Consider the following 120,916-nt stretch of genomic DNA (forward strand, 5'->3'; position numbering starts at 1 on the left):
CTCCTTGGTAATTGGCACCCTCAGAGTTCTGCTAAGTTAAATTAAATGATGGGAACTCAGTGAGTGTCTAGATCATTTCTAAAGAAGGTAAAATACGGAAACATCCCTTGCTAAACAAATCCAAATGCACCTGCTTTTTACCTCTTATTACAGAGAGACTAAGCATGTAGGGGTCTTTTAGGAAACCTACACTGTACTATGCAATAGCTTGTGTTTTCAGAGATGAAATGTACTTACACATTCACCAACCCATGAAATCCTAGTATAGTTCACAATTGTTTACCTCCCTATTGTCACAAAAAAAAATTGTTTCAAATGATTTCAGAACTCTAGTTCATAAAAGTGGCTATAGCTACTAAAAATATTAAGGGAAGGCAAATGTGTTTGGGGGCAAAAAGAGTTACGAGATAGTGAGGGTTTTTTTTTTTTTCAAGGAAATCAAAAGCGCTTACATCAAATAAAATGAACACAGAATATTGTAAGGTGGGGGAAGGGGAAAGGAAACTTAAGAAAGGAATTTTATGCATAGTCAAAACTGGAAAGACTGGAATTAGTTTAAGTCAATTTTTTTTTTCTTTTTACAGCTGCACATATGGAAGTTCTCAGGCCAGGGGTCAAATTGAAGCCGAAGCTGAGGCCCACACCACAGCCACCCAACAAAGGATCCAAGCTCCGTCTGCAACGTACACCACAGCTCATAGCAACACCAGATCCTTATCCCACTGAGCAAGGCCAGGGATTGAACCCACATCCTCACAGAGACAACGTTGGGCCCTTAACCTGCTGAGCCACAAAGGGAACTCCTAAGTCAATTAGTTTTAGATAATAAAACTGTTGTAAAATTGAAGTTTGTTTTTTTCTATTAAAAGGATAAATTTCTCAGAGTTCTCATTGTGGCTCAGTAGTAACCAACCTGACTAGCATCCAGGAGGATGCAGGTTCGATGCCTGGCCTCACTCAGTGGGTTAAAGATCCAACATTGCCATGAGCTGTGGTGTAGGTCACAGACGCTGCTAGGATCCCGTGTTGCTATGGCTGTAGCATAGGCTGGCAGCTGTAGCTCCAATTTGACCCCTAGCCTGGAAATCTCCACATGCCACAGGTGCAGCCCTAAAATGACGAAAGACAAAAAAAAAAAAAAAAAAAAAAATGGCCACGTCAGTAAGACTTAATTTAGAAATTTCTTTGGGGAAGTTTTTTAAACAATCACAAAGGCCTTAAAACACTTGATCAAATGGGATCATAGGTGACCCTTAAACAGTTCTTATCTCTTTAATCAAAGTGCTAAAGACTTCCCAGATATATCGAGAAACTTGCATAGTTGTGAAAAGCCTTAGCTCTTTTATTGTTGAATAGACTCTTTTTTTTTTCCTGCTAAGGAATCAATGACCTGATAAAGATAACATTAAAAGTAAGGAAAACTTTGTTTATAATCTCTCATTTAGAGAAGACCTATAGAAGTTCCCATCGCAGCTCAGCGGAAATGAATCTGACTAGTATCCAGGAGGAAGAAGTTCGATCCCTGGCCTCACTTAGTGGGTTAAGGATCTGGCGTTGCTGCAAGTTGCAGCGTCCGTTGCACACTTGGCTCGGACCTGGCCTTGCTGTGGCTGTGGTGTAGGAAGGCAGCTATAGCTCCGATTTGATCCCTAGCCTGGGAACGTCTATATGCCGTGGGTGTGGCCCTCAAAAAAGATAAAAAACAGGAAACTCCTAATCTGGACAATTTTAACATTTTCAGAGGAAATGTCAAAATTTTGGCACACCTCCAAAGACTTTTTCTCTCCTTTTAAAAAACATGGACTTTTAAGCTCTGTCAAATAAATGATGATAAACATTCTCCAGTTATTGTGTATGAGTAAATATTATTAATATAAATGTTCTAGAAAATGTATGAAACTCCTAAAATTGCTGTATGCCATAACTATAATGTTATGAGTCATAATTCTAGTTATACACTTAAAGTATTGTATGTCAGAGAGAAATCAAAATGTCCTTGATAATTCCATTATAATAAATCAAGTTCTTCATGGGAACAACCTAAATGTCCATTGACAGATGAATGCATTAAGAAGATGTGGTACATATTACAATGGAATACTACACGGTCATAAAAAGGAATGAAATAATGCCATTTATGGTAACATGGATGCAACTAGAGATTCTCATACTAACAAGTTAGAAAGAGAAAGATAATATCTTATGATACCAAGTACATGTGGAATCTAAAATACGGCATAAATGAACCTATCTACAAAACAGAAACAGACTCAGAGACACAGAAAATATACCTGTTAAAAAAAAAGAAAAGAAAATATATTTGTTGTTGCTGGGGCAGGGGGGAGTGGGATGGATGGACTGGGGATTTGGGGTTGGTACATGCAAACTATTACTATTTCAATAGATAAGCAATGGATGGCACAGGCAGCTATACCCTCTTGGGATAGAACATGATGGAAGATAATATGAGAACGAGAAAACATATATAAATATATTTAAGACTGGATCACTTTGCTATACAGCAGAAATTGGCACAACATTGTAAATCAACTATAATTTTTAAAATCAAGTCTTTAATAACAAACATTTTCAAGTCTTTCATCACTTACGGACAGACATTATCATTTTATTAAGATGGTTTATAAGCTCTTCCTATAAATGTATGTACTGTCAGAGAAATTCACGGAGAGATGTATAACTAGCACTCTAAAATAAAACTTTCCGAGCGCTTTAAAATCATGCCACTAAAGAAGGTAAGAAACTACAGAACCTTCCTAGAGAAACTGACAGCTTCATAAAATTGTAACAAACCATAAAACAGAATAAGAATTCATTACTTGGCAATAAATGAACTGAAGAAAACAATTACAATTTTTCAATGTTTTTTATTTGAAACATTGCTGATTGGAAAATGAAGCTTAGAGTCATTCCTGGTTCCCAACTTACCAACTACCAGATCCATATCTAGCTAAGAAATCTGTGAGGTCAAGAGCTGTTGGGACAGACCTGCTAACATGCTTAATCCTTCCAATATCCATTTATTACCCAGGTGTTCACATGCCCCAGGTGGGTCTGATGTTTATCTTCAAATATAAGATAGTTTTAAAATTCTTTTTTTTTCCTGACAAACAAGGATGCTTCCTATGTTGTTACACAACACTACAGTTCCAATCGAAGCTAGAAACATTTTTCTTTTCTAAAAACGACACAATTGGATTATAACCAGAGTTAACAGAGAACATTATCCTAATGTCAAAGACCATGGTTCACAGACCATCATAACAAAAGGTGCAACCACTATGGAAAACAGTACGGAGGTTCCTCAAAACACTAAAAATAGAACTACCATATGATCCAGCAATCCCACTCCTGGGCCTCAATCCAGAGAACATCATAATTCAAAAAGATAATGCACCCCAGTGTTCACTGCAGCACTATTCGCAACAGCAAAGACATGGAAGCCACCTAAATATCCACTGACAGATGAGTGGATTAAGATGTGGTAGAGGAGAGCGAGAGGACAAGATGGCGGAGGAGTAGGGGGACACGCTCGCCCTCTCCCACAAACACAACAAAAAAAAGCACATCTACAGAATAAATGACTCGCACAGAACAGCAACCAATCGCTGGCAGAAGAACCTAAACTCCAATAACGGCAAGAAGTTCGTGACATTACTGGGCAGAACGGGAGAAAAGAGGAGAGTGAGAGAAGGTGAATCCGAGCGGGACGGGCGCTCCCGAAAGGGAACTGCGGAGGAGAAAGGGATCCCGCACCCTGGAAAGTCACCTTCCGGGGGAAAGATCAAACGAACCAGAGGAATCTCCAGATGCAGAGAAGAGTGTAGCAGTAAGTGGGAGTACGGAAAAGCCGATCAAGAACCCAATGGACCATCTAAACTACGGGCACAGTCACCAAAAATTGAGACACCTGGGTGGGGGCTGGGCACCGAATCCTCAGCTCCAGAGGTTAGTCCCCGAGAAAGGGCCAGGGGACGCCTGGGTGGGGGCTGGCCACCGAGATCTCGGCTCCAGAGATTAGACACTGAGAATGGGCTGGGGGGGCGGGGGCGGAGCGGAGGCTGCTTGGGGGGTCTAGGGACCATTTGACGGGGCGGAGACTGCCTGGGAGACTAGAAAACAAAGCTGTCGCAGAGAAAGGGAACAATACTCTAGGGGTGGGGAAGTGGAAAGCTGCATCAGAGGGAACCTGGGAGAGGAGCCTGGTCTGTGCCCGTGCTGGGGAGGGGAGAGAAGAAGGGGTGGGTCCCCATAGAATACCCCCCACGCCACAGCAAGCTTACAGGCCCACTAGCTAGCTGAAAGCTGTGCTTCCCAGTGCATTCCCTCCCCCCACCCCCACCACCCCCTACGCTCTCACCGGACCTGGGGCTGCCTGCCATCCAGGAGGGCTGGCCTCAACAACTGCCTGAAGCCTACCACCACAGGGGCTGTCCCTGCACAGGCCTGCTTGCCCTTTGGAGGGGCTACACTTCCGCAAAGTAGCACCAAACACTACCAGCCCCCGAGAAAAGGCCTGCAGCCCAGAAAAGCTAGAACAAGCCTAGCCAGGCTGTAAATAGATCTGCCTAATTCTCGGATGGTTTTTCTGAGTCAGGCTGCCCCGGGGAGGAGCCTCTTGGATCTCCAACGGCCCTGCTACCCGCCCAAGCCCCCAGGGGGTGCTGAGACCTAGTGGACCAGCTGCATAGGACTGCCAGCTCCAGGCAGGACCCCCTGCAGCCCAGAAAAGCTGCAACAAGCCTGGCCCAGTCGGGAAAAGATCTCAGACGGTCTTTCTGAGTCGGGCTGCCCTGGGGAGGAGCCTCGTGGGTCTCCAACGGCCCTGCTTACCCGCCCAAGCCCCCAGGGGGTGCCCCACTCCAATGGAAAAGCTGCTCAGCACCACCAGACCCCTGGAAGAGCCCCTGCAGCCCAGAAAAGCTGCAACTAGCTCGGCCAGACTGTGAAAAGATCCGCCTACATTCTCAGGCTGTCCTTCTGAGTTGGGCTGCCCTAGGGAAGAGCCTCTTAGGTTCTCAGTGACCCAGATAGCTTCTCCAGCCCCCAGGGGGTGCGCACTCCTGAGGAACAGCTGCCCAACACCGCCAACCCCCTGCAAGAACCCCACAGCCTAAAAACACCAGAGCAAGCTCTGCATGACCGAGTGAAATCTGCTACCATCGTGGTGTGGACCTCCCAGTCCTGTCTGCCCTCAGGAAGTCCTCCTTTGCTTCAAAGAAACACTGTTAGCCCCATCAACACTCCAGAAAAGCCACACTGCCTCAAAAAAGATTGACCAACAACGCCAGCCCTCAGGAAATATTCCACGGCAGTGACAAGGCAAACACTGCCCGATAATGGAGAGTACAACTCCCTCAGGAGAAAGAAAACAACAAGCAAGATGAAGACACTGAGAAACCACCCCCAGTCAAACCAACAGGAGAACTCACCTAAAACAGTCAACAATGAAACAGATCTCGGCAGTCAGACAGACCTGGAGTTCAAAAGAGAAATAGTGAAAATACTGAAGGAATTAAGAGAAGATATGGACAGTAATGCAGATACCCTCAGAAAGGAACTAGAAAATATAAGGAGGAGCCAAGAAAAACTAGAACATTCATTTGCAGAGATGCAAACTGAACTAGGGGCAGTAAAAACCAGAATGAATAATGCAGAAGAACAAATCAGTGATATGGAAGATAGAAAAATGGAAATCACTCAATCCGGTCAACAGACAGAAAACCGAATCAAAAAACTGGAAAGCAATATAAGAGACCTATGGGATAATATAAAGCGGGCCAATCTACACATAATAGGAATTCCAGAAGGAGTAGAAAAAGATAAGGGAATGGAAAATATATTTGAGGAAATTATCGCTGGAAACTTCCCAAATCTAAAGGATACTGGGTTCAAGATACAAGAAGCACAGAGGGCCCCAAACAAACTGAACCCAAACAGACCCACACCAAGACACATCATAATAAAAATGGCAAAAGTTAGTGGTAAAGAGAGGATCCTAAAGGCAGCAAGAGAAAAACAGAATGTTACCTACAAGGGAACCCCCATAAGAATATCAGCTGATTTCTCTACAGAAACACTACAGGCCAGGAGGGAATGGCAAGAGATATTTAAAGTGCTCAAAGGAAAAAATATGCAACCTAGAATACTCTATCCAGCAAGAATATCATTTAAAATAGAAGGGGAAATAAAAATTTTTCCCAACAAACAAAAACTTAAAGAATACAGCAACACAAAACCCAGGCTAAAGGAAATATTGAAAGGGCTTCTCTAAACCAAAAAGATAGGAAGGAAAGGGAAGAAAAAAGAAAAGAAAAAAAAGAAGAAGAAGAAGAAGAGGAAGAACTAGGACTGAGGAAACCGCAATCAGAGAGCAGTCACTCAAATAAGCCAGCATACAGATTTAATCATGAACAGGCTTCAAACAAAATAAAATTAAAGAGAAAAAAATAAAAAAGAGTCATCAAAACCATAAAATGTGGGCAAGGGATGTTAGGAAGTAAATAACCCTTTTTGTTTGTTTGTATGTCTCTCTTCTTAATTTTAATATAGTAATGAAGTGTTTGAACTTACAGGACCATCAGGCTAAAACACACAATTATGGGAAGGGGTTAGCATACTTAAAAAACAGGGCAACCACAAGCCAAAACCAAATATTGCATTTGCAAAAAATGAAAAAAAAAATACACTCAAGCAGATAATAACAGGAGACCATCCAACCAAAAAAAAAAAAAAAAAAAAAAAAAAGAAAGGAAAAATGGAGAACCATAGAATCAACTGGAACACGAGGTTCAAATGGCAATAAATAATCATCTATCAATTATCACCTTAAACGTCAATGGACTGAATGCCCCAATCAAAAGACACAGAGTGGCTGAGTGGATAAAAAGGCAAAAACCTTCAATATGCTGCCTACAAGAAACTCACCTTAGGACAAAAGATACATATAGATTGAAAGTGAAAGGGTGGGGAAAACTATTTCACGCCAATAGACATGACAGAAAAGCAGGAGTCGCAACGCTCATATCAGACAAGATAGACTTTAAAACAAAAGACATAAAGAAAGACAAAGAAGGACACTACTTAATGATTAAGGGATCCATCCAAGGAGAGGATGTTACTATCGTCAACATATGTGCCCCAAATACAGGAGCACCCAGATACATACAACAAATATTAACAGACATAAAGGGAGATACTGATGAGAATACAATCATAGTAGGAGACCTTAATACCCCCCTCACATCAATGGACAGATCCTCTAGACAGAAAACCAATAAAGCAACAGAGATCCTAAAGGAAACAATAGAAAAGTTAGACTTAATTGATATCTTCAGGACACTACATCCAAAAAAAGCAGAATACACATTCTTCTCAAATGCTCATGGAACATTCCCAAGAATCGACCACATATTGGGACACAAAGCGAATCTCAATAAATTTAGGAGCGTAGAAATTATCTCAAGTATCTTCTCTGACCACAATGCCATGAAATTAGAAATCAACCATGGGAAAAGCAAAGAGAAAAAACCTACTCCATGGAGACTAAGCAACATGCTACTAAAAAACCAATGGGTCAATGAGGAAATCAAGAAGGAAATTAAAAACTACCTTGAAACAAATGATAATGAAGACACAAGCTCTCAAAATCTATGGGATGCTGCGAAAGCAGTGCTCAGAGGGAAATTTATAGCAATACAGGCCTTTCTCAAAAAAGAAGAAGGATTCCAAATGGACAACTTAACCCTCCACCTAAACAAATTAGAAAAAGAAGAACAAAAAAGTCCTAAAGTCAGCAGAAGGAAGGAAATTATAAAGATCAAAGAAGAAATCAATAAAATAGAGACTCAAAAAACAATAGAGAAAATTAATAAAACCAAGAGCTGGTTCTTTGAAAAGGTCAACAAAATCGACAAACCCCTGGCCAGACTCACTAAAAAGAGGAGAGAAAGAACCCAAATAACCAAAATTATAAATGAAAAAGGAGAAATCACAACAGATACTGCAGAAATACAAAAAACCATAAGAGAATACTATGAACAACTGTATGGCAACAAGTTTGACAATCTGGAAGAAATGGACAACTTTCTAGAATCTTACAGCCTGCCAAAACTGAATCAAGCAGAAACAGACCAACTGAACAGACCGATCACTAGAAATGAAATTGAAGAGGTCATAAAATCACTCCCTACAGGAGTTCCCTTCGTGGCGCAGTGGTTAACGAATCCGACTAGGAACCATGAGGTTGCGGGTTCGGTCCCTGCCCTTGCTCAGTGGGTTAACGATCCGGCGTTGCCGTGAGCTGTGGTGTAGGTTGCAGACACGGCTCGGATCCTGCGTTGCTGTGGCTCTGGCATAGGCCGGTGGCTACAGCTCCGATTCGACCCCTAGCCTGGGAACCTCCATATGCCGCAGGAGCGGCCCAAGAAATAGCAACAACAACAACAAAAGACAAAAGACAAAAAAAAGACAAAAAAAAATCACTCCCTACAAATAAACGTCCAGGACCAGATGGCTTCACAGGTGACTTCTATCAAACATATAAAGAGGAATTGGTGCCCATCCTCCTTAAACTCTTTCAAAAGGTTGAAGAAGAAGGAATACTCCCAAAGACATTCTATGAGGCCACCATCACCCTCATTCCAAAACCAGGCAGAGATACCACCAAAAAAGAAAACTATCGCCCAATATCATTGATGAATATAGATGCAAAAATTCTCAACAAAATCTTAGCCAACCAAATCCAACAACATACCAAAAAAATTATACACCATGACCAGGTTGGGTTCATCCCAGGTTCACAAGGATGGTTCAACACACGCAAATCAATCAGCATCATACACCACATTAACAAAAAAAAAAAGTCAAAAATCATATGATCATCTCAATAGACGCAGAAAAAGCATTTGACAAAGTCCAACATCCATTCATGATCAAGACCCTCGCCAAAGTGGGTATAGAGGGAACATTCCTGAATATAATCAAAGCCATTTATGATAAACCCACAGCAAATATAATACTCAATGGGGAAAAACTGAAAGCCTTCTCACTCAAATCTGGAACAAGACAGGGATGCCCACTCTCACCACTGCTCTTCAACATAGTTTTGGAAGTCTTAGCCACAGCAATTAGACAAATTAGACAAACAAAAGAAATAAAAGGCATCCATATAGGAAGAGAGGAGATAAAACTGTCACTGTATGCAGATGACATGATACTATACATAGAATACCCTAAGGACTCAACCCCAAAACTCCTTGAACTGATTAATAAAGTCAGCAAAGTAGCAGGATATAAGATTAACATTCAGAAGTCAGTTGCATTTCTGTATACCAGCAATGAAACATTAGAAAAGGAATACAAAAATACAATAGCTTTTAAAATTGCACCTCACAAAATCAAATACCTCGGAATACACCTGACCAAGGACGTAAAGGACCTATATGCCGAGAACTATAAAACTTTAATCAAAGAAACCAAAGAAGATGTAAAGAAATGGAAAGATATTCCATGTTCCTGGATTGGGAAAATCAATATTGTAAAAATGGCCATATTACCCAAAGCAATCTACAGATTCAATGCAATCCCTATCAAATTACCCAGGACATTTTTCACAGAACTAGAACAAACAATCCAAACATTTATATGGAACCACAAAAGACCCAGAATCGCCAAAGCAATCCTGAGAAAGAAAAACCAAGCAGGAGGCATAACTCTCCCAGACTTCAAGAAATACTACAAAGCCACAGTCATCAAAACAGTGTGGTACTGGTACCAAAACAGACAGACAGACCAATGGAACAGAATAGAGAATCCGGAAATAAACCCTGACACCTATGGTCAATTAATCTTTGACAAGGGAGGCAAGAACATCAAATGGGAAAAAGAAAGTCTATTCAGCAAGCATTGCTGGGAAACCTGGACAGCAACATGCAAAGCAATGAAACTAGAACACACCCTCACACCATGCACAAAAATAAACTCCAAATGGCTTCAAGACTTAAATATACGACAGGACACCATCAAACTCCTAGAAGAAAACATAGGCAAAACACTCTCTGACATCAGCATCATGAATATTTTCTCAGGTCAGTCTGCCAAAGCAATAGAAATTAGAGCAAAAATAAACCCATGGGACCTCATCAAACTGAAAAGCTTTTGCACAGCAAAGGAAACCAAAAAGAAAACAAAAAGACAACTTACAGTATGGGAGAAAATAGTTTCAAATGAGGCAACGGACAGGGGCTTAATCTCTAGAATATATAAACAACTTATACAACCCAACAGCAAAAAAGCCAATCAATCAATGGAAAAATGGGCAAAAGACCTGAACAGACATTTCTCCAAAGAAGATATACAGATGGCCAACAAACACATGAAAAAATGCTCCACATCCCTGATTATTAGAGAAATGCAAATCAAAACTACCATGAGATACCACCTCACACCAGTCAGAATGGCCATCATTAAGAAGTCCACAAATAACAAGTGCTGGAGGGGCTGTGGAGAAAAGGGAACCCTCCTGCACTGTTGGTGGGAATGTAAACTGGTTCAGCCACTATGGAGAACAGTTTGGAGATACCTTAGAAATCTATACATAGAACTTCCACATGACCCCGCAATCCCACTCTTGGGCATCTATCCGGACAAAACTCTACTTAAGAGAGACACGTGCACCCGCATGTTCATTGCAGCACTATTCACAATAGCCAAGACATGGAAACAACCCACATGTCCATCGACAGATGATTGGATTCGGAAGAGGTGGTATATATACACAATGGAATACTACTCAGCCATAAAAAAGAATGACACAATGCCATTTGCAGCAACATGGATGGCACTAGAGAATCTCATACTGAATGAACTGAGCCAGAAAGACCAAGACAAATACCATATGATATCACTTATAACTGGAATCTAATATCCAGCACAAATGAACATCTCCTCAGAAAAGAAAATCATGGACCTGGAGAAGAGACTTGTGGTTGCCTGATGGGAGGGGGAGGGAGTGGGAGGGATCGGGAGCTTGGGCTTATCAGACACAACTTAGAATAGATTTACAAGGAGATCCTGCTGAATAGCATTGAGAACTTTGTCTAGATACTCATATTGCAGCAGAAGAAAGGGTGGGGGAAAAAATGTAATTGTAATGTATACATGTGAGGATAACCTGACCCCCTTGCTGTACAGTGGGAAAATTAAAAAAAAAAAAAAGATGTGGTAGAGGAGTTCCTGTTGTGGTTCAGCAGAAGTGAGTCTGACTAGTATCCATGAGGACGTGGATTCGATCCCTCGCCTCACTCAGTGGGTTAAGGATCCATCATTGCTGTGAGCTGTGGTGTAGGTTGCAGCTGCGACTTGGATCTGGCATTGCCGTGGCAGTGGAGTAGGCCAGTGGTTACAGCTCTGATTCAACCCCTAGCCGGGGAACCTCCACATGCCTAACAGGTTAAAAAACAGATGTGGTACATACATACAATGGAATATTACTCAGCCATAAAAAATGAAATAATGCCATTTGCAACAACACTGATGGACCTAAAGATTATCATGAGATTGACCATGAAAGACAAACATCATATGATTATCACTTGTATGTGGAATCAAAAAAAAGGATACCAATGAATTTGTTTGCATAAGAGAAACAGTCTCACGGTCTTTGAAAAACTCAGGATTACCAAAGGGGACAGATGGAGGGGGGAGGGATGGACTGGGGGTTTGGGGTTGGCATATGCACACTGAGGTATATGGAATGAATGGCCAACAGGGACCTGCATATAGCACAGAGAGCTCTACCCAATATTCTGTGATAATCTATGCGGGAAAAGAATCCGAACAAGAATGAATGTGTGTGTGTGCATAACTCAATCACTTTGCTGTACAACAGAAAGTATACCAGCCTTGTAAATCAACTATACCTCCATGAAACTTTAAAAAATATAACAACGAAAAATTTTGAAATATTGTGAAGACTGCCAACACCAACACAGGGACTCAAAGGGGAAAATGTAATTGAAGAAATGGACTTGCTTGAGGCAGAGATGCCACACACTTTCAATTTGTAAAACACCTGCAATATCCGTGATCAACAGTAAAGTGAAGCACCAGAAAACCAGGTAGGCAGGTGTTTCTTCTGCTGGTTTCCAAGAGCCACCTTCCCCTCTCCCAACTATTGAAAGCCAGCATTAGAACATCAAATGCCTTCCTGCTCTAATACAGTCCCCCAGACAAAGGCTCCAGCGTCGTCTCTGGCACCTACTCCCTGAATCAGCAATGTTCAATGATGCTGGTGGGAAAAAACGGCAATGCCTACTTTGCACTCAGCTGTGGGATCAGCTCCAGCGATTCCCCATGTGGCCGCAAACTCTCCACGTAGCTGCTCTCCGTTACTACACCTTCCTCAAAACCATGCAAAACCAGTTTCCCTTCTTCCCATATGAGTTTCTAGGATTATAGGCATTTATATACATGGTATCTACAACTTTACACGTCTTTATATTCTATGGATATCCTTCGCAGACATTCTATCCTTGACATGGGATAAAAGGAAAAGTTCTTACTCATAAAGTGTAATTTGACGGAAACATCCCACATCTCCTAGATTTCCATGTTAATTGGCAGTGAGTAGTGCCAAAATATCTGATGGTCTCCACGTTGGTGAAGGGATCCAAAATAAATTATTGTATCAGGTTGCATCCGTTGCTACTATTTGAAAATTCCTTCTCAGGTTTTAGGTTCACTTTCTCTGCTCATAACCTACACAAAGGCACAGATCTGTGGTCCCAAGAAGGAAACTCATTTTTCATACAAACATATTTTGAGGGAGCAAATAATACAAGGAGACACATGAAATTCCCTGCCAGGGCTTCCCGTGACAGCTCAGTGACAGATGCATGTGAGGCCCTGTCTGCCTCCAGGGATCAACAGGGAATGAGCCTTTCTTAAACATTAAAATAGTCCCTTTGGAAATAACTACAAACTTTTAATTGTTGCTGTATAATTTGTAACTGGGAAAAATAGGTTTTCACAAATATCCTCAGTTCCCCAAGCCTGTCTCCTACTGTGGCACCTCCAGGTGAAAAGATAATTGCAATCCGGAGGGGAGGGGAGGGGAGGTCACAGACCACAATCCATATCTAGGGGCCTGGCTGCCTCCCTCCCTGTCACAGCAGCAGGGGCTTGTGACCAGCACACTGAGCCCACCGTCCAGGCAACCAGGGGAAGTCAAGTAAGTACTTGCTATTTCAGTCTGAGGGCAGAATCTGCAAGAAATGAGGGGTGTCGGGTGTCTGCATATGTGATTACACAGGAGAAAGTGATTCTTCTGGCTGGAAGGAAGCCGGTGCCAAAGCAACACAAAAGGAGGACGAATTCTGGGGACTGAGCTGAGCTGTCAGAGAGATGACGATGGTAGACCAGACTTCAGTTCCAATGCCTCTTAATGTCACTGAGTGTACTCCTTAGCAGCAGTGACTGTCACGCTTTCATCCAAATGATTAAGCATTTAATCCAAAAGATGTTGAATACACTCACTGGAGTTCAGAAATAGCTCTAGAGTCGGGTTACCTTACAGAAATCATAGAGGACTTTTTCAGAGTCACTATAGGTGTGGCACTAGCACTTCCATCATTAGTAAAAACGAGAATAAATCCACAGAAATGATCTAATTTCTTATAGAAACAGTGTATGCATTTGGCAATGGCTGAAATACATGTTCTCTAACTCCGGGTTTTATGAAATGCTTAATAGAGAAATTGTTCCCTACTGAAAACATCCATGGTCGGCTCATTTGATCAGACCATTTTCCATCCAGCTGGGGATGGGATATTTATGGAAAGGTCACTTCAAACATGCTTTGCAGAGAGCAGCTGTCAGGCAAAAAAGGGATCTAGTCTCAGATTTTAAAATATTCTCATAGGTTTAAGCTCTCCAATTTCATTTGATAAACAGATAGCGTATCTTAAAATTGTCATTTCTATACTGTATTAATGTTTCAAAAGTCGTGACCTAATGGTTTATACTTGAAACCGTGTTCATAAAGAGAATACATGTTTATTTGAAGTTAGTACAATTTATTTTCTATGCCACATTTTCATACACTTGGATTTCAAGTATCAGTTCAGGGCATGACATGGTCTTCCATGACGCCTGTGACACATGTCATTCCATCCCTGTCAGAAAAGCAACTCACTGTTTCTGGAGCCAACCAATAGAAAAGAATACATTTATATAGGTGTTTTGTGATGGAGCAGACCTCTGGAATTATTCCAGAATCAGGGAATCCACATTCATTGAGATCCCCAAAACTTTATCCATCATTGACATTGACCCGTACAATAAATAATTAAAGATAAATGGGGAGTTCCCATCAGGGCTCAGTAGTTAACAAATCTGACTAGGAGCCATGAGGTTGTGGGTTCTGTCCCTGCCCTTGCTCAGTGGGTTAAGGATCTGGCGTTGCCTTGAGCTGTGGTGTAGGTCCCAGACGTGGCTCGGATCCCGTGTTGCTCTGGTCCTGGTGCAGGCCGACAGCTGTAGCTCTGATTTGACCCCTAGCCTGAGAACATCATATACCACGGGAACCGCCCAAGAAAATGGCAAAGAAAAAAAAAAGACAAATGGAAATGTGTTACAGAAAATATATTTTAAAATACCAAAGTGAATAGACAAGATATAAAAAGACATAAATGTACATATCTCTGTTATGTAAAAACATAACCACCTTTGTTGAAATATCATTCTGTTTAACGGCACTGATAGTTTACCAATCTCGTAATGTTCTTCTCTCCAACGTTGGCATAAAAAGCTGTCAAAAGTGGACAAATCATTACTGTTATCTGCCTCAGTGTTCATGCTTTTCTTTTCTTTTCTTTCTTTTTTTGTTTTGGTTCCCTTTTTTTTTTTTTTTTTTTTTTTTTTTTTTTTTGTTAGTCTTTGTCTTATTTGGTGGGGAGGCACACCCTTGGCATATGGAGGTTCCCAGGCTAGGAGCTGAAGCTGCCGACCTACACCACGTCCACAGCAACGTGGGATTCAAGCCTTGTCTGCGACCTACACCACAGCTCACAACAAGACCGCATCCTTAACCCACTTAGCGAGGCCAGGAATCAAACCTAAATCCTCATGGATACGAGTCAGATTTGGTCCCGCTGAGCCAGGAGAGGAACTCCCATAGTATTTTCTAGAAAAATACGAGTACGGATCCTCCCATAAGTTTAAGAAATCAGGGTGGAATACATACATGTCTCTCAGACTGACCCGTGTTCTGTAAAGATATTTCCTTGTCATACATTCCACTATCAGATACCTGTTTAAAGGGAAGAAATACAATTATTTTTCAGTGGGAACCCATGACAGTGAGAACCAGCTCCTCAATGACTGGGGATGCAAATTCGCTCCTGATGTTCACAGAGGGAGCAGAAATGTATCCATTGGCACCACCTGCAGCCTGAGTGTCTGTCAGGTCGTCAGGATCCGTCCCAGGGACTCCAGGTGGCCAGAGCTTAAGGGAAAAGCTCCCAGGGACATGGGCACCTTCCATATCCTCTGCTGGACCTTGAACATGATTCTAAATATCTTGCTCCCTCTTTACGTGACCAACAACATAAACAAAACTATCAACATGAGGTATGGAGATCACATCTATGGTTATTCTGTAGTGTATAGCAGCGTCACAGAGAAAATCGATGTGCCATTGGTATTATTCCGTGAAAGGTTCTTTTGGGTGCGGATGGTCAGGTCCAGGGGTTCCCTGGTTCTTCCCCTGCACAGGCACAAGCAGCGGGGCCAATACATTCATAGGAAAGATCACTCTGCTAGACCCAAAACACATGGGTTTTGGTAACACGTTTCCTTCCCCTTTAAATATTTATTGCATAGACAATACCAATTGGGGATAAAGTTTGAGGTATCTGAATAAAGGTGGATACCTTGATTTTCGTGTAATTCTCAAGGCCGACTCTATGACAAGTTGGAATTTAAAAATGCACTCGAGGCTTTTTTTGGTTTGGCAAAGAGCAGGTTAAGGTGCTTTTATGACAGGAATGGAGTAACACCTGTCACAGGAGTCGATGGAGTCCGTGCCACACCCTGCACAAGGATACTTGAAATATCAGTGTGTAATAACGTAACTGGAATAGAACATACATCTAACTGTGTTCACAGGACAAGGGTTATTATACGCATGTTTCTTATATGTGGATCCATAGTTTGTGAAGATCTTTCACTGTTACGCATTCAACTCTCAGACACCTGTTGAAAGGGAAGAACTATATGTAACTATTTTTCAGTGGGAACGAATGAAAGGGAAGCCTGTGCCTGAAGAAGGCCAAGGTCCGTTGATGGGATCAACAGAGGTCTGCCTCATATCCCCACACAGGATTCTCTGGCTCCAGAACAAGAAGCTCATCCCCGGGATGTGACAGAATGGACACCAAGGACTGGGCAATAGGAATGATCTTTTTGTTACAGACCACAGCTGGCCTCCTGGGGAATTGCTCTCTCCTCTACCATTTTCTCTTCCTTTACCTCACAGGAGGCACATCCAGGTCCACAGATGTGATTCTCAAACACATGACTTTGGCCAACCTCTTAGTTCTGCTCTCCAAGGGAATCCCTGAAACACTGGCAGCTTTGGGGTCAAAACACTTCCTCGATGATTTTGGATGCAAACTTCTTTTTTACATTCAGAAAGTGAGCAGGGATGTGTCCATTGGCACCACCTGCATCTTGAGTGTCTTTCAGGTGATCATGATCAGTCCCAGGGACTCCAGGTGGGCACAGCTTCAGGGAAAAGCTCCCAGGTACCTGGGCACCTTCAGTATCCTCTGCTGGGTCTTGAACATGATGCTCAATATTTCGGTCCCTATTTATACAAGTGACAGATTGAACAACACAACCAGTATAAGGCACATAGATCACATCTACTGTTTTTCAGTAGGTTATAGCAGTATCACATACAAAATCTATGTGTCATTGGTTTCATTCCGTGATGGTTTCCGTTTGGGGCTGATGGTCGGCTCCAGTGGTTCCATGGTTCTTATCCTGCACAGGCACAAGCAGCGGGTCCGATACATTCATAGGCATGACCAGTCTGCTAGGCCCTCCCCTGAGACCACAGCTACCCAAACCATCCTCGTCCTGGTGTGCTGCTTTGTTTCCTTGTGGACACTCTCTTCTGTCTTACACAGCTGTGTGGCCATTTTTAACAATCCCAGTTTCTGGCTGAAGAACACTTCTAAGCTCATTGCTGCCTGTTTCCCAGCTCTAAGTCCCTATATTCTCATGAGCCATGACTCCAGAGTATCTAGATGCTTCTTTCTGTAGAGTGGAATTCAATCTTACCTGAAACGATCGCTAACGTGTAAATCACATGCATATTTACAATGATCAGCTGCTTATCCATTCATCTCCTTCAATGTATGACACTTGTGAAATACGTTCACTACCACAGACAGGGACGCAAGACAAACTGAGCTTTTGCTCCCAAAGAAACACCACCATCCATAGCAATGACAATACAAGTGTCATGTATTTATTAAGTTCATACATATGCAACTGACTCTATCTCTGTGTGGCTCACGGAGTTCACAGTTTATGCATTCTTTAAGCTATGGTTCCACTCTAAATGCTTCCAGATGATATAGAAGAGCAGGGATTGGAAGAAAGGTTTTCTGTACCTTCAAAGGAAAAAAATACTCATGAGCCTAAGAGTTGTAATAACAGAAATACTGAGTCTCATAGAAAAACTGTAGATTGTCCTTTGTCCTCGAGAGGTATGAAGCTTATCATGTCTTTGACATGTAAACACAACCCGTATTAACTCAAGTTATGGCAATCAGCAGAACCTAAAACTGAAGGAAAAAAAGAGGCCTCTTGAAACACAAGCTGATAGAAAACTTTTCTCTTCCAAAGCCTCCTTAAAATTACATGTCAAGGGCACATACAGATCGCTAAAAAGCTTCTTAACAAATGATAAAAGACATGAGCAAGTACACCTAATTTCTTCAAATGATTACTTATAAACTAAGGACTTTTGTCTTGTACCTGATTCATGACTATACTTGTTTCGTTTTGTCTTGTTTATTGTCTTTTTAGGGCCACACCCCCAGCACAGGGAGGTTCCCAGGCTAGGGGTCCAATCCAACCTGTAGCCACCAGTCTACACCACAGCCACAGCTCGTGGAATCCAAGTGGCATCTGCCACCTACACCACAGCTCCTGGCAACACCAGATCCTTAACCCACCGAGTAAGCCCAGGGATCCAACCTGCGTCCTCATGGATGCCAGCCGGGTTCCTTAACTGCGGAGCCATGAAGGGAACTCCGTGACCACCGTTTTAAAATAAAAAACTATGAGATCTCTTTCTGCATCTATCTTTCGGTGTGTTGGCATACAGTTGTTCATAGTAGGTAAGAGTTTTCAGGTAAACCTTTTTTTTTTTTTAGGGCCACACCCATGGCATATGGAGGTTCCCAGACTAGGGGTCAAACCCAATCTGTAGCTGTTGGCCTACCCCACAGACACAGAAAAGTAACATCCAAATCTGCATCTGCAACCTACACCACAGCTCACCCGAATGCCGGATCCTTAACCTACTAAGCAAGGCTAGGGATCGAACCTGCATCCTCACGGATGCCAGTCAGATTCATTAAACACTGAGCCATGACAGGAACTCCTAGGTCATCTTTTCAACAATAATCACTTTATGATACTTCTACTTAAATAGTTCCTAAATCCTGATGGTAATTGGCACCCTCAGAGTGTTGCTAAGTTAAATTAAATGATGGAAATTCAGGGAATGTCTAGTTCATTTCTACATAAGATCAAATACTCTAACAATAATTACAAAACAAGTCCAAGGATACCTACTTCTGACCTCTTATCACAGAGACAAAATATGTCTGGGTCTTTTAGTAAATACGCCCTGTGCCTTCGTGAAAACCTGGCTTGTGCACTAGCAGGTGTTTCCAGAAATTATCAAGTGTACTTGCAAGCTCTCCAAGTCACAAGGTGCTACCATATTTCACAACTAATTAATTCTTTAAGTTCCCCCCAAAAAATTAAGGGGTGAAAAGTCATGGTAATAAGATAATGTTTGGGTGTAAGAAAAGGCAGAAGGCATAGAGAGTTTCTGTGAAGAAAAAAAGTGATTTCCTCATAAAGCTGATTATCTAGAGTGGAAAGAGAACAAGAGGCACACTCAAATGCACACAGAATGCTGCAAAAGGTGTAAGAAATTATACAAAAAAACATATGTTGGTCAAAACTGACAAAGAGTGAAAGGAATTTCAGTCAATGAGTTTTTAAAGTAAACCGATACAAAATTGAAGTTTGATTTTTCTCCCTGTTAAAATGATTAAGTTCTCTTATTGGTCTGTTCTCAATAAGAGATTGTAAACAATGATTTTCCTTACCTTTTTTTTTCTTTTGGTCTTTTTGCCTTTTCAAGGGCCGCTCATGCGGCATATGGAGATTCCCAGGCTAGGGGACTAATCGGGGCTGTAGCCGCCAGCCTATGCCACAGCCACAGAAACACAGGATCTGAGCCACGTCTGCAACCTACACCACGGCTCATGGCAACACTGGATCCTTAACCCACTGAGCAAGGCCAGGGATCGAACCCACAACTTCATGGTTCCTAGTCGGATTCATTAACCACTGAGCCACGACCAGAACTCTGATTTTCCTTACTTTTTAGAGTAATATCTCTAGGTAAATGGATTAAGAAGATGTGTGTGTATACACACACACACACACACACACACACAGTGGACTACTGCTCAGCCATGAAAAAGAATGATATCATTCCATTCAAAGCAATATGGACTTAACTAGAGATTCTCAGACTAAGTGAAGTAAGTCAAAGAGAAAGACAAATACCATATGACATCAGTTCTATGTGGAATCTAACATATGGCACAAATCAGCCTATCTACAGAACAGAAACAGACTCACAGACATAGAGAAATTGTGGTTGCTAAGGGAGACGGGGAGGGCGTGAGATGGACGGGGAGTTTGGGGTTAGTAGATGCAAAGTATGACATTCAGAATGGATCCGCAATGAGGTCCTGCTGTCCAGCACAGGGAAGGATCTGCTGTCCAGTCTCCTGGGATAGAACATGATGGAAGACAATATCAGAAAAAGAATGTATGTCATGTAGGACGGGGTCACTTTGCCGTACAGCAGAAATTGGCACGACACTATAAACCTTCTATACCCTGATAACATTAAAAAAAAAAAAAAAAAAACTAGAGTCATCTGTCTAAATGAAACAAAGGTTCACTATGGTGTTCTTTATCAGGTCACTGATTACAAAGACCAAAAGAAAGAAAGAGTGTCAATTCAACACTCAAAGAGCAAAGGCATTTTAAAAGCATTTATGGTTCTGGCTTCATCCTGGAAGTCTTTGTGAGTTTGATTAAATAGATAACTAAGTGTTGTCCACAGTGACCTATGATCGCCTTTGACCAAGTGTTTTGAGCCTTTCTGACAGGTTGTGGGTTTTTTTTTTTTTAGGGTTACACCCGCAGCATATGGAGGTTCCCAGGCTAGGAGTCCAATCAGAGCTGGAGTCGCCAGCCTACACCACAGCCACAGCAACGTGGGATCCAAGCCATGTCTGCGACCCACACCACAGCTCCCGGCAACACCAGATCCTTAACATGCTGAGCGAGGCCAGGGATCAAACCTGCCTCCTCATGGATGCTAGTCAGATGTGTTTCCACTGAGCCACGATGATAACTCCTTTTTTTTTTCTTTTTTGACATGTTCTTAACACTTCCAAAACAAAATTCTGAATGAAGTCTTATTGACTTGAATGACTTTGGAGTTTTCCAGAGGATCCCTGAATACCTCGAAAGATTTTTTTCCCTTCTCCTTACAAAAGAGATATTAAATTAATCATGTCTCCTCTCAAATAAATGATGACAAACTTTCTCTGGTTCTACTGTATGGGTAAATGTTATTAATATAAATATTCTAGAAATTATATGCAAGTCTCAAAGTTTGAATATGTCCTAACGTTATGAGTCATAATTCTAGTTATGTGTCATAGATAATTAATGAAGGCTCCTTGGCAATCCCATTCTACTAAGTCAAGTCTTTAATAACAGACATTTTAAGTCTTCTATTATTTACAGATTTTTTTTTAAAGGGCCACACCTATGGCATATGGAAGTTCCCAAGCTAGGGGTCAAATCGGAGTTGCAGCTGCTGGCCTACACCACAGCCACACCAATGAAGGATCCAAGCCCCATCTGTGACCCACATTGCAGTTCATGGCAATGTTGGATTCTTAACCCACTGAGCAAGGCCAGGGATTGAACCGGCATCCTCACAGATACTGGTTGTGTTAGTTACCACTGAGCCACAATAGGAACTGCTACAGATGTTTTTATAAGACCTTCCTGCAAATGTCTTTTGTCTCAGAGAAATTCATAGGAAGGAATACAAAAAGTACTCCATGTAAATCAACCATACTTCAGCAAAAAAAAAAAAAAAAATTGAATTTTTAAAGTACTCTAGAATAAAAGTTTCTGAGCACTTTATCATCATACCACAGATAAGTGTAAGAATTTACAGAATGCTGATAAAGAAATTGATGCCTTCACAAAATTCTAACAATAGATCAAGCAGAATGAGCATTTATTACATGGGACTAAATGAATTGAAAAAGATGATTATAATTTTGATGATTTTTTATTTGAGACTGCTGACTTTTTAAATGTTTCACTTCTCCAGATTTAAGAAAATCATTTTCTCTTTTCTCTTAAGCTAACTATGCCTTAAGCAATTTGGTAAATTACATTTTGTAAGCAGAACTGAAGCATTAAATTTTTCTCCTTACCCAATCCCTTCAGAATTCAGAAACTCTAGGTGAGTATTATTTTTGTTTTGGCAATAAAGTTGCTTGCATAAATTCAAAAAGAATCTGTCCTCTAAATAAAAATGCACAATGGGAACCTTTGATTACCAAAGGTTTGACTGGACTGTCATCTTTTAGAGAAAACTCCATAGACTCTGATATGACCAGACAGTTTTAAGAAACTAAGACTGACTTTTTAGACCCAATAAACCTCTTTGGAAAAACAACCTGGTACCTTGCTTACTGGCTCCTTGCTTACCAGGTGAGTAGGAAGAGTCACTTCCTGCCAAGCCCAGAAGCCTCCAGCTATTTGGGGGACTTCGGAAAGAAAGGAATTCACTCATATCTATAGGCAGTGCAGACAAAGCCTGGTGGCAAAATATTTGTCTTGGATTCTTAGCCTTGAGTTAACGATTAAAAGTTCATGCTGGAGATTTCTTATAAAAAGTTTCGGGGGAATTCCCTCATGGCTCAGCAGGCTAAGACTCCAGCATTGTCACTGTCGTGGCTCTGGTTACAGCTGTGGTTGTGGGTTCTATCCCTGGCCCAGGAACTTCTGCATGCCTCGAGTGCAGCCAAAAGAAAAAAAAAAAAAAAAAAAGGTCTATATGGTCAATCATTCTTCTTGCTGTACTGAAGTAAATAACCAGGGCACACTTACTGAATGTAGATTTGGTTTACAAACATGTAAGTCCTAATTTGGCTACCTTTGGTAAGAATGGCAGTAACCAAAGACAGAAAATTCTGGTTGAGAAAAACTAAAATACACACTTGCGGATACCAGGTTCTAATTCTATGAATTGTCTTTGAGATGTTGTGTTATTAATCTGTAAACTAGACTGGATACTGAATTCTCATTTCCTCCAACACCTAGCTAGGACATGCCAAACAGACATTTGCAACTTTCTTCCATCTTTTTGATTTAAAAATCATTGAGGTGGAGTTCCCGTCGTGGCTCAGTGGTTAATGAATCCGACTAGGAACCATGAGGTTGCGGGTTCAATCCCTGGCCTTGCTCAGTGGGTTAAGGATCTGGCATTGCCATGAGCTGTGGTGTAGGTCGAAGATGTGGCTCAGATCCTGCATTGCTGTGGCTGTGGTGGAGGCCAGCGGCTACAGCTCCGATTAGACCCCTAGCCTGGGAATCTCCATATGCCGCAGGAGCGGCCCAAGAAATGGCAAAAAAAATAAAAAATAAATAAATAAAATTAAATTAAAATAAAAATCATTGAGGACTAAAACCGCCCTTTTCTTGAAGCCCGGAAAATGAAGCTCGACAGTTAACTTAAAATTCATAGAAAGTGCCAAAACAGTTCTTCAAACATTCCTTGTGGGGGTGGTTGTGTGAGCCACTCAGAAAGTTGACCTCAACACCCAGCAGCATCCTCAGAGACATTTCAAACTGCAAACTGTGCTTCTAGAAATCTTCCTGACTGATCGCCCCCTGGGCTCAGAAACTCATTTATAATCTTCTTTGATTACTCATCCCTTTTCCCCTTGTGTTTCCATGGACAGGCCTCTTAAGAAATACCTGATTGCTTATACAATCTAGGCCTCACTTTGGGAACCCAGCAGCATCACCACCTCTTAAAATGAGTTTACCTGAGCTGACCTATGGTCAAGACTAAGAGGCTAGATCAACCAGATGGAACAATTTACCAGCTCAACCTTTTTATTAATTTAATTGGGCTATAGGTGACTTACACTGCTGTATTAGTTTCAGGTGTATAGCAAAGTGAGTCAGTCATACATATAAATATTCCATTCTTTCTTCCCATATGGGTTCTTACACACTATTGAGATTTTCCTGTGCTATACAGTAGGTTCTCATTAATCATCTATCTTGTACAGGACAATGTGTATCTTATTCCCACCCCCCCCAATGGTATCACCTATGGTAACCTGTGAGTTGGTTTCTGTTTTATAAATAAATTCTTTGGTGTCCCTTTTTAATTACATTCCACATGTAAGTGACATCATATGCTACTTGACTTTCTCTGGCTGACTTCCTTCACTCAGTGTGATAATATCTAGGTCCATCTATACGGCTGCAAATGGCATTATTTCAGTCTTTATGGCTGAGTGATAGTCCATAGTATATACATACCACAATTTCTTTATCCATTCCTCTGTCAATGGACATTTAGGTTGCTTCCATGTCTCGGCTATTGTTAAGTAGTGCTACAATGAACATTAGCTGTATGTTTCTTTTTGTTTATTTTATGTATGCATTTATTTATTTAGGGCCACACCCGCAGCATATGGAGTTTCCCAGGCTAGGGGTCTAATCGGAGCTGTAGCCATTGGCCTACACCACAGCCACAGCCACGGCAATGCAGGATCCGAGCCACATTTGCAACCACAGCTCATGGCAACTCCGGATCCTTAACCTGCTGAGCGTAGCCAGGGATCGAACCCACAATCTCATGGCTCCTAGTTGGATTTATTAACCACTGAGCCATGACAGGAACTCCATGCATGTTTCTTTTCGAATTAGGATTTTCTCCAGGTAGGAGTTCCCATCGTGGCTCAGCAGAAACAAATATGACTAGGATCCATGAGGACACAGTTCAATCCCTGGCTTCGCTCAGTGGGATAAGGATCCAGTATGCCATGAGCTGTGGTGTAGGTCACAGATGCAGCTCAGATCTACTGTTGCTGTGGTTGTGGCGTAGGCCAGTGGCTACATCTCCAATTTGACCTCAGCCTTAGAACCTCCATATACCATGTGTACAGCCCTAAAAAGACAAAAAAAAAAAATTTAATGATTTTCTCCAGATAAATGCCCAGGAGTGGGATTGCAGGATCATATGATAGTTCTATATTTAGTTTTTTAAGGAACCTCCATACTGTCCTCCATAGCAGTTGCACCAATTTACATTTCTACCACCAGCTAAATTTTTTTCAAGTTTTATGAAGTATAGTTAATTTACCAGGTTGTGATAATTTCTGCTGTACAACAAAGTGACCCTGTCATAGACATATCCATTCTCTCTCAAATTCTTTTCCCACATAAATTATCACAGGACACTAGGTAGAGTCCTCCGTGCTACATAGCAGGTCCCCACTGGCCAGTCATTCCATATACCACAGCGTGCATATGCTAATCACAAACCCCCAGCCCAGCCCTCCCACCCCCAACCTGTTCTCTTTGGTAACCATAAGTTTTCCAAGGTCTGGGAATTCCCACTGTGGCTCAGTGATAATGCAATCAACTAGTATCCATGAGGAGGCAAGTTCAATTCCGGACCCGCTCAGTGGGTTAAGGATCCAGCATTGCCATGAGCTGTGGTGTAGGTCACAGATGCAGCTCAGATCTGGTGTTGCTGTGGCTGTGGCATAGGCCTACAACTGCAGTTCCAATTTGACCCCTAGCCTGGGAACTTCCATATGCTGTGGGTGTGGCCTGAAAAAAGAAAAAAAACAATCTGTAAGTCTGTTTCCATTAGGCAAAGAAGTTCATTTGTATCCTTCTCTTGCAGAGTCCATATATAGGTGACATCATATGATTGTCTTTCAAGGTCTAAGTGACTTCACTTAGTAACAATAGTTTCTAGGTCCATCCACCTTGCTGCAAGTGGCATGACTTCCTTCTTTTTATGGCTGAGTAATATTCCACTGTATATATGTACCACATCTTCTTTATCCACCCCTCTATTGATGGCCGTTTACATTGTTTCCACGTCTTGGCTCTTGTGAATAGTGTGTTGCAATGAACACTGGGTTCATGTATCCCTTCCAATTATGATTTTCTCTGGATATATGCCCAAGAGTGGAATTGCTGGATCATATGACAGTTCTATATTTAGTTTTTTAAGGAACCTTCATAGCGACCTCCATAGTGGTTATATCAATTTAAATGCCCACCACCAGCTCAAATTTTAATATAGGAAAATTCCCAGAAAAGACTCCTAAGAGGGAATTGTTGGGGCCCAGAGCAGTTCACCCCCCCAAATATACTTCAATGGCATGCTGAATATGTTAAATTAAATTACTTTTAAAATGGCCAGTGCGAGAGGAGAATTTTGACTCTAACCTCTGTCTCGCTGAAAGCAGAAAGTCAGGCTCCCACATGAAAAGTACCCTCCAGGTGCCAGAGGAAGAAAGACAACCTCATGGCCAGTGATGATGAATTGGTGGCTGAGAAGTCTGTATAAACTAACCTTGTTATTTCTCTCCTAATTACTACCCAAGTCCAAACTTTGCTTAAATTCTTTACTAATAAATCACCAAACCTATGTTTCTTTGTCTTATCAATTCTCTCAAATAGGTTCTTCCTTGCCTAGAAAGCGTTAAGGCTGTATGCTTTGGCCACTGCTTAGGTCCTACTTCTTTGAGACTTTTGTGCACACAAATTAAATTTATTTCTTTTCCTCCTGTTAATACATAGTGCATCCATTTTACTGTTATAACAGCCATAAGAACTCGAGAGAGGAAGAGGTGAAAAAAATACCCCTCCCTACCCTAGTGGCATAGGTCACTGCTGTGGCTCAGATTTGCCCCCTGGCCTGGGAACTTCCCTATGCTGTGGATGTGGCCAAAAAATTAAATCAAATTAAATTAAATTTAAAAGATGCATTATTCCATTCATACCAATTACAGAAAGCTGAAAGGGATGCATGCCGTTAGAGGTCAAAGTAGTGGTAGATCTTGGGGTTAGTGATTAGAACGGGGTATGAGGAAAATTCTGGGAGGTGACAGAGAGTATTCTGTTCCTTGATCTAGATGTCATTTACAAACACGTGTTCTATTTTTCTGTTTTATCAAAGCATAACTAATTTTCAATGTTATGTTAGTTTCAAATGTACAGCAAAGTGATTCTGTCAATCACATACACATGTTCTTTTACAGATTCTTTTATTTTTTTTATTTTTTTTATTTTTTTATTTTTTTTGCTTTTTAGCACCGTACCTGAGGCATATGGATTCCCAGGCTAGGTGTCGAATCGGAGCTACAACTGCCAGCTTACACCACAGCCACAGCAACACCAGATCCAAGCCATGTCTGTGACCTACACCACAGCTCAGGGCAACACCAGATCCTTAACCCACTGAGCAGGGCCAAGGATCGAACCTGCAACCTCATGGGTCCCAGTCGGATTTGTTTCCACTGAGCCACAACGGGAACTCCAGATTCTTTTCCATGACAGGTTTTCAAAAGATAATGAGCACAGTCCCCAATACTCTGCAGTAGGTCAAAACAGCTCAAAATAGCTGTTGACCTATTTTATGTGTAGTGTTTCCCTATTTTATACACAGTAGTTTGCAACTCCTAACTTATCTCCCCTCCCACCCCCTCAAATGTCCATGAGTTAGCAGTTCTGACTTTACGTATCTGGCCAGTAAAAACTTTGGCAAGAGACAAGCAGAGGACTGTGGTACTACCCTTATATTGTAAAGGTGAAATTTTAAAGTTTTATATAAATTTTCACTATCATTAATTTTGTTTTTGGCCACCTCTGTGGCATGTGGAAGTTCCTGGGCCAGGGATTTGAACTCAAGCCACAGCAGTGGCCTGAGCTGCTGCAATGATAACACCAGATCCTTAACCCACTCTGCCAGGCTGGGGATAGAACCCGCATCTCAGGGTTCCCAAGATACCACCAATCACCTGTACCACAGCAGAAACGCCCAATTTTTTTTTTTTTTTTTGTCTTTTTTACTTTTCTAGGGCCGCTCCCACAGCATATGGAGGTTCCCAGGCCAGGGGTCCAATTGGAGCTGCAGCCGCCGGCCTACACCACAGCCACAGCAACTCGGGATCTGAGCTGCATCTGCAGCCTACACCACAGCTCACAGCAATGCCATATCCTCAACCCACTGAGCAAGGCCAGGGATCAAACCCCAACCTCATGGTTCCTAGTTGGATTCGCCAACCACTGAGCCACGACAGGAACTCCCCAATTCTTTTTTAATAAATAAATAAAATGGACTTTTCAGTGTCCTTTTAGTTCCCAAATTGTATAATTTCACAGTCACGTGAACATACTCATGTGCATGCAACCAAACCTAAATAAATTTACATCAAAAGCAGCAAATTTTGGACTTCCCACCGAGGCTCAGCGAGCAGGTAATGAACTCGACTAGCATCCATGAGGACACGGGTTCGATCCCTGGCCTCGCTCGGTGGGTTAAGGATCCAGCATTGCCAAGATCTGTGGTGTAGGTCACAGACACGGCTTGGATCTGGTGTTGCTGTGGCTGTGGTGTAGGCTGGTGGCTACAGCTCCAATTGCACCCCTAGCCTAGGAACCTCCATGTGCCGCAAGTACAGCCCTAGAAAGACCAAAAAAAAATTAAAAAGTAGCAAGTTTTTTCCTGTATTCAGCCAGGTAATAACTATTTTAGTCTTTGTAAACTACTCTGCCCTTGTCAGATCAACGATATGTAAATGAGCATGTGTTGGGGGGCTCTAATGAAGCTTTCTTGAACAGCAGATGGCGGGGTGATTTAATGAAAAATCCACGTCTTCATCTCTCCACAAAAGCCACTGATGAGTTGGCAAAAGCTACCAGAATCAACTTTTGCAGAATTCTGCAACATTAAAAAACACAGCCATGGGGAAACTTCATGTAGGAAGATGCTGCAGTGCCATATTGCATTAAAAATTAGCTGGTGGTGTCTTAAAAACTACTGCCCCTTGTCACCAGCACCCCATATGGATGGCAGCTGTAAGGATGACAGCACACACACCTAATAGTCATTGCTTTTGCCAAAAAGAGTTATACTGACCTCCTGGCAAAGAATTGCGTTTTAGTGTTTTGGCTTGTCTACCTGAAGGACAAGAGAAGGGGCTTGCCTTTGCATCGCCACAATCAGAATAGTCTCAAGATTTGGGCAGGTTCCCAGGCAGTTTTTGCTACAAAACTTCAAAGGTATACGTATTGGTTTCAGCAGCAGGGAGCAAGGGACAACAGTAAGGCCAAGAAAATACCAGACCAAAAAGCCTGGAAAGGAACAGGAAACAACCACATCTGAAAAAAAAAAAAAATATATATATATATATATATATATATATATTTTTTTTTTTTTTTGTCTTTTTAGAGCTGCACCAGCAACATATGGAGGTTCCCAGGCTAGGGGTCTAACTGGAGCTGTTGCTGCCAGCCTACATCAGAGCCATAGCAACGCCAGATCCGAGCCGCGTCTGCAACCTACACCACAGCTCACAGCAACACCGGATCCCCAACCCACTGAGCGAGGCCAGGGATCGAACCCGCAACCTCACGGTTCCCTAGTCAGATTCGTTTCCGCTGCGCCAAGATGGGAGCTCCTGGAAAATGTCTCAAACACAATATCTAGGTACCACAGACTGTCAGGTTGACACATAAAATTAGGCATCATAAGGAAGAATCTGATTTTCATTATTATTAGCACATTAGAGTATTTGAAATGCATGGTTTTCAATCCAAATGAATGAAACATACAAATTAGTAAAAAAAAAAAAAAAAAAAAAGCATAGACCCTGCAAAGAAATTCAAAGAAGGAGAAGAGGAGGAAGAAATAGAAATTATCTCCGCGAGCCCAGAATTTGGTCTTGCTGAACAAAAACCCTTTTCAAGATTTGCCACTTTTATATAATATATAAAAATAATACTATATATAATATAAAGTGATCCATATCAGAATCATGAGTGGATTTTTTTCCCCTTTTTACAGCCATACCTGTAGCCTATGGAGGTTCCCAGACTAGGAGTCAAATTGGAGCTACAGCTGCTGGCCTACCCCACAGCCATAGCAACACCAGATCAGAGCTACATCTAAGACCTATACTGCAGCTCACGGCAATGCCAGATTCTCAACCCACTGAGCAAGGCCAGGGGTTGAACCTGCATCCTCACAGAGACAACACTGGGTCCTTAACCTGCTGAGCCACCATGGGAACTCCTAGACTTGTGTTTTCATGGTTATGCAAAATTTTTGTGATCTTGAGGTTTTTTGAAGAGTCCAGGCTCTTTATAGAAATCCCTCAATTTATATTGGTTTAGTGTTCCCACATGCTTGGATTTACATTATCGCTTGTACTGATGCTGAGAATGGCAAGCAGTGATGATGCGTCACTGTCAGCTCCTCCCCTCAGGACAAAGTGACATAAACGGACATATTACTGCTGGTGTTAATTTTCATGAGTTAGTTACAAGGCTCATATTTCTCCACTATAAAATTCTTTTTTTTTTTTTTAAGGCTGTACCCACATGGAAGTACCTGGGCCAGGGATAGACTCCAAGCCAGAGCTGCAACCTACATCACAGCTGCAGTAAAGCCACATCCTCATCCCACTGCACCAGGCCAGAGATGGAACCCATACCTACTTAGGGCCCCAAGCTCCTGCAGTTGAGTTCTTAACCCACTGTGCTACAGCAGGAACTCCTATTTTTCTCTTTTGAAGGAATAGGTACCTTTTGCAGATTTACCTTCAGATTATATAAAGATCCTGTTCTCATCCAAATTTCCTCACTGGTTTTGGTGCCATCGATGGTTCTTACCTAAGCAATTTTAACTCTTGAGGCGCCAAAGGATGATTTCCTATGGTCACCGTTCCTTCTTCATCTGATGGCATTCTACCATGATTTTCTTTTCTGCTCCATTTATTTCTTCATGCCTTGGTTAACATCCTTATAAATTCATGGATCCATACTTGGTGTGTAATGAGGGTTATCATCATTAGTTTCTTTGATCCTGAACTTGTTGGATTTGGCTAATGGATGGCCATTTACCAGTAACGATTTTAAAGGCAATTTTTGCTACTTCACAACTTGGTAAAAAACAATTTAGGGGTTCTGTGGTGGCACAAGAGGTTAAGAATCCAGCGTTGTCATGGCTGTGGCTTGGGTCACTGATGTGGCACAGGTTCGGTCCCTGGCCCTGAAATTTCCACATGCCATTTGGAAAAAAAAAAAAAAAGAATTAAATAGCTTGTACTTTCAGTTAGCTCACATGGCATTTCATATTTTTATCTTTATACAATTCCTGTGCAGAATATTTCTCTGGGTTTTTACTATAGTTTTCTTTTTCATTTATTTCATTCATGGTCAGAAAATCCACGGACGTGGACATTTCATTATATGGAGATATGTGTGGCCAATAAATATTCACATTTTGTGTGTGGGTATTTCACTCCGTATCATAGGAAACTAAGAAGATTTTAGATAAATTCTCTTTTATCTCTTAAAATCTTAAGTGGAGGGAACATCTCAGATTTACCAAGTTATGTGATGCTTGTAAAATATTACAGAGTGTGAAAGTTTCTCCTCCAAGATTTTTCTTTTTTTTAGTTATACTTGTGGCATGCAGAAGTTCCCAGGCCAGGGATCAGACCCAAGCCACAGCAGTGACAATGCCAGATCCTTAACCTGCTGAGCCACCATGGAATTCAAAATTATCTTTGAATTTTGCTTCGGAAAAAGAAGGCTCCCTTTTTTGTTTACTGGAGGTTTCAGATCCTGCAAATGTGGTTGTACCTCAGTCAGGCTGCAGTTCTGTTGGTTTCCATTTTATTCCATGCTCATGTCACAGACATTTATTTCTGACTTCAGAAAATAAAAATAAGATGAGATCCTGCTATATAGAACTGGGAACGATATCTAGTCACTTATGATGGAGCATGATGGAGAATAACGTTAGAAAAAGAATGTATATGTGTATGTGTGACTGGGTCACCTTGCTGTACAGTAGAAAATTGACAGAACACTGTAAACCAGCTATAATGGAAAAAAATAAAATATATTAAAAAATTAAAATAGGGAGTTCCCTTCATGGCTCAGTGGTTAACAAACCCAACTAGGATCCATGAGGATGCAGCTTTGATCCCTGGCCTCGCTCAGTGGGTTAAGGATCTGGGGTTGCCATGAGCTGTGGTGCAGGTTGAAGACATGGCTCAGATCCTGCATTGCTGTGGTGTAGGCTGGCAACTCCGATTGGACCCCTAAGCTGGGAACTTCCATATGCCACAAGTACAGCCTTAAAAAGCAAAGGAAAAAAAAAGCAGAAAATAAAAATAAAAAGGAATCACGTAATACAGGCATTTTTATTGTCTCCAAATACTAAAATATAAATCAGTAAAATTGGTTAGTATAATGAGATATTTTTAGAAACTAAGAATTAAAAACAACACTTTTTTTTTTCTCTAATTAAAAACAGCAGCTCCACATTCCTTTGTGGCTCAGCAGTAACAAACCTTGACTAGTATCCATGAGGACTCAGGTTCCAGCCCTGGCCTCACTCAGTGGGTTAAGGATCCGGCTTGGCTGTGAGCTGTGGTGTAGGTCACAGACAAGGCTGGTATCCCACATTGCTGTGGTTGTGATGTAGGCTGGCACCTGCAGTTCCAACTCAAGCCCTAGCCTGGGAACTTTCATATGCTGCAGGTGCCACCCTAAGAAAAAAGCCCCCCAAAAAACCCAGCAGCTCTTAATTTGTTTTCTCCATCCTGTGTTTAAAAAACACAGAATCAGCCTACAGAGGCGTCTCACCACCTCCTACCTTAAAATATATGCTCTGCCTACTGTTCCCACAGTGGGAGCTATTCCAAGGATGCAGCCTTGAAAGAATAAGGTGTTCCTAAGACCACGTGAACAGTCTACGTGACTGAACCTAGATGGACAGGTGCAGAGATGTGTTTACCCTGTGGCCGCCAAGGCAAGCTTTGTATGTAAGTTTCCTTGCTTCTTAAAACTGCCACCAATTGGAGTTCCCTGGTGGCTCAGTTGGGATAAAGATCTGGTGGTGTGCCTAGGAATGCCCACATGCCAAAGGTATGGCAAAAGGAAAAGCAAAAAACAGAAAACTACCACCTACCGATCTGGAGTGATCTGCCTCTTTCTTCTGCCTCTCCTGGCCCGGCTTTGTCAGAAAGCCAGTTTCAAATTTCACCCAGGAATCTCCAGCACTCACCAACCAGCCTGCGGGGTGCCCTCTCTCTCAGCAGCAGCACCTGGGTGTCTACACTGGGAATCTCTGCTTTAGGAAAAGGGAATGATATAAAGTGCCTAAAACACTGAGCTCAGCTCCCAACACGGACCAAGCCTTAGCAGCAAAAAGTTGTTTTTGAAACCAGGGATGATCATTAGTTAAATCCACTTCACCAGGAATCTGCCTTCACTCAGCAAGGGCGGTTTAAGTGTTGCTACAAAAGATGTGTGCGTTGCAAGTAGCAAGGAGCCTTAAGAGGACGTTTGTCTCAGCTGTTTTCCAGGAACTGGGCATCAGCCGCGTCTAGTTGCAGCTGGCAGGTTAAGGCTGGATCAGACCCAATACCCTCCCACTGGGCATGCGCGAGTGTCCACCGGGTGACCTGTCGATGTCCGAGGGCTGAAAACTCCACCCTCAGATTATGCTGAGCATCTTTTTTGTAACGTGCAAAGGCTGTAGTTTATTTACGCCTGCGCAGAACGATGATTACCGCATTTGGGGGCGGGGGCTGCACCAGCGGCACATGGAAGTTCCCAGGCTAGGGGTCAAAATGAGCTACAGCTGCCAGCCTACACCACAGCCACAGCCACACCAGATCCCAGCCACATCTGCGACCTACACCGCAGCTCACGGCAATGCCAGATCCTTAACCCACTGAGTGAGGCCAGGGATGGAGCCTGAAACCTCATGGTTCCTAGTCGGATTCATTTCCGGGGCACCACAATGGGAACTCCGTTTATTTTTTATTTTTTTTAGCACATTTTTCCAATCACTTTTTCCCCCCGTGCTTGCCACACTCCCCATGCCTACGTCTTTTTTTTTTTTTTTTTTTTTTTTTTCCTTCAAATGCCCCAAACCCCTTTCCATTCTGGGAGGCAGATCTGAGGCTTGGTCTCCTGTCTTCTCGTGTAGCTGCCTTGTGGAGAAACCCTCTCTTTCCTGCAGACTTCAGCATCTCAGCGTTTTGGTTTGCAGTGCATCAGGCAAAAGGAACCTGGTTGGATAACACCACCACCATATTATAAATAGATTGCTAATGTTCTTAATACAATATTTAGCTATACGCTGGAAAAAATCAAATATCAAATGTATATGTATATTTTGTTCTTTTTATGGCCACACCTGTGGCATGTGGAAGTTCCCAGGCTAGGGATCAAATCAGAGCTTCACCTGTGGCCTAAGCCACAGCCACAGCAACACCATATCCAAGCCACATCTGCCACCTATTCTGCAGCTTGCGGCAATGCCAGATCCTTAATCCACTGAGCGAGGCCAGGGATCAAACCCACATCCCCACGGACACTATGTCGGGTTCTTAATCCACTGAACCTCAACAGGAACTCCTACTATATATCTTTTTTTAATAGTTACATGTATAAACAAAATTTTTTAAATATAGAAAAGGGGGAAGTTCCCTGGTGGCCCAGCAGTTAAGGAGTCAATGTTGTCACTGCTGTGGTACAGGTTTGATCCTTGGTCTGGGAACTTCCACAGGCATGGCCAAAAAAAAATAAGAAAGGGGGGAATCAAGAGGAGAGATAAATTAGGAGTTTGGGATTAACAAAAACACACTACTACATATAAAATAGATAACCAACAAGGAATTACTATAAAGCACAGAGAAATATATATAATATTTTGTAATAACCTGTAAGGGAAAAGAATCTGAAAAAAAGAATATATACCCACGTACATATGTTTGTATAATGGAATCACTGTGCTGCACCTCTGAAACTAACACAACATTGTAAATCAACTGTACTTCACTTAACCTTATGAATATTTTCTCAGGTCAGTCTCCCAAAGCAACAGAAATAAGAGCAAAAATAAATCCATGGGACCTAATCAAACTGACAAGCTTTTACACAGCAAAGGAAACCAAAAAGAAAACAAAAAGACAACTTACATAATGGGAGAAAATAAGTTTCAAATGATGCCCCTGACAAGTGCTTAATCTCTAGAATATACAAGCAACTTATACAACTCAACAGCAAAAAAGCCAATCACCCAATGGAAAAATGAGCAAAGGACCTGAATAGACTGTTCTCCAAGGAAGATATACAGATGGCCAACAAACACATGAAAAAATGCTCCACATCCCTGATTATTAGAGAAATGCAAATCAAAACTACCACGAGATACCACCTCACACCAGTCAGAATGGCCATCATTAAGAAGTCCACAAATAACAAGTGCTGGAGGGGCTGTGGAGAAAAGGGAACCCTCCTGCACTGTTGGTGGGAATGTAAGCTGGAACAGCCACTATGGAGAATAGTATGGAGGTACCTTAGAAATCTATACATAGAACTTCCACATGACCCCACAATCCCACTCCTGGACATATATCCAGACAAAACTTTCCTTAAAAAAGACACACACACCCGCATGTTCATTGCAGCACTAATCACAATAGCCGAGAGCTGGAAACAACCCAAATGCCCATCAACAAATGATTGGATTCGGAAGATGTGGTATATATACACAATGGAACACTGCTCAGCCATAAAAAATAACGACATAATGCCATTTGCGGCAACATGGATGGAATTAGAGACTCTCATACTCAGTGAAATAAGTCAGAAAGAGAAAGACAAATACCATATGATATCACTCATATCTGGTATCTAATATACAGCACAAATAAAAGTTTCCAGAGAAAAGAAAATCATGGACTTTGAGAACAGACTTGTGGTTGCCCGGGAGGGGGGGCGGGGAGTGGGTGGGATTGGGAGCTTGGGGTCAACGGATGCAAACTATTGGAATGGATTTACAATGAGATCCTGCTGTGTAGCACTGAGAACTATGTCTAGATACAATGCAGCGTGACATTGGGAGAAAAAATTATGTATACATGTATGTGTAACTGGGTCCGCATGCTGTGTTGGGGGAAATAACAATAAAAAATAAATTTAAAAAAACTATATTTCAATTCAAAATAAAACAAAAGGGAAACGGGAGTTCCCGTCGTGGCTGTGGTAACAAAACTGACCAGTATCCATGAGGAGGCAGGTTCCTTCCCTGGCCTTGCTCAATGGGTTAAAGATCCAGCGTTGCTGTGAGCTGTGGTGTAGATTGAAGACGCAACTTGGATCCCACCTCTCTGTGGCTGTGGTATAGGCGGCAGCTACAGCTCCGATTCGACCCCTAGCATGGGAATTGCCACACACTGCAGGTGCAGCCCTAAAAAGGAAAAAAAAAAAAAAATAGAAAAAGAAAAAAACCCATTCTGAAGAAAGCCATGTACTCTTATTGATTCAGGATAGAGTTTTTCCCAAAACTGAAAGAGGGAGAGGATCGGTTAGTGGAGCTTTATCTTTGTGTTTTCCCTCCCGAGAGGCAGCAATTAAAGACAGAGTGTTAAACAATCCTTAGATTCAGGTCAATAAGAAAAAACGCAGTTATCCACCTTTTGGGTAGTTCTTTCCTACTGTGTTCCTCTCATTTACTCAAACACTTCACTTTTGAACGCTCTGCTCACCCACTGTGTGGAGTTTCCTATCCACAGTGAGCATTTCTCACACCAGCAGCATGTCCAGGTATTCAAGGCAATTCTGACCTGGAGATAACGTCAGCCCCCGCAGCTTAGGGCTCATCCTACCAGACTGCCCTCGCACCCCCAACGCATCGGACGCCAATCACAAATCCAGATGATCACCTTGGTTTCTGATCCACCGGCTTTAGGTTGGAGGTTCCAAAAGCTCCCACCTTGGGTTCAATTAATTTGCCAGAGGTCACAGAACTCAGAAAAACGTTTACATTTTTCTGATGAAAATGTAATCATAAACTAGATGATTAAATGACATGATAAAGTTTATAGATGGGAGTTGCCATCGTGACCCAATGGAAACCAATCTCCCTAGCATCCATGAGGATGCAGGTTCGATCCCTGGCCTCGCTCAGGGGGTTAAGGATCTGGCATTGCTGTGAGCTGCGGTGCAGGTCACAGACACAGCTTGGATCCTGCTTTGCTGTGGCTGTGGTGTAGACCAGCAGCTACAGCTCCAATTCAACCCCTAGTCTGGAAGCTCCCTATGCTGTGGGTGCCGCCCTAAAAAGATAAAGAAAAAAAAAAAAGGTTGTAAATGAATAGCCAGGTGAAGAGACACACAGAAGCAGGAGCTTCTGTGCCCGTGGATAGGGCTTCCTTCCGTGTGCACGTCAGCCAACCTGGAGCTCATTGAACCTCTACTGATAGGGTTTTATGGAGGCTTCCTCGTTAAGGCATGATCAATTATTAATGGCATTTCCAGCCCCTCTTCCTCCTCTGGAAGATAAGGGGCAGAGCTAAAAACTTCAACCTTCTAATCATAGCTTGGTCTTTCTAGTGATCAGGCACCATCCAGGAGCCCAACTTAAGACATCTCATAGAACAAAAGATGCTCCTAGTATTCTTATCACCTAGGAAATTATACGGGTTTTACAAGCACTGTGCCAAGAAGCAGGGGCAGAGAACCGTACAGGCATTTTCAATTATCTCCTACTTTTACCAAAAAGGCATGGTTCAGGATGCTCGCTGGTCTAAAGTCATAAAGAGACAAGGTTGGCGGAAAGGGAAGTTTGCTTTTTTTCGGAGGCTGGCAACAGGAAGTGGCAGGGACTTCTGTTCAAAAGCTGACTCCTCCCACAAACAGTCAGGGGGCAAGAGCTTTAAAAGGGGAGTTTCAGGGGTGTATAGGCAAAAGAGGGGGCTGCATGTAGAAACAGCACAGGGAGCTCTGACAGCCACATGAAGTTGGTCCTGCAGTGGTCTGACCAGCATCAACTTGATAGGGGGTTTTTTTTTGTTTTTTTTTTTATTCTTTGTTGTTATTATTTTTAATAGTTATTTTCCCAATACAATTTTTTTCTACGGTACAGCATGGTGACCCAGTTACACACATATCTATACATTCTATTTTCTCACATTATCATGCTCCCTCATACGGGATTAGACATAGTGCTGAGGGCTACACAGCAGGATCTCATTGCTAATATATTCCAAAGGCAATAGTTTGTATCTATTAACCCCAAGCTCAGTTAATCTTCAGTTCTAGGTAAGTTTGTTCCACTTACTTTGAGGCAACTTCTTGGAAATGTGGCAGTTTATGTCATGGCTACACACTGGTCATCCTGTAGTTAAGTTCTTCCACCTGGTAAGGGTTTCCGTATCTACAAGACAGCTCACAGGATATGACTCCGAATATCATCTACAGCCCTTGAGGAGGAACTAAAGCTCCTGGACTTTCCTTCAGGACTAAACTCTTGTCTCTTGGAGTTGACGACTGTTTTCCTTTGCTTCTGCATTTTCTCACATTGCTGACGCAACATTTTATTTCCTTTGGCCACCTTGCAGCATGGAAAGTTCCAGGACCAGGGATGGAACCTAAGCCACTGCTGCAACCTGAGCCACAGCAGGGGCAACGCCAGATCTTCAACCCACTGCACCACCAAGGGATCTCTCTGATTCAAATTATTTTTCGAAGAAAGTTTTTCTACAGGCAAAAGGCAGGGACAGGACATGGGAGGGAAAAACCACAGGCTCCTGTGTGTTTCAATGCCGAGTCTCAAATCCCGCCCCCCCCAATGATTATCTCTGAGGGAAGGAAGCAGGCACTAGAGCTTTGAAAGCTCACCATGTGATCCCAATGTGCCCACTGAGATCCAGGTTACTTTCCTGCTCATCACACTTCCACCTAAATAGGAACCACCTGGATTTGCTGCTCAGCCCTCCCACTCCACCCACCACCACCCCCCCAGCCCCCAACCCCCAGCCCCCAACCCCTGCGCCAAGATACAGATTCCAGAGGGCTCGCTTGTGCCTGAGAATTTGTACTGCTTACAAGCTACATGTATTACAGTCCCTCGAGGCCAGGCAGGTTCACTCCAGATTCAGGCAACCTGAAAAGGAGCCCAGGCGTTGCAGGTAGGTTGGACATCCTTTTGCTTGGCCCCAAAAGCAGCGGCGGTGGCGGAGGCGTGTAAAGTCCCCACCGCCTTTGATACTGGCACACACAAAGCCCGCTCTCTGCCAAGACACCGCCTGAGGGGGACCTCATCATATCCCACTGCGCAGGCACACGCGAAGTCACTCTTACCTGACGATTGCCCCGCATCCCTCACCTGAGCAATGAGGCGACGAGGAGGAACGAGCCTGGGTCACTCCACTGTCCCCACAACCCAGGTCCCTGCATTGCACTGTCTGTACCAAGGTCCCCTTTACTCGGGGCAGTACAACTGGATGAAGACAAAGAAAATGGGTGCTCACTTTGGCGGCATCCACACCAAAACGGGAAGGACACAGAGAAGCTCATCAGCATGGCCCCACACAAGGGCGACACGTAAACTCGTGACACGTTCCGTCCTTTAAGAAAAAGACGAAAGAAAGAAAGAAAGACAACCAAATGGAGAGGATAAGGAAAAATCAAAACACGGGCCACCTATGCTCTATTTCAGAGAATTTTATTCATACAGAAGAAATCCATCAAACACGACGCTGCAAAGGTTTGGAAAGGCGATGAAACCATCTCCCATTAACCAAGGTGAAGACCGTTTCCACCGAAACTTCCTCACACTCAAAAATTCTACCCTCGGGAAAGGGCATCGGTTAAAAGGTACAGAGAGTTTCCGGAATCATGAGTAAGTCTTTGGCTCGGTTACCCAAATTTCAGTCGCTCACCCACACAGACGAATTTCATAGCTTTCTATCGACATTAGAATATAACACATGTTCTTTGCTCTGATTCGGTTTCCTACATACCTAACTTACAAAGGATGCTCTAGAACCAGTTCACAAGCTTCCACTGGAAACACAACATAAAGGTCCAAAATTTGAAGGCGGCATCTGTCCCTCAGTCCTCAATATTATGTGGAGTTCCGGCTTTGCCGTCGGTACCACGTGGGCAAGTGCTGATTCCCTGGACACACCTGCTCCTCCGTCCTTCTAATCCTCAGTCTTTCAGTCGCATCCCAATCAGCTGAGATGGGAGGCCAGGGCACCTCTCCACGGGGGGCGGAGGAGGGGGTTCCACACAGTCACAAGGGGGAAGAGGAGCCCAGGAAGTCTTAGAGACGACACTTCCTGGGACTGCAGAACCTGGGCCTCAGGCTCCGCTGGGATGGGGACTCCCACCAAAAGGCAGATGTCTTGAGAGGAGGGAAGGGGGGACCATTGAGATTCGGAGCTCTGGCACCCCTCGTCCCATCTCAGGAACACAGCCCTCTCCGCCTGGCAAGGTGGGTCCCGGTGCTGTCTTGAGAGACTACATAGGGCAGGATCCGGTCCTACTCGGTTTCTTGGCCAGTGTCTGTCCCGTGAGAACGGGGCTGGGGGCAGATCTCTTCCTGGACGTCCCGACAGGCATCGGCCGCGTGGGTTGCTACGGGAGAAGGAAGCTCATTGAGACACGGCAGGACTCAGAATCATCAGCCTGTGTGCAGGACAGGACTGACCATTTCCACCATCTCATCATGGAAAACAGGAAATCATAAGCCGCTTAGAACTGAGGGCAACCAGCAGGGAGATATCACAGGGGGAACGTGACAAATACACACCAGGATCGTTTTCTGCATCAGGAGGAAGAGGATCCACCAAGGGAGATAGAAAACACGTGCAATGTTAACTTTCCCAGAAAAAGACAGGCAAGTGGTCTCTAGACCCTGGCAGAGATACTGACCTCCGAGGTGGCCAAGGGAAAATATGACAATACCAATCTGATGTGACAATGAAAACGTGCCTCCTAGCGTCTATGGTCAAGGTCAAGGGTAAAATCATTGGCCCATGCCATGTGGAGAATGCCAACAGCAAGTACACTGTTGAGGGCAGTTGGGAGTGTTTACAAGGGCAAAGGCCTCTTGGCTTGACCTAAAGTCAGACAGGGCAACTGATAAAACCCTTCGGGCATGCCCTGAAATGCCTCCACGAGCATTTGCTGGCCTACTTGCAAAAAAAAAAAAAAAAAACACAGGGGGGAAAGTCTAAATCAAGAAACTGGACTATGACAAAGAGAGACATAAACCAGGACTTCCAGAGGCCAGCCTGGGTTGAACACCAGCCTGCACACAGAGGGGCAGAGAAGGGCAGCAGACTGGGCATGTGGAAGAGGAACAGAGAAGAGGACCCGGCGGAAGGCTCACCCTCAGAAAGGCACACAATTCCTCGGGCTCATGCCACGGTCTGTGCTTCTTCTCTTGGGGTCTCTTGGGAAAGGGCCGTGGCAGAGGATTTCTCTCCCGCTCCTCCTGCCTGCAGAACAGTTCAAGGTAAGTGGCTGCATGTCCCCACCGTCCTGCCCTCACCAGGGACCAGGAACCAAGACCCCTCCTGGAGCCCAGTCCAGGGGAGGAGCCAGGCATCCAAGGGCCTGTGCCCTTTGCAAAGGGAAGCCCCTCCTTTGCTCCACAGGCAGCCCCCACGTCCCGCGAGCTCTCCCCGCCCCCACGGCCTTAACGGGCTTTCATCTTGAACTACTCTCCTAGAGACTGGGGGGGCCCTCTGCCTGCCATGGGCCTTCTCCCACGGTCATTCCTGGCCCTGCCCCCCTCGTGATTCTCAGGACTAGAAGGAGCCCTGCCTGCACCTGGGATGTCGGTAGAGGAAGCGTGCAGGGGACAAGGCCAGCTCCCTCGGTCCCACTGCCCCCGAATCGTCCTGACCCTGCCATGCCTCACCTTGGTCCTGGTTCCTTCTTTCTGTCAGTCTTGCTAAAGGGCCCCAGAGTCTGCAGGGCCAGGGGGTTCCTGGGTTCCAGATTCTCCTTCTCCTTGGAGCCCAACAGCGGGGGAGCAGAGGCTCGGCTCCAGCACTTCACCGGGCACCACTTGCTCATGGCCACGTGCCCAAAGGCGCCACAGTTCCTGCACTTCACCTGTGGGCAGAGGAGGTAGGTGGTCAGTGGATCAGCAGAAATCACGGATGACTCCCCAAGGCCATGCAATCGACCCCAGAACAACCTGGGTAGGGCCTGGGCAGGGCCACTTATGCTCAGATGGTTTTCATAAACACAGACCATCCCTGTCCTGCCCCAGGCAAAGTCCTTTGAATCCCTGGGTGGGGGACCCTGGGTCCAAAGCCCAGAGGGCTGACTCCACAGTCATACACGATTCTCCAACTGTCTGGGGTTTGTGGCCCCTCGTCTCTGCATTGTTTCAGGGCCAACTGCCTAAGGGCAGGTTTTTTGTTTTGTGTGTTTCTTGTGCCACGCCCATGGCACGTGGAAGTTCCCAGGCCAGGGATCCAACCCGTGCCACTGTTGCAACTGATGCCACAGCTATGGCAATGCCAGATACTTAACCCACTGAGCAGGGAACTTCCAAGCGCCAATTTTTTTAAATTAGGCTTAATGAAGTATAGTTGATTGACCTACAAGGTCGTGTTAATTTCTGCTCTACAGCAAAGTGATTCAGCCCTCCATCCACATGTGCTTCTGAAGAGCAGATTTTCGAGGCTGGATATTGGTTTGCACGAGAGGACACGACCACAGCTGCCAGGACATTCAAGACGCTACGGTGTTCCTGTTGCATTTGGAGCGGATAAGCAAGGAGGTCCTGCTGCAGAGCACAGGAAACTCTATCCAGTCACTTGTGATGGGACACGATGGAGGATAAGGTGAGAAGAGACATATGCATAACTGTGTACATATGTGCGTAACTGGGTCACTTTGCGGTACAGCAGAAACAGAGTTCTGCAAATCAACTATAATACAAATTTTTTTAGAAAAGATATGATGGTGTTTTCCACAGACCATTTTAGAGAGAGACCAAGGAGAAAAGAGTGTAATGTGTCCGAAGGGGATGAACATGAACTGTATTTGTGGAAGGGACAGATGCCAAGCTGGCCTTGACACGAAGCAGGGAGCAAGACAGCTCCTCCAAGGTCTGCTGGGCCCATCAGCCAGGTGAGGATACTGCACACCAGGCCAGCCTTGGATAAGTAATTACACCTGAGTCAGCAGACAGGCCTTTCCATGGTAACGACCACTCCCTGGGATCCCTGCAGACACCCCGGTTCTTGAAATAGCCCAGCTGCCACATACCTGGGCCTCCTTCTCTTTGGAGGGGAGGGTCCTCTGCCCCCCTGGTTCCCTCTGTAGCATCTGCACCTGCGCGGCCACAGGGGGCCTTTGCGGCAGACAGTGATGGGGGTGGTCTTTGATCCGCCGCATGTCCTTGGGCTTCTGGTCACGCTTCTTTGGGAACTGACTGTTGGGTTGTCTGGTCACAAGAAAAAGAAAGACAACAGCGTGTGTAGACCCAGAGACAGAAGCCCATCGTACCTCTACTTCCCCGAGTGGGTGAGGAAGGGGCTCGCTGCCCTCTAGGTCACACCCACTACGACTTGGTCCCCTCAGGAACCCATGTCCCAGTCGGTGAAATGTGTCATCTTTCCCCATCAGTCCTTCCTCCCAGAATAGGACGCTGCCTGAGAAGAGACCCCTGGATGAACACAGGGTGAAATTCGATTTGCAACCTTGTACATGGAGACTTGGCTATGGCCAGGGGCATCGTACTGATGCTCCCTGAGACAGGCAGTGTCCCTTGGACCCACGTTTGGGGTTTTGGGCCAGGCACCCCCTCCAACACTTAATCATCTACCAAATTTATTAAAGCCAAATCATAGGCAATCAACACCTGAGGATGTTTTTCCCACACATTTCCAGAGTGTACACAATGTTCACAGAAGAACTTCTTGGAAAACCCACCAGTTCTTCTGACAAGACTTTGCAAAGATTTGCTACTTCAGCTAAGGAGCATCTGTGAAATTGCAGCCATGACTGCATAACCACCTGCCAGTGTTCAGCAGAGGCTTAGCACAAAGCCATAGACACGAGGAATCTGAGGACACCAGTGTAAGCCCACATGTTCATGCAAATTCACACCAGGCAGCTCACCACCTAAAGCCTGTGTTGGGCTGAGGGACACTCAAGTCAAAAGTCTGCAGATGCATTTCAGGCAGAAATCTACAGCCCACCCCTGTGCCCGGTTGGAAGGCCTGCAGCCTCTACCCCATTTCCATGCCTAACGTTCTGTTCTGTTCTGTTCTTTTCTTTATGGTCCCACCCTCTGCATATGAAGGTTCCTGGGCCAGGGATGGAATGAGAGCTCTAGCTGGGGACCTATGCTGCACCTGCCACATCAGCAGATCCTTTAACCCACTGCACTAGGCGGGAGATCCAACCCTCACCTCCACCCTGACCTGAGCTGCTGCAGGCAGGCTCTTAGTCCACCGCACCACAGCGGGAACTCCCACTGCGTGACCTTGGACTGACCTCCCATCCTGGCCTCCAGGTCTCTGTGAAGCGCTGCGAGGCTTGTGGGCTGAAGGCGGACATTTCTTCTGAGGGACACAGCGGGCCGTTGGATCCTCCCCGGGCCGCAGGGGAAACCGCAGCAGGACCTCCACAGAGGCATCCACTACCCACTTCTCCGTCATCAAGTTGATCTGATGGAGACAAAAAAGAATCACGATAGCACCACCCTTGTGCCCACAGGAAGAAATCTTGCGATCACAGAGAGAAAGAAACCTCCCAGGGCCTTTTTCCTGTTTCTTTCTCATTGTTGTCACCCCTGGGAGAACCTGCCTTAGCAGCAGCCTGGTGGAGGGCAAAGGGGTCCACTTCATTCCTCCACGTCTCCCTGCCCAACCTCACATCCCCCATACTCACATCACGTTGCGGAATCCCGACCTGCCTTAAGAACTCTTTGCCCTGTTCAATGGACAGCGTGCGGGGATCCATCAGGCCGGTCCTGTCCCAGGGGTTCGCTTTCTCTGTGAAGAGAAGATGAAACCATTGAGTTGGGGACATCCCGGGAATCCCCCACACACAGGATGCTCAAGCCTCACCCCTCTTCTGCCCACCTTCTTACCTGCCACCTCTTATGCAAACTACTGTGTGCGTGTTCTTCTACTGGGAACACAGCACCACTTAATGAAGAATAATGGGATTCACTTTTTTAAAGTTTCTCCACTAGGTCCATGAAAATTCAATGAACAATCAAGCCAAGAGGGAAAAAAAAAGAATTTGTTTTTTTTTTTTGCCTTGCCCATGACATGTAGAAGATCCCCCGGCCAGGAATCGAACCCAAGCCACAGCACCGACTACACCAGATGCTCAACCCAATACACCCAAAGGAAATTTCAAAAAAGGATAATTTATTCAAGTCAAACTGAGGGTTATAAAGCCAGGAGACAGACTCATAGAAGCTCTGAGAAAAGTTCCACTGGTCAGGAGTTGGCGATGCAGTTTTATGCATTTTCAAGACAATGGATTGTGCATCCCATCGACAGGTGAACATTCTACTGACATCTCATCCAAGATATTTTGGTCAGGGATGCATGGACAGAGGGAACCTTGAGGTCTACCCACCCCAAGAGCATGGAGAAAAAGAAGTATTACTCTTAAAAATTGCGACGCTACTCTCTGAAGACAGGGACCATTTTTCTCAACTTTGGTTATATCCTCCTGTCCTGCAGGGGTCTGCTTCCCCTGTAACGTGGACCCACACTGAACCCTGGGAAAGACCCACCCCCTGCACAGGGGGGACAGGGGGAGGTATAGTATGTGTCTTTCAATTCTTTTTTTGCCACAGCCATGGCATAAGGAAGTTCCCCGGCCAGGGATCCAAGCCATGCCACAGCAGTCACAACCTGGAAGCCTTAACCTGCGAGGCCACCAGAGGAAATCCCTGTGTTTCATTCTGACTTAGCTTGATGCTCTTGCCATAGAGAAATTTATGATTTTTCCCGTCTCCTGCTTCACACATTGTATTTGAACCCAGTCCTAACTTAGAAGCAGGATAAAACCTGGGTTCTGGAGAAATTCCTTCTCTAAGTGGACACCTTAAAAACAAGCAAAATTTCTCCAAAGTGTTCATTAAGAAACTGGAGACAGGAAAAAAAAAGAAAGAAAAGGTAGAATTGGTTAACTAAAAATTCAGTAGGATCTATTGGGAATTCCAACAGAATGTAACAGGAAAATATCTTAGTTGACAGGCCGTCATAAAGAGTAAATACGATTGGGAGTCCCCTGGTGGTTCAACAAGTTAAGGATGCAGCACTGTCACTGCTGTGGCTCAGCTCACTGCTGTGCTGAGGGGTCAATCCCTGCCCAGGAAATCCCAAAGGCCATGAGCAAAACCCCACCCCCACCTCCCAAAAAAGAGGGAAATAAAATGTATCAGAATGGATTCTATTAAGAAAAAGAGAAGCTATCTTGCCCTAGAAACAGGAAAGCAAGGGTCAGGGCAGGCTGGATCTGACCTTGGGGCTGCTATATTTGAAGGTCAAGAATAAAGGATGTTTTCCTCTTCAGATTTTTTTTTTTTTTGTCTTTTTGTCTTTTCTAGGGCCCCTCCCAGGGCATATGGAGGTTCCCAGGCGAGGGGCTGAATTGGAGCTGTATCCACCAGCCTACGCTAGAGCCACAACAATGGGGGATCCGAGCCACATCTGCAACCTACAGCACAGCTCATGGCAACGCCGGATCCTTAACCCACTGAGCAAGGCCAGGGACCAAACCCGCAACCTCATGGTTCCTAGTCGGATTTGTTAACCACTGCACCACGACGGGAACTCCTCCTCTTCAGATTTGAAGTGACCCAAATCAAGCAGTGAGGAAGACTTTCCCGGCCACACATTAAGGGAGAATAGCTCTGGCCTCCACATGGCACTGGCAGCTTCACACCTGAGGGGCTGCTCTGGTTTTCTTACACGGTTAGGGTTGGGGTCCTGAATTTCGACCAGCTCCAAACAAGATCTCGTGAACACACCAGGATAAACGGTGAATGAATAAATCACCTACAGTTTTTAAAAGCCCTTTGGTCAAAGACAGCAGGGCTCCGCAAGTTTCACCTACCACCCCACACACATCAGGGGCTGGGGGCCACTCTTTGGAAATGCTGACTCTCATATCAAATGAACGCTTTGGAAATACTTTGCAAATCAGGCTCTGGGCTAAGACCTTCTATTAAATAACTAATTAGGACAGGCCTCCACCCCTACAAACACCCACAAATGGCCCTCTGTCGGTGTTTCCCACTGTCTGCGGTCTTTGATGGTACACGGAGGCCCTAAGCAGTAATGAAAACCAACCTGTGTGGTGCTTGTCTGTCCAGAGCTGCTCCGATATCTGGAGACTGGAGGTAAGAGGCCGGTAGACCGTAGACCGAGGGGTTACCAGGCTGACTGAAGATTCCTTCTCCTGCTGGGCTTTATATAGTCTCAGAGGGACCCCTGGGAACTTCCGTCCTGCTAACCTCATCATCTCATCACGTGGGATCCAATCAACACGACCCCGATTGGATCAAACGCTTAATTGGATGTTTACTGTCCCTTCACACACACACACACACACACACACACACACACACACACACACACACACACACGACACCTCCTCAAGGTGGGAGGTCTCTCGTCTGGGGATGGCAGGAGCATCTCTCAAAGCGGCTGGACAGCAGACTTCAGCTGAACCCCAAGGAGCTAGACCAGGGAACCCACAGTGCTGGGAGAGAGGTGTTGGCACTGGGGAAATCTGACACGCACGCCTCTCTGAGGTTTGAACGGAGGAAGAGCCCTGGGGACAGATGCCCTGGCCCGTTCTTCTGAGGGAGCACTGCAATGCACTGAGAGACGCCATGTCCTTGCTGTGCCTGCGTGTGCAAGCATGCGGTTTCTGACGTGTGCGTGTATATCTGTGTGTGACTGTACAGGAACGCGTGCCTGTGTGGTCGAAGGTGGCTCTAATCCCAGACGTGCAAACTGAAAGGCACTGGGAAAACCAGAAGTCATGTGGGAGTCACTGGGGAGCATGTGACTATGAACTCGGTATCAAATGATAGTTTTTTTACTTCTGATATAATTTCATGTTAAAACCCCAGGAGTCTCTTATTGTCTTTTATACCCTTAAATAAGTGCGTGCTGGGTATGCCCTGGTGGCTCAGTAAGTTGAGGATCCAGCATTGGCACTACTGGGGCTCTGGGTGGCAGCTGGGGTGCCCGTGCCATCCCCAGCCCAAGAACCTCCACATGCCACCGATAAGGCCTAACTAACTAAATAAATTCTTCTTAGAACGGATTTCAGAGCTCCCAACTTCTCTATTCGACAAATACATACCCCTACGACTGCCATGAAAGTGTATCGGCTCTATTTCCCACCCAACCCCCACCAACCCCCACCCAAAGAACTTGGAAGGCATGATCCAAACGGAGAGAACACTGGTCATCTGGAAGGGCTCTTCAAGGGAAACACAGATTCGCTGGCTTTTCCCGGGGGAGGGGGGGTCCCCTCCTCTAATCCCATCAGACCCAGCCCTCAGCTCACGCCAGCTCAGGCTGGGATCCCTGACGGGAAGGTGCGGGAAGATGCAATCCAATCAGCCAATCAGAGCAAGGCACGCCCCCTCAGCCTCTTAGAAAAGGCCAGTTCCTCCCCTCCCATGGACACTTCTGACTCAGGACCTGTCTGAGAGAGGGCCTCTCCTTTGGGCTCCGAGATGGAAGCGGGAGCTGAAGACCTCCAGCCCCACAGCCCCTCCATCCAACAGCCCACTGACCAGCCCCCCACCCAGCCGACCTCTGGTGAGGAAAGGGGCTCCGAGGTGGAAGAGACACTTTCCCCCGACAAAGACCACACAGTCTCTTCCCCGTTAAGGCAGAGCCAGGCCCAAACGCCAGGTAGGGACCTGGGCTCTTTGTCTGGATGCTGGGAGGAGAGGTGGAAGCAGGGACACCTTTTCTTTGTGTCTTGTTTGGGCTTTAAGTCGGGATCGGTGATAAGGGCGATCACTCAGCCCTGCGGGCCCTTTGATCACAGTAGTAATGAACCCCCCCCCCAGCCCGTGGCGCCAGTTCACACTGGCCGTGGCCCACTGGCCTCGGGTGACGCAATTGCCCTCAAATGCGAGTTAGGAGTGGACTAGAGCCCTCTGTGTGCCTCGAGGCGGCCAGTCATCTCATTCCCTCTTTCTCTCCAGGGTCGGCGCCCAAGACCAACCACGAGGACAATTCCAAGGACCCTGAGCCAGAAGGAGCAACCAGCTGCCTTGAATCGTCAGGTAAGATTTCATTCTCTGGGGAACAGGGACAGGCTTGCCCACAGTCCCCCTGCGCAGGGAACTGGGTGAGCCTGGGCAGCCAGGCCCAGCACATCCCACACTCTAGGATGTGCAGTTCCGAAAGGCGCTTTGGTTGCCATCTGGACTCCAAAGAGAGCCCCGGGAGAGACGGGGCTTCCAGGCTGCCTGTGGCAGCCACTTCCTCAAACTCCCCCTTTCTCCACAGGTTCAGACTGCTGCTCCAGTCCAGAGAGGTCCTGGAAGAGGAAGAGCAAGTCCAGGGACCGCACCTGCGATGGAACAGGTAGGATCTTGTTTGGGGTCCCCAGGTGCACAAAGAAAAGGCAGGTAACCTTCCCAGTGCGTGGGCACCGGGAGGGCTGCCAACGGCTGAAGCCATGTGGAGACTCCAGGACCCAGGGAGGACGGACGGGAGGGCCCAGGATGGGGCTGGCATCGCCTCCATCTAATAAGGTAGAGGGGGCGGGGCGGGAACAGGAGGTAGGTGGGGCTTATCGGAAGGCACAGGGTGAGATCCTGGGAGCGGGGCATCCATGCCCTGGCTGTGGCAGGGCTCTCACCCACGTGCTCTGTCCGCAGGGGCCTCTCCAGATGAGTGCAGTGTGTCTTTGGAGAAGGAGAGAGAGAAGGTCCTTGCCGAGGGCCACAGCAGCGAGAGTGAAAAGACCCGGGACGCCAGCCCCAGGAGGTCCCCGGAGAGGCACCCTGGGGGCGGCAAGCGGCCCAGATCCAGGTCCCCAGGAGACCAGCCCCCTCCACTTCGCAAACACCTCGTGACCTCCCTGCGCACCATGTCCGAGGCCATTTGTCAGAACATGCTGCAGGTGTACCACCAGCAGGGACATTCGCCCCCGACCCGGGAGCAGCTGGCCCAGCTCCGGGGGCCCCTGTTCGCGGCCGTGCACACCTTCTACGCCATGGCCAACCAGGCGGCCTATGTCTTCCCCGCTGACAGCTGGCTCGTCCCAACCCCACTGCCAGAGCCCCAGGGTCCAGCTAAGGATGGAGGGGAAGCTCAGGGCTGCAAGGACAGTCCATCTCGGCCCCAGACAGCCTGTCAGTGAATCAGACTGCGCTTGATCTGCCCCAAGGGGACCCAGCCTTATTCGGCAGAGAGCTCAGCTCTGAGCGCGAGAGCCAAGCCCTGCTGCTTCTCAGATTCTCTCAGACCAGGGGGCAGCGCCGATTCTCCCCAGCGCGTTCATTGGGAACGTGAGACCCCGGGGCGGACCTCGCAAAGGCGCTTAAAAGCTTGACTCAGAATGGTGAGATCTGGGTTTCCCCGAGGACGAAGTTTACAAAGTTTGTCATTCCTGTTAGGCAATGTATGCACTTGGAGTATCTTGGCAGTCACCTGGGTGCATCCAGCCCCTGGCCCCCACCTCGCGGGACGGCTCCCACCGAGGTGCTGGTTCTACAGCGGCGTTATTTTAGAGTGAGCAAAGCTCAGCTTTATTTTATCGTGAGAACAACCTTCCGGGGGCACTTCCTGTGTATTTGCATATTTTCAAGTGGAGCCGAGTCCACAGGTTACTCCCTCCCCCTTTTCCTGATGCAAAGGCTGTGGGTCTTCCCTCCTTCACCCCCAGTCCTGGGAGGAAGGCTGTCCACACACCCAGAAGGACGGTCAGTGTGGAAAAAGGTTTCTCTTCTTCGGTTGGATGAATTTATGATGACGTCATCGTGTCGCTTTGATTGGCTTTTTACTGACTTGATAGAAAACCCAAGTCAAATCCATGCAATGCTTTTTGACCGTATATATGTATTCTTCGCGTGGCTCACCTTATGGACCTCCTTTTAAATTTTCGTCTCGTTTATAGATTTCAGTGTGTGGTATTTTACTAGAGCGTGTTAATATAGATATTGTCATTGGTGTTTTACATATTGATAAATTTCATTACATACAGTCTGTGATTTACATGTTACCCTGGGATCATGGACTCTCTCAGCATGTTGATGTAGATAATTTTGATGAAAGACTAATAAAATGAAATTTGGAGAATCTGTTTTATCCTTTGCCTTTTTATTTCCGTTTCACTTAGAAGTGAAATAAATACCAATGATTTCATGTGTGGTACCTTTGACATAATTCCCTTCTTGCCCATCTGGATGTACTTTCCTGTGGGTGGGGGTGAGGAGGCTGTTTTCTTTTCACTTCTACTTCAGCCCCAAACTTGGCTTCCCTACACCTAAAAGCTCTTGTACATGAGGGTGGCAGATTGCCCTTCCCGTGAGTGAGGCCAGGTAAGTGATTACAGATGACAAACCGTTGTGCGCCCATCACATGGCTTCAACTTACGCAAAACAAGTACCCAGATGTGTACAAAAGGGAGACGTGACAAGTCACCCTTGGAAATTGGGGATGCAATTGCAAGAGGATAAAATAAAACAGACCACACTGTGTTCTTGAGCAGAAAAACTCAGTATTCTAAACACAGTCAGAGTTCTCTTGTAGTCCAGTGGCTTAAGGATTCTGCGCTGTCTCTGAAGCTGTGGGGTAGCTCACAGCGTCTACTCGAATTCGATCCCTGGCCTCGGAACTTCTATATGGGGGCAGAGAGGCTAATAAAAAAAGGTAAAATAGTGAGTTCCTGGTGGCTCAGAGGGTTGAGATCCAGCACTGTGGCTGCCATGGCTCTGGTTGCTGCTCTGGCACAATTCAATCCCTGGTCTAGGAAATTCTTTGTGCACTGGTTGCAGCCCCTCCCCCCAAAAAATGTTAAATAAACTAGTTAAAAGTTTTTAAATTGGGAGTTCCCGTCATGGCGCAGTGGTTAAAGAATCCGACTAGGAACCATGAGGTTGCAGGTTCGATCCCTGCCCTTGCTCAGTGGGTTAACGATTCGGCGTTGCCGTGAGCTGTGGTGTAGGTTGCAGACGCGGCTCGGATCCCACGTTGCTGTGGCTCTGGTGTAGGCCGGTGGCTACAGCTCTGATTGGACCCCTAGCCTGGGAACCTCCATATGCTGTGGGAGCAGCCCAAGAAATGGCAAAAAAAAAAAAGACAAAAAAAAAGACCAAAAACATTTTTTTTAATTAATTACTTAAAAGAAACATATTTGGAGTTCCAGTTGTGGCGCAGCAGAAACGAATCTGACTAGGAACCATGAGGTGGCGGGTTCAATCCGTGGCCTCACTCAGTGGGTTAAGGATCGGGCACTGCCAGGAGCTGTGGTGTAGGTCTCAGAGGCAGCTCGGATCTGGCGTTGCTATGGCTGTGGTGTAGGTTGGCAGCTATAGCTCCAATTTGACCCCTAGCCTGGGAACCTCCACATGCCACAGGGGCAGCCTAAAATGACCAAAAAAAAAAAAAAAAGAAAGAAAGGTATTCAAAATAATTTTCAAAGGCAAATAGTAAAAATTAATTTGTTTTCTCAAGGTACCTAAATTTCTCCTTGTCCAACATAAATTACAAAGATATCTAGGAATCAAGCAATTGTAATGGTTAATACGCTTTCTGAATCTTGATGAGAATGGCTAAATACATCTATGAGGAAGATGCTGGACCTTTCAAATGCATTCCATGCCATAATACTTGGTAAACACAGGTAGGTTGAGATAAGCAAGGGGAAAAACAAAAGACTCTAATTGGGAAGGGAACCCAGGAGAACTGCTCTGCCACAAGGCTTGCAGGCTCAGCTTTTATGTAGGCGGTCTCTCTGGGGTGCCTCTGGCCAATCATCTGGTTTTTTTTTGGGGGGGGGGGGTGGCCACACCCATAGCATGTCAAAGCTCCTGGACAGGGATTGAACACAAGCCCCGGCAGGGACTCAAGCTGCTGCAGGTAATGCTGGGTCCTTAACACACTTTGCCACGTGAGAAGTCCTCTAGCCAATCATCTGGCTCAAGCCCGAACTAGGTCAGACTCAGGGCCCTTCCTGCTGGCAGGTGCATCTCTCAGCCAAGATGGATTCCAGCCTGAGTGTTTCTGAGGTTGGCAGGACCTCTTATGGGCTGGGGTCTCCTCCCTCCTTTGGACCCTCCTGAATTCTCCCAGTTAGTTTTCCGTTGAAGAACTGGGTTCCTTATCAGGACCTCTTATTGTGAGCCAACTCATGCAAGCCATTAGCACTGGCAGTTTCAGACAGTGGTTCCCTAACTGGCCTGCACTTACAGGAAATACCTGTCACAGGAACCCTAGCATACACCACTCACAATCCTCCGATTCAACTTTACCTAATTTACCTTACTAGAGAAAACATGAGCTCATGGATCTTACGAGACACAACAGAAGCGAAAACTTCCACCTCTTCAGCAATCATGTCCTGTCTCTGCATTGCCCTTTCTAAAGCTCTAGGCAAGGTGCTCATGCCCAAAATCCCTCAGGAAGAGGGATTCACCACTTTTTGAGGTACTGTACTCCCCCAGCCCATCCATGGCTTGTTTTCCCTAAATAAGGGATATCAAACTAGTTACTAAGTCGTTTTGTTGTTGACATCATTTAATTATAAAACCAGATGAAGGGATACACAGAGCAAGGTTTGGGACGGTTCCCAGCACAGTAGGTTCAGTGCTCCACCAGGAAGCGCCCTCAAGCTCCTCTGTCCAGAGTGTTAATCAGGGTTTTTTTTTTTTTTACCAGGCATGATGGCCTAAATCACTGGCCATATGAATAAGCCAAATCCCCAGCCTCCCTCCCATCTCCAGACGCTGTGCAGCTGACTATTCCAAACTTCTGATCATCTGTTTTTTCTTTCTGCTGTCCAGGCTCCCGTTCCAAAGCTTTGTAAGGAACCCACAAAGCTGTGGGGGGCGGGGGAGGGTGGCCACACCCATAGCATGTCAAAGCTCCTGGACAGGGATTGAACACAAGCTGTGGCAGGGACTCAAGCTGCTGCAGACACAGGCCAAGGATTCAAAGCAGAAAAGCAACGCCCATGGCGAAGGAAGAGGAACAGAACGGAAGAGTTGCCTCCTTAGTGTAATGAAGACACTTGTATCACCCAGGAAATTCCAAGGTTTTTGGTTTTTTGTTTTTTAATTGAAACATAGTTGATTTACAATGTTTGTAAGTGGCAGGTGTACAGCAAAGTGATTCAATTAGTGGAAATTTGAGGGGGGTATGAAGTTTGGCACCAGGAACCTGGGACAAAGGAAATAGGTTTACCCACAACCGATCAATCAATGAAGTTAAAAATTCAGGGAGTTTTCACTGTGGTGCAACGGGATTAGCGGCATCTCTGCAGCACCAGGACAGAGGTTCCATCCCCAGCCCAGCACAGTGGGTTAAGGGATCTGGCCTTGCTGCAGCTGTGACTTAGATGGAAACTGTGGCTGGGATCTAATCCCTGGTCCAGGAACTCAATATACCACAAAACAGCCAAAAGAAAAAAATAATCAGAAATATGCCAAAGTATAGAAGAAGTTAATAAGCAGCAAAACTACAGTGACAGTAACACCATTAGTGGGTGATAGTTGGGAAATGAACATTTCTATCAGAATAGTCTTATTCTACACATCCTGTAAATGTGTCAGATGCATGTAATTGTTTAACTGCATCCTATAAATGCAATATAAAGTCAAAGGAAAGAAAAATCTTTATGGTAAAAAATGAATATATGGTTTCATTCCTTCCTAAAGTTTATTTCTCATGCTCCAGACTGTAGCCACCACCTTCGTCATAGGCCCCCAACAAAGTCCCTCAGACAATGACAGGTTTGGAGTTGAAAAAAATCACCTTCGTGATTTTTGATGCCTCCCAGTGAATGGTGAACAGAAGTTTAAACGACACTCTGGAGGGAAGTGAGGATAAAAGTGCACATTCCGGACTTGTCACTGTAGCACAAAGCAATCGTTGTTGTCTCTGCAGCGCCAGGGCGCAGGTGCCATCTCTGGCGGGCACATTGGACTATATAATTGGCCTTCAGCTGGGAGCTGAGCCCTGGCCCTGATGCCTGACCTAGGAATTCCACATGCCATGGGCCTGCCAAAAAAGAAAATAAAGACATACATAAATTTAAAAATGCACGTTCTGCACAGGCCCAACTTTGCATTCCCTGTCACACTCCGGTTTCCATCACCTACTCTGAAACTTAGGCTTTCAGTTAATTGTGCTGTAACCGCCTGGGGTCTCAGAAGTTCCAGGATTCAACCACGCCCATAAACCCCCTCCCCCCGAGGTCCCATCGCTCCCGCCTCCTCGCTGCCCAAAGGATCCGTGTCAATCATTATCAATTCTCCTCTTTCAATGTAAGTGGCCCGCGGGGCTCTATTTCTGCACCTGGCCCGGCTCCAAACGACACCAGACACAGGCCAAGGATCCAAAGCAGAGAAGCAACGCCCGTGGCGAAGGAAGAGGAACGGAAAGCAATGTTTCACAGAGGGAGAGCAGGCTCGAGGGCCAGATCCCTGCGGGCGCAGGGGGCGCCCTAACAGCAACGCCGCCTCCACCCGAACATCTGAGATGCGACGCTTCGAGGCCCCCCACCGGCCCCGCGCAGCCCCACTGCGCATGCGCAGGTCCCGCAGACCCGGAAGTGAATCCTTGGGAACAACGGGCGCCCTCACAGCAGCGAGTCTCTCGGGTTGTTAGTTCGTAGCTAACTGCGCTATGCGGTCCTCAGGCTCCGCTGCTCCACGCCCGGGTGTCCGGGGTCTCCGGGTAAGTTGCAGTCCCTGAACGCGCTCGTGGCTCGCGCTCTGAGTCCGCCCCTTCGGTCTGTCGCGGCGTCGCGCGAAGACTGGGTTCAGGTCCCGGGCCTCAGGGTCCGGGTCCGGTTAAAATCGCTCTGAGGCCGACTCCCCAGCTTTCTACCTTCAGTCTTTAGAGACACCGACCTCCTGCAGCCTGTTTTCCTGCTCTGGCTCCCGGTCCCCAAGCCCAGCCTCTTCGGGTGAAGCAATGGGTGTATGCGCCCTTCACCTCCCTCCTGGGAGAGCAGAGGGGGGTGGATACAGAGGCAGAAATACGTGCCGTTAGCGAAGGGTCAGAAATCCTGGGGAGAAAGAAAGACAGGTATTGAAACAGGCCAATCTGTGGGAGGAGGGATAGACAGGAAAAAAAAAAATGATGGGTAGAAAAGAGGGGGAAAGCACAGAAGTGGACAAAAGGAGAAGAAACAGGACACTTTTATAGAAAACAAAGCATACGGTGGAGAAAGCAGAGGCCCGAAACCCAGATGAATATGGAGTAGGTTGGATATGGAATGTTAAGTTGTGAAGTACTAGCTTGTGTCTCTCTAACCTAATTTATATAAAATTTGTTGACATTTAAATTATGCGGAGGAAAGGAGAGTGGCAAAACCTGGCGATGGAGGTATCTGCATTTTCTATTTCTATCATAAGAGGGTAACCCCATTTGCAACCCCGATTCATCCCAAGGGCAGAAACTTTGCTCAGTCAACTCCAGGTTCTCCTCTTAGCTTTCAAAAAATGAGGGGAGAATTTTTTTCAGCACATAGTGCTTTTGAAAATGGCTGTTATTGGAGTTCCCGTCGTGGCGCAGTAGTTAACGAATCCCACTAGGAACCATGAGGTAGCGGGTTCGATCCCTGGCCTCGCTCAGTGGGTTAAGGATCCGGCGTTGCCATGAGCTATGGTGAAGGTCGCAGATGAGGCTCGGATTCCGCCTTGCTGTGGCTCTGGCGTGGGAAAAAGACCAAAAAAATTAAAAAACAAAAAATAAATAAATAAAAATGGCTTTTTAGCGGTACTGTTCTGTTTCCACTGTGGCGCATGCCATCCTTTTCTGAATTTGATGTATCCTCACACTTGTTTTAACTAATCTCAGAACCTATTGGATTTTTTTTTCTAATTTCCAGATCATTTTCCCTCCACATTTTATTGTGCAAAGTACAAAGCTTATATGCTTTTTACTGTGTCCTATCTTGAAACTATTTTTTGGTATCTGGCAAATTACAGTATTTCACTATGCATGTGGTAAGGATGTTGGTTAAAAATCTAGTTTAAGCAGTTTGATATTCAGTAGCTTCTTTCCTCCCTGAAGTGATCTGCTACATCATTAAGCCTGAGCTGAAGTGTCCAACTAAGTAGACTTTCCCCTCACGTCCCCTTTGTCCTTTCTGTGCAGATGTGGAAGGATGGGCTGGATTTGTTACTAACTGGAGTTCTTGAACTCTTTAATCGATAGAGATTGGTAACAGGCCAGATGAGGCATTGAGGCAAGGCTTTATTGAAACTCTTTAACTACTGCACGGAGTGAGCAAGAAACTGGTGCCCTTGCTCACTCCCTGAGGGGGAGCTGGTCCCTTATATAGGATGAGGGTGGAGGATCTGTGGGTTGGACAGGAGGTGTGGCTTAAGTGATCTCTGCACACCCTTGGTGCTGCTGTGTGCAGGGATCACGTGTAGAACCCTGCTTTTGCTCCCACACTTCAGAAGGGGCGGTTGGGTTTTGGCCTTTTTTATCTTACTGTTCCTAATTTGTCACAACTGTGCATGTTTGTAGTTATTTTTAGCCCCTTTTCTTTGGATTCTGTTGCTTAGGAGACATTTGTACTGGTGCAAGCATTGCAATCCGTACAGGATCCCAGGTCCCAGCATCTCTCACATTGATGAGAAACGGTTCCAGCAGAGCCCACGTGCTCATGATGAAGAGATTGTTTGGAGTTCATCTCCATAGACGGTCCCCTTTCATGCTTTTCTGGAGTAGTAACTATTTATAATTTCATATATTTTGATTATCATGTTTTCTGGAAAAGAGGAAGTAAATGTTTGATTAAATCATGAAAAAGAAGGTTCTCTTGCTCAGGAATATGAAAGGTAATCAGGAATTAGGACAAACCCTTTCTGCTTTAAGCTATCCAGACCAGCCCTTAAACCCAGTTCTGCTCACTCAACTCAGACTTCTTCCAGGTAAATTGGTAAAATTGCTTCCTCTGTGAGCTCTCTCCCCACCTGTAACATGAAGTTAAAGTAAACCAGATTTTCTGAGTCTGAGAAAGACACCTAATTTTCAGAATTGGTTTTACGTTTGCATTTGGCAGTTTTCTGAGATGGGTACCCAGTTATAATTAGAATTGAAATGTACCCCAGGAGTTCCTGTTGTGGCATGGTGTCGTAAGAATCCCACTGCAGCAGCTCAGATTGCTGCGGAGGTGCAGTTTCAATCCTTGACCTGGCACAGTGGGTAAAAGGATTCAGTTTCAGTCCCTGGCTGAGGAACTTCCAAGGGTGTAGCCATTTAAGAAAAAAGAAAATGTACTCCAGTTCTCCAACAATTATGAAAAACTCTTTTTTAAAAGGCAAGGGCTCGGAGTTCCCATTGTGGCTCAGTGGTTAGTGAATCTGACTGGGAACCATGAGGTTGCCGGTTCGATCCCTGGCCTCACTCGGTGGGTTAAGGATCCGGTGTTGCCGTGAGCTGTGGTGTTTGTCGCAGATGCACCTCAGATCCTGCGTTGTTGTGGCTGTGGCTGGTGGCTGGTGGCTACAGTTCCAATTAGACCCCTATCCTGGGAACCTCCATATGCCATGGGTACAGACCTAGAAAAGACAAAAAAAAAAAAAGGCAAGGGCTCAAAGATAGAGGCCTACCTTTCTCTCAGTTTGTCTTTCTCTATATCATGGAGTAAATCTTTTTTTTTATAGATTTGCTGTTCCCATTGTGGCTCAGCAGTTTAAAAATCTGACTAGTATCCGTGAGGATTCAGGTTTCATCCCTGGCCTTGCTTGGTGAGTTAAAGGATCCAGTGTTTAAAAATAAAATAAAATAAAAATAATAAAAATAAGAGTTCCTGTTGTGGCTCAGCAGAAACAAATCCAACTAGGAACCATGAGGTTGCGGTTCAATCCCTGGCCTCGATCAGTGGGTTGGGGATCCGGCACTGCCGTGAGCTGTGGTGTAGGTTGCAGGCGTGGCTCGAATCTGGCGTTGCTGTCGCCGTGGTGTAGGCTGGCAGCTATAGCGCCGATTGGACCCCTAGCCTGGGAACCTCCATATGCCATGGGTGTGGCCCTAAGAAGACAAAAATGTAAAAATTTAAAAAAAAGAAAGTGTTACCATGAGTTGCAGTGTAGGTCTCAGACGAGGCTCAAATCTGGTGTGGCTTGGCTGTGGCCGACAACTATAGCTCCAACTCAGCCCCTCATCTGGGAACTTTCATATGCCGTGGATATGGCCCTAAAAAGCAAAAAAAAAAAAAAAAAAGGTCATTTCATAATGTGTGCAAATGTTAAATCACCGAAAATTAACATAACATTGTGTAGCAACTGTATTGCAACAGAGGGGGGGAACTGATGTGATTTAGAATTCATTGGTATAAATGCAACATCCAGTATCAACAGCATGAAAACAGGTGGTTGGTCCTCCATTTCTAAAGTGGAATATTCTATTTTGGACTTCAGACTAAATTTTAGGAAGAACCTTTGGCAAAGAAAAATGCTTATATGAGAGAGCAGAACAGAGCCAAAGGACCTGAGGCAACTTCGAATCATTGTTGAATTATGGTCTTCACAGATCATCATAACTGAATGCGGAAACCACAATACTTATTTGTTTTTAATGTTTGTCATAAAAAAATATGTGTGTAAAATATATTAAAAAATACAAAGTAGGTTTTATCGAAGGCAGAGGTTATGAAGAAAAGGTTAAACCATGTTTTGTGAAAACATGTCTTGGATGTGTTTCTGTGTATGTCCAGCGTCAGCCAGAATATGAGTGGTAGGTGATGAAGTCATGTGCAAGAAAGTTGCCATTCTTATTCCATTGAGGAGGCTCAGAAGGCTACTTTTTTTTTTTTTTGCCTTTTTGTGTTTTTAGGGCTGCACCCGCAGCATATGGAGGTTCCCAGGCTAGGCGTCCAATCGGAGCTGTAGCTGCCAACCTACACCACAGCAACTCAAGGTCCGAGCTGCATCTGCAACCTACACCACAGCTCATGGCAATGCGGGATCCTAACCCACTGAGCAAGGCCAGGGCTCGAACCCGGGTTCTCATGGAACTCCAAGAAGGCTGTGTTTTGAAGATAGAAAATGCCTTGTCAACACTGACAAACTTTGACTTCCCTAGTTCCTTAGGTATTATATCCATGTATTTCTTTTTTTTTTTTTTTTTTTTTTTTTTTCTTTTCTTTTTAGGGCCATACCTGCAGCACATGGAAGTCCCCAGGCTAGGAGTTGAATTGAAGCTGTAAGCTGCCAGCACACACCTCAGCCATGCCAGATCCAAGTGACATCTGTGACCTGCACCACATCTTGTGGCAATGCCAGATCCTTATTATAACCCACTGAGCATGGCCAGGTATCATGGCCTGCATCCTTACAGACACTGTGTCAGATTTTTAACCCACTGAGCCACGGCAGAAACTCTGTATCCATGTACTTAATGACCTAGTTCCAGTTCCGCTGCAGGCGTAAAATCCACTGTTTTTTTTTTTCTTTCTTTTATTTTTTTTTTTTTTTGTCTTTTTGCCATTTCTTGGGCCGCTCCTGCGGCATATGGAGGTTCCCAGACTAGGGGTCGAATCGGAGCTGTAGCTGCCGGCCTACGCCAGAGCCACAGCAATGCGAGATCCAAGCCGCGTCTACAACCTACACCACGGCTCACGGCAACGCCGGATCCTTAACCCACTGAGCAAGGCCAGGGACCGAACCCGCAACCTCATGGTTCCTAGTCGGATTCGTTAACCACTGCGCCACAACGGGAACTCCAAAATCCACTCTTAAATAATGCTGCAAGTTGCACTACTGGATGTGTTGGGAGCCAATTTGTACCATCTGGCATATAGACAAATTTTAGCACCAGTAATCTAATAGGAAATTAATAAAATGATATTCATAATAGAATGATATCACCGTGAAAGTAATATTTTTGTGAGCACAGTGGCATCCACCATCTGATGCACGCTTCTCCTTCTGCAGTTACACCGTGCTGAGTCAATGTCCACAACCTGTTTCCAAAAAGACATTGAAACACAGGCAAATATTTTTTATTTCTTAATAATTAATTGACTTAATTATTTTTAATTACTCAATGAATTTTATTCCATCTCTAGTTGTACAACATGATTATTAAGTATTCAGTAATGTTTTTATCAAGTGTTACGTGGGGGAGAAAGCATCATTGAAAGGAAAGGCTGAATTTACAAGCTGCCTAGAAGGTAGAGTCTGTCATCTGATGATTTAATTATTAGTTGTAGGTAAGAGGAATGGATGGGGATTTGAAGATGATACATTGTTCCACGGAAGGATGGTTACTGTGCCACTAATTGAATATTGAATAAGTATAATTGTAGGTTTTAGGGTAAATCTTAAGTTTAATGGTGTCATCTCTTGGCGTTAAACCCGCCTCATGGTTCCGCAGTGCCTCCAGGGCAGAAATCTAGCCTCTTCAGTAGAGCTTCAGCAGGGAGCGCTGAGGCTGGGCCGGCCCTCCAGGGTTGCTCTAAGTGGGATGGGATAAGCATCCTATGCTGCATCAACCAGTCAGTGGATGCTGGCTGCCTGGGGCAGAGCCAAGAGCTCGGACAAGGGAGGTTCCTTTGGTTGAATGTAAAGTGAACAAAGATCAGTGCAGGTGAAGCAGAGCGTGGGTTTCAGCAGGAGGGGAGAGCTTCCTGGAGAAATAGGTGAAAAACTCACCTATTGGTCTCCCTGTAGGGGCTTACTGTCTCTGCATCCCTCCTGTCACCGTGAGCCTTTGTTCCCCCATCCTCAGAGTCTCCCCTCTGTGTCTGCTTGAGGCAGGGGAGGGAGGTATGTTGATTCAAAGCATTAAAGAACACGTTTTTTGTCACACAGAATCATCTTCTCTGAGAAGTAGCTCAGAGGAAGAGGGAAGAACGAGGAAGGAATGGCGCATGCCCAGGTAAAGGTCCTGTTCTCCTCTGACTGTTCTCTCCTCCCTAAAATACGCTTTGGACTTGTTGAACTTCTCAGTCTCTGAAGTTCCCTGTCTCAAATATTTCCTAGCACACAAGGCCTTCCCTCATCTCCTCTTTTCTCCCTGCAGATTACTCCTCACTGTGACCAGTGGCATGGAACTTGGGAGGAGCCCTTTAGGTGCTCATCCTGTGAAGGGTTTTATACCCAGGCCTGGGTTGGAGATGGGGCGTAGGCTCTGTGGTGTGAGTGTGGTTGGCCAGGAAGGATGCTTTAGAGCACCCTCCTGATGCCCTCTGAGCTCCGCATAAGCCAGGATCTAAGCGACTGCGTGTGTAAGGATGTGTTAGGGTGCACGAACTCCCGAGGAGGTCTGGGAAGGAAGACCGACACGGAGAAACTTGCTTTGTGAGATTTTATAAATGCATTTGAAGTTGAGTGAATCAGGATGTTTCTGACTCCAAAATACCAGTACTTAAGAATGAAATGGGAAGTTCTGAAATAGAAATAAGGTGTGGAGAGGGTGTTTTATGACATAATTAGTGTTTAAAAGTAGCATCAACTTAGTTGTCTAACAGGAAGCATTCCCTTAAATTATTCATACCACCTCCTTCTCACAAAGACCCAGATATTCATGCAGCAGATGGTTTTGTTTGTTTGTTTTCTTTTTTCTTTACTGCCACGCCTGTGGCCGTGTGAAAGTGCTCCGGCTAGGGGTCGAGTGGGAACTGCAGCTGCCGACCTACACCACCGCCACAGCAACACGGGATTCTTAACCCCCTGAGCAAGGCCAGGGATCGAACCTGCATCTTCAAAGACACTCTGTCGGGTTCTTAACCTACTGAGCCACAGCAGGAGCTCCAGCTGTTTTAGGTTAAAATGGTTTTAACTTAGCCAAGGCATAGGAGCATAACTTTGATGTCATCTGAGAGCCTGGAGCCACATTCCGATTCTCCTTATGTTGTTCAGCATTATGTTTCTTTATATGAAACATCTCATGTGTATATGGTTTTTATTTGTTTGTTTTGTCTTTTTTGTCCTTCTAGGGCCGCACCCACGGCATATGGAGATTCCCAGACTAGGGGTCTACTTGGAGCTACAGCTGCCAGCCTACACCACAGCCACAGCAATGCCAGATCCTTAACCCACTGAGCAAGACCAGGGATCAACCCACAACCTCATGGTTCCTGGTCAGATTCGTTTCTGCTGCACCACAACAGGAACTCTCCCCCCCCCCTTTTTTTTAATGTTTTTTTCATGTATATGTATTTGTGGTTCAACACACAGTGATGCAGTGTAAAGACTAAGACGTACACTCTCCCCTTCTCGTCACATCTTCCACCATCACTTATTATCGCCATCAAGAACAGCTGTTCTTAGGACAGAGCTTGTAAAAATGCATTTGTATGTGGTAATGTGGTTTTAGAAAATATTTTTCAGTAACTGTTTTGTTAGGCTGTGTTATTCTGAAAATTTAAATATTTACATGCCATATATATTGGATTTATTTTCACATTAGTAAACAGAGATTATTTTGTTTTTTCGATCCTCATTGGGACATTTTCTTGAGACACAAGGGTTTTCACATTTTTCACTACTGTAAAAAATGCCACAGTGGCTGCTTTTAAGCACGCCAGCTTCCGTACAGATGTCTAAGGTTTTCTCTAGGTTGGGCAACTTGTGTATGATGACTGTGTTAATGATGATGTTTCCAAGGAAAAACAGACACTGCGAGCACAAAGTAAAGATTTTAAATCAACTCTCATAAGCATGCTAAGCTGCGGGAAACCATGGACAAAGAACTAAGGGCAAATGGAACAGTGTTTCAACAAATAAAAAATATGAGTAAAGAGAGAGAAATTATAGAAAAGAGAAGAAATGGAAATCGTAAGGCCAAAAAGTACCATGACAGAATTGAAATTTCATTACATGGTTTCAACCACAGATCGACAGAATAGAGTCGGTAAACTTAAACATATGCTCGTTGGAATTATTCATTCTGAGCAAAAGAGAGGTAGAAAAAAGAAGAATGAAGAGAGACTAAGAAACCTTTGAGACACTCTCAAGAACACAGATATGCACATAATAGGAGTGCCAGAAGGAAAGGCGAGAGGGCAAAAAGAATATTTGAACAAATAAGAGGCGTTCCTATTGTGGCTCAGAAGAAGGAAATCCGACTAGGAACCATGAGGTTGTGGGTTCGATCCCTGGCCTCGCTCAGTGAGTTAAGGATCCGGCGTTGCTCTGAGCTGTGGTGTAGGTGGCAGAGGCAGCTCGGATCTGGCGTTACTGTGGCTGTAGCATAAGCTGACAGCTGTATCTCCGATTAGATCCCTAGCCTGGGAACCTCCATATGCCTCGGGTGTGGCCCTTTTAAAAAGTAAAAAAAAAAAAAAAAAAAAAAAAAAACAGGAGGAGTTCCCACTATGGCACAGTAGGTTAAAAGAGTTTGACTGCAGCAGCTCAGGCACAGGTTCAGAGTCCCTGGCCTGGCACAGTGGGTTATAAAGGATCCAGCCTTGCCACAGCTGTGGTGTAGGACACAGCTGAGGCTCAGATCCCATCCCTGGCCCGGGAGCTCCGTATGCCATGGGGCAGCCAAAAAAGAAAAAATAGTAATAAGTAAAACCACCATGAGATATTTCGCACCTCCTAGAGTGGTTATAATAAAATGCAAAATAGAAAGTGTCAGTAAAAATGTGGAGAGATGAGAATCCTGCCACATTGCTGATAAAATAATGTGCTGCTGTGGAAAACAGTGTGGCAGATCCTTAAAAAGTTAACGTGTGTGGCTCTAATTCCTGTCTAGGTGTATCCCCACAAGAATTGAAAACTGGTACTCACACATATACTTGTACTCGAAAATCCCAGCAGCACTACTAATATTAGGCAAGAAGTGCTGACAAGTGGCCAGCGATGAAAGAGTAAATAAGTAAGTGTGATATAGCTACAGAATTGAATAGTATTCAGTCCTGAAAAAGGAATGTAGTGCTGATACAAACTACCTTTTTTTTTTTGGCCGTACCCGAAGTATGTGGAAGTTCCCAGGCCAGGGATCGAATCCATGCCACAGCAGCAGCCCCAACCTCTGCAGCGAGAACTCCAAGAAACACTATTCTGAGTAAAAGAAGCCACACAGAAAAGCTCAGGTTTCGTACCATTCCACTGATAGGAAAATTTGCCAAGTAGGGAAATGCGTAGTGACAGCGTTGACGGTGTGCAGGACCAAGGACAAGGGCGCACGGGAGGTGACGGCCTAGTTGGTGAGTTTCCTTCAGTGATGGGAAAATGTTTTCGAACCAGAGGGAGGTGCCGTTTTGCAACCTTGTGAAGGTAATAAATGCCACTGAATGGTACTTTAAAATAGCTAACTGTATGTGACATGAGCTTCAGCTCAGTAAAAAAAATTTTTAGGAGTTCCTATCATGGCTCAGTGGTTAACAAATCTGACTAGGAACCATGAAGTTGTAGGTTTGATCCCTGGCCTCACTCAGTGGGTTAAGGATCCGGCGTTGCCGTGAGCTGTGGTGTAGGTTGCAGACGCGGCTCGGATCCCGCGCTGCTGTGGCTGTGGCGTAGGCCGTTGGCTACAGCTCTGATTCGACCCCTAGCCTGGGAACCTCCATATGCCGTGGTTGTGGCCCTAGAAAAGGCAAAAAGGCAAAAAAAAAAAAATGTAAATAAGAGAAAAGTAATTTGCTCAAAAGTATCTTGCATGGATCGATCAGAACATTCACTCCAGCCAAGTCAGTCCTTACGTCTCTGCTTCTATAATTTTGTGTCAAACTAGGAACTCTCTCCTTGTCCACCTGGTGAAAGGTGCTTTCCTTTCAGGGACTGTTTACCTTCGAGGACGTGGCCATCGAGTTCTCCCAGGAGGAGTGGGCCTGCCTGGACCCGCTCAGAGGGCCTTGTACTGGGATGTGATTCTGGAGACCTACAGGAACCTGCTCTCCCTGGGTGAGCATCGCTTCTCTCCGGGAGTCCATAACTACTTTTGTCTGTCTTTGCATTTTCTCTTGTCTTTCAGGAGCCCCTAGCATGCTTGTGAGAGCTTCCTTTCCCTGCACTTGAAATTAATTGAATGTGTTGGTTTCATTTCGCAATGAAAGAATTCTTTTTTTTTTTTTTTGCCTTTTTTATCTTTTTAGGGCCACACCAGCAGCATATGGAGGTTCCAGACTAGGAGTCTAATTGGAGCTGTAGCCACTGGCCTACACCAGAGCCACAGCAACAGGGGATACAAGCCATATCTGCGACCTACACCACAGCTCATGGCAATGCTCGATCCTTAACCCACCGATTGAGGCCAGGGATCGAACCCGCAACCTCATAGTTCCTAGTCAGATTCGTTTCTGCTGTGCCACGATGGGAACTCTGAAAGGATTCTTAATGTGGCTTATGATACTGTAACTTCTGTCATCCAAAGTCCTGCATTCATGATTAATTAGTTGTGGTTGTAGTAGTCAGGAGGCCTTATGCCTAATTCTTGCGTGTGTGCGTGTGTCTTTTTAGGACCACACCTGCGGCATATGGAGGTTCCCAGGCTAGGGGTCCAATCAGAGCTGTAGTCACTGGCCCACACCACAGCCACAACAACTCCGAGCCGCATCTGCAACCTACACCAACCACAGCTCATGGCAACGCCGGATCCTTAACCCACCAAGCGAGGCCAGAGACTGAACCCGCATTCTCATGGATACTAGTTGAGTTTGTTAACCGCTAAACCATGATGGAAGCTTCTTATGCCTAATTTTTAGAAGTATCTCCTTCTGTGGTTTTACCCTTGTGCTTTTGACTCTTCTGGAAGAGGGCTAGATATCTGTATACCTATCTAGGCATTCAGGAGGCAATCGGTTGACTCATTTTTGTAATATGTTTCTAGACCCAGCTATGATTTTCTTTCTTCTTAGCTCAACAAAGAGCTGGCCATGTTTTCTAGAACAGCATAGCATGTCATATTCTGTTTTTCTTTATAAATTGAAATCTCTCATAAGTTGAATATTACGTACATTTTAGAACAAGGGAAAGAGCCCTGGACTTTGAAAGGTAAAGTGAAAACAGAGAAAAATCCAGACCCATGGGAATCTGTAGAGATGTGAACAGAGATAGGAGCTCAGATGGGCACAGAGTAAACGCCATTAAATGTCATTTGGGAAATTATCCTCAGAGGGGCAACTATGGAAAAATTAAACTTTGTGTCTTAAGGATTCTCAAAAGAAATCCCTTCCACACACTCACACTTGTCACTCTGTTATTCAAATATGTGAAAGTTGAAACTCCGGCTCTACGGTGATGCCCCCACTGATTCAGAGCCAAGCAAAGGCTTTGTCATGACCTACAACCCTCCACCATCTGGCCCCTCCCACTGTTTTGGTGCCGTGGCTTGAGGGGGGGACCAAGGTGGCTTTCAAGGAGTCCTCTCTCCCCTTAATCTCGCCTGGTTTTCTGTTAATACAGATGGGGGCTAAGTTCTCTGTAGACCTGACCCCAGGAACTATTTCATTTCCATGCACATTTCGTATTTTTGGGAAAATTGCTCAGAGGATGTCAAAACAAAATAGCTGCTCTTCCATTGCATCTGGGGCTTCATGAAAGTCAGGAGGCCGAGTCAGGCCATCTCTGCCTCTTCAGGCCCTTAAGCCACTGTAGTTGCCTGGGCCACATGTGAGTAAACCGGGATAGGCTGGCTCCTGGGAGAATGATTCTGGGCAGTGATACAGAGACTAGACCCTGCGATCCGCTCTGTTCTCATTGCTCCCTGCAGTGTCTCAGCCTGGGCCTTCCCGCTTCCAGCCTGTGGGCAGCACACCACCCCTTCTCAAGAACCCCACAGAGAATTTGACTTTTTTTTTTTTTTTTTTTTTTTTTTTGCCACACCCAAGACATGTGAAAGTTCCTGGCCAGAGACTGAACCTGAGCCACAGCCCAGACGCAAGCCACTACAACAGTAATGCCAGATCCTTGACCCACTGCTCCCCAAATTTGACCTTCTTATTTTACTCCCATATCTTGTATTTTTCTCTCTCTTCCAGCTCTCTACCTAGCCTAGGAACATGGAAAGACCTTTCCTCTTTCTTTCTTTTTTTTTTTTTTTTCCCTGTCTCTTTAAACCGAACCCGCAGCATAGGGAGGTTCCCAGGCTAGGGGTCTAATCAGAGCTGTTGCTGCCAGCCTACACCACAGCTCACAGCAACGCCGGGTCCCCAACCCACTGAGCGAGGCCAGGGATCGAACCCACAACCTCATGGTTCCTCATCGGTATTGTTAACCACTGAGGCACAACGGGAACTCCAAAAGACCTTTGCTTTCTCTCCTTTACAGTGTTACCTCTGAAACTTGCTTTTGAAGTACGCATTCCAAGGGTCTACAGTTTGATCCCCTTCTTCTGCTGTGGTAATCCACCTTTAGGTGATGGACAGCATCTGGTGCACACTCCCGTGGAAGGCGTTTACTGGGTGCAGAACATGCTTGAAAGAGAGCACCGATTAGTATGTTACCATATTATCTTGCTTTACATGTAGAAATATCTCGTGCAACCATTGAGTAGCACGGTCAGCATGTCCCAAGACACTGAGCGAGAAGGGATCAGGAGAGGCTGACTGATAAGGGCCTCCCTTTGTCCCTCTTGTTCTTGCAGGGAGTAACGTGCCTCCCAGGGCGGTGTGACAGTGTGATCAGATGTAAAATGATCACCTCCTTTGAGCCAGAAATAAAAGGTTTAGGAACTTGGGCTAAAGAGAACGCTGTCCAGGTTCACAGCCTCACGTCAATGACACTGACTGCACTGCTGTTCATGCTGCATTGTTCATCCTGTGTGTGTTTTGTTTTGTTTTGTTTTGTTTTGTTTTTTTGGCTGTGTCCCCAGCATCTGTAAGTTCCCAGGCCAGGGATTGAACCCCTGCCACAGCAGTGACCTAAGCCACAGCAGTGACAGTGCCAGATCCTTAATCCACTGAGCCACCAGGGAACTCCCCGTGCTATTCATTTCCCTTCAACAAATAAAATTTTGACAAGTTTTATTGAGGAAGCTTATAAGGTTGAATGATGCTGACTTTTTTAAACTACAGTAATTGGTTTTGTTTAAGCCACTGATGTTTTCATCTTGCAGATTTCATTGTTGTAAATGGCCTTGATTTTTCTTTCTTTAATAATCATTAGTTCCATATGTTTTTATCATACTTTTTGTGGCTTTGTTTTATATCTACAGTTTGGTCTGTGGGGTCATGGAGTGAATATCACAGGTCATATTCGACACAGTTTCTTTTTTGAGTGTTTATGATTGAACACTAGTTTCCCCTAAACCTATATAACCTCTAGAATTTTTTGGAAAGACAGTCTGAGTTATTCCTTCTACTCTGTTGCATGTTACTTAGTACCTACTGTTCACATACACTTTTGTTTCTCTACACATAGACTGTTTCAAGCAGTTTCAGGTTGCAGGAAAACGGCGGGGACGGTACGGAGGTTTCCCGTTTCTGGCATTTCCTACCCAGACATGCAGACCCTCCCCCATTATCCACATCCCTCACCAGAGTGGGACCTTTGTCATCGCAGAGGAATCTACACCTGACACACATTAACCCCTCAAAGTGCATATTTACCGTAGAGCCTTACCATTGTATGTTCTGCAGGCTCGGACAAATGCGTAATCGCATACGTGTACCAAGGTGGTATCGTTCAAAGCACTTTCATCACTTTAAAAATTGCCTATGCTCTGCCTGTTTCTCTTCGCTCTCACCCCTGGAATGACAGATCTCTTTCCTGTCTCCATAGTTTGCCTTTTGCAGAAGGTCCTGCAGTAGAAATCAAACCGTTTATATAGCCTTTTCAGATTGTCTTCTTTTGCTTAGTCATATGCATATGAGTGTCTCTGTTTCTCTTCATGACTGAATCGTTCATTTCTTTTTAGTGCTGAATAATCCTTCCATTGTCTGGATGTATCACAGTTAATTTTTCCAGTTACCTGCTAAAAGGCATCTTGATTGCTTTCACGTCTTGGCAGTTATGGGTAAAGCTGCTCTAAGCCCTGGTGTGCAGGTTTTTTATTGTTCTTGTTTGGGGTAGTACCTTATTCATATCCATACTTGCGTAGAGAGACGTTTGGGTTGCACTTTCACCATTTGGCTATTATGAATAATGCTGGAGTTCCTGTCAGGGCTCAGCAGAAACAAATCTGACTAGTATCTATGGGGATTCACGTTCAATCCCTCGACTCACTCAGTGGGTTAAGGATCCAGCGTTGCCATGAGCTGTGATGTAAGCCGGCATCTGCAGCTGAGATTCGACCCCTAGCCTGCTGGGAACCTTCACATGCTGTGGGTGCAGCTCTTAAAAAAAAAAAAAAAAAAAAAAAAAGACAAAAAAGATGCTGCTGTTAACAGTTTTTATACAGTTGTTTGTGTGGACATAGATTTTTATTCCTGTTCAGTAGTAGGTAGTTGTGAAGTTCCTGGGTCTTATGATAACTGTTTAATCTTTTGAGGAACTGCCAGACTGCTGGCCAAAGCAACTGCAGCCTTTGGCATTCCCGATAGGGGTGTATGAGGCGTCCGGCTTCTCCACATCCTTACCAAGAACTTACTTGTCTCTGTGTTACAGCCCCTTTCAGGTAAATGAGTTTTATCTCATTTTGGTTTTTATTTGCATTTCCCTAATAACCTATTATGTGAAACCTATTTTTTGTGTGCCTATTGGCTATTTTTCTGTTCTTTGGAGAAAAATCTATTCAGATTTCTTTGTCCATTTTATCTTTTTTATTTTTTAAAGTTTTATTGCAGTATAGTTTTAATTTACAAGGTTGCAATAATTTCAATTGTAGGACAAAGTGATTCAGTTATATACGCATCCATTCTCTTTCAGATTCCTTTCTCACATAGATTATCACAGTATTTTGGGTAGATAATTCTCTGGGCTATACAGCAGAATTTTTTTTTTAATTATTTTTGGGCACATCTGAGGCATGCAGAAGTTCCTAGGCCAGGGATCAAACCTGTGCTACAGCAGCAACCTGAGCTGCTGCAGTGATGCTGCCAGATCCTTAACCCACTACACCATAAGGGAACTCCTGTCCATTGTAAAATTGGGTTATGTGGAGTTCCTGTTGTGGCTCTGCAGTAATGAACCCAACCAGTATCCATGAGGACACAGGTTTGATCCTTGGCCTCGATCAGTGGGTTAAGGATCCGGCATTGCAGTGAGCTGCAGTGTAGGTAGCAGACTCGGCTCAGATCTGGCATTGCTGTGGAATGCCTGGAACTCTCTGTGTCTAACTTACTTCATTTAGCATAATGCCCTCAAGTTCCATGCATGTTGTCACACATGGCATGATTTCAGATTTTTGGGGGGCTAAATAATATTCCCTTGTACATATGTCTTCATTCATTCATCAGTGGATACTTAAGTTGTTTTTATATCTTGGCTCTTGTAAATAGGGCTTCAGTGAACAGGGGGTTATATATAAATCTTTTCTAATTAATTAACTATGTATGAACATACAGAAGTGGACCTGCTGGACCGTATGGTAGTTCTTTTTCCCTTTTCTGAGGAACATTAATGCTATATTCCATAGCAGCTGTACCAACTTCCATGCCCACCAGTAGCTCAGGAGAGTTCTCTTTCCTGCACATACTCACCTCCTCTTGGGATTGTCTTTTTGATAATCGCCGTTCTATCAGGTACGAGACGATACCTCATGGTGGTTTTGATGTGCACTTCCCTGGTGATGACCAATCTTTTCATGCCCCTGTGTGCCATCTCTGTCTTGTCTTCAGAAAAATGTATATTTAGATCTTCTGCCCATTTTTTAATTGAATTGTTTCTCTCTTTCCTATTGAGTTGTAGAGGCAGTTCATATGTTTTGAATATTAACATTTTATGAGATAAGTGATTTGCAACTATTTTTTCCCAATCCATAGAACTTTTTATTTTGTTAAGGGTTCCTTAGCAGTGCAGAGGCTTTTTCATCTCATGTAGTCCCATGTGTTTATTTTTGCTTTTGTTGCTTTTACTTTTGGGGTCAGATTTAAGACATTATGGCCAGCATTTTCTTCTAGTTTATGGTTTCAAGTCCTACATTCAAGTCTTTAATCCATTTGAGTTAATTTTTTGCAAATGCTGTAAGATAGAGGTCCAATAATGTGAGAAAAAGAATGTGTGTATGTGTGTGTGTTGTGTGAGAGAGAGAGACTGGGCCACTTTGCTGTACAGTAGAAATTGACAGAACACTATAAACCAACTATAATGGAAAATAATTTTTTTTTTGTCTCTTTAGGGCTGCACCCACAGCATATGGAGGTTCCCAGGCTAGGGGTCTAATTGGAGCTGTAGCTGCCAACCTACGCCACAGCCACAGCCACACCAGATCTGAGCAGAGTCTGCAACCTACACCACAGCTCATGGCAATACTGGATCCTTAACCCCCTAAGCAAGGTCAGGGATCGAACCTGCAACCTCATGGTTCCTAGTCGGATTCGTTTCCATTGCGCCACAACGGTAACTCCATAAAATCGTTTTTAAAAAAAGAAAAAAGGAAAAACAGAGAGAATCAGCGTCTTTCTTTTGCACATGGCCATCCAGTTTTCTCAACACCATTTATTGAAGACACTGCCCTTTCCTCACTGTGTATTCTTGGCTCCTTTGTCATAAATAAATTGACCACATGTATGTGTGGGTTTATTTCTACACTCTTAATTTTTTGCCTATACCACCCTACTGTATTAAATACCATATTGTGTCCTACAGTTTGAAATAGGGGAGTGTGGTGTCTCCCAACTTTGTTTTTCTCTATCCAGGTCTCTTTGGCTGTTCAGGGACTTCTGTAGTTTACTGTATACAAATTTTAGGAGTATTTGTTCTAAATCACATGCAGGTTTTTGCATATACAGAAGTTTTCACCTTATTTGTGTAAATACTAAGGAGTGCACTTGAGAGGTCATATTTAAGAGCATGTTGACGAGCTCTCATTGTGGCTCAGCAGTAGTGAACCCGACTAGTATCCATGAGGAGGCGGGTTTGATCGCAGGCACTGCTCAGTCGGTTAAGGAGCCAGCGATGCCGTGAGCTTTGGTGTAAGTCGCAGACATAGTCCAAATCCCTCTTTGCTGTGGCTGTGGTGCAGGCCGGCGCCCGTAGCTCCGATTGGACCCCTAACCTGGGAACCTCCATATGCTGCGGGTGCGGCCCCAAGAAGCAAAAAAAAGAATGTGTTTCGTTTTGTTAGAGACCGCAAACTGCCTTCCAGAAGTGGCTGTACCGTTCTGCATTTCCACCAGCCGCCAGTGAGTCCTCGCTCTCACACGCGTTCACTCGTATTTGGTATTGTCAGTGTTGTGGATTTTGGCCGTTGTCATAGGTGCGTAAGGATATGACACTGCATTCACACACATTTCACTCAGTTAAATCTATGGCCTTTTTTACATTGAAGATTTTTCATGTCTTCAGAGTAAACTTTTTTGATTAAGTTACTTTGTTAGTCACAGAAATACCATTCGGTTGATTTGCCATGTTATGTTTATTTAGGTTACGTTGCTTGTTCCTTATATACGTAGTTTTCTGTAAGTAAACTTTGCATTATATTTTAGTTTCACCAGGAATTTTTTGCTGCAGATACTTTAATACTCATTTCTCCCTGTCTGGATTTCATCATGCACATCTTGGGACACGAAGCTAACATGTACATATCTTAATCTTGTTTAAGGACACATGGCAGCTTTTACACTCTAAATTCCCTCATTACGAACCGCTTCTCACACTTGCTAGAAATTTTCCAAAGACATTTTCAAGTTCCTAGAATTACATATTTTTATTAATCCGTGAAGCCTGCTCTGCTGCCTGTTCTGTTTTTCAACTGAATTCCATAAAAAGTCACCTGGTCCTTGTGGACATACATCCCGTTGCTGTCCGGTCCTTCAGGCTGTCATTGGCTGATTGTGTTACGGACCACATCTCTGCTCATGGATGTCTGACGCAGATCAGCACAGCACGGCCGGAAATTGTTTCTGTGCTGAGGTGCTGCTGGCAACACTGCCCTTCCACCCAAATCCCTCTCTGCTCATGGTCCCTTGCTAATGCCCCTGAAGGGCACTGCTTATTGGTGACAGTTCTGTAGTCAGAACTTACTACTTTTGGATAAGTGCATATTAATTGCCATTGATTTTTTTTTTTAAGGGCCACACCCACGGCATATGGAAGTTCCCAGGCTAGGGGTCAAATTGGAGCTGCAGCTGGCAGCCTACACCACAGCTCACAGGCAACGCGGGATCCTTAGCCCACTGAGCAAGACCAGGGGTCGAACCCCCATCCTCATGGATGATAGTTGGATTCCTTTCCGATAGGAACTCCATGATTCACGATAAGTATGTAGTCATGTACACATGGTAAGAGCACTTCTCATCGGATTTCTCTTGTATGTCTGGGGTTGTAATGCTAAAAGATCCAAAAATATGGAGTTCCCATCGTGGCACAGCAGAAACGAATCCGACTAGGAACAGTGAGGTTGTGGGTTCGATCCCTGGCCTCGCTGAGTGGGTTAAGGATCCAGCATTGTCATGAGCTGTGGTGTGGGTCACAGATGCAGTTTGGATCTGGCGTTGCTGTGGCTGTGGCCTAGGCTGGTGGCTACAGCTCCAATTAGACCCCTAGCCTGGGAATCTCCATATGCTGAGGGTGTAGCCCTAAAAAGACAAAAGACCAAAAAAAAAAAAAAAAAAAATCCAAAAATATGATTTCAGATACTTTGTAAAAATTCTGGCAAAAGAGATTCTATAACTTCAAGTAACAAGTAAAGACATTTTCACTAAAAAACTTATGCCAAAATTGATATTCTATTTTTAAAATATATAATGTAGTTCACACATTATTCTTACCAAATATGATCACATCCACAAAGATAATAGGTACATCAAATTTTTTGTCATGTTTATTATAAGATTTATGTTCCACTGTAGTATATATATATCTTGTACGTTGTCTTTCTGTAATTGTTTCCATAGTAATGTTTTCTCTTGCCTGAGATAACAAAGTTTCAAAGGACGCACTATATACTATACATATTTTTGGCCCTATAACTGTATAATTAAATCATACTTCATAGTTAGGGAGTTGATCAATATGACTGGCTGTCATTAACTATAGGCAAGAAATCATAGTTGAGATTTCCATTTTCCCTAATTCTTAATCTTTATAGAAAGAAAACGTATGTTTTACCTTAATCGGATATTTCAAAATTCAGTGATGCTCAACATATATTTCACTTTTCCTATTATATGTTCCTTCTGGAGTATAAATTTTCTTCAGTTCTTATGAAAGAATCCTTTAGAATGTCAGACGCAATTATTTTGTATAACTGTGGTTGCTTATTAACTTCCCTGCTAGAGCTATCCTGGGTTACTAAAATATGCGATAAAGATTTTTTTTTTGTCTTTTTTTTTTTTTTATGTCTTTTTGCCATTTCTTGGGCCGCTCCCACAGCATATGGAGGTTCCCAGGCTAGGGGTCCAATCGGAGCTGTAGCCACTGGCCTACACCACAGCCACAGCAACGTGGGATCCAAGCCGCGTCTGTAGCCTACACCACAGCTCACGGCCACACCAGATCCTTAATCCACTGAGCAAGACCAGGAATCGAACCCACAACCTCATGGTTCCTAGTTGGATTCATTAACCACTGAGCCACGATGGGAACTCCTGATAAACAGATTTTTTAAGCAAATTTTTTCTTACATTATATTTCCACATTATCAAACACATTTATGACTAATTCAATATGAAATATTTATTTTGGAACTCTTGTTTAATAGGAAGCCATTCTCCTGGACTTAGAATCAAGGACTTAGCGCCAGGAGAGGACATGAATGAAGGAGACGTTCACCATGTGGTGACACTGGAAAGAAACCAAAGTCGAGGCATCAAGGATGTTGACCTCAACAAAGTCTGTGAAAATAAGTGTGAATGTGCGTGTGAGCAGAGGTGTGACGCCGGAGATGACAAAGTGCTTCTGCCGGATAATAGAACCCGCACTTACAGAGAAGCTCAAGAGAGTAAATCCTTCGTTCATTTTCCTCTGGATGTTTCTGTAAGGAGTCGTCCATATGACTATTTCCCACAGGACAAGCCATTCATAAGGACTTTGTTAGAAATTAAAAATAACATAAGCATTGCTGGAAACAAAGATAGAGAGTGTCCGGAAGGTGGGACTGGAGTAAAGCTGCAGGCACCGGTGGCTCAACTGCAGAGAGTTCCCGGCGAGGAGAAGGTGCATGCGTGCCGTCAAGTGGAGAGGTCCGTCAGCGGAGGTTCCTCAGGGTCGTCGCTTCAACGGATTCCTCCTGCTGTTATACACACTTTGTTACCTGCACCATACAGGAGAGCACACACTAAAGAAAAATCGTACACCTGTAATGACTGTGGGAAGGCTTTTAGCAAAAGCTCAAACCTCAGGAATCACAAGCGAATTCATTCTGGACAAAAACCTTACAAATGCAAAGTGTGCGACAAAGCCTTTAATCAGTGTTCCAACCTCACGACACACCAGAGAGTGCACACAGGAGAGAAGCCCTACAAATGTAATGTGTGCGGCAAGGTCTTCAGTCGAAATTCACACCTTACAAATCATCAGCGAATGCACACTGGCGAGAAACCTTACAAGTGTCACGAATGTGGTAAGGCCTTTATCCACATTCACTCCTCTGGAGTCATGAGAAAATGCATACAGGGGAGAAGCCTTACAAGTGTAATGAATGCGGCAAAGCATTTGCCGAGCGTTCAAGCCTTAACAAACATGAGAAAATCCACACTGGAGAGAAACCTTACAAATGTGTCGTGTGTGGCAGAGCCTTTACCATGCGGTCAAATCTTACTCAGCATGAGACTATCCATACTGGAGAGAAACCTTACAAATGTAATGAATGTGGCAAAGCGTTCACCCAATGTTCACGCCTTACTAGGCATCAGAAAATGCACACCGGGGAGAAACCACACAAATGCAAAGTGTGTGGCAAGGCGTTTGTCGAGCATTCACAACTTTGGGGCCATGAGAGAATTCATACTGGGGAGAAACCACACAAATGTAACGTGTGTGGCAAGGGATTTACCCAGCGTTCAAGCCTGATGGCACATCAGAGAATTCATACAGGAGAAAAATCCTATAAGTGCAAAGACTGCGACAAGGCTTTTATACAGCGCTCACAGCTGTGGGGTCATGAGAGAACTCACACTGGAGTGAAACCGTACAAATGTGATGCGTGCGGCAAAGCTTTTACAATGCGTTCATACCTTCTTCAACATGAAACGATCCATACCGGGGAGAAGCCTCACAAATGTCATGAGTGTGGCAAAGTTTATACCCAATTTGCAAGCCTCACGAGACATCAGAAAATACATACGGAAAAGAAAAGTAAACCTAACCTGTGTGACAGTGCTTCTCTTTAAAGCTCAAGTTTTGGGGATCATCAGAGAATTCATAGGAGGGTAAAACTTTAAAAGGTCATGATTGACAGGCAACTTATGCAAATATGCAAGCCTTTCTCAGGCCAAGAGACCCCATCATGGAGAAGGAAGGCGTACAGATGGCCAACAGGCACATGAAACGATGCTTGGTGTTGCTAGTCATCAGGGAAATTCAGATCAAAACCACAAGGCGCTACCACCTCACACCTATCAAAACACCTGCTTTAAAGACAACAAGTAACAAGTGTTGGTGAGGATGAGAGACAATGGAACCCTGGTGCACTGTCGGGATTATAAATTGGTGCAGCCACTTTGGACAACAATATGGTGGTTGTGCAAAAAATTAAAAATAGAACTACCATATGATCCAGCACGTGCACATCGGGATATCTACCTAGAGAAAACAAATACTACTTCGAAAAAATATATGCACGCCGTTGTTCATTGCAGCATTATTTGCAATAGCCAAGATAAGAAGGCTACCTAGATAGGTGTGTCCCGTTCCCCCCCCCCCATGCACACACTTGTCTGTATCTGTGCATGTGCGTGTGGATGTGTACATAAGCATACATACGCACAGTGGACTATGAGCCATGATAAAATGAAATCGTAATTTGCAACAACATGGATAGCTCTAAGTATTATGCTAAACGAAATAAGTCAAAAAGTAGCTCGTGGATTTCCCGTCGTGGCGCAGCGGGAAGGAATCCAACTCGGAACCATGAAGAACCCTGGCCTCGCTCAGTGGGTTAAGGATCCCTTGTTGCCGTGAGCTGTGGCGTAGGTCACAGACGTGGCTCGGATCCTGTGTTACTGTGGCTCTGGTGTAGGCCGGCAGCTACAGCTCCAGTTGGACCCCTTGCCTGGGAACTTCTGTATGCCACGGGTGTGGCCCTAAAAAGCAAAAATACTCACGATATCACTTATATATGTAACATAAAAAACAAAATATAAGAAAAATAGATTCGTAAATAAGCATGATTGCCAGAGGGGGAGTGGGATTTCGGGTGTGTGTGGAATAGGAGAAGGCTTTAAGAGGCACAGGTCTCCAGTTACGCAGTAAAGCGCCAGGTTATAATATAGAGCATAGGCAGTATAGTCAGTGATAACTTTGGGGATAGATGGCTACTAGACTTACCTCTGTGCTTCATAAGGTATGCAGTTGTTAAACCATAGGTAATACACCTGAAACATAATGTTGTGTATCAACCATATTTCAGTCAAGAAAAATGAATAAAGACTGGATCTGCCCTCAAGGAGACAAACCATATATAAAACTAACGCTGGTGGCAAAGCCAGTAGCTAGAACCTGCACCTCACTCGATACCAGCTTATATAGGTTTTGGGAAGGAACTCCCCCAAGGTATGGAGGAGCAGAATCTGAGTGTAAAAGTGTTTTCTAAGTGAGTGCGATTTCTGTGGCCACAGCCCCTCTGGATTTGTTGCTGGGACTCGGGGCCTCTGGTCAGTATAGGAAAGGCTTACTCTGCCTGATGACCATGACGCAGTAGGACAGGAAGTGGAGAAGGTTTTCCTGTGAGGAGAATGATGGGTCACTGGAGATGGCATATGTGGTGGGGGGGAATGGGGAGGGGGCAACAGCCTCTGTCCTTTGAAAAGGAATAGCTGCTGTATAAAAAAAATAATGATTACTCTTATTATTGAAAACTGAAGAGACCGTGTTATAGAGGGTAGTAATTTGAAGAACCAGAGTAGAGCAAGCTTGTGAGGGCTGCAAGGTTTGCCTCTGGAACTGTATTTGGACAACTTTTTTTTTTTTTTTTTTTTTTTTTTTGGTCTTTTTGCCATTTCTAGGGCCGCTCCCGCAGCATATGGAGGTTCCCAAGCTATGGGTCTAATCGGAGCTGTAGCCGCCAGCCTACACCACAGCCACAGCAGCACTGGATCCAAGCCACATCTGCAACCTACACCACAGCTCACGGCAATGCCGAATCGTTAACCCACTGAGCAAGGCCAGGAATCGAACCTGCAACCTCATGGTTCCTAGTCGGATTCATTAACCACTGCGCCACAACAGGAACTCCTGGACAACATTTTATGTAGAATATCATACTTCTCACATCCAAATAAGTAAAAAATGAGTTCCCGCTGTGGCGCAGCGGGATCGGCAGCCTCTTGGGAGCTCTGAGACACAAAGTTCGATCCCCAGCCCAGCACAGTGGGCTAAGGATCCAGCATTGCCGCAGCTGCCCCTTAAGTCAAAGCTATGGCTCAGATCTGATCCCTGGTCCGGGAACTCCATGTGTCACAGGGACCCCCACCCCCCAAAAAAGTAAAATTTAGTTTTGGCCACACCCATGGGCATATGGAAGTTTCTGAGCCAGGGGTCAAATCGGAGCCACAGCTGCGGCAACAGCAGATACTTATCCCACTGCACAAGATTTAACCGGTTCCTCAGCAGCAGCCCGAGGCACCAGAGAGACAATGCCAGCTCCTTAACCCACTGTGCCAAGGCGGGAGCTCTTAAAATGTAATCTTTTTTCTTATAACCCTAATGAATCATGTTCCTTCTATTAACCCAAGCATATCCCACCACATGGGGGCGCTTCATGATAACAATCACTATGCTTTCTAGGTTGAAGAACATCTGTAACAATTTCTTCCCATGTTAGATTCAAACAACTTACATTTTTGAAATATATATTCATAATTTTCATTGGAGTTATGAACTCCAGGGTGTAATCCAGATTATTTCTGTAGCTGTAATGAAAACACCACAGCAGTCCAGGTTCAGACTCGACGCCCCCCGCCCCCGAAACCCACCTTCCCACTTGTAAACATACACCGTGTGATTTCTGCAGACTTTTTTTTTTTTTTTTTTTTTTTGCTATTTCTTTGGGCCGCTTCTGCGGCATGTGGAGGTTCCCAGGCTAGGGGTTGAATCGGAGCTGTAGCCGCCGGCCTACGCCAGAGCCACAGCAACGCGCGATCCGAGCCGCGTCTGCGACCTACACCACAGCTCACAGCAACGCCGGATCCTTAACCCACTGAGCAAGGCCAGGGACCGAACCCGCAACTTCATGGTTCCTAGTCGGATTTGTTAACCACTGCGCCACGACGGGAACTCCTCTGCAGACATTTTTTGTGCCAAGATAAGACCCATGGGTTGCACCTTTACATGAAATGAAGACATGGTAAATATGCCACAAATTTAGGAACTAGAATCTCAGAAATAGGGATAAATATAACACAATATCTTGTGCTTGGAGTTGAGGAAAGAAAATTTATATTTTAAGACAGGACAGGAGAAATTAAACATAAAATTTCTCTGTGTGTGCTTGCCCGCCTTCTGCCTCCTCCCTAATGTGCAGTGTGCATCTACGTTACACATTAACCACAGCTCCTCACGGGTGGGAATGCCTCCTCCATCATAAAATAAAGGTCAATTTATAGTTTCTTGGAGTTCTCTGCTGGCTCAGCATGCTGGGGACCTGGTGTTACTGCTGCAGCGCAGGTTCCATTCCTGGCCCAGGTGTTTTTTGAATGCCAAGAGCCTGGCAAAAAAAAGAATAGCGTTTTTTTCCCCAACTCTCTGGGGGGTCGTGTGACTTTCTCTCACCTTGAACATGCTGACCTGAGCTATATATCTTTGGTGAACTTTACATGAAATCATCACTGTCATTTTGATAAATGATCCTTTGTCTTGAAAATGTATATGACACTTGCCTTCAACTTCTAGCCAGAGTGACAGCTCCATGAGCTTCTGAGAGCCTGTCCCCCAGGGTCAGAACCCTCAGTTTCGCTTGAATAAAATTCCCTTTTTCCTTCATGATTGTTCATTGAATTTTTCTTAATTCTATTGACATTTTCTTGTTGTGGTCAGTAGGATATCAGAGAATCCCTCCAGAGGGAAGTTCTCATCGTGGCGCAGCAGAAATGAATCTGAAATTACAAAAGCATTGCACATAGTATTTAGCTTAGTGCCTGCTGTGCCGACTACATTATGAATTCTATAAAGTGGGAGACTTTTTCACACCTTCTCTTTTATATGATCATTCTAGTGCTTAGATCTCTGTAAAGAATAAATTCATAGGCAGTCCCGTCGTGGCGCAGTGGTTAACGAATCCGACTAGGGACCATGAGGTTGTGGGTTCGATCCCTGGCCTTGCTCAGTGGGTTAAGGTTCCAACGTTGCCATGGGCTGTGGTGTAGGTCACAGACACGGCTCGGATCCTGCGTTGCTGTGGCTCTGGCGTAGGCCAGTGGCTACAGCTCCGATTAGATCCCTAGCCTGGGAACCTCCATATGCTGTGGGAGCAGCCCTAGAAAAGGGAAAAAGACAAAAAGAATAAATTCATAAATTGGATGGACCTAGAAATTATCACGCTAAGTGAAGTCAGCCATACAATGAGACACCAACATCAAATGCTTTCACTGACATGTGAAATCTGAAAAAAGGACAAACTGAACTTCTTTGCAGAACAGATGCTGACTCAGACATTGAAAATCTTATGGTCTCTGGAGGAGACAGTTTGGGGGGTGGGGAGATGTACAGGGGCTGTAGAATGGAAATCCTATGAAATTGGATTGTGATGATCATTATACAACTACAAATGTGATAAATTCATTTGAGTAATAAAAAATTTTGTTAAAAAAATAAATTCATAATAAATGGAGTTCTCCTGCTGCACAGCAAGTTAAGGATCCAGTGTAGTCACTGCAGCAGCTCAGGTCATTGCTGGGGCGTTGGTTTGAAACCTGCCCCAGGAACTTCCACCTGCCACGGGCACAGCACCCCCTGCCCCGCAAAAAAAAAAAGAGGGAATGCCAGACTCATTCAGATTATATTTTGAAGGTAAATAAGTCTCACATTTGCATTACTGCTTGTATTGTCTAATCATAACCATAGTATTCATTTTAAAAATTTTTTCTTTTTATCTTTTTAGAGCCACACATGCAGCATATGGAGGTTCCTAGGCTAGGGGTCGAATCAGAGCTGTAGCTGCTGGCCTACATACACCACAACCACAGCACAGCAGGATCCAAGCCTCGTCTGCGACCTACACCACAGCTCACGGCAGCCCTGCCTGGATCAATGTCTGAGTCAGCATCTGTTCTGCAAAGAAGTTCAGTTTGTCCTTTTTTCAGATTTCACATGTCAGCAAGGCCAGGAATAAAAAGAAAAAAAAATTATAAATGTTTTAAGATAAATGCACTCTTCATAAAAAATGAAAAAAAATGTCTTTTGTGCATTTTTATTGTATCTATATGAGATTATGGATGCTAACTAAACTATTGTGATAGTCATGTCACAACATAAGTCAAACCATTATGCTATGCACTTTTAAACTTAGATAGTCATGTTTATCAATTATATCTCAATAAAACAGGGGGGTGATAAAAAAAAAAGGTAGTTCCTGTTGTGGCTCAGCAGTAATGAACCTGATGAGTATCCATGAGGATTTGATTTCGATCCCTGGCCCCCCTCAGTAGGTTAACTATGCAGTGTTGTGTAAAGCTGTGGTGTAGGCAGCAGGTGTAGCTCAGATCCTGTGTCACTGTGGCTGTGGTGCAGGCCGGCAGCTGCAGCTCTGATTTGACCCCTAGCCTGGCAATGTCCATATACCACACATGCAGCCCTAAAAAAGCAAAAAACAACAAACAAAAAACCAGGGGAAAGAGTTGGTTTTAAGAGGCAATTTTAAAAATTTAGCAAAAAAGACAGAAGAATGCAATTTATAGCAGTTAACTATATATATATATATATATTTTTTTTTTTTTTGTCTTTTTCTGGCTGCACCTGTGGCATATGGGGGTTCCCAGGCTAGGGATCCAATTGGAACCGTAGCCATTGGCCTACACCACACTACAGAAACGCCAGATCTGAGCCACATCTGCAACCTAAACCACAGCTCACAGCAACATCAGATCCTTAACCCACTCAGCAAGGCCAGGGATCGAACCTGCGTCCTCATGGATACTAGTCAGATTCATTTCCTCTGAGCCACAGCGGAACTCCAAAATATCTCTTTATTTATTTATTTATGTATTTTCTAGGGCTGCACCAGCAGCACATGGAGGTTCCCAGGCTAGGGGTGGAATCGGAGCTACAACTGCCGGCCTACACCACAGCCACAGCAATGCCAAATCCAAGCCGCATCTGCAACCTACACCACAGCTCACGGCAACTACGGATCCTTAACCCACTGAGCGAGGCCAGGGATTGAACCTGCAACCTCATTGTTCCTAGTCGGATTCGTTAACCACTGAGCCACTAAGGGAACTCCGAAATCTCTCTCTTTTTAAAGCAATGGTTAGTGACCTAAGTTATCACATGCCTCAGACCTCCAGTCTCAGGTCCTAGTGTTGCAGAAACCATGGCAGCGGAAGGAGACAAACTGCACTTGGGGCTGCGGCACAGCAGGGTTTATTCAGCACCAGTTTGGGCTCAGAGGAATCACCTCCAGAGTCTGAGCACCAGGTCTTTGTTCTCAGCAACTTTTACACCAGACAGGGTCTTGTTTTCCCCTGCAAGCAGCCTGGACCACCCCCTTGCCTGAGCAGAGAGTGTGCCTACCTAAGAAACTGAGCAAGCTAGGGTTCAGAAGCGAAACTGACAAGCAATGCTTGGAGCACAATTAGCAGAGGTGTTGACTTGGACTTGGACATGTAGTTGCTACACAATTACAAGAAGGATGGTATGAGGGGCCCAGAACTGAAAAGGCACTGCAGCTGCTTTTTTGGGGGGTGGGGGGGTGGGTGGTCTTAGGTAAATCTCCCAGGTCATGTTGATGAAAATTGTCAATAAATAATCAATAATAAAACTAGAAAAGAGTTATTTGAGCCAAACTGAGAACTAACCTGGAAGTCTGCTTCCTAGATTTCTCTGAGAAACTGCACCAGACAAGCAGGGTTTTCAGCACAGTTTTATACATTGCCAAAACAAAGAACATTAAACAAGTCAGGGTTATATTGTTGCAAAAACCGTGGCAGTGGAAGGAGACAAACAGCACTCAGAGATATGGAAAAGCAAGGTTTATTCAGCACCTGTTTGGTCTCAGAGGAGTCACTTTCCAGAGTCTGAGCACCAGGTCTTTGTTCTCAGTAACTTTTATACATTACAAGGTCTTGATTTTCCCATGTAAGCATCCTGGACTCCCCCCCCCCCTTCCCCAAGCAGACAGTGTTTCTCCCTAAGAAACTGAGCAAGCAAGGTTACAGAAGCAGAACTCATAAGCAATGCTGGGTACATGATCAGCAGGGCTGCTGGCTTGGACATGGGGCACACAGTTGTTACATTATTACAAGAAGGGTGGTATAGTGCAGCATAGCTGGAAAAGCTTGTAGCTGCCTTTTTAGACAAGAGGGAGATTGTTCTTTAGTTAAAACTCTTATTTCAGTATTTCTTCATGGTTTCAAAAAAAAAAAAAAAAAAAGAACAGACCAGTACATACACAGCAAGTCAGCATGACTTTGGCATCTGGAAAAGGAGTCAGCATCAAAGGACAACCAGCATTGCATCCCGAGAAAAGAGCCATTCAATCTTTCTTTTCTTTCCTTTCTTTTTTTGGCCACTCTTGCGGTACATGAAAGTTCCCAGGCTAGGGGTTGAATCAGAGCTGCCAGCTGATACCACAGCCACAGCAATGCTGGATCCCAGCTGCATCTGCAACCTATGCAGCAGCTTACCACAACGCTGGATCCTTAACCCACTGAGCGAGGCCAGGGATGGAACCCACATTCTCATGGATACTAGTCAGGTTCTTGATCTGCTGAGTCACAATAGGAACTTCTAATCTTTTTTAAAAAATTTTTATTATAGTTGATTTACAATGTTCTGTCAATTTCTGTTGTACAGCAAAGTAATCCAGTTATACACATACACACACATTCTTTTAGTCACATTATCCTCTATTAAGTTCCATCGCTGGTGATCAGATATAGTTCCCTGTTCTATACAGAATCTCACTCCTTGTCCATTTCAAATTCAATAGTTTGCATCTACTAACCCTAAATTCCCAATCCTTCCCACTCCTTCCCCCTCCCTCTTGGCAACCACAAGTCTGTTCTCAATGTCCATGAGTTTGTTTCTTCTCTGAAAGTAGGTTCATTTGTGCCATATATTAGATTCCAGATATGCATGATATCATATGATCTTTCACCTTCTGACTTAAGGTCACTTAGTATGAGTCTCTAGTTCCATCCATGTTGCTGCTAATCTTTATTTTTAACACGGACATTCTTTACTTCCGGTCACTGTGTCCCTTTCTTTCATAATTAAAGTGAAGTGGGAGATTTAACTAAGAGATATGACACCTCCCCCTTGTCTGAAAAAGCAGCTGGGAGCCTTTTGAGCTCTGCTCCCCTCATACCATCCTTCTTGTAACTGTGTAGCAACTACATGCCCAAGTCCAAGTCAGCACCTCTGCTAATTGTGTTCCAAGCATTGCTTGTCAGTTTCGCTTCTGAACCCTAGCTTGCTCAGTTTCTTAAGTAGGCAGACTCTCTACTCAGGCAAGGGGGTGGTCCAGGCTGCTTGCAGGGGAAAACAAGACCCTGTCTGGTGTAAAAGTTGCTGAGAACAAAGACCTGGTGCTCAGACTCTGGAGGTGATTCCTCTGAGCCCAAACTGGTGCTGAATAAACCCTGCTGTGCCGCAGCCCTGAGTGCGGTTTGTCTCTTGCTGCCATGGTTTCTGCAGTTTCTGCAACAAAAGCAGATGTACAATGTATGTTTGATTGGCCACAAATATGCTATTGTAGTTAGCACAAAATTCACATTAACTCATGTGTAAGGTAGAATGACTTCCCTGTATCTCAATATATGAAAATTTATTTTATCAGTCTTGTCCCTGCAAGTCTCTAGAACTGAGTAATGTTAAGTTGACCTGCTGAAACGGGGAAGAGGAATGGAAGTGCTGTTCTGTAGTGTGTCAGTATGAAATAGCCCTTTCTACACAGGCAGTTTTGTGTGTCATGTTCTAGTTCGCATACCACACAGACACCTCCGGTTCTCGTTCACTTAAACTGCTTAAATTAAATCTTATTTCAGGAAATGTTCTGGGATCTAACAGGGAAATACAGATCCCTCTGGGAAATAGTTCCCAGACCACTGAATTGCTTCAGCCGCACTCGCAGAACTCCGGTGCAACCCACTAGCATAAATAGTTTTTGACTTAAACCGTTTTCAACTTAAGAGAAAAACATCTTAGTTTCCTCATAAGCGTTTCACACAACCTTCGGCGTTACAGTTAAGACAGTAACTTAACCTAAGCAGGAAGCAACGCTGCATTAACAGAACACCAAAGCACTTCTAAATCCCAAAGTCAAGGCTTCTCCCAGTTTCAGCGCACACCAAGTCGCTCTCTTCGCCCCGCCCCTGTCCCGTAGCGCTCCGCCCAAGCCCCGCCCCCGGAAGCCCGCCTCTAACTCTGCGCGTGCGCAGCGGCCAACGGACCCGGAAGCGGAGAGCGCGGAACGGCGGTTGCTCTGCCCGGCAGTAAGTTTCTTCCTAGTGTTAAGTCTGCGCTTCCCAGCCCCTCCCCCAGCCCATCCTCAGGGTAGGGGAGTCACTGTGGACCTTAAATTGCAGCACCCGGCCCTCCGCCCCGAGTAAATCCAGTCGACGCCGTTACAGGTCTGGGGTCGTTTCCCTCTGGGTTTGAATTCGCTCTGAGGCTGGTCCCTGTGTTCGGCTTTTCGGCCTTCAGTCCACTTAGACACCGTCTTGGGCGCCGTTTTCCTGTTTTAGGCCCTTCACCGAGGGACCACCCCATCCCACCGTTATGTAAAGTCGTCTTCCTTGAGGAGGACCCGCGCCCCCACCTCGCCCCCGGCCCCTGGGGGCGGCACCGGCCGCCCCGCTCCCGGAGAGGCCGCATCCTCGCCCTGGTCCTGGGATTCGGGAGCCCGCCCTCTCCTGAGACACCCTCCCTCCAGCCCCTCTGTCCTCGCGGCTCCTCGGGCCGTCCTTCTGGCCCGCAGGCCTCCCCTGCGCCGTCAGCCCTTCCCCGCACCCCGCTGGGGGGGGTGACGCGGGCGAGCCCTGTAACACCCAGTGTTCCACGGTCCACCCCGCAGGAAAATGTGCTTTTCAAGTAGGGGGGCATCTTATTCCGTTGGCATCACTGTAAACATGTGGGCGAGGGGACTAGGAGAAGTAGACACAGCTGTTGATAGAGAAATAGGAAAACTAAGGGGAAAAAAAGAATGAGAACAGTTAGCAACACGGTGTGAAGGCCTATTGCAGTGAGTACTTGGCACGGTTGTCAGGGATCTTTTAGCCGTTGAGATCAGTTAAATCAGTCAGCCTCATACTCCGTTTTCTTCCCTTTTATGTGATCTGTTAAAGTAGCGAGCTGTGGGGTGCTATGAAGATGTTTCCCGCAGGTCCCTCTTAACTGTTGTCTGCACGTGATGAAGGATGGGCTGGGGTGACTGGAACCTTCTCCCATCCCAGCCCCTCTATTCGTGATGAAGAGATTTGCTCAGAGCTTATTCCTAAGCTGATCCCGTTCCGTGTTTCCCCAGGAGGGCCAATTTCTTCATCGCCACACTGGATGCCCAGTGTCCTTCAGTTTGCAGCTTGTGTGCATTCCCGTTGAGAAGCTTGTGCCCAGAGGTCCCTGAGCCTCTCAGCCTTGTTTGCTCATGCATGCATGGAGGAGAGGAGGAAAAACGGGGAAGATAGAGGGACTTCTGTAAGAGTCTACAGGAGGGGGAGTTCCTGTCGTGGCTCAGTGGTTAACGAATCCAACTGGGAACCATGAGGTTTCAGGTTCGATCCCAGGCCTCGCTCTGTGGGGCTCTGATTAGACCCCTAGCCTGGGAACCTCCATATGCCATAGGTGCGGGCAGCCCTAGAAAAGACAATAAATAAATAAATAAAATGCCATCCTAAAAAAAAAAAAAAAAAAAAAGTCTGCAGGAGGGATGTGGAGGCAAATGTGGGCCCCTAGGTGAGCCCAGTGAGTGTTGTGGCCCAAGGGCTGTGTAGAGCCCCTTGAAAAAGGATGTCTTGGTTCCGGCTGGAGCACCTGGAACTGGGTTTATGGATCCCAGTGAGGTGCATTAGATGGCTTGAGGTGCTATAGTGTCTTAGCTCATATTTCCTGGGACACAGATGCTGAGACTCAGATTTGTGGGCCTGGTTTAATTGAGTAACTACTGAGCACCCCTGTGGAGGAATGAAGGCAATGGGACCGGCAGAGGGAGGTGTATTCCTTTGGTGTTAGAACAAGTCCCAAGCTGAGCCTGCAGGAAGATGGGTGCTTCAGTCCTAATGGGTGTCTAGGTGTCCAGCAGAGTCCACTCCACTCAGTGCCTTCTGCAGGGTTTTTTGGGAGGGCAAGAGGCATCATGCATCCCATAGTGTAATTGTAGGGAAAACCTCAGAGAACATTTTGCGAGTTACCTTGTTCTCAGATATTTTGTGTTGCCAGTGAAGAAAGTTTCAGCAGCATTTTGGAAGAGACAAAGAATTTGGAGTGTTTTCTTTGAGGATGTTGGGGTCTCCCTGGGGCATGTAGTTTTGGGGGGTGACAGTGTTTGGGCTGAGGTCACTGCGAAAGTACGGTGTCTTGGGTCTCTTGGGTCTCGTGCGTCCTTGGCTGTCTTCATGTGTATCATTCCATCTAAATGCATGAGTTGTTGGGGCTTGAAATGTTGTGTGGGGCTTCATAGCAGGATGAGGGATCCTTGTGGATTGTCTGGGGAGTGTGTTGGGCTCCATAAGACTTTGTAAGTTTGAGTCTCAAAGGGAAACATTGGCTCTTAAGGTGCAGATGGCAGAAAGGTTTAATGGGGGGACCTCCTGGGGATGAGTTTAGGGGCACAACTTGAGAGGGGCAGAAGACCCTATGACTTGGGGGAAAAGATTGTTCTAGAAATAGAGGACCATCAACACCAAGGCAAATTGAAGTATAAAGCCTCGTTGTTGGGAAGATGGAGCTGCTACTTTCTTCCTGCCAGTGGTAATTTCTCTAGTGTCTTCTCCACGTATGTCCCAGAACACCACACACAGACACAACAGACACACACACACACAGACACACACACACACTATAGTCACAGGGCAGCTGGGGGTCAGGGGTGCAGAAGAGCAAGATGTTTTAAACTAAATGTGGAACCAGTGAGGAGAGACACTGTAGTCTGAGAAGGGAATCTGGAGGCAGGAAGGGGGCCTTGTCTGGGGGAGTCCGAGCCCTAATACTTGCAGGAAAACTCAGGAACTAGATGAAGGAAAAGCTCTGTCCATTCTCGCCAGGTGACCCCGTGCTCCCCAGTTAGTAGAGTTCAGATTGAGCTGAGCCAGTGAGGACACATGCAGAAAGGATCCTGGGTCCCTACGCAGCAGCGCACGCTCACCTCACATGCACACACGTTTCTCCACTGTCTCTACAGCGGCAGCGCTGGTGGTTTCCCACTTAGGTAACTTGAGAGGAAAAAATGTTTCCTCTCTTCCTGACTCACTTGTGTTTTCTCCCTCAAGTCCTTGAGCTTCCTCTCTACCTTTCTGTTCAGACACACACTTCCTGCAGTTCTTCCACTGTGGGTTTGCACCATCCCAACAAGCCCATTCAAGTCAGGATCTCAGGCTGTGATTTTTTTTTTTTTTTTTTTTTTTTTTTAAGCCCGTGTCATTGCAGAGAGAGAACTCTCAGCTCCCAAGAACTTTCCTCCGTCAAGGGGTCTAGGCTGCCAGGAGGCCTCTGCTGTTTCTGCTGATTTTAGGCTCTTTTATTTTCCAAAGCTGGTCTGCCCAGGCTCAGGCAGCTACCCCCTGAATGAGCTCACTGTGGTTCTAGTTGAACTTAGACTTGCTCTTTGCACCTGTTGAGGGCAAGGGGCATTGTCTGGGTGGAGGACCCTTGGCTCTGCCCTCCTGTGCTGTTCCTGGCCAGCCCCCTCCTCTCCCTTTACAGGGCAGAGGACCACTGCCCACATCGGTCCCCCAAAGTGGCGACCACACGGGAGGGTGTACGGGTTTCACTTTGTGTTCTTCTCATTCATTCGCTGACTGATCCGTATTCTGGGCTGGTTTTGTCTGCCTCAAGGGTAAAATGATAAGCCAATGGCATATACTCCCCTCCCTTATCCAGGTTATTTTTATTTTATTTTCTTATTTCTGTTCTTTGCTGGCTGCCCCAGGGCACATGGAGTTCCCGGGCCAGGGATCAGAACCCAGCCGCAGTCACAACCTAAGCCACAGCTGCGGCAACCCTGGATCCTTAACCCGCTGTGTCAGGCCGGGGATCGAACCTGTGTCCCAGCATGCCCAAGACGCCACCAATCCCTTTGTGCCACAGCAGGAGCTCCCAGGTTTTTTGGTTTTTTTTTTCCCCCAGGTTACTTTTAAGTCATGGAGATAAACACACCCTTTCCTTTACTTACAGCCACGCAGGTCAGCTGCCCCAGAGCAGGGACTAGTGCACTTGTTCTCCTCCGCCCCCTCTACTCCCTGCTTCTCCCAGACCTCATCCGTCCAGCCCTGCCTCCTCTGTGCTGCCCTGTGTGTGTGTGCATGCGGCTGATCTAAGTTGAAGAAAAATATGCAGCAACACTGCCTGGTCTCCCTTCAGATTCCTGGCTCTGTTCCCTCAAATTCTCTGTCGGATCCATTCCTTTCGCGCCCCCCCAGAAGTTTAACTCCTCCTCCCCCAACTTTTCTCTCAAAGACCTTGTTTCTTCTTCCACGAGCCCCTGAAGCAAAGGGACGAGATCCCCTCTGAGAGGCTCACTCCTCTGCCCCAGGGCCTGTGTGCTCTGTTCCGTTTTGACCAGCAACAGCACTCCCTGCTCCTGGCTGTGCCCCAGCTGCCAGCTCCACCCCTGTCAGCTCCTTTCGGCATCAGATATTTTGCATTTAGGAGCTTATTTTCATCAGCGTACACAGTCGGTGGAGTTGTGTGTCTTACAGACAGGGACAGACAAGCAGACACACACACTGACAAACACACAAACCTTATCATGTGCTCTACCATCTTTCAAACGAGGCATTCTTTTTTTTTTTTCTTTTTTTTTTTTTTTTGTCTTTTTGCCTTTTGTAGGGCCGCTCCCTTGGCATATGGAGATTCCCAGGCTAGGAGTCCAATCAGAGCTGTAGCCACCTGCCTACGCCAGAGCCATAGCAATGGGGGATCCAAGCCGCGTCTGTGACCTACACCACAGCTCACAGCAACGCCGGATCCTTGACCCACTGAGCAAGGCCAGGGATAGAACTCACAACCTCATGGTTCCTAGTCGGATTCGTTAACCACTGAGCCAAGACGGGAACTCCAAGCATTCTTTTTTTTTAAAGGGTGATTATTCATTTTTTATTATGGTTCTCTGTTTTTATTTTATTTTATTTTATTTTATTTTATTTTTGGCCACACCCATAGCTGGCAGAAATTCCCAGACCTGGGATCAAACCCACGTCACAGCAGTGACGCCAGAGCCTTAACCTGCTGAGCCAGTAGAGAGCTCCTAAGCATTCTTTTTTTTTTTTTTTTTCCCTCTTTTTAGGGCCACACCCTCGGCATATGGACGTTCTCAGGCTAGGGGTCAAATTGGAGCTCTAACTGCTCGCCTACACCACAGCCACAGCAATGGGGATCTGAGCTACACCGCAGCCCACGGCAGTGCCGGGTCCCCAACCCACTGAGCGAGGCCAGGGATCAAGCCCGTGTCCTCATGGATACCAGTTGGATTTGTTTCCACTGAGCCACAGCGGGAACTACTAAAACAAAGCATGCTCAATTAAATGCATTTTCCCCCTATTGAGTACCCTTTTTAAACAATCCATTTCAGAGCACGGTATACTAAAACCTTGCCTGTGTTCTTTGTCTTCACTTCTTGCCTCCAGTTACCGTTTGAACATCATCCATTCAGGCTTTCACATCCACCGTTCCTCAGATGCTGCCTTTTCCACAGGCACCAACGACCTCTTCATTTCTCAATCCAGTAATTTACTCCTTTTCTCACCTTGCCTGCCAAAATCAGCAGCAAGTTGCACAGATGGCTCTTTCTTTTCTTTTTTCAAGTTTTACTGAAGTCTAGTTGATTTACAAGGTTGTAAATTGTAACCTTGAAAGAAAGACTGGTTTTCTTGACCTTAAAGACATCCCGTTAACCTTTAGAAATCTCGGAGGTCTTATTGTGGCCCAGTGATAACTAACCAGACTAGTAACCATGGGGATGCAGGTTTGATCCCTGGCCTCTGTTAGTGGGTTAAGGATCCGGTGTTGTGAGCTGTGGTGTAGGCCAGCAGCTGCAGCTCTGATTGCACCCTTAGCCTAGGAGCTTCCATATGCCGCAGGTGCGGCTCTAAAAAAAAAAAAAAAAAAAAAAACCTTTAAAAATGTCTTTGCTTCAGTTTTCTTCTCCCCTCCCTATTCACCTCTCACTCTCCCCCGATGGGTTTTTCTGAACTCCCTGATCTCTGAATGTGGGGGCATCCACAGGCTTAGTCCTTGAACCTTTTCTCTTGTTTACACCCACTGCCTTTCCTCATCATCTCGTCGCGTGGCTTTCAGCACCACCCACTTGTCTCCCAGTTTCCTTCTCAAGCCTAGATCTCTCCCTTGAAATAGATAAAATACATAACATTATTTATCATTGTTTTAAGATACTGAAGAAAAAATAGGGGGTTCCCGTCATGGCTCAGCAGAAACGAATATGACAAGTATCCATGAGGATGCAGGTTCAATCCCTGCCTGGCTCAGTGGGTTAAGGATCTGGCATTGCCATGGGCTGTGGTGTAGGTCACAGACATGGCTTGGATGCTTTGTTGCTGTGGCTGTGGTGTAGGCTGGCAGCTATAGCTCTGATTAGACCCCTAGCCTGGGAACCTCCAGATGCTGCAGGTGCAGCCCTAGAAAGCAAAAAAAAAAAAAAAAAAAAAAGGTAAAATGACTGATGGTTCATTTGTGCTCTATATTAGATTCCAGATATAAGTAATATCATATGGTATTTGTCTTTTTCTTTAACAAACTCATGGGCATGCATGGAGAACAGACTTGTGGTTGCCAGGGGGAGGGGGAGGGAGTGGGAGTTTGGGGTTGGTAGATGCAAACTATAGCATTTGGAGTGGATAAGCAATGAGATCCTGCTGCATAGCACAGGGAACTATATCTAATCACTTGTGATGGAACATGATGGAGGATAATGTGAGAAAAAGAATGTGTGTGTGTGTGTGTGTGTGTGTGTATATATATATGTATGACTGGGTCACTTTGCTGTACAGCAGAAATTGACAGAACATTGTCAATCAACTATAATAAAAAAATTTTAATTAAAAAAATAAAGGGGAGTTCCCGTCGTGGCGCAGTGGTTAACGAATCCGACTAGGAACCATGAGGTTGTGGGTTTGATCCCTGGCCTCGCTCAGTGAGTTAAGGATCCGGCGTTGCTGTGAGCTGTGGTGTGGGTTGCAGACGCAGCTCGGATCCCAAGTTGCTGTGGCTCTGGCATAGGTCGGCGGCTATAGCTCCGATTTGACCCCTAGCCTGGGAACCTCCATATGCCGCAGGAGCGGCCCAAGAAATGGCAAAAAGACAAAAAAAAATAATAATAATAATGAAGAAAAAAAGAGTGATGGAATACACACTTGCTAAAATTCTCTTGAGCTATGGAAGATGAATGTTTGGAGACCAAAACGGGGCTTTTCCGCTTCCCCTGATGCCTGTCTGACCTCCTCTCCTGCTTGTCTCCTCCTCACCCTGCTCCAGCCACTCCAGTCTCCTTCCTTTTCCTGGGCCAAGGTCACTGCTGTCTCAGTGCCCTCTCAGTGGTGTCTCTGTCTCAAACTATCTGCTCCTATGCAAGTGACAGACACCCTTCCTCCCCGAGGCGTTTGTTGTGCTGTCACCGTCTGAGTGGAGCCTTCTCTGACCACCCCCCTTCCCCATTCAACCTGCCAGCCACACCCCGACCTCTGGTCCCTAATGCCTGCTCTGCAAGTTTCCTTCCTTCTCTTTCTTCCCCTTTCACTGGCTGGGTCCCTGTGGCCCCAAGCCCCCAGGGCAGAGCAGAGCCACAGGGAGGTGGCACCACTTTCAGAATGCTGTAGCAATAGACAAGAACAAGTGTCAGCAAGGGCGAGGGTAAAAAGGACCCCTCCTGCACTGTTGGTGGAAATGTAAATAGTCCAGCAGTCTTGGAACACGCTGTGGAAGCTTCTTCAAAAGCTAAAACTAGAGCAGACAGACAACCTAGCAATCTCATTGTAGCTGTTTACCCAAAGGAAACAAAAGCAGAATTTGGAAGATGTCTGAATTCCCCAGGTGATTCCATTCTGGATCCATCCTTGAGCAGCAAGGCTCCGTGTCCTCCCAATCCTGAGAGCTGGGATCTGGGCTGAGGGGGCGGGGATGGAGCAGGGCTACTTTGTGACCTGCAGGGGATTGTGGGGTCCAGCTGAGGTGCCCATGGCCACAGTAAAGGTAAGGTCCTCATCAGGAGGGGAGCTCGATCTCAAGAAAGGGTGGGAAAGCTCCCCTGTTGGTCTCTGTGCGGGAGTTTCCTGTCCTGAGTCCCTCCTGGGACCGTGGGTGACAGAGGCCTGTCTCTTCCACATGGTGAGCTCTCCCCTGTGTGTGTGGTTGTGGCACAGGAAGGAGGTGTGTTGATTCTAAGCATCATCTTTTTCAACTTTCAGGATTGATCTCTAAAGACTCATGTTGCCTGAGGAAGAAATCCAGAAGAGGAGGGAAAGGAAAGGAAAGGAGTCAGGAATGGCTGTTTCTCAGGTAAAGTCATAGTCTCAATTGACTGTTTCATCTGTCCTTCCAAAATCCCTTTCTTTGGACTTGCCAGTCTTCTCTGACACTAAAGAGTGTTCTTGCTCAATGAAAGTATTTTTTTTTTGTCATGATTTTTAATTATCTAAGAATTTCTCAACTCTACTATTTTGATAATTTTTTCCTTAATCTGTTAAATTAATGTTTACCACTAATAACTTTTCCAATTTTGAATCAATATCTTATCTGGAATAAACAAATTCTGTTTGGCTTTTGTTAATAACTACATATCTAAATTTAAATGGATAAAACTGTATTTGTATTTTCAATTACATGTATTTTATCAAAATTAAAGTATTAGATATTTGTTCATATTTGTACCATTTTTTTACTAACCTACCCTAGAATAATGTTGACAAACTAAATTAAGTACAGTTAGTACATTTGCATTGTCCCAGAGATGCTGCAATGAATAAAAATTATATATATTATACATATATATATATATATATTTTTTTTTTGGTGTCTTTTTAGGGCCACATACGCGGCATATGGAGGTTCCAGGCTAGGGGTCTAATTGGAGCTGTAGCTGCCAGCCTACACCAGAGCCACAGCATTGTGGGATCCAAGCCGTGTCTGCGACCTACACCACAGCCCACGGCACCGCCGATCCTTAACCCACTGAGCAAGGCCAGGGATTGAACCCACAACCTCATGGTTCCTAGTCGGATTCGTTTCCGCTACACCACGATGGGAGCTCCCTAAAAATGATAATTAAAATCATCCAAGGCGTTCTCTAGTGGCTCAGTAGGTTAAAGATCTGGCATTGTCATTACTGTGGCTTGGGCTGCTCCTGTGGCGGGAGTTTGATCCCTGGCCCATGAACCTCCACATGCTGGCAGACATGGCCAAGAAAATAATAATAATCCAGAATACATTGAGAAATAGTTGCTCTCATTTTAGTGAATTGTGTGTTGCCATGTGTGTGTTAGTGTGTGGATATTCACGTCCATGACATTGTCATTTTATAAATGTTTTATGTTTTTCTGAAATTGAAAACATATCTTAATTCTTTTTTACACTATCGTGTTGGTAATTTAAGTAGTAAGCATGGTGACATTGTGTGTGGATGTGTACATATGCATATATCATGATTTTTTATGCATTTGCTTTTTTTTTTGTTTCTTTTTCCGTTTTGGCTGCCTCGTGGGATATGGAGTTCCTGGGCCAGGGATCAAATCCAAGCCAGAGCTGCAGCCTAAGCCACAGCTGAGGCAACACCAGATCCTTAACCCACTGCACCCGGCCAGAGATCAATCCTGAGTTCCTATCTCTGCAGAGGCATCATTGATCCTGTTGCACCACAGTGGGAGCTCCTCAGTCAATGTACTTTTAATACTCAACTCTTTGATTTTTGGGGGTTCGATTTTAAAGGCCAGTCGCCTGAGTTCAGATGCTTGCTCTGTCATTTCTTAGCTGTTTGTTCTGAGGCAAGTTTCTCTCTTTTTTCTTTTTTGGCTGAGCCAAAATTCGCAGGCCAGGAATCCACCCTGAGCCACAGCAGTGACCACACTGAATCCTTAACCACTGTGCCATCCCGGAACCCCTGAAGCAAGTTTCTTGAAGTGTCTATGACCCAGTTTGCTCCTTTGTGAGGTGGGAAGGGGTCCTTCTCTATGAGCTCTTATGTTGGTAACATGTTAACACATGTAAAGTGCTAAGAGTAATACTTCGCACAGGGGAAACTTTCAAATACAGTCAGTCATTCCTATGTCATCCTCATCATGGTTTTAAGATCCCGATCTTTCTTTAAAGCCACTGTGGACTTGGTCGTCTCCGAAGACCGCGCTTGGCCCCAGCTCGCCTGCGTGTTCCACCTCAGCGTGTAGAGCATCATACCTGACACCCCTGTGTCCACAGTCCCTGTTACCTTTTTACTTGAACATTTCGTGTATTGGCCACAAAAATCAGTCATGCACACGGACGTGGCTGATAATCCTAATCTCTTAAGGAAGCAAAGAAATTACAACTTCGGGCACGTAACTTGCTCAAAATGCCTCTATTCAAATCCATCAGAACAAACTCTTCAACCCAATGGATCCTCTTGGTTTATTTGGAGGGCTTTTGTTTTTTTTTTTTTTTTTTTTTTTTTTTTTTTTTGCTTTTTAGGGCCCCAACAGGAGCTCCTCTCTTCTCATTTTGTGTGATGAAAAGAATGCTCGTCAGGGCCCCTCGGTGAAACGGGTTTTCCTTTCAGGGACCATTGACCTTGGAGGACGTGGCCATCAAGTTCTCTCCGGAGGAGTGGGCCTGCCTGGACCCTGCCCAGAGGGCCTTGTACAGGGACGTGATGCTGGAGACCTGCAGGAACCTGCTCTCCCTGGGTGAGCATCGCTTCCCTCCGGGAGTCGGGATCTGCCCTTGGGTATCTTTGCGTTTTCCCTCTTGTGCCTCTTGGGAGCCTCTCTGCCTTGCTTGACTGATCTCAAAGCCCTTTGGACTCAGATATGCTGTAGCATCAGGAGTTTAAACTCACTCTTCTTTGGGTGATCTGCCCACTTCATGATATACTAGCATTTGTTCCGGAGCTTAAGTATTTACAAAGCCCAGTGGCCAACTTAAAATATCAAATTCCCTACTTTCTGCCCCTGTGCTTTTGAATCATTGTTCTTGGAAGAGGCTGGCCATCTGCCTGTTACACCCTCCCCTCGGCATTTGGAAGGAAGGAGACAGTGCCTGACCTCGTGAAGTATTTTTCCAGTCCCATCTGTAGTGTCCTGCTCCTCAGCTGGATAGGGAGCTGGGATTCTGGAAATGCCCAAGGGCCCTGTGTCCCTTTTTATAAGTACAAATTCCTGTTTCTTTTTTTCTTTTTTCTTTTTTTTTTAGGGCCACACCCATGGCAGATGGAGGTTCCCAGGCTAGAGGTCGAATGGGAGCTACAGCTGCCGGCCTGCACCACAGCCACAGCCACACAGGATCTGAGCCACGTCTGCGACCTCCACCACAGCTCATGGCAATGCCAGATCTGTGACCCACTGAGCGAGGCCAGGGATCAAACCCATGTCCTCAGGGATCCGAGTTGGATTCATTTCCGCTGTGCCGCAAGAGGAACTCAAATTTCTGTTTCTGATGTGAATGGTATCTCCATTTTGGAGCAAGGGAAAGAGCTGGGGGCTCTGAAGAGTGAAGAGAAAATAGCAAAAAAAAAATCTAACAAGTGGGAATGTATGAAAGGTGCCAGCAGAGCTCAGAAAGAGAGAGGGGAAACCACACCATTCATAGAGTTGGGGAAACTTTCCTAAAGTGGCAGGTTTCTAGGGGAACACAAACGTTTATTTCCTGGGAACGCTTGAAGGCAGGTTTTCTTCTCTGTAACTTACCGATCCATCCCTCGACATGTAGAATTTGTCTTTTCACCCTCCAGTGGCGCTGCAGGTCCAGCAGAGCCCAAGGCACGGTTGTCACCGTGCTCTGCCCTCCACTGTCTGGCTCCTGCAACCACTTTGTTTCCTTGACTTGGAGGAGCGTGGGACGGACTGTTTCGAACGGGTCACTTTTCCGCTTGGTCCCCTCTTTCTGTTCTTGATTGCATCAGATGCTTGGTTCTCAGTCTGTTTTGATCAGAGCTTGTGCCTCCACAGTCTTCCTCCCTGGACTTTTCCCTGTTCCGTCTCCATTTGCTGTGCTTGGAAGACCTATCAGGAGATGGGAAAGGACGGGCTGCTCTTGGACGCCGTCTGTCCCCCCAGAACCTGCAGAGAGCTGTCTCCAGCCCTGTCTGCCTGTTCAGATCCCGCAGCCCTTCTGGTTATTTTTGCCACACAGTTTGGTGTGGGGAGGGGGATGGATCATCTGTGATTGTTACTTAGCAAAACTGTAGACAGTGGACAGAGAGATCTTCTCTTTGATCCCTACGTGGTCAGTCCTAAGTGAGGCATATACCAGTCTTGCAGGCTCTTAGCATGGCATCTGTGGGCAGAGTGCAAGGTCCCATCTCCAGATCTGCAATATCTGATCCCACCTCTTGTTATTTTTCTACCTTATGCACTGCTGTACGTGGTTGGGGAAAATAGAAAATTCTCCTTTTTCTTTTCTGTCTTTTCTTTCTCTTTTTTGTTTTTGTTTTTTAGGGCCACAAATACAGCAGGTGGAAGTTCCCAGGCTAGGGGTTGAATCAGAGCTGTCGCTGCTGGCCACAGCCACAGCCCCAGCAATGCCAGATCCGAGCCTGTCTGTGACCTGTATCACAGCTCACGAAAATGCCGGATCCTTAACCCTGATCGAGGCCAGGGATCGAATCCATGTCCTCATGGATACTAGTTGGATTCGTTTCTGCTGTGCCACAGTGGGAACTCTGTAAATTCTTCCTGGTTTCATACTCTCTTAGGTTTGTATGAATTTGCCTCTGAAACTTGCTTTTGAAATACACAGTCCTCGGGTCCAAAATTTTATCCTATTTTTTGCTGTGGTAGTCCACCTTTCAGTAACAAATGCTTTCTGGTGGACTCTCCTGTGGAGTGGCTTTACTTGGTAACAAAATTCTTTTTTTTTTTTTTTTTTTTTTTGTTTTTTGTCTTTTTGCCATTTCTTGGGCTGCTCCCGCTGCATATGGAGGTTCCCAGGCTAGGGGTCAAATCGGAGCTGTAGCCGCCAGCCTGTGCCAGAGCCACAACAACGTGGGATCCGAGCCGTGTCTGCAACCTACACCACAGCTCACAGCAATGCCGGATCCTTAACCCACTGAGCAAGGCCAGGGATCGAACCCACAACCTCATGGTTCCTAGTCGGATTCGTTAACCACGGAGCCACGAGAGGAACTCCGGTAACAAAATTCTTGATGGAGAATACCTACATACCTTTGCTCACATGTTGCAGTGTTATCCTGCTACGCATAGAAGTGCCACCTGAAGCATGAGTGGTCAGCATGTCCCAGGATGCTGAGGGTTCTGAGGGAACTTGAAGTTGTCTGATGCCTTCAGTGATGTACCATAATTCATTGTGTTTAAGCCACTGCTGCTTTCATCTTGTACATGTCTGTGTGTCATAAATGAACTTGATTTTTATTTTTTTCATCATTAGCTCCATATTTTTTGATGATAGTGTTCTTTGCTTCATATTTGCAATGTGTAGGAGGGAGAATTGGGAAATGGATGTTGTTTTCTATAGTTTACAGTATTTCCTTCTTCAGAGTTAAGCAGCAGTTCCAAAGAATACACTTCGTCCAGAAAATTTTGCAAACGTATTCTTATTAATTCCCTTTTCTTTTCACCTAACTTAGTACTGAAACTTGTTACATTTTTTGAATTAAATTTGTTAAAATTCTTATGTTGGGAATTGTTAACATATTGAGAATGTGTGATTTTTTTTATTGTTGCTCTTAATCCCAGAAATACCCTTAAATTGACTTGCTGCAATTTGTTATATAAAATTCATCACTTTTTCTGTTGTATGTTTTCCATTTGCTACATACAATTTGTTGAGTTTTGTGTAAATTTCACTGAGTTTTTATTTTGGGGCTTGACTGCTATATTCTAATAATTAACACTCCCTGTTTTGATTCACACATCCATGTTGATAAAGTGAATTAATGTTTATATATATCATTATATTTTACAGGAAATTTAGCTCATTTCTTGTTCTTCACGGACTTCTTCAACAATGTTGTTGTTGTTGTTTGTTCTCTTTGGCTGCACTCAAGATACACAGAAATTCCCAGGCCAGGAATTGAACCCAAGCCACCGCAATGACAGTGCCAGATCCTTAACCACTAGGCCACCAGGAAATTCCTTCACTGTTGTTTCTAATACCTGTATTTTCTGCAAAAGTTCTAACATTCTGGAAATTGCATTCTTTTTTAAAATTTATTTTATTGAAGTGTGGTTGATTTCCAGTGTCGTGTTAGTTTCTGATGTACAGCAAAGTGATTCAGACATACATACAAACAGTAGTTTGCATCTGCTAATCCAAACTCCCAATCCATTCCTACTACCCCTTATGGAAATTGCCTTTTTTTTTTCTTCCAAGCCCGTGGCATGTGGAAATTCCTGGGTCTGGGGTCAAACCCATGCCACAGCAGCAACCTGAGCCACTGCAGGACAGTGCCAATTCCTTAACCCACTGCATCACAAGGGAGCTCCCTGGAAATTGCATTCCTTTTTTTTTTTTTTTTTTTTTGGTCTTTTTAGGCTATATGGAAGCTCCCAGGCCAGGGATTGATACCACAACTCTGCAGTGACCCGAGCCACTGAGGTCAGGTTCTTAATCCACGGCCACAGCAAGAACTCTAAAATGGACAATTTTTGATATTTCACATAAGTGGACTCATACAGTATGTTTTGTGACTGGTTTAATTTCCTTTCATGTAACATGCTCAGGTTCATCCACGTTGTGGCAAGTGATAGGATTTGAGTCTTTGGGGGTTTCCTTCTTTTTGTGCATTTATCTGTCAGTGGACATTTGGGTTGCTTCTGCCTCTCAGCTACTGTGAATAATGCTTCTGTGAACATGCCTATGCAGGTGTCTCTCCAAGATCCTGCTTTCAGTTACTTTGTTTCACATACCAGAAAACAGAACTGCTAGATCATAGGTCTCTTAGTTAGTTTCCGCTCCTATAACAACATGCCATAGACTGCCTGGCAAATTAACAACAGAAATGTATTTCTCTCCCTTCTGGAGGCTGGAAGTCTGAGAGCACAGTCTCAGCCTGGTTGGGTTCTGAGGCGGCCCCTCAGAGCTGCGAGAACCCTCGGAATTTCCTGAGCCAGGACAGCAGTAGGAACATCTTCTGTTACAACATTAGGTGTCTTGTCCCCAGCGTCTGAAATTACTTCAGAGCCACGAAGGTAAAATGGGGTGTCTTGTTATTTATTCATAACAAACCCCTTTCCGTCACAGCTGAGTTTATGGCAACGAAGTGACTTTTGGACATTCCCTAAACGGGAGGCTGGTGGCCAGGGGAACCAGCCATGTGACTAGAAGGTTGGAACTTTCAGTCTAACCCTTGACCTTCTGGAGGGGAGAGGGGCTGGAGATTGAGTTTACTTGCCAGTAGCCGCTGGTTTAATCAATCATGCCTTGGTCATAAAGCCTCCATGCAAACCTACGAGGAGAGGGTTCTGAGCGTTTTTAGGTTGGTGAACACGTGGAGACTGGGGGAGAACAGGGGACTAGTGGTCAGAAGCCCGGGTGACATCCTGGACTTGTGTTTGGCATCTGAAGTGTGGGATTGGGGGCAGTTTTATAACACCAAGCCCTTAGCCTGTCATATATGACATTATCTCCAGGTGGATAGTGTCTCAATTGAGTTTAACGGTGGGACCCCAGCTGATGGCTGAACGTTGTTTGCTGGCATGAAGAACCACCCCCACCCCCATCATGGAATTGCCGATCAGACCCTTTTATAGAGTTCTTTGCATATTCCCTGTATTTCCGTATTATCAAATAGATGATTTGCAGATACTTTTCCCAGACCATAGATTGTCTTTTCAATCTACTGAGTGTGCTTTAATGCACAATACTTTTTAATTTTGATGTAGTCCAGTTTATCCGATTGGACTTCTTTTGTCTGTGCTTCCGACGTCATATCTCATATATCATTGCTGAATTCAACATCATGAAGGTTTCCTCCTGCGTTCCCTGCTAGGAGTTTTAGACTTGGTCTTATGTATGGATGTATGTGGTGTAAGGCAATGGTCCCACTATATTCTTCCACATGGGCTTATCCAGTTTTTTCAGCACCTTTTGTGGAATGTACTTACATTCTCCCATTAAGTAATCTTTTTCTATTATTTTTTATTTTTATTATTATTAAAATATAGTTGATCTACAGTGTTTCATCAAGCTCTGTTGTACAACAAAGTGACCCAGTCACACACATTTCCCTCTGCTGTACAGTAGGATCCCATTGCCCATCCATTCCAAATGTGAGTTTGCACCCCAAATCCCCATAGTGCCCATCCATCCCCCTCCCTCCCCTTCCCCCCACCCCAAGAACCCCAGGTCTATTCTTCTTGGCCATGATGTTTCTGGTTTTTGATTGCTTCTTTGTTTGTTATTTTTAGACAGGATCATTTGTTCCCTATTTTAGATTCCACGAATAAGTGATATCGTACGGTATTTGTCTTTTTCTTTCTAGCTTGCCTCACTTAGTGTGAGAGTCTCTTGCTCCATTCCTGTCAAATAATCTTGACAACCGAGCGGTACATCATTTGACCACGTACACAGGAGTTTATTTCTCACATCTCTGTTGTGTTCCGCTGGTCTGTCTTTATGCCAGTACCACACCGCTTTGATTAGCTTAGTTTTGTGATAATTTTTGAAATAAGCAAGTGAAAGACCTCCAACTTTGTTCTTTTCAAGCTTACTTTTGCAGTTCATTGTCTCTTGCATACTTTATTTGAATCTCAGGATGGATTGTCTCTTTCTACGAGCAACACTTGAAATTTTGCTAGGTGTTGCACTGGATGTGTTGATCACTTTGGGTAGTAGTGACAACCTGACAATATTGTCTTCCAATCCATCAACTTGCGATATCTTTGCATTTATTTGTGACTTTTCTGATATTCTTCAGCAGTGTTTTTAGTTTACAGTATTGAAATTTACTTTGGTAAGATTATGCCTGAGTGTCTTATACTCTTTTTTTTTTTTTTTTTGGTATTTCTTGGGCCGCTCCCATGGCATATGGAGGTTCCCAGGCTAGGGGTCGAATCGGAGCTGTAGCCACCGGCCTATGCCAGAGCCACAGCAACGCAGGATCCGAGCCACGTCTGCAACCTACACCACAGCTCACGGCAACGCCGGATCGTTAACCCACTGAGCAAGGACAGGGATCGAACCCGCAACCTCATGGTTCCTAGTCGGATTCGTTAACCACTGCGCCTCGACGGGAACTCCCTGAGTGTCTTATACTCTTTGATGTTACTTTAAGCGGAATTGTTTTCTCTTTTTTTTTTTTCAGATTGTTTGTCATTAATATATAAACACAGTTGATTTTTACATGTTGCTGTATCTTGCAACTTTTCTGAGTTTATTCATTTCAACAGGATTTTTGCAGAATTTTCAGGTTTTTTTCTGCATGTTAGATCATAGCAGCAGAAAACATAACTTTCTTTCCTTTTTCTGGTTGGGTACCTTTTCTTTCCTTTTCGGCCTATTCTGGTTAAGACTTCTAGTAACTTTTTTCACTAATAAGTTTTATGCAAATAGTGAGCGCATGTATCATTGTCTTGTTCCTGATCTTCAAGGAAAAGCTTTCAGTCTTTCAACATTGAGTATGATATTAGCTCTGAGCATTTAATAGATGTCCTTTTTTGTGTTGAGGTAGTTGTTTTGTAGTCCACTTTATTGAGTATTTTTAACTTGTTAATTTTTGTCAGATGGTTTTCCTGCATCAATTGAAATGATCATGTAGCTTTTTTTTTCTTTCACTCTATTAATGTTCAGATTTACATTGAAAAGTCTTTATATGTTGAACCATCCTTGCATTCCAAAAATATATTTCCCCTTAGTCATGGGACGTAATTCTCTTAATGTGCTGTTGAATTTGGTTTACTTTTGTTTTATTTGTGATTTTTTTTAATTAATTAATTTATTTTTGGCTGCACCATGGCATGGCGGAAGTTCCCAGGCCAGAGATCAAATCAGTGCCACAACAGTGACAATGCTGGATCCTTAACCACTAGGCCACCAGGAAACTCCCTTATTTATGATTTTTTTCATCAGTATTCATCAGCAGTATTGGTCTGTGGTTTTCCTATAGTGTCTGTCAGCTTTAGTGTAAGAGTAATTCCGGTGTTTGGAAGTGTTTCCTCTACTTCAGTTTATTTTGAAGTGTTTGAAGGAGCTTGGTGTTAATTGTTTTAAAATGTTGGCTAGAATTTAGCAGTGAAGCTATCTGGCTTTACTTTATTGAATGGTTTTGGATTAGTTGATTCAATCTCCTTAATAGACATAGGTCTGTTCAGTTTTTTTATTTCCTCATTGTTCATTCTTCAGAGATTGTGTTGCTAAAAATTTATCCATTTCCCAAGTGGTGCAGTGTGTTAAGGATCCAGCAGTTGTCACTGCCATGGCACAGTTTGATCCCTGGCCTGGAACTTCCACATTCCCTGGCCTTTCGACCAAAAACAAAAAGAAGTTGGGGATCACATCTACCTCATTTACCACTGTATCTCCTTTGTCTGGTTCACTGTCTGGTTCAAATTAAGTCCTCATTTTTTTTTTTTTTTTTTGCTTTTTTTAAGGCTGCACGCATGGCATATGGAAGTTCCCAGGCTAGGGGTTACAATTGGAGCTATAGCTGCCAGCCAGAGCCACAGCAGCATCTGATCCAAGCCACATCGGCAACCTACACCACAGCTCCTGGCAATGGTGGAGCAAGGCCAGGGATCAAACCTGCAACCTCATGGTTCCTAGTTGGATTCGTTTCCACTGTGCCACAATGGGAACTCCTCAATAAATATTTTTTAGAAAGAGAAAGGACTTCCCGTCGTCTCTCAGTGGTAACAAACCTGGCTAGTATCCATGAGGATGCGGGTTCAATCCCTGGCCTCAATCAGTGGGTTAAGGATTCGGCATTGCCAGGAGCTGAAGTGTAGGCTGGCAGCTGCAGCTCCAATTCAACCCCCAGCCTGGGAATTTCCATATGCCACAGGTGTGATCCTAAAAAGAAAAAGAAAGGGAAAAAAAAAGATATATATTTTGTACTCTTATAAATTGTTTATAATTGATTTATCGTCTCAATGCTAAAATGGTTTTGCAATCCTAAACTGCTGGTTATTTAGATTATTTGTTAGATAAGTTTGTTTTGGATTCTTTACCCTCACAGTACTTTGTCTGTTTGTATTTATTTATGTAGTAATTACGAAGAAAATATAATAGTTTTTTCTTCTCAGTTATGAGACAGCAGTATGTTTACGGCCAGCAGGTATGTTTTTGGAGGTCACGGTGGAGAATACCCTTTCTTTAGCAGCTAATGTAAGTTTGCACAATATGAGTGTTTTTGTCATAGGGTGTTTGACTAGGTTACCCTAACATTAATTTGAATTACATGTGATTATCCTTTCTTTAATAAATCCTATTTCTTTAGTGTGTCTAAAAATTTGAAGATCATGGTTGGGAAATTGTATAACTCTGTTTAGGATAAATATTACTCCTGGTGTAATAGCACATTTTCAACCTGAATCCTTTATTTACGATCTGTAATTAATAGGATACCTTTGATTCTTTATATCTTGTAGCCGTCTCACATATGCAGGCGATCAAGAAATTAAAACCAAAAGCGAACGTTGACATGGGAGAAGCATTACAGACAGTGATGTTGGGAAGACATGAAAGCCACGAAATCGGAGATTTTTATTTCAAGGAAATCCAGGACCCCGTGCATATCTTTGGGTGTCAGTGGAGAGATGATGAAAGAAATTACAAAAAAATGCCCATAACCCATAGCGAATGTCTCACTGACAGAAGAGATGGACCTATTAGAAGGGATGTCGGAATCAAGCCTGTTGAAAACAGGCTCACATTAAGCTTTCGGAATGAGCTGCGTGTTTTTAAAGGTCAAGAGAAGGTGGGTGAACTTAATCAAGCTGACAAGACTATCAGCCGTAGTGCCTCATTTTCACCACTGCAAACAATTTCTCCCATTGTCCACCGCAGCATTTCTCATACGCATGGGAGTGATTTTATGCATCCTTCAGTACTGACACAAGACCAGAAAGCGTACAAGGGAAAACCTTACCAATGCGATGAGTGTGGCAAAACCTTTCCCTACAGCTCAAACCTCAGCAGACACCAGTTAATCCATACAGGAGAGAAGCCATATAATTGTGATATATGTGGCAAGGAGTTTAGTCGAAATTCACACCTTGCGTGTCATCGGAGAGTTCATACTGGAGAGAAACCTTACAAGTGTAACGAGTGTGGCAAAACCTTTAATCAGCGCTCCAACCTCACCAGACATCAGATAATCCATACAAGAGAGAAAGCGTATGAATGCGATGTCTGTGGCAAGGTCTTTAGTCGAAAATCAGTCCTTGCAAGTCACCAGACAGCGCATTTTGGAGAGAAATCTTACAAGTGTAATGAATGTGGCAAAGCCTTTAGGAAGCGCTCAGGCCTTACTCAACATAAGAGAATCCACACTGGAGAGAAACCTTACCTCTGCGTTGAGTGCGGGAAAGCCTTTAGGAAGCATTCAAACCTTACTCAGCATAAGACAATCCATACTGGCGAGAAACCTTACAAGTGCAGTGCCTGTGGCAAAGCATTTAGTGTGCATTCAGCCTTAAGGAACCACCAGGTGATCCATACAGGAGAGAGGCCATATAAATGTGACATCTGTGGCAAGGTCTTTAGTCGAAACTCCATCCTCGCCAGTCATCAGAGGCTACATACGGGAGAGAAACCGTACACATGCAACGTGTGTGGTAAGTCGTTCATTCAGCGTTCACTCCTTTGGATCCATGAGAAGGTTCATAGTGGGGAGAAGCCTTACAAGTGTAATCAATGTGGCAAAGCCTTTCCCGTGCGGTCAATCCTTACCCAGCATATGAGGATCCACACTGGAGAGAAACCTTACATCTGTATCGAGTGTGGCAAAGCCTTCACGAAACAGTCCAATCTTTCTCAACATAAGACAATTCACACGGGAGAGAAACCGTATAAATGTGAGGAGTGCGGCAAAGCCTTTACCCAAGTTTCAAGTCTCAGCAGACATCAGAAGAGGCATCCGGGAAAGAAACCCCAGCAATGCAGTGGGTGTGTCAAGGCTTTTATCCGACATTCGCAGCTTTCAGATGATGAGAGAACTCATACTGGAGAGAAACTGCACAAATGTGATGTGTGCTGCAAGGCTTGCAGCCAACATCCAGAACTTTGGGGTCAGGAGAGAAGTCACCCCGGAGAACTCAAATGTAGTGTGTGTGGCAAGGCTTTTAGCCAGCATTCAAGCCTTGTGGCACACCAGAGAATTCATACCGGAGAAAAGCCTTACAAATGTAATAAATGCGATAAGGCTTTTAGCCAACGTTCACAACTTTGGCGTCATGAGCGAACTCACCTCGGAGAGAAATCTCATCAATGCAACGAATGCGGCAAAGCCTTTACGGATCGTTCCCATCTTAATCGACATAAGATAATTCATACGGGTGAGAAGCCTTACAAATGCCATGTGTGTGGCAGAGCTTTTACCCAATTTGCAAACCTTGCTCGGCATCAGAAAATACATACTGAAAAGAAGCATTGTAAACTAGGAGTTCCCGTCGTGGCTCTGTGGTTAACAAATCCAACTAGGAACCATGAGGTTGCGGGTTCGATACCCGGCCTAGATCCGTGGGTTAAGGATCCGGCATTGCCGTGAGCTGTGGTGTAGGTCGCAGATGCGGCTGGGATCCCATGTTGCTGTGCCTCTGGCGCAGGCCAGGAGCTACAGCTCTGATTAGACCCCTAGCCTGGGAACCTCCATATGCCGTGGGTGCAGCCCTAAAAGGACAAAAAACAAAATAAATAAACAAACAAACAAACCCAATATATGTAGCGCTGCTCTTAGTAAAAGCTGAAGCTATGAGGATCCTCCGAGAATTCATAATAGAAGGAAACCTTGCAAATACAATGACTGGGATAAAACTTATGCAAGTGTTAAAGCCTTAAAATCACAGATTCCGTCAAGGAGAGAAATCATGTATAATTTATGTGTATGACAAAGCCTGTAATACCAGGCCTTTGGTATCAGAATGTACATCTCTTTTTTTAAGTTGTTTATTTTACAGTTGCACCCACAGCACATGGAAGTTCCCGGACCAGGGATTAAATCTGAGCCACCGCAGCAACGCTGGATCCTTTAACCCACTGCAGCGGGCTGGGGATCGAAGCCCCACCTCCACAGCAACCCGAGCCACTGGCAGTTAGATTCCACAGCGGGAACTCCCAGCATATACACCTTTGAGAGAAACCACACAAGTGCGATGACTGTATCACAAAGGTTATCCAAAGTTTAAGCCTCGCGGCACATAACAGAATTCTTAGTGGAGAGAAACCTTGCAAAGGTAATGACTGTGACCAGCTTTATCAAAACGGGTACCTTTGTGCTCAGGAAGGAATTCATGTCAGATAGGAGCCATACAAGCATGTCAGGGCCTTTAGGCAGTGACCTCAGGACATTATACCCCACAGAAGTCCTACTCAACAGAAATGTTACAAAGGTAGCGGTGATTCTTACACACATAGGAAACTTTATACTGGAGAAACTAGGCCTGTCAGCGGAACCAAGGATATCTGGGGGAAAGTGTGATTATCTTCTTCAGCTTGCAAGATTTTTTTTTTTTTTCTATTATTTGAGGTTTCTAGAAAAGGCTCCATTGCCGGTGGGTGACATGCAACCTGAGGTTCGAAACCCACGGATGTGATCGTTTCATTCCATGCTTTTTCATTTGTCACCATGAGGATCTCAGGGCAGGGACCGGTGCGCTGCAAGGACCTGCTTCATCCGGTGGGGTTTATTCATACCCACGTAACCTAGAAAACGAGGACACAGTTTTAAGATGCAGTGTGGCGTAAACGAGAGACCATGGGGGATGGCAGAACCCGTGAACACTAATAATACATTGTTTGGCTGTCTAAGTTGCGTGGCGTCTATAACAGTCTCTCTCCATGTTAGAGTCAAGGAACTTGCAGTTTTGAAAATGTGCTATGTTCATAATCGGCATTTCAGTTGTGTGCTCCATGGTGTATCCCAGGTTACGTCTGAAGCTCTAATAAAAATATCCTACTAGTGAACTTTTCAGATTCTCTCCCCCAAATAACCTGCCTCCCCATTCATGGATGGACCCAATTTGACTATAGTTCTACGTGGTTTTTTGCGTGTGGAGGTGAAAATCAGACCCCTGGGTTGCAGCTTTATGTGAGATGAAAATAGAAATAGAGGAGTTCCCGTCGTGGCTCTGTGGTTAACGAATCCGACTAGGAACCCTGAGCTTGCGGGTTCGATCCCTGGCCTTGCTCAGTGGGTGAAGGATCCAGTGTTGCCATGAGCTGTGGTGTAGGTTGCAGATGCGGCTCGGATCCCGAGTTGCTGTGGTCTGGCGTAGGCCGCGGCTACAGCTCCAATTAGACCCCTAGCTTGGGAATCTCCATATGCTGCAGGAGCGGCCCAAGAAATGGCAAAAAAAAAAAGACAAAAAAAAAGAAAGAAAATAGAAATAGAGTAAGCATAAGAAAAATACACGAGAATAGGAGAACATTTCAGAAGTAAAGATAACAGCCTATTTTTTGTGCTTGGTGCACTAAGGAAATAATTTGAAAGGATCCGTGTTCCTGAGTTCCCTCTTAAGAATGCAATGAGAGTTGTTTTCGACAGCTCATATAGTCACCCTCCAACAGTTTTTTCTTAGTTTGCACTGATGCGTACTCCACTGAAACAGGACAGAGCCCCACCTAAACTTCGAATGTCAGGACTAATGCCTACATATATTAAAGGGTTACAAGGATGCTTATTACATAATGAGGTTTTCCGGGGAGTGCAGGATCGGCTTGCCAAGTCATTCCAAAGATAACTAGATAGAACAGTGGCTGGCTTGTGTTATGATGGATGCTGGACCAGGCTGGGGTGATGGTACCCAGAGGATAAACTTGGAACTAATGCTGAGGGAGGGAGCCCACTCAGGCCTTCTCATCAGTTTGCCCTGCCCCGTTGGGCAGAATCAGCAGGTTTTGTAGTAAGGCTTAAAGGTATCAGTAGTCAGACATTAGACATGGAATCAGATGCTTTCATATAAAACAATGTTTACACTTGAAATTCCAGAATTCTTGGTTGAGAAAGGACCACAATTTCTCTCTCTTTTTTTTTTTTTTTTTTTCAAGGCCACAATTTTCAGAGTTCCGGTCGTGGCACAGCAGAAACGAATCCGACTAGGAACCCTGAGTTTTCCGGTTCGATCCCTGGCCTTGGTCAGTGGGTTAAGGGTCGGGGGTCGCCAGTGAGCTGTGGTGTAGGTCACAGACACTGCTCAGTATCTAGCATTGCTGTGGCCGTGGGCGTAGGCCAGCAGCTGCAGCTCGGATTTGACCCCTAGCCTGGGAACCTCCATGTGCTGTGGGTGTGGCCCTAAAAAGCAAAAAAAAAAAAAAAAAAGACCACAGTTTCCATCATGTGATAATATACTTGCTAAATTGCTTTTCCTGATGCACATGTAGATCTCATTGCACAATATGACTGTTGAAAATTGTTGTGAAATTCTATTTAGATACATTACCTATTTTTATACTTGTTTGATGAAAATTACTGTGAGAGTTCCCCAGTGGCTCAGTAGGTTAAGGATCCTAAGTTGTCACTGCTCTAGCTCTGGTTACAGCTGTGGCACACGTTCGAACCCTGGCCCAGGAAGTGCTGAATGCTACAGGTACAGCCAAAAGATAAATATATTTTAGGGAGTTCCATCATGGCTCAGTAGTAATCAACCCAACTAGTAGTGGATGCAAGTTCAATACCTTGCCCCTGTTCAGGAGGTTAAGCATTGCAGTGAGCTGTGGTGTAGGTCAGAGTCCAGGCTCCCATCTGGCCTTAGAGTGGCTGTGGTGTACGCCGGCACCTGTAGCTCTGATTCAACTCCCAGCCTGGGAACCTCCATATGCTGCAAGTGCCGCCCTAAAAAACAAAAAACAAACAAACAAAAAAACCTGCTTAGCTCAATTTGTATATTGGTATTTCCTTTTTATTGTGTTAGTGGAAAATCCGGAGAGTACGTAAATGAAGGAGTTACTTTCAGATTCGTGTGGCATTAAAATAAACACAGAGGAATGACCGATGCAAAGCAGCACCTGTTCTATAAACACGGAGGGGCTCCTCACATTTTAATTTGGGCGAGAGAATTGAAATGGCACGAGATAATGAACAGAGACCTCACAACCCGGACGCAAGATACCTGTCGCTAATGTGCAAGTGGGGTTTTGAGAAAGAGGATACATTGTTTTACCTTAAAATGGTCCTCCCTCTGGTTCCTCCCCTTCTGGCCATTGTTCCTGTCACTGTCTTTTCCTTCCATGAATACAGTGGAAACCGGAGCTCATCTGTCCAACACCTTGTAGGACATGGTTAGTAGGTCAGAACTAGTTTCTGAATTTGACATGGAAATAACAGCCTATGTTTGTTTTATTGAGAGAAAATTTGGCTTGGTTTTTTGTTTGTTTGTTTTCTTTTTTGGCCACCCCGTGGCATATGGAATTCCCCACATCCGGAGTTCCCTGGCCCGGGATCAGATCCCAGCCACAGTTGCACCTACATCACAGCTGCAGCAGTACTGGATCCTTTTAACCCACTGTGTCAGGCCGGGTGTCAAACCTGTGTCCTGGCGCTGCAGAGATGCTATCCATCCCATTGTGCTGCAGAGATAGAATTTGCATACAACAAAATTCTCACTTTTTCAGTGCACAGTGCAGTAGGATTTATACATTTTCGGGGGCTGACCTTCATCAACCCCCTTTAAAAAAAAATGGGGGGCACACATAAGCAGTTACTTCCTCATTTGTCCCAGCCACAAAGAATCAATTACTTTCTGTCGGCATGAATGTGACTCTTGGGCATTTCATATAAATTCAGCCAGATTCTCTATAGCCTTATTGCTCCCTTCTTTCGGTTAGTTTTCTGTTGACAGGCGTCATCCGCATTTCAACATCGGTGCCTCATGACATTTTATTGCTGAGCAATATGATCTAGTTTGGTCATCCAGTCCTCGTTTGCTGGAGCTTTCAGTTCTTCCCACATTTGAGCTCTTAACGAAGAATGCTTCTCTGGACATCTTTCGCAAGAGGTCGTGGTGGGTATGTGTTTTCCCTTCTCTCGGGTGTACTTGAAAAGTGGACATTTGGGCCATGATCCTGGGATTCATGATATGCAGACTTGATCTTCAGGTGAGTAACGTGTCACTTCCACCCACATCCTCTTTGGCAAAACTGGCCTCAAGGGGCTGCAGGTAGAGAAGTTAAGGGGACCCTTGACCGTTAATGCAAAGCTATTCAAAGGGTGAGGAGAGTTATTATGTTGGTGTTATCACCATGAACAAAAGTAAAAATTGAAAAATATGTTAGAATTATTTCATGTCTTTCAGAGCAAGCATAACTTTAAAATAACATTTTAAGTGTTCCTTTCACTTGGGTATGTTCGCTGTTCCCGAGGAAATCCTATTGACATCACTGCTGCTTCATGGGAAATATTACATGTGGCTTCCTCTATTCTAATACCCCTGAGTTATGATATAACAGTTGTATTTCCATTAAGTTACAGTCTAATGTTAAAATACATGTGGAGGGGAGTTCCCTTTGCGGTTCAGTGGTAACAAACCCAACTAGTATCAATGAAGACACAGGTTCAAACTCTAGCCCCACTCAGTGGGTCAAGGGATGCAGCCTTGCCATGAGCTGTGGTGTAGATCACAAATTCAGCTCGGACCTGGCATTGCTGTGGCTGTGGCGTAGACTGGCAGCTGCAGCTCTGATGAGACCCCTAGCCTGGGAACTTCCATATGCCACACGTTCCGCCCTAAAAAGCAGCGGAAACTCCAATAATAAATGTTGTTTGTTAAAACTGTCAGGGATTAGATCCCAGGAATTGTTATGTTACACACTTTTCCTGGATCTACCCCTGCAGCCTCATATGGGTACCTTGGGGGTTTTAAGCCTTAGACATACCATCCATGTCCATGTCATCAAAGTATTTTAACAAAATATTTTATTTTGGGGAGTTCCCTTCGTGGCTCAGTGGTTAACGAATCTGACTGCTGGTTCAATTCCTGGCCTTGCTCAGTGGGTTAAGGATCCAGTGTTCCTGTGAGCTGTGGTATGTTTCAGACGCGGCTCACATCCTGCATTGCTGTGACTGTGGCATAGGGTAGCTAGCTGTAGCTCCGGTTCCATCCCCTAAAAAGCAAAAAAAAAGAGTTAAAACAAGCCTATAAAAGTTATGTTAAGCACAAAATTAAATTTAAAATAAAATTTTTAAAAATGCACTCCAAAAACTAAAGGACAAAATAAAAGCATGGGGAAAAAAATCAATATTATTCAAAATAGTGTGGCTATATTAAGATCAAAGTATATTTTTTTAAAAAAGTACATGAAGTAACAAGACCAAGGATGACAAAATCTAGTTCATAATCATAAATGGATAAATCCATCAGATGACATGAAAATCCTAAACTATGTACCTAGCAGTAGAACTTCAAAACCTCTGAACAAAAAAAGCAGGACTCCAACAAGGAGAAATAAACCTAAACTTAGGATCAGCAATTTCCATGCCCCCTCTCTCAGTAAGAGAAGAACGACAGAAAATCTCCTAAGTACCAAGATGGTTCTAAAAATACTTTGAATCAATGAAATAACACAATTGACATTTATAGGACTGTGAGATAATAGAAAATACATGTGTTGAGCTCTTCCCCTGGTTCCTGGCAAAGAGCTCAATCCCTAGGTGACACGAGCTCCCTAATGTCTTTGGTTCTATTGCGGTGACTCTGGGTGGGCTCCTTAATGGCTCCTAAATGGGGGTTTGGTCACCAGAACAAGCCATAGTGAGAAGCTTGGAACCTTCAGCCCTACCCCTAAAAATTGGTCATGCTTCCATGAGGAAGCCTCAGATAGAATCCTGCCAGTCGGGGGTTCAGAGAGCGCTAGGTTGGTGAACTAACTCCACACGGAGAAAGCGTAAACATGGCAAATTACAGTGTTTCACTGAAGGCAACTTTCATCTTCATAGGCTCCCTTATTAAGAGCGTTCAAAGCTGTATTTGTTGAGTTGAAAGGAACAGCGACACACAGGGAATGGACAATGAACGGTAGCATTGATGACAGTCTCAGAGATGAGAACATGAACTTGGATTGTGTCCTGAGCAGAAATTCCTATATTCCTTACTATGAACAAAAGGGATGGCATTAGTATGCTCATCAACATTGTCACAGCAGGCGTTCCTGATGTTGATCAGCGGTAAGGAACCCAACTAGTATCCACAAGGCTCTATCCCTGGTCTCTCAGTTGGCTAAGGATCCAGCATTGCCTTGAGCTGTGTTGTAGCCGGCAGCTACAGCTCCCAACTTGACACCCTAGAAACCAAAAAAAAAAAAAAAAACCCCAAAACCATTGTCACAGCACCATTGAGATATGCTTTCTCTTTTTTTGTCTTTTTAGGGCGACACCCGCAGCATAGGGAGGTCCCCAAGCTAGGGGTCTAATCAGAGCTCTAGCTGCTAGCCTAGGCCACAGCCACAGCCATGTCAGATCCGAGCCTTGTCTGCCACCCACACCACAGCTCATGGCAATGCCAGATCCTTAACCCACTAAGCAAGGCCAGGGATCAAACCCACATCCTTGTGGATCCTGGTCTGGTTCATTACCGCTGAGCCACAATGGGAACTCCTGAAAGTATAAATTTTACATGTTGAAAACCAGAGCAATAGGTTGGAGAGAAGAAAAATTTCCTCTGAGAGTTCGCAAGATATAAACGTGTTTTCTCATAGAACTCTCCCACAGGTTCTTCTCTGTCCATCCGAGCTCTGATTTCAGTTCACACTCTTGGCGCTTTCCGTGCCCATTTGCGTTTCTTGATATTTTCATGTCACTTTTCACGGTTCAGGGTTCACTCTCTTGCTCTAAAACAGAAGAAATATTCAGATCAGAAACTGAGATTCCTGCCCACAAGAAGGAAAAAAAAAAAGTAGTATGCTATTGTGGCTTTTCTTTTTTTTTTTTTTTTTTTTTTGTCATTGTCTTTTGTCTGTTGTTGTTGTTGTTGTTGTTGCTATCTCTTGGGCCGCTTCCGCGGCATATGGAGGTTCCCAGGCTAGGGGTCGAATCGGAGCTGTAGCCACTGGCCTACGCCAGAGCCACAGCAACGCAGGATCCGAGCCGCGTCTGCAACCTACACCACAGCTCACGGCAACGCCTGATCGTTAACCCACTGAGCAAGGGCAGGGACCGAACCCGCGACCTCATGGTTCCTAGTCGGATTCGTTAACCACTGCGCCACGACGGGAACTCCTATTGTGGCTTTTCTAGCTCTTTGGTCCGCTGAGGAGAGAGAATATTATCAATGGACCTAGACAAAATATTTCACGAATTCTTTTAATGCTTGCCTCCTTCTGCATGTATGGGGATAGTATAATAGTCAGATATGTAGCCTCTTCCTAGAACAACTGAATCAAATGTACAAGGATACAAAATGGAATTGGATATTTAAAAAGCTTGCCATTTGGCTTTATAAATAATTGAGCTCTTGGAGTTCCCGTCGTGGCGCAGTGGTTAACGAGTCCGACTAGGAACCATGAGGTTGCGGGTTCGGTCCCTGCCCTTGCTCAGTGGGTTAACGATCCGGCATTGCCATAAGCTGTGGTGTAGGTTGCAGACGTGGCTTGGATCCCGCGTTGCTGCGTCTCTGGCGTAGGCTGGTGGTACAGCTCCGATTCGACCCCTAGCCTGGGAATCTCCATATGCCCCGGGAGCGGCCCAAAGAAATAGCAAAAAGACAAAATAATAATAATAATAATAATTGAGCTCTTAACTCCTGGTGTATCACGAAGTGGGCAGATCACCCACTTACCTTTAAGAGGTAAGTTTAAACTTCTGATGCCACATCATGGAGTTTTTTCATGTCTGAATCAGGGCTTAGTGCTCAGCCAAGCAAAGCAGAGGCTCCCACGAGGCACACAGGGGAAAATGCAAAGATACCCAAGGGCAGATCCCGACTCCCAGAGGGAAGCGATGCTCCTCCAGGGAGAGCAGGTTCCTGCAGGTCTCCAGCATCACGTCCCTGTACAAGGCCCTCTGGGCAGGGTCCAGGCAGGCCCACTCCTCCTGGGAGAACTCGATGGCCACGTCCTCCAAGGTCAATGGTCCCTGAAGGGGAAACCATTTCACCAAGGGGCCATGAGGAGAGTTTTTATTTTATTTTATTGCTTTTTAGGGCTCCCCCGGGGCATATGGAGGTTCCCAGGCTAGGGGTCGAATTGGAGCTATAGCTGCCGGCCAACCCCACAGCCACAGCAACGTCAGATCTGAGTTGTGTCTGTGACCTACACCAGAGCTCACGGCTGTGCTTAACCAACCCAGTGAGTGAGACCAGGGATGGAACCTGCGTCCTCATGGATGCCAGTCAGATTGGCTTCCACTGAGCCACAACAGGAACTCCCGAGGAGAGTTTTTAAGTTCACACAAAAGATAGGAAGAGGAGTGAGGTGCAAAGATCTGTTCAGTTAAAGTGTGTGTGTTCTGAGAGATGCATGTAAATATATTTGGAACAGATTATTTGTCTCAATTTTAATTTCTTATGGTTTACCATGATGATGAGTTCCTCCAGATCATGTGGATTTCTCATTTCTATGGACAATATATGAAATAAGCACAAATAACATTTAAAACAAGGTTGTCTACACAGAAGTGTCAGATATGTGTTCCACATAGTGTGCAGAAACCTCTGTTTATTTGTACCCCCTTTAGTTTCTTTTCGCAGTGTTTTGTCATCTTCAGTGAAGTGTTTTACCTCCTTGGCTGTTTACTCCTATTTCATCTTTTCTGATGATACAACAAATAGCAGTGTTTTCTTTATTTCCTTTTCAGATTGTTCCTTGTGAGTGTACAGAAATGCAACTGGTTTTCGTCTGTGGATTTTTTTCCCATAGGTATAAATAAGGTAGACTATGTATTTTTTAATTAATGATTTTTATTTTTTCCATTATAGTTGGTTTACCATGTTCTGTCGATTTTCTACTGTACAGCAAAGTGACCCAATCACACACACACACACACACTATATATATATATATATATTCTTTTTTTCACCTTATCCTCCATCATGTTCCACCATAAGCGACTAGGTATAGTTCCCAGGGCTATATGGCAGGATCTCATTGCTTATCCATTCCAAAGGCAATAGTTTGCATCTGTTAACCCCAGATTCCAAGTCCATCCCACTCCCTCCCCCTCCCCCTTGGCAACCACGAGTCTGTTCTCCAAGTCCATGAGTTTCTTTTCTGTGGAAGGGTTCATTTGTGCTGTGTATTAGATTCCAGATGTAAGTGATATCATACAGTATTTGTCTTTCTCTTTCTGAGCTACTTCCCTTAGTATGAGAGTCTCTAGTTCCATCCATGTTGCTGCAGATGGCGTTATTTTGTTCTTTTTATGGCTGAATAGTATTCCATGGTGTGTATGTACCACATCGTCTCAATCCATTCATCTGTTGATGGACATTTAGGTAGTTTCCATGTCTTCGCTATTGTGAATAGCACCACAATGAACATATGGGAGCAGGTGTCTTTTTCAAGGAAAGTTTTGTCCGGATATATGCCCAAGAGTGGGATTGCTGGGTCACATGGTAGTTCTGTATTCAGTTTTCTGAGGTACCTCCCTACTGTTTTCCATAGCGATTGCACCTGTGTGTTGATTCTGTATCTGGCAATTTTGTAAAATTGTTTTTTAGTTCTAACAGTTTTCTTGTGGAATCTTCATGGTTTTGTACGTTTAAGATTTTGTTATCTGCAAAAAAAGGAGGGGATAATATTATTACTTTTCCAATTTGGATTAATGACATATCTTTTCCTTGTCTTACTCTACTGTCTAGGACTTATAGTGCTTTTTTGTTTGTTTTGCCTTTTTTTTTTTTTTTTTTTAGGACCACACCTGCAGCACATGAAAGTTCCCAGGCTAGGGGTCAAATCAGAGATGTGGCCACTGGCCTACACCACAGCCACAGCAAGGCAGGATCCGAGCTGCATCTGTGACCTACACCACAGCTCATGGCAGCCCCGGATCCTTAACCCACTGAGCGAGGACAGGGATTGAAACGGCATCCTCTCGGATGCTAACCAGATTCGTTTCCTCTGAGCCACAACGGGAACTGAGCCCCATCGGGAACTCTTGTATTTTTAGGGCCGCACCAGAATCATATGGAGGTTCACAGGCTAGGGGTCAAATTGGAGCTGTAGCTGCCAGCCTACACCATGACCACAGCAACATCAGATCTAAGCTGCGTCTGCAACCTATACCACAGCTCACAGCAGTGCTGGATCTGTAACCCACTGAGCAAGGCCAGGGATTGAACCTGCGTCCTCACAGATGCTAGTCAGACTGGTTTCTGCTGAGCCACAACAGGAACTCCTAGTATTTGTTTTTTGAATAGCAGAGTGGGGAATGTGCAACCTTGCCTTTTTCCTGATCTTAGAGGTGAAGCTTTCAGTTTTTCACTGTTGATTTTGATGTTAACTGTGTGCTTTCATATATGGCTTTTATAACGTGAGGTGGTCTGTGCTTCCTAGTTGAGTGCATGCATCTTGAATATTTGTGAAATTTGTTAAATGTCTTTTTCTGCATCAGTTGAGATAATCAGGGTTTTTTCCCCCCTTCATTCTATTGGTGTGGTGTTCATATTGATTGATTTTTGAATTTTGAATCATCCTTGCGTCTGAGAGACTGCCTCTTGGTTTATGATCCTCAGCTGGCTCAGATAAAATAATCTACTTCTTCCTTAGACTATTGATCTTATTTTTGTCAACAAATGTATACAGTGCATTTTAAAATTCTGCTTTTTTTTTTCTTTTTTACTGCCACACCTGCAGCATATGGAGGTTCCCAGGCTAGGGGTAGAATTGGAGCTATGGCCAGCCTATACCACAGCCACAGCCACACCAGATCCAAGCCCCATCTGAGACCTACACCACAGCTTGCAACAACTCTGGATATTAACCCACTGATCAAGGCCAGGGATAGAACCCACAGCCTCACAGACACTATGTCTGGTTCTTAACCTGCTGAGCCACAATGGGAAAAAAAATTCCTTTTTTTTTTTTTTTTTTAGGGCCACACCTGCAGCATATGGAAGTTCCCAGGCTAGGGGTCACATAGGAGCTGCAGTTGCCAGCCTACACCATGGTCTACACCACAGCCACGCCAGATCTGAGCTATATCTGCTACCTACACTGCAGCTCAAGGCAATGCTGGATCCTTTAATCCACTGAGTGAGGCCAGATATTTAACCTGCATCCTCATGGATACTACTCTTCTTCTTTTTTTTTTTTTTTTTTTTTTTTTGTCTTTTTGCCATTTCTTGGGCCGCTCCCTTGGCATATGGAGGTTCCCAGGCTAGGGGGCTAATCAGAGCTGTAGCTGCCAGCCTACGCCAGAGCCACAGCAACGCAAGATCCAAGCCGCGTCTGCCACCTACACCACAGCTCATGGCAACGCCGGATCCTTAACCCATTGAACAAGGCCAGGAATCCAACCCGCAACCTCATGGTTCCTAGTCGGATTCGTTAACCACTGCGCCACGACGGGAACTCCCTAGTCTTGTTCTTAACCCGCTGAAACACAATGGGAACTCCAAATTCTGCTCTTTTTCAAAGCAATGATTAGGGACCTAAACTGTCACATGCCTTATTCCCTTAAAAGTCCCTGAAAAACTAAACACAGTGTTGAATTTAGCCCCCTGGGTTAATGGAAAATAGAAACGAAGTGCTGTTCACAGGGCTTAGTATTAAATGTCCCATTCTACCCAGGGAGAGTTTTGTATTTCACATTCTAGCTTTTAATCCCTACACAGATAACTCCAATCATTTATTTTAAATGCTTAAGTTAATTCTAATTGAGAAAATGTTCCTGGATCCAAGCACACCCGACAGCAACGCCTCACTGAGATCCCAGTTCTCTCACTTCAGGAGGAGCATCCAACCTGCTGGTAAAAATAGCTTTTGACTTAAACTGCTTTCACCTTAAGAAGAAAACGTCTTAATGGAGTTCCTGTGGAGACTCAGTGGTTAACGAATCCGACTAGGAACCATGAGGTTGCGGGTTCGATCCCTGACCTTGCTCAGTGGGTTAGGGAACCGGTGTTGCCGTGAGCTGTGGTGTAGGTGGCAGACGCGGCTCGGATCCCCGCGTTGCTGTGGCTGTGGTGTAGGCCTGTGGCTATAGCTCTGATTGGACCCCTAGCCTGGGAACCTCCATATGCCACAGGAGCGGCCCAAGAAATGGCAAAAAGACAAAAAAAAAAAAAGAAAACGTCTTTAACTAGCAAAAGAAGTGGCCCACACAACTGTAAGCTTTTATTGTAAAACTGCTAGAGACAGTAACCTAAGCAGGACGCATTGCTCCCTCACAAGACACACAGAACCTCAAGCATTTCTAAACCCTGA

General features: G+C 44.8%; 5 protein-coding genes across 10 annotated transcripts; 4 read left to right on the forward strand and 1 right to left on the reverse strand.

The window, feature by feature from the left end:
• LOC110261366 (vomeronasal type-1 receptor 4-like) lies at nt 16,177-17,346 on the forward strand. Its single transcript, XM_021097567.1, has one exon. It carries the CDS (start codon nt 16,447-16,449, stop codon nt 17,344-17,346), a length of 900 nt encoding a protein of 299 aa, XP_020953226.1. The 5' UTR covers nt 16,177-16,446.
• On the reverse strand, nt 38,872-41,610 carry LOC110261303 (protein FAM90A27P-like). The gene is made up of 3 exons (XM_021097281.1): nt 41,444-41,610; nt 40,910-41,018; nt 38,872-40,152 (listed from the first exon to the last, which is right to left on the reverse strand). Exons 1-3 carry the CDS (start codon nt 41,599-41,601, stop codon nt 40,036-40,038), a joined length of 384 nt encoding a protein of 127 aa, XP_020952940.1. The 5' UTR covers nt 41,602-41,610; the 3' UTR covers nt 38,872-40,035.
• On the forward strand, nt 49,271-50,739 carry LOC110261367 (protein FRG2-like). Its single transcript, XM_021097568.1, has 2 exons — nt 49,271-49,355; nt 49,427-50,739. The coding sequence occupies exons 1-2, from the start codon at nt 49,271-49,273 to the stop codon at nt 49,909-49,911; spliced, it is 570 nt and encodes a 189-aa protein (XP_020953227.1). The 3' UTR covers nt 49,912-50,739.
• LOC110261296 (zinc finger protein OZF-like) lies at nt 55,433-77,501 on the forward strand. Its single transcript, XM_021097276.1, is given in 4 exon segments — nt 55,433-55,448; nt 65,462-65,587; nt 75,426-76,301; nt 76,304-77,501. Coding segments are annotated over 2 exon segments (1,578 nt in total). The 5' UTR covers nt 55,433-55,448; nt 65,462-65,587; nt 75,426-75,475; the 3' UTR covers nt 77,056-77,501.
• LOC100627241 (zinc finger protein 665-like) lies at nt 65,466-109,535 on the forward strand. 6 transcript variants are annotated; one of them, XM_021097244.1, is made up of 4 exons: nt 65,466-65,587; nt 94,672-94,762; nt 97,011-97,137; nt 105,994-109,535. In XM_021097244.1, the coding sequence occupies exons 2-4, from the start codon at nt 94,691-94,693 to the stop codon at nt 108,111-108,113; spliced, it is 2,319 nt and encodes a 772-aa protein (XP_020952903.1). In that variant the 5' UTR covers nt 65,466-65,587; nt 94,672-94,690; the 3' UTR covers nt 108,114-109,535. The 6 variants fall into 6 exon arrangements, with proteins under 6 accessions (XP_020952903.1, XP_020952907.1, XP_020952904.1 ...); XM_021097245.1 differs by lacking the exon at nt 65,466-65,587 and adding an exon at nt 86,446-86,532; XM_021097246.1 differs by lacking the exon at nt 65,466-65,587 and adding an exon at nt 86,533-86,670.

This window comes from Sus scrofa, chromosome 6 (assembly GCF_000003025.6).
Source record: "Sus scrofa isolate TJ Tabasco breed Duroc chromosome 6, Sscrofa11.1, whole genome shotgun sequence".
NCBI lineage: Eukaryota > Metazoa > Chordata > Mammalia > Artiodactyla > Suidae > Sus > Sus scrofa.

Bases quoted from the DNA above. Each gene is read 5' to 3' on its own strand.
- LOC110261367 (XM_021097568.1), top strand. From the start codon at position 49,271: ATGGGGCTGGCATCGCCTCCATCTAATAAGGTAGAGGGGGCGGGGCGG. The intron at 49,356-49,426 runs GTGAGATCCTGG...CTCTGTCCGCAG, and splicing joins GGCTTATCGGAAGGCACAGG to GGGCCTCTCCAGATGAGTGC.
- LOC110261303 (XM_021097281.1), bottom strand. From the start codon at position 41,601: ATGAGCAAGTGGTGCCCGGTGAAGTGCTGGAGCCGAGCCTCTGCTCCC. The intron at 41,019-41,443 runs GTGAGGCATGGC...ACTGTTCTGCAG, and splicing joins AAGAAGGAACCAGGACCAAG to GCAGGAGGAGCGGGAGAGAA. The intron at 40,153-40,909 runs GTGAGCCTTCCG...CTTCTCCCGTAG, and splicing joins AATTGTGTGCCTTTCTGAGG to CAACCCACGCGGCCGATGCC.
- LOC110261366 (XM_021097567.1), top strand. From the start codon at position 16,447: ATGGACACCAAGGACTGGGCAATAGGAATGATCTTTTTGTTACAGACC.
- LOC100627241 (XM_021097244.1), top strand. From the start codon at position 94,691: ATGTTGCCTGAGGAAGAAATCCAGAAGAGGAGGGAAAGGAAAGGAAAG. The intron at 94,763-97,010 runs GTAAAGTCATAG...TTTTCCTTTCAG, and splicing joins CAGGAATGGCTGTTTCTCAG to GGACCATTGACCTTGGAGGA. The intron at 97,138-105,993 runs GTGAGCATCGCT...TATATCTTGTAG, and splicing joins CAGGAACCTGCTCTCCCTGG to CCGTCTCACATATGCAGGCG.